The sequence below is a fragment of the Alosa pseudoharengus genome, unplaced genomic scaffold (genome assembly GCF_046254945.1).
Source record: "Alosa pseudoharengus isolate Yale_2024_CS ecotype anadromous, Long Island Sound unplaced genomic scaffold, YU_APseudo_1.1 YU_APseudo_1.1_scf_21, whole genome shotgun sequence".
Taxonomy (NCBI): Eukaryota; Metazoa; Chordata; class Actinopteri; order Clupeiformes; family Clupeidae; genus Alosa; species Alosa pseudoharengus.
In genome coordinates this window covers 21250721-21371129 of record NW_027468674.1, presented here as the reverse complement: position 1 = coordinate 21371129, position 120409 = coordinate 21250721, and the positions used below count along the sequence as shown (strand labels likewise).

Below are 120409 nucleotides of genomic sequence, written 5' to 3'. Positions count from 1 at the left end.
TGATCACAGAGTCAGAATCTGTTTTAATTTCATGTTCACTAGTTCACATTCCGGAATTTGCATAAAGACATAGTAGCATAATAGAAGATAGATAGATAGATAGATAGATACTTCCAGTATTTGGTGTCACTTTAGCAAAGACAATGTATAAACAAATGATTATAGACACTACAGGTGCATCTCAAAAAATAGAATAATGTGGAAAATCCTTTTCCCTGCCCAGACTGGGAGATTAAAGGCTCAGGAAACCATTGGTATTTTTATTTAATCAGCTGATTACAGCTATTCTCAAGTCAATATATCTGTATTATAAATTCTTCATAATATTTTGATATACTGGATTTTTTATTTATATGAGCTGTAAACTGTTATCATCAAGATAATAATAATTAAGATTAAAACAAAACAAAAAATGCTTGAAATATTTAACTTTGGGTGCAATCTATATTATGGGAAAGTAACACTTTTCAACATAAATTACAGGGGGAAAAAAACTTTTCCATGACATTCAATTCAAATCATATAGAATGGTCACACAATCAGGCAAAAATCTGCATGGATAGATGAAGATATTAATTCAATATTTTTTATATTTTATTATTTACTGAAACCAACACTAAGCTCAACATAAATCAGCCGGTTTTAGAAAAAAAAACGCACTTCTAGAGCCTGTTATTTGTTTTGCAAAAATCCACGGGTCCCAGTTCTTCTGGTCCAATCAGAGCAGGGCTGTGTGAGATCTGACGGTCAATCACATGGTGCAGTCTGGTGCGCATTGACGCACAAGTGCCAACTGCAGCTTTAATTTAGAGGAAATTACTGATTTCTAAAGAAATTTCAGAAGGGGGGGGGGTAAAAAGTGCAGGGGATTTCTAAATAAATTTCAGAAACACATAGGACTTTGGACAGAACTGTCACTTGTTCAGTAAATGATAGCTACAAAAATCCTCTCGAAGGAAATCAGTCCCTGCCATTCTATTATGTACAAATGCATGAACATGTGCATGAGCACCAATACATGAACACTTATGTTTTCTTTTTAAGATGTCTATCGTCATACTAATGCCATTGGGGGTTGTATAAATTACAACCATAACTGTAATTATATGAACATAAGTGTGTGCATAGAAAATAAGTCCAGATATTGTGGCCAAAGTATAATAAATATTCAAAAACTTGTGGGTTTGCAACATTTGCAGGTCTGGTCTGCTTTCTAAGTATGCCTTTGTGTGGCTATATTACCATAGCTCCATGTGATTATGTAAACAATATTCAAACCAAAACAGCTATACCCTAGACTAAGCTATGGCACTTTTTAACTAAGTCAGTTTTTATTCGTATCTTATAGGAAGTGGCCTAGCGCATTGTCTAAAAATCGCTAATGTACACCACCTAATACACATTAGCCACTGACCAAGAGAAACCTGTTCAGAAGTCTATGGTGAGTTGTTTATATGTTATTTTAAGAGCGCATTGTCAACAGTCATATTGGCGGGTGCACCATCCTTCTATCATCCATGAACGCACACCAGCGCACGTCCATGCAAAACATTATAAATTGCATTATTACAATGGGAAACATAATTAGAATAAAAATATTACGAAATACTGTACAACTCATGATGAGTAGTTATTCACCATTATTTGCAAGTTGGTAATGACTGCGTTAAAGGGAATGACAGATGTTATTCTCATTGGTTTAAATGATGTTACGCCCCAAACACACCCACGACAGAAACCTAGGAACACCTTGTTGCGTCATGCACTTGACGTTTGACATCCTACTAAATTTGAATAAGCTTTTGACTAGTGACGATGCGCTTTAGACTGTCATGATAGGGCCCTAATACTGAGATGATTACTTTGCAAGGCAAACCAGTGTTTTTTTTCTGTTTTCTCTGTAATCAGGTTTCTTCACCTCTGCACTCACTTTCAGTTATTTTAACCGTCTAACTGATTATGGCCTTGAATTAAATGCATCACAAAAGGTGATTTTTTTTTTTTGCATCCATACGAGCTTAGTAGGTGGCTTAGCTGGCTATGGGTAAACAGTAAAAAGCCCATGATAGTGATCCACATACCTGGTCCCAGCCTGTTTCTGAAAGCAAGTTTACAAAGTCATTAAGTGCTATAGATTCATTATATATGCAGATGTCTACACAGATATGTCATTGTGTTTATTGCATTTTATGTATTGGCTTCCAAATGAAAGCATTACTACTCCTTTTCCTGGTAGGTAAAGTATATGTGTGTTTGTGAGTGTATGTGGGTAATGTGAATATGTAACATATATTTGTTAGAATGTGAGTATAATTGTCAAAGTATTTGTGTGAGTGTAAATGTAAATGTTTAGATGAGTGACATATTTAATTCTACCTCTGAACATCTTTTGAAAACATGTTGAAATGAATGAAAAGACACAGTGCTCATACTTCTATAAAATGACAAAAACGAGATGAGGTCAGTAAAGGATATCCTCATGGCTATGATTCGGCCAGGACTGTTACACTGTTTAAGTAGAATTGTATTATTTTTCTCCATCTTATTTACTCATGCTTTATATGTCACTCTACAGTCTACACTTCTTCAGATATCACACCAGAAACCACGAGTCCTGGGAAAAGAAGTATCGTTCCTGAGGTGAAATCCACGACAACAGCCACTGCAGGAAAAAGAACTTCTGCAGACAGTAAGTTTCCCCAGCTCATTCAGAGCAGCAGTTTTACGGCAATGCTTTGGCGTTTACAATTTACTTGTTATAATCCTTAATGCTCAAATCAAATGAAGAATGCAGAGCTAAATAACTAAGTTATACTATCTGTAACCTTACCTAACCGAACGTCATGTTGCTTTATGATTTCATTGACTCATCACAATTTTTATAGGAAGTAAGTATGAAGGACTAACATACAGATTCCATCAAATGTTAGACATCACATTCATCAACAGGAGAGACTTTCATTATTGTTGGTCAGTGTGAATGCTTATATTGTTATAGTTCTTCTCAGTGTGAATGTTTATATCTTTATAGTTATTGTGGTGTGAACGGCCTTTATGTCATGACACTTTGTTCACCAGTGCAGTGCTTCGCCCCAATATAATCCAAAGTCAATACCTGCCTAGGAAATCGCCTTGTCTTAATCTGCATTGCCATTTGTACTCGTTGTGAATATGGAGGCCACAAGTAATTAGGATTTTTTTTTTTTTTTGTTGGCTCACTTTTACCCATCAATGAAAGATACAGGATCCAAAAGGATTTAGGGGTCCAAGCAGTGAAGCATTATTATTGTTTCCGCCTAAAAGTGGTTGTGCAGCAAAAACCATAAGGCCTAGGACTGAGAAACTTTATATTATTGTGTCAGACCTCCGTCTCTACACTGGCCCCAATCCATGAGGTACTGCACCTTTGGTTGGTGCTATAATAATCTATAAAAAAAAATGCTCATATCTCAAGTACAGTTAGGTCTAGCCTCAAAATCCATGCATCATTTTAATTTTCACAATCATCTGCCTCTTTTTGTTTTTTGTCTTTTGTGTAGTGTGTGGCACACACTGTAAGAAATTTTCCCGTAAAAAAACAGGAATCAACTGGCAGCAGAGTTTCCAGGAGATTCCTGTTATTTAACGGTGCCCTGGTTTAACATTAAGTTAATGTAAAATAACAACATTAATTTCCTGTAAATTAACAGGAAACAACTGGCAGGATTTCCAGGAGCTTCCCGTTGTTTAACGGCAGACTACCATAACATTAAATTCCTGTATAACAATTTTCATGTTGGGTAACAAGAAAAAAATGTGATCTTCACGTTAGTTACACAACAGGTCTTTATTTTTTTACAATTACAGGAAACAAGTGCCATATATTGAGTTCATCCACTCTCAAATCAACATTTTAAAGATAAAAATCCATGTTTTCACATCAGTTACTTATTTGTAATTTAACAGATATTTTATTTCACAGCACTTACTTGACAGTCTAACAGTAAAGTAATCTTTTTGAAAGATGAAGGGACATGAAGCAAGATAGTAATTTTGGAAAATGTAGACTGACTATAATCGTATTTCAGGATCAGGGAATAAGACACAGAAGAATGATCATGGAAAATAAAAACATCGCATTAGGCTCGTGTATCATGTATGAATGTAAAATGTAGATACATAGTAGTATTTTGAAAATCGGATTTCAAAGAACAGGCAATAAGACACAGAGGAATTACAATGGAAAACAAAAACATTTCATTAGGCCCGTTTAAAATGTAGACACGCTATCTAGTTGTATTTTGAAAATCGTATTTCAAAAAACAAGGAATAAGGTACAAAAGAATTATCATGAAAAACAAAAACATCGCATTAGGCTCGTGTATCACGTATGAATGTATATATTCACGTATGAATGTATATATTCTCTAGTTGAATTTCAAAAATCGGGAATAAGGTACAAAAGAATTATCATGGAAAATAAAAACATCGCATTAGGCTTGTGAATCACATATGTATGTAAAATGTAGACATGTTATCTACAGTAGTACTATTTCAAAATGAAATAAGATACAGAATAATTATCACAGATAATTATCAATATCATTGCATCGCATTGGGCTTGTGTACATGTGAGAATGAATAAACTGACAGATTATGTCCAGAAGAATTTAAAGTACAGAGATGAGTATAAATGATAATCAGGGAGGAAATCAAGTAACATTCATGAGAAATCAAGTATAACATTCACTTTACTTATTAGTGATTGTTCTTAAGCTTCTTCTGGGCCTTTTTTCTGTGAGAGAGAGAAAGAGAGAGAGAAAAAGAGAGAGTGTTACAAAAACTGATAGGGTACACTAGGATTCATGTAGAGGAAAATTGTGCCAAAGTGAATGAATCGGATGTGAATTTGTAACGTTAACACACTTTCTCACAATGAAATTAACTGACATTTATTACTTACTGTAACTGCATTTATATTTGATTGAATCAGTTGTATGAAGTAGAAGTATAGTGTTCTGTGGTTATTACAGCAGTACTATGCATGATTGCTCTCTACAGAGGGTGTAATCCTGCATAGTAGTGCTTATAACTACATAGTAGACTACTACACAACCCCCCCAATACATACCACACATAAAACAAATTCTGGTTCGAAAGTGTGACATGAACTTACCTCTGGATGAATTCAAGGGTGCACGCTGCCTCCTCCTGATACTGCAGATTCAGAATGTAGAAGGTGGAGAAACATGTCGCAAGGCCTGTTAGAAATGTGGCGAGGTTGGACCCTTCACAAACGATTAAGGATTCAATGCTGACCATCCACTTTTGATGATTACCTTGTAGTTCACCTGAAAAAAATAATTTATCATATTCAATTTAAGATATAGATCCACATGTCAACTATGATTAGATTCATTTTAGGATTTTGTCCAAACAAAATTCAATACAGAAAAAAAAACATTTAGTGTTCAAAAGTTGATTTAAATATGTAATATGTTGATCATTATTACTCTAGTGAATGAAAACAAACATACCTAGTAATATCAGGCGAGGCGTCACAGGTAGGCTTGGAAGACTCAACATCAGCTACGGTTGCACATCCCTTAGCAAAAGAAAAGAAAGGCACTCAACAACTCTTCGTGATGTGTGTGTGTGTGTGAGTGAGAAAGTGAATGTAATCTCTGAGTGTGTGTGTATGTATGTAAGGAGTGAGTGAATGAGTTGTCTGCAAGGTGAGTATGAAAGGTGTGTGTGTGTGTGTGTGTCTGCCGTTGAATTATTAAAAGTGATGAGGCGGGTGTGATAAGATGTTTGTGTGAGGAATGTGTGTGCAAAGTAAGGGGGCTTGCTTTTGAAATAGTGTCCGTCTTATCAAAACCACATTGTTTATGGTTTCTATACATGTGCGTCGAAAGACCTAGATAGATAAATAGATAGATAGATAGATAGATAGATACTTTATTGATCCCCAGGGGAAATCCAAGACCTGCATGTCTCTTAAATTTTATTTGGCAATCTGGAACACAGCATGGAAGGTCTATATTGGGTATATTGTCATGAATTTAGGTATGGCTCACATAAATAGACGCAGTGGACTGATGCCCACATATCTGACATGTAAACATCTTCCTGTTGCATGCCGCTAGCTCAAATGAACTCGGGAGGAATACCATACGCGTGTCAGGCAACCACCTCTGCTATGGAGAGCTAGCTAGGCTACTAACTATCATTAGCTTTCTAAACTGAAGGACTTAACACAACTTTAAGTAATTACCAGCACGGGCGAAATCCATGCATACAAGTAAACACTGAAAGCAGCAGTCAACACTGATCCGTTTGTGCCATATTGTTTATTTGGCCACTGGTTTATTAAACTGATGATGCTAAGCAGACTTAGCTAGCAAGCACGTGTTATAGCAGGTAAATCCCGCGAGCTAAACTTTCAAAAACTACGCATACCCTACACATACCAATACATTTAGATGGCTCCAGATTGCAATGAAGAAACGTAAAATTTGATCGACAAGTGTAGTGATAACGATAACGCATGGCTTAAGAAGGGCGAAAGCGCGGTCTTGGCTAGCTGAATAGCACTAGCACTAACTTCGTTTCAGCAGGTTAACATTCAGAGATGTTGTATTATACAACTTAATATAAACATGACCAGTGTGCTTTCAAACGTTGTATTTCTGGTCAAAGGTGACAGATAAACTCACCTTATTGTGTTGATAGCTTTCGATGGGTTTGGGTATGATTCCAACGTATCGTCTTCTCTCAGCAGACAGCTTCCCATCACCAGAACGAAGGTAACGTTAATAGATAACAGGAAGTACGTGTGTTCCAGAATAAACATTACGGGCGTGGTAAATAACAGTGTTGGAGCCTGATTTTACATATTTGTCTTACTAATGACCGGAAAGTCCTGTTTATTAAAGAAAACCGGTGAATAATGTTGGAATCTGGGTGTAAATTTACAGAAACTTTTTACAGTGCAGCTCCTCTCGGCAGCAGGATAGTTGGAGGACAGGATGCCACCGCAGGGAGTTGGCCCTGGCAGGTCAGCCTTCAGACACCAAACCGCCTGTGTGGAGGCTCCCTCATCAACAAGGAGTGGGTGCTGTCTGCTGCACACTGCTTCAGCAGGTGAGGGGCCACAGCATATTTCTTCTAGTTGACCTTTGCTGATGTTTATATTGATCGTGTTTATTCACCAATAGATAGTTATCTCTGGTAGATAGTTTCTGGACACTGGTCCATTAACTTGTCTAGCTTATGATTCCTGGTATCAAACATGTAGGCTTAGTTTGCATTTGGTTACAGAGAAGTGTGCCCACACAGTATGACTTGTACTTTAAGAAGTTTACTTTTGTGTTCTTCTGCTGTCATCTAGTTAATGGTTCTCCCTGTTCATATTCCCCCTTCAGTGCCAGCACAAGTGGGTGGACTATCCATCTGGGTCGACATTCCTTGTTCAATTCTAACCCAAAAGAAGTGTCTAGAACCGTGGCTGAGATCATTCGACATCCTAATTATAATGACTCCACACATGAGAATGACATGGCTCTGCTCCGGTTGAGCAGTGCTGTCTCCTTCAACGGCTACATCAGACCTGTTTGTCTGGCGGCCAGCGGCAGCATTTTCCACCAGGGAACAGACAGCTGGGTCACTGGCTGGGGAACCATCAAAGAAGGAGGTGACAGTTCTTATACTGTACATATCATCTAAATTCTTATACATATCATATTGTATACATATCAGTGATCAAGAATAACTAATGGGCTTACAATCTTCAACTGAAAAGAAATGTTCATAGAAAAATGAACATAGGTCTACATTCTCACCATGATTGTAAAAATGTAACTTCATCAGTACTGTGATGTCCTTTCACTTTCACTGATGTCCTCCTCCCTGCTCTCCACTCCACTCCACTTCTCTTTCAGGACCTTTTCCAAACCAAGGGGTTCTTCAGGAAGTGGAAGTTCCTGTAGTTGACAACAAAGTGTGTGATGAGCTCTTGACATTTATAAAAATCACAGAAAACATGATATGTGCTGGCCTTCGTGAAGGAGGGAAAGACTCCTGTCAGGTACATATGAATTGACTTTCAATATTGTAGATCCATTATTGACCTTCTAACGTCACGCCACCCAGATATTTTAATATTGTGAATCAATAATATTTGGTTAGGAAACTAGTCAAGAAGAGGTTGCTCACTTCAGGTCTGTTTATTTGGTGTTTTCCCCAGCACATTAGACATACAAAAAGCTATGTTTAAAATTGTTTTACTCCATTTCCTTTTGAACAGGGTGACTCAGGTGGTCCAATAGTGATGAACGACGACTCTGTGTGGGTCCAGTCTGGGGTGGTTAGCTTTGGGATGGGTTGTGCTCGACCTAACCTACCTGGGGTCTACGCCAGGGTCTCCCGTTATGAGGACTGGATCAAATCCCACATCAGCAGTGACCCACCAGGCTTCGTGCAGGTCATCACCCCTACCCCACTGCTTCCTGTTTCCACCACATCCAGTGGGACCAAAGTCACATGCTCATTCTGCCTCTACATCCTTCTGTCTTTTCTCCTTCTCCCTCTCCACTGATTGGAAATCCTTGTTTATCACAGGAACACAGGGCTTTATAATTCTGAATTATGAGTAATGTATTAGCTAAATGTGGCATTTGTATATTTATTTTATTTCTACAATGCATTTATAATATGCCATGTTTATTACTATATACTATATACAGTAACTGCACTGCAATAGACTCATTCTCCTGTAAAATTTCTCCTGAAGTAAATACGATTCTGCAGAACTTACTGACTGATTCATATTTATTAATATCCTATCAGTAACATACTTAAATTGATCAACATGGATCACATTATTAAAAAAAAATCACAGCAAAGACCACCAATACTTTTCCAAAGACAGCTTACAAATTAAAAACTTAAACAAAGCCTCTTTCTCAGCCATCATTAAAAGCACTGTCTTTTCTCCTCATCCATAACAGTTTGGTACGGTAGTGCAGACTGTCAAACACACAGAAAAATGGCATACATTAGTCAGTAAATGATTCAAGATTATTGGCTCCCTTTGCACAAGTTGAATCACTTCATCACAGAAAAGAAAATTATCTCTGGTTCCTTGCACCCTAATCACCATCTCTTCCAGTTGATACCTCCAGGGGGCACTACTGGTCCTTGCCGTGTAAACTTGTCTGAACTTGACAAGGACACCTACACTTAAAATAACAGCAAAGAACAAAATGGTTAGTTTCCCTTAGTTTTTCTGTTTCTGCGTATGTGATGAATGGATATTCTGGGATGAGATATTATTTCATGATTTACACTGTGTTCTCATCAGCTCAACAATTGATCCATTTGCCTCCTAGAATTAGTTACACATTTGAAAATTTTTTTTTTTTACAATTTTCAATATCAAATATCTTATTCTATTTATGGATCAAACAATGTGACCATCATCATCTAAGATTGAAAGGGGAAATATGGCAGACAGATATATGCAGAATATAGCCTACTGTTCATATTCATATCATATTCATGTCTATAGATCATACATATATAGACTACTACAAAAATGTATGATCTTTCATCAGTAGGCCTATATGTAATGAATATGTCATTATATGGTCAGTTGATTTAACACGCCTGTAAAGATACCAATTTGCCTTATTCACCCGGTGGCCAGAACAAGGCTCCAGGGTACACTTGCCATTACACCTCAGTGCAGCAGATGGTGGTAATGCACTCCGTTTGCAAACTGCCAAAAAAAAAAGCTCACCGAAAAAAGGGTTTGCTGGCCTGTTCATAGATATTAGAAAGCTAGATACTGCATTGACTGTCGAGTTCTATTAGGTGGCATCGCAAACGCGGCCGCCATATTGGTGTGGGCAACACCTTTATTGTCTATGGGCAACATTTGCAGGCAATCACAGACACCTGTCTGATTTCCAGTCAGAGTAACATGCTCCTCCATTGGCCTCCAGTGATTGCTGCCCCCACCAAGATGGCGTCGCTATTTACGTACGTTCTGGAGCCCAATGCGGTATAGCTTTCTAATATCTATGGGCCTGTTGTCCACCCGTTCTTCTTCTTCATTCTTCAGTGAGTTTTTTTGGCAGTTTGCAAACGGAGTGCATTGCCTCCACCATCTGCTGGACTTAGGTGTAATTGCAAGTGTACCCTGTAGCCTCGCTCTGGCTACCGGGTAAATAAGGTGGATTTTCCAGGCTAATTTTACAGCTAAATGACAATAAAACAGAAGTGATCATTTTTGGACCACTACTGTCAACATTGTAAGCAAGGCTCTTGGCCCTTTGTCTGTTAACCACCACAGTGTTGTTAATAACCTCTCTTTCAGAGCTCTTCCAAACCAGGGTTCTTCAGGAAGTGGAAGTTCCTGTGATTGACCACAAAGTTTGTGAACCAGAAACATTCCCCAAAACCACATTCCCCAAATGGTAGAATATCCATTTAAACTTATTTATATAACTGGCTGTGACATTTGTATTTAATGGTATTTATGATGCATTTACTTTAACAACATAACTGTAAAATCCCTATCAAAATAAATACACCATTTTTTCAATAAACACAAAATTAACAAAAGGGACAACAAAAGCCTGGAGTTCTGAAATACATATCAATCCTTAAAAAGACTTAAACTTTCTATTAATTTAAGTGGAGAATACTGAAACCTTCCATGGGAGTGGTGGCACTGAAAGATGCAACTAAATGAGGCGAAAAAACAAACCCATAACAAAGAAGCAACATGATATGGGCTTTCACTTTCTAGCATGTAAGACTTTTGGTATTATGTTATACTGCAACAAGGAGACAGGCCACATTGTATCACATTATTAAGGCCTTTCCAACTCTGTAAACACAACCTTAACCAATTTATGGACAAATGGATGTACTAACTAGATGCATAGGCCTAATAGAGGAGCCTTCACTAAGAGATTCCTTTAAGCCAACCAGTCTCAACATGGTTTCAAGGAAATGATGAGTAGGCCTATTTACAGTCTAAACAGGCCACTCAGGTATATATATGCAGGTTAGTCTGAAGAAGACGCTTTGTGAACCAAGGTATCAAGGGGAGCCTAGGTGCCTGCTATACAGGATCCAAAAGGATATATTTTCTACCACTTTTTTGTTTTGGAATGGCTGTGATGGCTGAATACATTTACATTGTGGCTGCAATTTTATATGTGCAAGGTAAGTAGGCCTAACTGTGGGGTTTTATAATGCTCAGATTGAAATATCTTCAGATAGACAGAGAATCAGTAGATATCTTCAGACTTCAAATCACCATAGATTTGAAATTAGGTAGGCTAGTGAAATTAGGTTTCTGTACATTACAGAAAATCTATGCAGCCTACGTAAAAAAAAACTTGTGTCTGATCATGTATGTTGAAATAGGTCCAGCCTCTACAATCACACAGGAGGTTAAAAGCACTGATGGTGAGTATCAGCCATTATATGGTATCAGCCATTTCAACAGGATTTTATTCAGTACTGAGAGAATGTTATGTTTGCTTCCTATTATGACGTATCAACAGACGAGTGAGAATTCTTATCAAAATTTAATGGCAAACTTGCCATTTGGATTTAATTATGGGGTGCATTTCAAGCAACATGGATGACTTCACTGTTGATCAGAAATGATTGGGGATTGAATCAAGAGTATCATCGTTGTATGTAGCATTCAGATCTTTCATGACATTCATGTCATACTGGTAGACCTTTCTGGTTCTAACATTAAAGGTGCTTTGCTGTGTTTTTTTTTACTTTAAATCATCCAAAAATTACCTAGAAATAACAACAGAATGTGAAGAAACAACAGTTTTGAAGCAAGGTCAAAAACGTCTAAGCAAGGTAAAAAAAAAAGTCTAAGCTCTGTGTTGTCAAGATATCTACCGAAACTGGCATGCAAACCAACTAGTGCTGGGCTGGCTCTCTTGCAACACCACATTGTACCACACGGCTGCTGTATTAAATACAATGCAATGCAGTACAATACAAAGTCAATGGAAGAGTCCTGTGTAGCCGCGTTCAAGACAATCAAAGTCTATTGAGTTCCACAGAGATCCTTTAAAGCAACAATATTATCCATCAAGTTTACCTTGAAATAACTTCTTAAAATGATTTTATAGTATACAGACTCACGTATCGCATGCATCTCACTACCTCCTTGAAAAGGGGTATCATTGTAAAGTGCCAACATGGGGTAAATACTGTTTTTTGCATAATTGGACTGTAAAGCTACAAGAATGTAATTCTGCCTGTTTGGTGTGCCCCATATATATTTTTTATCTGGTTAGATAGGATGGGAAATGAAGGTAGAATTGATAATGTTGTCTTCTCTCCTTTCTAGTTTGTGGCACAACTCCTCTTCTCAGCAGCAGGATAGTTGGAGGACAGGATGCCTCCGTGGGGAGCTGGCCCTGGCAGGTCAGCCTTCAGAGACCCTACGGTCACGTGTGTGGAGGCTCCCTCATCAACAAGGAGTGGGTGCTGTCTGCTGCGTACTGCTTCAGCAGGTGACCTTCAAAGGCATCATCTCTGACAAAACATAGCAGTAGTAATTCATCTTTAGAACTGTCCCACTTGTCCTATTGTTGTTAAATAATACCCTTTTTGGTCTCTTATCTTTAGCAATGATCCTTCGTACTGGACAGTGAAGTTGGGACAGCTCACCCAACAGGGCAATAGTGTGCATGCAGTGTCCCGAGACGTGGCTGTGATCATTCTGCACCCCAACTGGGACAGAAACACGTTTAACCACAACATGGCTCTGGTTAGACTTAGCAGTCCTGTCTCCTTCACCAGCTACATCCGACCCGTGTGTTTGGCAGACAATGACAGCATATTCCTCAATGGGACAGACAGCTGGGTGAGCGGATGGGGTTACATCAAAGAGGGAGGTGAGATGTTTGTCGGTGCAATTATTTGATGCACTTGTAATCATGGTTAAGGTTATCTTTATGATATTTGGTAGACACCTTTGTCCAAAGTCACTTATATGAATTTCACATTAGTTAAAAAATAATAGTTTCAAGTAAAGTTGAAAAAGCCTACATTAAGCATTTCGTCAAAAACCAATAACTCTGTAAAATAATTATTTAATTAATTAAGTGTAAGATGAACAGGAGTCTTCTTGAAAGTCCTAAAACGATCACAAGAACAAATTAATTACCTTAAATGGATGGTATTGCTCCAATGACGTTCTTATTAGGAGAAGTATGAGTATTATGTGTAAATATTTATAGGTCATCATCATCTGGAGGTCATTCACATTCCTATCCAGTTTATAGTAGCTATAACAGGTTTAACTTGTCAGGTGACTCCTCGGTTTTCTTGTGTTGGATGGATACTGAAGCCCATAATATACAGTATGCGTCATTGTGCCATTATGTATGAGCGGTATCAGTGTGAGATGCTGAAGAACGAGTGGTGGCTGATACATATATATTTAAATATGGCTACCTAAAAATCCAACAAACCCAAACAAACCCACTGTCTGAGGTTCTAAACCTTGTTTAACATCTCTTTCCTTCCAGAGCCTTTACCCTCACCCAAAACCCTACAGGAAGTGAAGCTTTCAGTGGTGGAAAATTATGTTTGCAGAAGTCTCCTGGGATCTCAAGCTAAAGTAACTGATGACATGATGTGTGCTGGCGCACTGGAGCAAGGAAAGGACACATGTCTGGTATTGACCGTTTCAAGAGAGTTCCATTATCAGCTTCATAGTTGTTCCCACAAGGCTTCCGTTCTATACATTATCCCTTACTTAATGAAGCGGAAGTAGATTGGGAACAAAATAGAACGTTAAAGCATTGTTTTTGTTTTTCTTGTTGAAAGGGTCTATAGTTCAGAACATAACTTGGGCAAGGGGCATGCTGTGGGTTCATCTTGACATAAACTATATAGTTACATAAGATGTATATGAGAATAGTTTTTTTGTCTTTATCGAAACAGGAAGACACTGGAGGTCCAATGGTGAACTACCAGGACTCTCTATGGATTCAATCTGGGGTGGTGAGTTTCGGGAAAGGCTGTGGCAGACCTGGGCTACCTGGAGTCTACGCCAGAGTATCTGGTTATGAAAAGTGGATCACAAACTACACCAGAGGTGACCCACCAGGCTTCATCCGGTTTAGGTCCACCAGCAACGTGACCACACCTGCACCGACAACTAGCTCACCAGCAACATCTACAGAAGCTTCTGCCAACAAACCCTCCGCCTGGTTCTCGCTCCATGTCCTTTTCTTCACATTTTTCACTATAGCGCTCATAAAAGACTGAAAGGGGACGTCAGTCTTCCTGGACAACAACACATAGGAATCTACTGTACTGTAAAATAATTGCCCAGAAGAATCAAAGACAAAGACTTGAATGGGTCCTGATTATAATGACTGTAAAGACAAACATATTATGGGCCAATTTAAAGTATGGGCAAAGTGCAAAGTCGTAAGTCTAACTCAAGTTAAGTCGGCTGAGAGCTTTGTTATAGTATAGAATTGTTATAGTTTATGCAAGAGAACTTTGCTTGTCGACACACTTTGCATTTTGTCTGCCATTTAAATTAGGGCCTAGTATCCAGCTGTGGTAAAGCTAAAGAGCTTTACATTAATGAAACTGTTTGTTCCTGTTAACTACTATTAGATCATACTACTCACTGATCCACTTTATTGAGAACTCAGTGCTAAATACATGATAAAATATATATAAAACTTTATTTGTTTTCTCCCATCTTACAAGACAACACATGCTAAATACTAAATAAACAAGACATTCCCCAAACATCACATGATGGGGGAGTTGATCGATCAACAAAAGGGTAACACAATCTGTTATAAATCATGATTCTCTGCCAAAAATAACACATGTTACGAAGTATACAAATGACAACACAAAGGAGAAAACAACCCTCTCAAGAAAACAAAACTCATCTAATTCAGGCCCTCATCCATAAACAAAAAAAATATAGTAGCTTGATATACATTACTGTTATAAAAAGCATTGTGTTAGTAAAATACTGTATGATTTAGATAAAATGATTCAATATAATAGCACTAAGCTAATTCATTTAATTCTAAAGTTAAAAAGTTGACTGGTATTTCTTTTAGGTAATTTATCTTACATCCATCAGTGATCAGCATTTTCCTGAGGCTGCAAATATGCAAATGGATGAGTTTGCAAACACAAGTTAACCGTAAGGGGGTGATCCACAGACAACTCATCAAGGAATGGTGCATTCATATGGTGCATTCATAAACAATTAACACTTGGACGTGGGAAATGGCTTCACAAAAAAATAACATGGAAAAGATTGAATGGGAACATCACAAACCCATTTGCTAAAAATAACTTGGTAGTTATCAGAATTTTTGGCTGTGGTACCGATTACTTAACTTATTTAATTAGTCTGATTACAGACCTCACATTGTAGGCATGTGCTGAGCTTAATAGTTTCCAAGTTGATGGAGCAGCTAATAAGTGATGCATCTACTGTAAATGCAGGGACGGACCTGCACTTCCTGACCTGGCCTTTGGGGGGAGATGTTGCACTACTCAAGACTTTCAAAACCGACCTCCCTCCACCAGAATGCAGATCTGACCAAGATACCCTTCTGCACTTTGTATGAAATTGCCAACACAGAAGGCCACCTCACAGCTGAATCCTTTGCTTCATCATATATCACAATGAGGATATACTCTGGCATGGTGTGTAAGTGCATAGATGCAGTAGCACTATAAGGCCTGCTGGTGGCGCCATATGGCTGTAGTTTCCATTCATGGACCTAGAGTTCAACGGTCCAATCCAAGACTGTTTCCAATGAAACGCTGAGACAAAGACTGTTGGGAACTAGCAGCAGAGCACCACCAATATTTTCAGTGGCACTAGCAATCAGCAAACTAGTAAACAAAGTTGCGCAATGTGGGGTAAAACCCAGAATGAACAGCAATCTGCCAAGTACATTTTTCATTCCAATTATTTAGGACTGTGCAAATTGGTCATTCCTCAATTTATAAGAACAGCAACATGAGGACATGAACATGGCCACCTGGTCACTCTATGAGATAGGTATCAAGTTTACAAAGGATGTTTTAGATCCTGTGAAACTGCAAATAATTTCAAAATAGTGTAGGATGATTTCCGCCAAAAAGCACAGAATATGCCAATATAAGAAGGCATGTAATGGGAATAATATCAGACAACTTGACTTTGGTTGTAGTTCTTGACAAACTTTGGCTCTCAAGGCACACAGGGGTGAGGAGAGAGAAAGTGCTCTGGACAATTGTGTGTGTGTGTGTGTGTGTGTGTGTGTGTGAGAATCTGAAGAGATACTGAGGATAAATGCAAACCAGACTTTGGGCAGGCACATTTCAGGTTAAAGGGACGTTTGGATTGCCATACAGTTTGGAAAGTGTAAGAACAAACAAACAAACAAACAAACAAACCCCCACTGTACTGTACTTTCAAATTAAGAATCAACTCAACCATTAAAATGATCTGATGAAGGGCCGGTTTAAATAAAATATGATTCTTCTCTACTCCGTTAGAAGCAAGTGCTTTGTTTTTAGTTACTCCTAAAGTGCCTTACACATAGGATACGACAACAGAAACGCTGCGCTCTGAAACCCATTATTTTCAAAGGCTTGCAGGGCGCAAGGTGTCATAAGGTGTGTTGTATTTGAAATAAACTGTTATGGGCAAAAATATGGAGATAACTTCACAGACAAGTACCAACACAGCTGTGAAGACAAATGGTGTTGCATGTCATACACCATTGTTGTTACGACAAGCTCTAAAAGCTGCAGAAGCAATATAATATTGTAACTAGGTATGCCATGTGCAAGTGAAACCGGATCCTTAACATCTCCTTTTGCTGATTTCCCTTTTCCTGGCCTCATCGCAATAAACCAGAGAGTCGGACTCCAACCCTCTACTTCACATTTAAAGAACAAAACACCAAAGAAAAAAAGGAAAAATACATTAATACATTAAAAAAAAACAATTCGAATTCCCGACAATTTTCACAATTGTCTTAGTTGTGTTGTTGAGTGGAGAGAAGTGAGAAAGGATGCACAATGGACACTCAAAGACTCAGGTAAAAGGCTAGAGACAGGAACATGCTAGTTAAGAGATCAAAAGGTGTGACGTACATACACTGGACAAGATTTTGGGTCAGAAAGAGGTCTTGGAGTCGCACAAGTTAACTGGGGTGGGACAGTGTGCTACTGATGCAAGGTTGTCATGACTGCTGCCCTCCCCAGCGAGTCTCCATGGGCTGCCTGAGGAACTCCTCCACCTGACGCGCCATGTCCATGGTCTCGTCCAGGTCAAAGTCGCCATCTGCATCCAGCATGGAGTCACTCCTGAGCAGCAGCACCACACACAAAGAGCGGATCAGGGGGAAAAAAAATGACTAAAGAAATAGAGGCTAGAGAGATTAGGCAAAAAAAAGGAGATTAGGAAAAATATTTGGTTACACTTTACTTGACAGTATCGACATAAGAGTGACATGACACTGTCATGAATGTGTCATAAACAAGTCATAAACGTTTATGACATAACGCTTCTGTTATTAAGTGACATTAGGTTTTTGTCATAACAAGTTAGGGTTAGGATTAGGGTTAGGATTAGAGTAAGAGGTAAGGATTAGGGTTCATGTGTCATGACAGTGTCATATGATCATTACAACGCTTCAGCGCCAGCAAACTCAATCATCTCCAACTCAACACTTCAAAGACTAAGGAGATGGTGGTGGATTTCCGCAGGTCTAAGCCCACTCTGCTACCAGTCTACATTGATGGGGTCAATGTCGAGGTGGTAAGCACCTACAAGTACCTGGGTCTCCACTTGGACAATAAACTGGACTGGTCAGCCAACACTGACGCACTCTACAAGAAAGGGCAGAGCAGGCTGTACTTCCTGAGGAGGCTGCGCTCCTTCAATGTGTGCAGCAAGCTCCTCAGGATGTTCTACCAGTCTGTTGTTGCCAGCGTCCTCTTCTATGCAGTGGTATGTTGGGGAGGAAGCACAAAGAAGAAGGATGCGGGGCGACTTGACAGGCTGGTAAGGAAAGCTGCCTCTGTAGTGGGAGCTGAACTGGAGTGCATCACTTCAATATCTGACAAAAGGACCCTGAACAAACTGATCAACATCTTGGACAATGAGTGTCATCCACTCCACAGCACTATTGTTAAGCAGAAGAGCCTGATCAGCTGGAGACTTCGCTCACTGCCTTGCACAACAGACAGACTGAGGAAGTCATTCACCCCCAGGGCCATTGAACTCTTCAATGAATCACTTAAGGGAAGAGGAGAAATAGACTTCTCCGCATAGTCTGTCTGCCTCTTCACCACCTCCATGTCTTGAACTGTCTGTCCACTAGCCACTTTACCATTGTCTTCTGCCTCACTGTTTGCGTGCTTTATTAGCACATATGCACAACCCCTCCCTCCATGCCACAGCCGAACTGTGACCACACTTATACCTTTCTTAAAGGAATTATCCGGAGTAAAATGCACTTTAGATCAATTTACGGGTGATTGGGAGTACATACGTAAATCCGTAAATTGATCTAAAGTGCATTTTACTCCGGATAATTCCTTTAATATAGACATAGACAATACAGCGGAGAAAATAAGTATTGAACACGTCAACATTTTTTCCAGTAAGTATACTTCCAGAGAGGCTATTCGCATGAAATTTTCTACAGACATTAGTATTAACTTAGGTAATCCACACATATTAAAAAATCCAAACATTAATGTCCCTAAGTAGAGTTATGAGTAAAAAAGTGGAATGGCACAGGGAAAAAGTATTGAACACACTAAGAAAAAACTGTACACAAAGGCAAGGAATGGCAAGGAACGAGCTGGAATCTATACATAGTTAGAGAGTAATTATCCCTCCTATCTTTGCAAATTAATGTAAGCTGGGTTAGTACATATTGATGAGCATTACCAAGTTGTCACACAAGAAACATGTCATGATGGGTAAAAGCAAAGAGCTCTTCCAAGACCTTTGCAACATTATTGTTGCAAAACATATCAATGGAACTGGTTACAGATGCATTTCAAAACTTCAGAATCATCCAGTAAGCAGTATTGGAGCCATTATCTGCAAGTGGAAGGAACATCACTGCATCATCAATCGGCCATGCACAGGATCTCCTCACAAGATTTCTGACCAGGAAGTCAGAAGGATAGTCAGAAGTGTAGCCTAAGAGCCAAGGACCACTCCAGAAAGACTTGGAGGCAGCAGGTTCAGTTGTTACAGAGAAAATCATAGGTAATGCACTCCACCGCCATGGCCTCTATGCACGCTCACCCCACATGACTCTATTACTGAAGAAAAAGATGTCGAAGCTCATTGAAAGTTTACTACACAACATTTGGACAAGCCTATGAAATACTAAGAGAATGTATTCTGGTCAGGTGAGAGCAAAATTTAACTCTTTGGATGTCATACTACACACCATATTTAGAGGAGAAATGGCACTGTGCATCACCCTAAAAATACCATACCAACAGTGAAGTTTGGAGGTGGAGGCATCACGGTGTGGGGCTGTTTTTCATCTCATGGTACTGGCAGACTTCATACAGTTGAAGAAATGATGAATGGAGCCATTTTTTCTGGGAGAATCTTGCCATCCACCAGAACAATGAGGATGAGACATGGCTAGACCTTCCAGCAGGACAATGATCCAAAGCATTCAGCAAAGGAAACTCTCAATTGGTTTCAGAGAAAGGAAATTCAGGCCCTGACTTAAATCCAATTGAACAGTTTTGGAAGTTACCTAAAGATCAGGATTTACAAGAGGGACCCCTGGAATCTTCAATATTAAAAGACTATCTGTTTAAAAGAATTTGCCAAAATCACACCTGAATACTGCGACTGATTAGTTTCGTCATAGAGGAAATGCCTTGAAGCTCTCATTACAAATAAAGGGTTTTCCACAAAGTATTTAAGAAATTTCAGTAGGCGTGTTCAATACTTTTTTCCTGTGGCATTCCACTTTTTTACTCATAACTCTACTTATGAACATTAATGTTTGGATTTTTTTATATGTATGGATTACCTAAGTTAATACTCATGTCTGGTGAAAATTTCATGCAAATAGTTGCTGTTAGTGAATGTGTGTGTGTATGTTGTCTGTACGCTACTGTGACCTTGAATTTCCCCTAAGGATCAATAAAGTATCTATCTATCTATCTATCTATCTATCTATGTCACTCTTATGTCGATACTGTCAAGTAGTGTTACCAAATATTCTACCTCAAGTGCTCCTTTAGAATACCTATAGGCCTTTATCTGGACTTCATCAGGTGGGTACTGGCCTTTCTCTGTACTTGCAAGGGCAGGTAGATCTCTGTACTTACACAGGCGGGTAGAGGCTGAAGGTCTGTGGTTGGCTGACGGTGGGAGACACTGCGTGGTCCATGAAGGACGGAGTCCCAGGAGACGGCTCAGGGTTCGGGGACGAGAACCTGGGGAGTTAAGAAGACGTTTACAACGCCGGGACACATAGCTGCCTGTGTGTGCTTACGTATGGAACAAGTTCTTGGGATTCACTACTACAGAGCATTCCATGCAGCTACTTACTCCACTTTAACAACTTGTTTGATCTCTGGTTTGACATAGCCATCTACTGCTTTTGCTAGAGAGAAAAAAAAAGAAAAAATGAATTAAGCAAAATGTCATAATACATATAGTATAAAAAAACATACATGACCTCCCCTCCCACCAATTCAGGTATTGAAATAAAACCTCAAATTACCATAATAACGTATTCTTCATTGTCAAATAAAAGGTGTAAACTACAGTTGTCAATGTATGAATGTCTGTATTTCTGCGTGAGTGTATGCATGCGTGTGTGTGTGTGTGTGTGTGTGTGTGTGTGTGTGTGTGTGTGTGTGTGTGTGTGTGTGTGTGTGTGTGCAGTGTTGCCAATTTAGCGACTTTGTCGCCATATTTAGCGAGATTTCAGACCCCCCAAGCGACTTTTTTTGTAAAAAGCGACTAGCGACAAATCTAGTTACTTTTTTTGGCGTTCTTGGAGACTTTTTGAGACTCTGATGTGATGGCATGTAACGTCCCATTTACTCTTCTGAGTGAGCAATGAGTTCGGCTGTGCTGTGCAAGAGCCTCATGCCTGTTTCGTTTGTGAATTAACCTACATCGAGTTCGCCCAAAGCGTTGCCCCATGATTATAAAAGTAATGACTGGCCTATGTAGGATCAGCCCATGTTATCCACGGAAGTATAGATCTAACAGCTCAGACAATGTTATTGGAAGGTGCAGCAACTTCGGGTGAGATTAGCCTACAACCAGAGTCAACGAGACGAGAGCAATGACATGATGACAGGGAAACAGGGACACGAAAGCATTCGTTTAGGCCAGGGGTGGGCAAACTGCGGCCCGCGGGCCGGATCCGGCCCGCCACGCACTTTCATCCGGCCCGCTGAGCATTTCATTTGGTTATCAGGCTGCTCGCTATTTTTTTCCTGCGATAGAGACGACGTTGGTTAGCTTTACTGCAAACTGCTTTTCACTCTCCTTAGAGAACGTTTACAATGTCAATGTCAAAACATCATGTTAAATAGAGATAACATCATGTTAAACTAAGTTAACTCTTGGGTATCTCCTTTGCAGCAGATCTAACGTGAACATGCGATCCATTTAATTGGGAAAGCGTCTGCACTCGAGATCAGATCAGAGCCGCAGGTTCCAGCTGACTTGTCATTGTTGATAATTGATATCTCCTTCTTATAAGAAACTTTTAAAAGGAAATCATGAAGGCACCAGTAGTTCCCACTATTGATCATTTAAAAAGTGTGAGAGGGCCATACCGTACAGGCAGAAGATCATTGACAAATAATTAAAGCGACTGTCTTAAAGCGACAGTGCACAATTTATACATTTGTTAAACAGCATAAAATTAGCAGTATTTTGAAGCCATTAATATTTCAAAAGAAATACTTTTCATACTAAATTATAGGCTATAAAAAATGTTTTTTTTTAATGTGTGTGTCGTGGGGGGTGGGGGGGGGGGGTGGGGGTGGTGGTTGTTGTGCGGCCCGCCGGCCAATTTTCAAAACCCAGTGTGGCCCTTGAGCCAAAAAGTTTGCCTACCCCTGGTTTAGGCTATGTAGCCTCAATGTTGTCAATGCAGGACAGACTGTCGGCTGAGGGGGGAAAAAATTCTGTCGGTCTGTCCGAGTGACATTAACTAAATAAATCCAAAATATACAGTAGCCATTGTCATAAGGTTAAATTGTGTGTAGCCTATGGTGAAGTTATAATCAGACTTCAAGCAGTGCAAAGCAAATGCAGCAGTTGGGAATAGGTTGGAAATTACTGATTTTCAGCCACTTAATGCTCATTCTGGTGTATACAATGACAAGATGTACAGAAGTGTAAAGTGTATCAATTACCCTAATATACAAGTATATTAAATTAAATATATTTAAATTAGGCTCTTAAAGTTGCCTATTTGAGTAGGCCTAGGAGAAAAGCAAAGTGTAATAGGGGAATTAAAGGGCCATCACCATTTTTTTTTTGGGGGGGGGGGGTCATGACCTGGTGACGTAATTGATATGTAAATTAGCGCGTGACGTCATCTAGCGACATTTAGCGACTTTTGGAGCTGGCTTTAGCTACTTTCCATTTGAAATAGTTGGCAACACTGTGTGTGCGTGTGTGCGTGTGTACAGTATTTGTGATATAAACGTGTGTGTGTAAGAAATGCTTACACAGAGGAGGTGTGCAGTATCGAGAGAAGACCTCATCTTTGGGTTGGTTGGGGTAAAGGAAAAGCAGGTGATTGAGGTCACTGATGCGGTCAGCCAGGGAGCGGATGGAGAAGTCTTTACTGGTGAAGGGCATAAGATTCCACACCATCCTTTCACCTGCCACACACACACACACACACACACACACACACACACATTACTCCAAAATGAATCACACTCCTCTAATTCCAAATGGATGTCAAAACATTCTAGGGCTGCAATAATAAATGGTTAGTCGATTAATCGGAACTATTAAATCAATCCTCAACTATTTTGGAAACCAGTTAACAGTAATCAGTTTGTGTCATTGGAATAACATATAAGACCCCAGCGATACGCTACACTATTCTCCTCTGCCACTCATTTATCTTGGAAATCAGAATTCTGCCTCGACAGGGAACCGGGATTACGCTTGGTCGCTTTAGCAGGGAAAAAGAGTCTGCTGAAAGAGTCTGATAAATGAATTCATGTAACATAAACAGGTATTAGAGGTTACGAGGTACACTGCGACAGCAGGAGAAGAAGAGTCTATCACCAGCTTTGTTGGGGTTCTCTGCCACCCATGCGATGGTGATGCCGCCGATCTCAGAGTCACTGAAGCGCAGGAGGAAGGTGCCATTAGGTTTGGACAGCAGCATGTCCTGCGCCTGCTGCTTGTTCACGAAGCCCAGGATTGCACTATACACAGAGAGACAGACAGAGAGACAGACAGACAGACAGACACACAGACAGACAGACAGACAGACAGACAGACAGACAGACAGACAGACAGACAGACAGACAGACAGACAGACAGACACACACACACACACACACACACTTTTAGTTACTGCAATCATTATTGATTGAGTTTCCAAATTCAGTGCTGCTGAGACAACATTTTTACCCATCATTCCAGTGGGCCTTCAAGTGTTTCTTCATCAGCTCCATGACACCATCAAACCACTGCCAGAAGGTGAAGTTCCTGCCTTGTAAACTCTCCTAAAGACAGGCACACACACAGACACACACACACACCCACACACACATACAGGTATTGCATTTAACATCAATGAGCTGAAACCTGTATAGACATAACCGCCATACATTTCTCAGTCATTGTGTTAATGGCTGCATCTCTGTGATGTTAAAAAGGATACAGAATGCAGCCGTTTTTATTAATGCATTACACCATCTTCAAATAAACTCCTGTTCATAATAACAGGTCAAATGGAGCACTGAAGCTTTCGTTACGTGTCCTACCCGGTTGAACTGGGACCAGGTCATGGTCATATTGCGGTAGTCTTCTGCGTTGACACCTGTGCTGTTGAAGCCCTTCTGAGCCAGGAAAACCAGGTTCTCCTCACACAGGCCCCGGTTGCTCTGCATTTCCGCTTTGTACTTCATGTTTAGGGCCTCACACAGCTGGGGCCAAAGCACCTTGTCAGGCACCACAAAGGGCACCCTTCCCTGTAAGAGGACCCCACATGATGGGACGGCAAATATACACTTCAGGATATGCATGTTAAAGAGCAGTATGCTCAGTTCTAATTGGTTAATTTCATCATTCCATGAAGAACAGATCACAGACGCATCCTGAGGCAAAGCCACTGCAGGTATTTACATACTGTAGGACTTTTGCTATGTTTCGAGAAAACAGGACACCCACAGAGAATATAATCAAAATACATGCAAAAGAGAGATGTGAAAAGCACACACACACACACACACACACTTACGGCCTCAGAGAAAGCATTGTCCCAAAGCACAGTGGCTGTTGCATTGTTGTCTTGACTTCCATGAACAATCACGACCACAGGTAAAGACAGAGTCTGAATAAATAATCAAACAAATATACACACTTTATGTCGAAATTAGGATTAAAAAAAAAAATCTGTCAGTCTTTGTCTGGCCTTATTTGGAAAGCTGAATTACAGTCAGCTACTGTAATAACTGTTTTGCAATATATGTGAGCTTCTTTTTTTTTTTTTTTTTTTTTTCAGTTTCCAAGTTGTGCATTTCAGAGTTAATGGCAACACATCTAATAAGAGGAGAAACACTGAGTGAATGCCTGTGGGAGTGTATGTGTGGGTGGGTGGGTAATGGGTGACTGTTTTTTTTGTTGTTGTTTGTTTTATTTTTACCTTGACATGAAAGACAAGTTCATTTCCCCCCACGCTGAACTGCGACTCAAACAGAATGGTAAACTTCTCCTCAGTCACAGACTCAGTCCCACGCCTGTCCGACCGCTTGATGCGCTTCAGAGACTGAAAGAGAAACCAACACCTTTACACAGAGACGCACAGGCTGCAACAGGTGGGGGGTCCACTCTATGATACACCCCATCCTGTGGAGACGAGGGAGGGATGGATGGATGGATGGATGGATGGATGGATGGATGGATGGATGGATGGATGGATGGATGGATGGATGGATGGATGGATGGATGGATGGATGGATGGATGGATGGATGGATGGATGGATGGATGGATGGATGGATGGATGGATGGATGGATGGATGGATGGATGGATGGATGGATGGATGGATGGATGGATGGATGGATGGATAGATAGATAGATAGATACTTTATTGATCCCTAGGGGAAATTCAAGGTCACAGTAGCATACAGACATACACACACACATTCACTAACAGCAGAAAAAGTAATTAAAAGTATATAATATAAAAAAACACAACTAAGCAATAAGGACTGTAGAAGATAAAGAATATACTAAATATATTCTAAATATAGCTGCAAGCAGCAATGCGGGGGCCTAGCAGAGCGCTATAGCAGGAATGACGCTGCCATGGCATGAGCAAGCACTCACAGCAAGTTTGATTGCAATTGGTAAAGAATGGCTAAGAAATAAGCTCATTTACCTTGTTACAGTGCCCCTAGAGGCCAAATTACACCAATGTCCTTGTGCGTTCTTATAATCAGCTACCATGTCCCTATACCAAGTTTGGACTTTAAGCTCACTTTCTTTATTACAGCACCCCTAGAGGCCAAATGAGACCACTTTCCGTGCATGTCCTCACAATCAGCTACTATGTCCCTGTATCAAGTTTGGACTTCATACATCGAAGCGTTGCTGAGATATGAGCCCACTTCCTGTATTACAGCGCCCCCTATAGAGACCAAATGAGGCCAATTTCCTACTGTGTCCTCACAATCAGATACGAAGTCCCTGTACCCAGTTTGGACTTTATACATTAAAGTGTCTCCGAGATGTTAGCCCACTTCCTGTTTTGCGGCTTCTTCGCCATATTTGATTGGCTGTCATGGGCCAATAAAGTGGAATTTGAAAAATCTGACAAGTATCTTTTGTGCGGCTCGGTATGAAGATCATCTCCGCCACGTTCCGTGAAAATCAAATGAAATTTGTGACCGCTGAAACTTTCCGTAGAGTTTGGACCAAATTCAATATGGCGGAGGTCCAATATGGCGGAAAGTGACGGGATAGGGGTCGATGAACTCGGGATGGTCCAAGGATTCAGACGCTACCTCAATTGTGAAAAACAGACAAAAGAGTCAAGGATCATGCGCATGAATGCATGTGCAGCATTGAACTGGTGGTAGCGCTAGTGTGTTCAATGTATATCCATGAAAATTGCTGTGAGTGATTGGGACAGTGTCCTGACTAATGGTATCAAGATTTGCTATGTTAACTCAAAGTGTCACCGAGATGTTAGCCCACTTCCTGTTTTGTGGCTTCATCACCATATTTGTTTGGCTGTCATGGGCCAATAAAGCGGAATTTGAAAAATCTGACAAGTATCGTTTGTGCGGCTCGGTCTAAAGATCATCTCCGCCAAGTTCTGTGAAAATCGGATAAAATTTGTGAACGCTGAAACTTTTCGTAGAGTTTGGACTAAATTCAATATGGCGGAGGTCCAATATAGGGGAAAATGACGTAGTAGGGGTCATTCATTTCAGGTCAGTCCAGGGATTCCAACGGTGCTTGATTTGTGAAAATTGAACGCACCATTCAATTGACACATGCGTAAATGTGAGTCCAGATTCGACCCATTGGTGGCGCTAGAGTGTTCGGCATAGAGTTCTGTAAATTGGTGAGAGTGATCATGGGACGGTTCTGAATCAGTGCGCTGAATTTCATAACTTTAGACCCAGCAGTTCTATTTTCGGCCAAATTTTGACCCGTTGGTGGCGCTAGACGGCTGGGTTTAGAGATCCGTAAATGAGCGTGAGTGGTCAGTGGAGTGTCCCCAAACTTTCTGCCATCATCACTTTTTAGCCATGCGTTCTATGGGCTGCCATAGACTCCAATGGCGGAAGTATAATAGGAAAAGCTAGTAACTCAATGGGTGCCTTCGCAGCTTCGCTGCTAGGCCCCCAAAAAACAGTATCCACATAGTGGGTGATTAATCAGGTGCGCTTGCAATGACTGAAGCAGGGACTGAGCCTGTGGTCCTCTGTGCATAAGGTAAGGTAAGGTGCTCTTTGTGAATGAGTGTCATGGTGATGGTGCAAATGAGTAAGTCAAACAGTGATACAGTGCAAGAATAAAGTCTATATATCTATGTATAAATAACTATATTAAGAAAGGTATAAGTGTGGTCACAGTTTGGCTGTGGCATGGAGGGAGGGGTTGTGCTAATAAAGCACGCAAACAGTGAGGTAGAAGACAATGGTAAAGTGGCTAGTGGACAGACAGTTCAAGACATGGAGGTGGTGAAGAGGCAGACAGACTATGCGGAGAAGTCTATTTCTCCTCTTCCCTTAAGTGATGCATTGAAGAGTTCAATGGACCTGGGGATGAATGACTTCCTCAGTCTGTCTGTTGTGCAAGGCAGTGAGCGAAGTCTCCAGCTGATCAGGCTCTTCTGCTTAACAATAGTGCTGTGGAGTGGATGACACTCATTGTCCAAGATGTTGATCGGTTTGTTCAAGGTCCTTTTGTCAGATATTGAAGTGATGCACTCCAGTTCAGCTCCCACTACAGAGGCAGCTTTCCTTACCAGCCTGTCAAGTCGCCCCACATCCTTCTTCTTTGTGCTTCCTCCCCAACATACCACTGCATAGACGAGGACCCGGCCACAACAGACTGGTAGAACATCCTGAGGAGCTTGCTGCACACATTGAAGGAGCGCAGCCTGCTCAGGAAGTACAGCCTGCTCTGCCCTTTCTTGTAGAGTGCGTCAGTGTTGGCTGACCAGTCCAGTTTATTGTCCAAGTGGAGACCCAGGTACTTGTAGGTGCTTACCACCTCAACATTGACCCCATCAATGGAGAGTGGGCTTAGACCTGCGGAAATCCACCACCATCTCCTTGGTCTTTGAAGTGTTGAGTTAGAGATGATTGAGTTTGCACCATTGCACAAAGTCCTCCACCAGGCTCCTATACTCCTTCTCCTGCCCGTTCCTGATACACCCCACAATTTCAGTATCATCAGAAAACTTCTGCATGTGGCATGACTCAGTGTTGTAGCAGAAGTCAGATGTGTACAAGGTGAACAGGACTGGAGAGAGCACAGTTCCCTGTGGCGCTCCGGTGCTGCTGATCACAGTGTCAGAGAGACAGTTCTTCAGTCTGACGAACTGTGGTCGCTCCGTCAGGTAATCTGTGATCCAGGTTACCAGGTGAGCTTCCACACCCATCTGCAAGAGCTTGTCTCCCAGTCTGAGGGGTTGGATGGTGTTAAAAGCACTTGAGAAATCAAAGAACATGATTATCACAGCACTTTTCCCTTTGTCCAGGTGAGAATGTGTCCTGTGAAGAAGTGATGGCATTGTCCACGCCCACTTTCTCCTGGTATGCAAACTGTAACGGGTCTATTGCATGGCGTACCTGGGGTCTGAGCATACCTAAGACGAGTCGCTCCATTGTCTTCATCACATGTGATGTTAGAGCGACAGGTCTGTAGTCATTAAGCTCACTAGGATGTGGCTTTTTATGGACAGGGGTGAGACATGATGTCTTCCACAGTGTTGGAACTTGTCCAAGGCGTAGACTTAGATTGAAGATGTGCTTCAGTGTCTCCCCCAGCTCAGCAGCACAGGCCTTGAGTAGCCTTGGACACAGTCTGTCAGGCCCCGCTGCCTTTTTTCGTGTTCAGTTTCTTTAGTTTAGCGCTCACTTGTTTTCCTGTGATGATGGGGGGTGTAAGGGGAGGGGTGCACTTGGGATCTGTGTGTCTGATGGCTGTTGACTGAGGTCGTTGTCGCGTCATTGTTCGTGATCGCCGTGTGGGGGAGGGGTGCGATATCCAGTGATGGTAGGGGTACGATAGCCTGTGATGGTGGAGGTGAGTGTTGCACTGGTATTGAGGGGGTGTGGGGGTGGGGGCTTGGGGATGACCACCTCCTTGGGTTTAGGTCGTTGGGCGTGAGGTGGTGATGGTTTAGGTCGTTGGGTGTCACCAGGATGCAGAGCTGGAGAGACTGGGAGGCTGGGAGGTGGGGATAGGGCAGGCACGCAAACAAGAGCAGTGTCTGAGTCTGCAGGGGGTGGTGGACAGACCACTCCCATTGGAGCTGGAGCAGGGCAGTCAAACATGTTGTAGAAGTGGTTCAACTGGTTCGCCCTGTCCCGGTCCCCCTCAACAGAGCTGCTGCTCTTCTTCAGGCCAGTTATAATTTTCATGCCGTCCCATGCCTCCTTCATGTTGTTTTCCTGCAACTTCTGTTCCACCTTCCTTCTGTAGTCCTCCTTAGCCTCCTTCAGCTTGACTTTGAGTTCCCCTTGCACGCGCCTCAGCTCTGCCATGTCCCCCTCTCTGTACGCCATCTTTTTCCTATTAAGAAGGGTCTTGACATTGCTGGTTATCCAAGGCTTGTTATTGGGAAAGCAGCGTACAGTTCTGGCGGGAACAACAATGTCCATACAGAAATTCAGGTAGTCAGTTGTGCACTGTGTGACCTCCTCTAAGTCCTCTCCATTCTGTAACACACTCCAGTCAGTGCACTCAAAGCAGTCTCTCAGAGCCTCATCCGCTTCAGGTGTCCACTTTCTGAAGGTGCGTGTGGCAGCTGGTAGCCTCTGTACTTTGGGCTTGTACATTGGCTGGAGATGAATGAGGTTGTGGTCTGACTTTCCCAGAGGGGGGAGGGGGTTTGCACTGTATGCATCCCTCACGTTTGCATACATGAGGTCTATTGTCTTGTTTTTCCTTGTAGGGCAGTCAACAAACTGGTAGAAATTTGTGAGTGTGGAATCCAGTGTTATGTGATTGAAGTCGCCAGAGATCACAAAAAAGGCATCACTGTGTTGGGTTTGAAGCCTTGCGATTGTGGAGTGGATGACGTCACATGCTGTATCCGGGAGAGCTCGAGGTGGAACGTAAACACAGACAGCAATTGCGTGCGAGAACTCCCTCGGCATGTAGTACGGACGGAGACTAACCGCTAATAACTCCACAACCTTGCAGCATACGGTTTCCTTCACTGTAACATGTCCGGGGTTGCACCATCTGTTGTGCAACCCCGGACATGTCCGGACTAATGTCAAAAGTAAACTAGGGCTGCACAATTAAATCGATTTTTAATTGAAATTGGAAGTTGAACTTACGCAAATAGGTAATCGCAAAGGCTGTGATTAATCGTGGAGCTCGCTACTCGGTCCCAATTGGTTAATCTTCTCACTGTGGTTGACAGCTTACCATGTTTCTGAAGTGTGCACTGAGGGTGCCTGTGGTCTGATGATACTCCATCACACAGTTGTTGTTCAGGATTTCCCCACTGCTGTCACTGTAACACACAAGAGCTTTGATTTATCAGCAGTAGCCAGCTTGGAATTCTTCCTTCAGGTTAATTAAAAAAAAAAACTAAAAAAAAAAACAATATGATTGATCCTTGTTTTTCCATACTTAAAACAGGAGAATAGACTATGTATGAATTCACAAGATACAGCACTTAACAGATGGAAGATCTAAACAAGGTTCCAAGGCTAAAAGCATGGGTAATTGTTTACCATCCTCACTGTCGTTGACAAAATCCAACTGCTTTAACGGCCTTGAAGACTAAACTGAAAATACTAAGCTAAACTGAAAATACTGTGCATAACCCAACTCCCTGCTTCAAGGCAGTTTTAATAACTGGCAACATGGCTCCTTTGGATCTGTAGACCCTAAAAGGCAATTTCCATTAACACTACGGAAATAAGGTGTCAAAATAATATGTAATAATTAGGGTTGTGAATCTCTCATGTAAAAGACGATACGATTCGCATCTAGATACATGGGCATGATTCGATACAAGAAAAGATACATGTTTATAAAAAACGATTCAGTACGATTCGATGCGATGCGATGCGATTCGATGCAGTTCAAGAATGGAAAGCATTCTGAAAGATTTTTTATAATTTGCTCAAAGTGCACATTCATTTTATATTAGCAATTATCATGGTTGTCAATTAGGCAACAAAATGTGTGAATATGATTATCTAAACTGAGGTTTGTTTCATATACTGTATTGAAATGAAAAAAGAATAGTCTACATTTCAGTCAAGCACAGCAGCCAAATACAACATAAAAATACATTTTTATAGACTTTACAGATTTTATAGAGTTATATCTGATTGTTTTCATGGAGCTGTAGCCTTGTTGAGGTAAGACAATACCGAAATAAAATAAAACAGTGCTTAAGACACTCTTGGCCTTTTCTCATATAGGCCTAGCCTACCCTACAAGAATAAAATAGGCCTACAAATCAATGAACTCTCTGGGCTTATTTTGTTCAGTAGACCTAATGCAGAAACCTAAAATGCCACAAGTAGACCTAATGCAGAAACCTAAAATGCCACAAGTCTGAGTGAATATGAACAAAATCATTGGCTAATAATTTATGCATCGTTTTAGCAGCAAGGGCCAAATTATTATTTAACATTAAGGAAATCCCTTCATCAAAGGTAAGGCTACTCTACAGACTATCGTTGCTGTTTAGGAATGCTATAAGTGCTTAATTTCGCGCTGGATTTCGAAAAACAAAAGCCGACCGACTGCAAGTTGTCACATGGTTAAGTTGCAATATATGTATGGGTAATGAGGTCATTTGACAACTTTGGGCAATGAATGTAACCAAAAACGAACTGCATTACCCACAATTCCGTGCCACGTATAGTTTCAAAACCGGAAGTGGGATGAACGCGCTGCTTGGAACGTAAATGAGTCTGAGCGAGCAGAAAAAGTTGTGCACCGATTCATAACAAGTAAATCGATATAACGACCGGTTCATTTCAGTTTTTTCCCGATACGGGGCTTCACGTATCGATGTAGCCGTATCTTACACGTTAAAAACGGATACCAATACGTATCGCTTAATCTTTACACCCCTAGTAATAATAATATAATTATATCTTGTATTATTATTATTATTATTAATAATAATAATAATAATAACAATAATAAATGATTATTAATAATTATAATATTATTATATTGTACTGTACTTGTACTTGTCTTGTTGTATGTTATACATTGTAATGCACCATCATTGTCATATTGCTGTCCTGTGGCTGTGTGGCAGCAAACTAGTTTCCCCTCTGGGGAATTAATAAAGTTATCCATCTATCTATGTAATGTATGTATATGTGTGCACAAGCTCACTTTCTGGTGCTCTCGTTCTTGAGCAGAGCCTTGGCTTGCTGCTCGTTAATGATGGTGGCCTTGACCTGCGGCGGGTTCATGTGCACGTTCAGTTTGCCCCCCACCAGCAGACGCACCGTCGCCGCAAACTTCGTCTGAGTCTTCAGGACCTGAGGAGGCTGCTTCTCTATTATGAAAGTGCTGTCCACACACACACACACACACACACACACACACACACACACACACACACATTGACAACTAATAATTCTATAGACAGCGATACAAATGAGTGCCCTGTAACAGCTTAAGTGAATTTAAACATTTTTACGATCACATGGAGATGTACAATTAAAGCATGAACTTAAGACACCCCAGACCTGAAAAAGATATGGCCATGCACACACATGAAAAAACAAATCTGTACTTAAAGTAAACAAAAACATTGTGAAAGTCATATGCAGTTAATCTGTTTTCAGATGTTTAACAGCCTGGTACATGTCTGAATTCAGGCACAGAGCCTGAAAACTTTAGGCCCTGCATGCACGCACACACACACACGCACAAACACACGCGCACGCACACACACGCACACACCTGGTGACTAAGGCAGAAATGATGTCGGTAATGGTGGCGTTGAGCTCCTTGAGCAGGTCCTCTGTGGCCCCTGGGATGGGTAGCTGCTGGGTTAGATGTTCCACTCGCCGGATTTGCTGTCGATTCTGCCAAATCGTGTCAGCAAGCTTCTCACACCTACACACACGCCCACCCGGCCAACCACAAACACAGTTTAGATGTCGAAATTACCGGCAGCACAGGAGGCAAGTGGGCGGGTGGCTTATACATCACTTCATATCAATTGGCATTCAGCACTACAGTAAAATGCATGATTTGTCAGTCTGCTGGTTGTGAAGCATTCTCTACATCTGCTGTGCTGTGAGAGAGAGACTGTGTACGTTGTGACCCGTTGTGTGTGTCAGACCAGTGTTTGCCTTAGAAATTTTTCCAGCAGTGGTGCTGTTACGTGCCGGAAGTTGCAATCAATTTAACCATACACACACAGGTGGAATAGTTCTGATGATACTGCAATAAGTTCACAACCACAAAGCATATTTGTTTCACAGTACCGAAATAGTCAAAAATAGTGTAGGCTACATTTCAGCACTCCATGAAATTATGCAGAAGTGGTCACCTGTGTTGTTCAGATTTAGCACCTACAGTATATAATCTAATTGTAATGTAATGACCATCTATAAATGTTATATCTTCCTTTTTTAGGACAGTCTGGGCTACCCATATCTGGGAAAGTATGATGTGATTCTTTTTGCATATGTCTTATGTCAGGCTTTATGTCAAGATTTTTTTTTTTTTTGCATTAATGTCAAACATCCCAGTAGAAATATATTTATATCTGTGTAAGTGTGATTGTCTGGAATCTGGCCATATAAGAATCATAATGGTGGGATATTTACAAAAATGTACTGATATAATAGTTTACTTTAGAATACGTTATAATTGCAGCCCTAAATTGGAGACTATGCAGAAATGTGTTGCCATTTCAAAACCGGATTACTCAGGAACCGCTTATTGTACGGAGACATGCTTTACATCCTGGATTCTGTAAGGTCTGTTGTTTATTGTGATATACAGTTTGCCATGTATTGAGTGAGGAATTCGGCAGATATTTCACCGAGAGCAATGGGTGCACAGAGATGTGTGCAGAATGCAAATATGATTAAATGTCAATTATTATATTAATTATTATTATAAATATTCTCACGAACCATGTATCACAGCAACTTGGCACTAATACCATTGGAAAGCTGCTTAGATTCCCTCATTCGCGTGATATACTGTGTGATATCTGTGACGAGTTGTTGAACCTGGACTTGAGATTTTACTGGGGCACAGTAAACTGAATTGTTTGGCGATCCGATGGAGGGGATGTTGCTGTAGCCGTAACGTTAGCCAAGCCTACTGCCTAGGCTACTTCAGAACGTATAGTAGGCTGTGGGCTGCTGCAGGGTTGTCTTCAGTTTTTAATCACCTGAAATGTAACCTATATAGCCTACAGTACATGTCCTGAATAATGAGAGGCTAAGCCAGGATTTGATGCACTGAACTTAATCATGACTTTCAGAAAACAATTTCAACGATGACGTTGGCTGTTGTGCTTTTACAATGTAGGCCTAAATGTCGTGACATTACTGATCATCTGAAAATTTTGCAGTGGCGCTAAAAATCCAGCGGTGGCGCTGCGCTTCTGCTAAATACATAGTAGGGGAAACATTGCAGACTGACCAGGACTGAAGCACGTCCAGGCCTCCCTCTGCAGGCCCACCGTTCCCAGCCAGCTGCTGACGTCTCTTCCACTGGATCAACTCGTCATCTAGAATCACCGTCTGCTGCTTCCGTAGCAGGGCCAGCGTCGTCTGCTGCTTCTCAGCCAGCTCCTGAGGCATGAGACAGGGGGGCGGCCGTCAGAACAGGGTCCTTGGTACTGTACATGATAATCACGGTGTGTGTGTGTGTGTGTGTGTGTGTGTGTGTGTGCGTGTGTATGCATCAACTCCGCATTTACCGATGCGCTGTTAAAGTCTCTTGCATGATATGATTGTCAGCAGATGTATGCAGATGTATATGCTGTTAGAGCTATGCAATTAATCGTAATTTAAAACAATGAAAACAATAATTTCGATACAATTATTTTGCCGTATTCTGTTTTACAATGATGCTCTCTTTTTGACTTAAGTTATAAATCCAGTGCACCCTTTTGCTTTACAATGGTAAAATTTGTTTTCTATTTACATTTTTTGACCGTTTAAAAAATGGATGGTATTTCCAAGGTCATTGTGTTATTGTGCTAAATAATCAGGCTAATCTCAATATCGACCAAAACTATTATAAGGTTTTCTGTGATGATGTTTTTTTGCCATAATTGAGCTCCCCTCTGTGCCATACCTGTCTGAACTTCTGCAGCGTGTTGGCCTCGCGGGTCAGCCAGCCGTCCAGTGTGGTGCGCTTGCTCTGCAGGGTGGTCTCTCTCTGCACACGCTCCGCTGGGGGCAGGCTGGCCAGATTAGTCAACTGAGCTAGAGAGAGATAGAGAGAGAGAGAGAGAGAGAGAGAGAGAGAGAGGGAGCGAGAGAGAGGGAGCGAGAGGAGTGGAGTGGAGCAGTGTTAATGATGTCAAAGAACAGACAGAAGAGTGAGTTATTACACAGATACTACAGACATAACACAAATGTTAAAATGGTGAATTGCTTTGTAACTCGTAAGTATGCTGATATTTGATTATCATTATGTGTGTGTGTGTGTGTGTGTGTGTGTGTGTGTGTGTGTGTTTGCAGAGTTCCAACTCAAATGTAAAATTCCATGACTTTTCCCTGACCTACTATATAATGACCTACTATATAATGAATAGTACAATATCCTGACTGATGATTTCAGAGCAGCCGTGTAGCGTTCAATAATCTTTTACTTTTGTAGAGCGGGAGATGAATAAATGGGCATTGAATAAAGAAAGTTGGGCTACTCAAGTAAGCAGTAAATCTAATAACCAGATATACACTAGTTATGCATGGAAATATTTGCATTAATGTATTTTGGCAAGTAAATTGTAAACTGCTAGAACAAAATCCCCTGACATTCCATGACTTTGCCCCAAACATTACACAATTCCCTGACTTTCCATGTCTGGAATAGACTTTCCAAAATTCCATGATATTCCAGAAATTCCATGACCTGTGGGAACCCTGTGTTTGTGTGTGTGTTACCTTGTATGCGCAGGCTTTCCTGGTACTGAATGATGAAGTACTCTTGGCTGTGCTGCAGCTTGCGTAGCTCGTTCTCTGTGTCCTGAGTCATCACCCGCAGTTCCTCAAATGTCTGGTTGATCTGCTGATACTTCTGAGAGGTGCCGTCCACCAGCCCACCCCTGCTAGAGTTCACCTAACCCCACAGACAGAGGGAACCACGGCAACACAGGCCCAGATAAGTGCCTACTTGTGGCAAGGTGTCATTGTAATTGTAAAGAATGAAGCAGTCATTGTAAAGGGCTATGATTTAGGTAGCAAACACACATTCATGCATTTGCACCATGTGCCACACAATTGTGTGTGTGTTTATGTATGTACTTTATATGCAACTTTGTAGAATGTGTGTGGTGAACATAACACTGTGTAAACACATTCATAAGTGTAAATATTTTTAAGGAACATGTGAATGCATTACTCATTTGCTCACAGCAGACGTACTACTCACTATGTAGAGTGTTTTGTAGTGTACTGTGTTGTGTGAATGTGCTGTGTAACCACAGCATAATGTGTTGTGTGTTGTATGTTTATATATGTGTTATGCATGTATGCGACACTCTAACTCAGTATGTAGTATGTTATGTAGTGTGTTGTGTGTATGTGCTGTGCTGTGTAGTATGTATGTTTATACATACGTATGTATACGCATGTTTATGCACATTTGCAACACTCTAACTCACATTATTAGCAGCCTGCACCAGTCTCTCCTCCGTGCAGAGGATGTGCTTGATGCACCGCACCAGCTCTAGGGGACAGCGGTCATAGGCCGTCTAGAAGGCAAATTAGACTGACCTTTCAAATAACTGTTCAAACCAATTACACACCAATAACAAATTCATGAGGACTAATTGCATGCAGCCAACTGTAAAACTAGAAACGTGAAAAAAAAAAAAATATCAGATTGGTGAAGTTAACATTGAATCTCAGGAATGCAGTCAATTTTTTTTCTAGAATTTGCTTTTACAGGTACGCAATGCTAGGTACTTAAGCGCTGTGCATGTGCTGTTTAGGCCACCTGCAGCTGGGTGGCGTAGTGGCCCAGTTTGATCTTGAGTAGGAAGCCATCCTCTCCCACGGTGTGCTCGGCCCGCTTCTGCAGCTCCTGGATCAGGCTCTCCAACAAGCGCTTGGCTTTGAACTCCTCCTGTGTGTTCTCATGGTCAACAGCGTCCCTAGGCAGGTAAAGAAAACAGCAACATTAACATGCATGCTTGTACGGAGCCCCCGAAGGGCCATGGTGTGAATTAGCTTTTAGAGGTGGACATTTATTTTTTAGAGCTCCTCAGAGTTTTGCAGTCCCTCGCAATATCTTTGACTTTGCGAGTGAATGCCAAAAGCTATTGCGAAGGAATGCAAAACTATTGCAAGGAAACTCAATAGGAGCTCAAAAACAAAAATCCCACGACAATAGTAAATTCCCACCATGCCCCTTTTGGAGGCTCAGTATGCTTGTGCACACATATCTGATAAAAATAAATAAATAAATAAAACTATTCACAACGATTTTCTACAGTACAGATAGAAAGACATATCTCTCCATCTCTCCATCTTTTGGTATATATTGGCGATTGTTATGAGGGCAGAGTGCAATCACGTTTAACTCCCCCCCCCCCCCCCCCATACATACACCCTTCAACCCCAGTCACTCAGCCCTTCTCTCTCACCATGGCTGGCCCTCGATCCACTGGGCCAGGTAGTGGCGCACCTCGATGGGGAAGTGCTGGCCGTAGAGGGACTGCATCTGGTGCAGAGCCTCCCCCTGCAGCTGCTGAGTCTGCGCCCACAACGCCATCTCCTAAACAGAGGAGGGGTGGAGAAGGCCAGGAGGAGAGACAGACGAGGGCGGGGACCAGGAGCGAGAGAGACGACAAAAGGGTTGAGAATGGAGTAACACAGAGGTACGAGAGAGGCAGGCGTGATGGAAAAGAACGAGTAAAAGGATGAGGTGGAAAGGGAAAGTGAACAAAAAACAGACGAGTCAAGCATATTTATAACAGACTGAACAAGAGCTACTGGCTCGGCTGGGAGAGAGTGTTTACTACACTCATCTGCAACCTCTTACGTAACCAAACACTTGCCAAAAACAGGCATGGAAAGCATGAGGGGAATGCATTTCATTGGGGAAACGGTAAAAAGGACTCTACTTTCATGCGGGGCATGATTTTGTCTGCTTGATGCAAGCACATTTTGGCCACTTACTAAGACCCTCATCATTCACTTTAATGAGTCGCAGCCCAGATCGGTTTGGCAACAGCAATGAATCAACAAGCGTTTGCATTTCCTTAAAACTCCTCCTGTTAACATGGCAAGGTCTGATTGACATGGATATGTAGGCGAAAATAGTTTTCTGAACTTTGTCTACAAGTGTCCTCTGGAGTTTACTTAAGATTCTGGACACCCTACATGCAGAGTCAGTGTACTGCACTGGAAGCCAAGTGTTAGCAATGGCTGGTATGTATAGTATATATACTCTTTTGATCCCGTGAGGGAAATTTGGTCTCTGCATTTATCCCAATCCGTGAATTAGTGAAACACACACTACACACAGTGAGGTGAAGCACACACTAATCCCGGCGCAGTGAGCTGCCTGCATCAACAGTGGCGCTCGGGGAGCATTGAGGGGTTAGGTGCCTTGCTCAAGGGCACTTCAGCCGTGCCTACTGGTCGGGGTTCGAACCGGCAACCCTCCGGTTATAGGTCCGAAGTGCTAACCAGTAGGCCACGGCTGCCCCAAAATGGTCATTATGCCATTATCAAACCAGCAATATGAAATACGGTCCATTAGCCAAGTCAAACAAAACCATGCTTCAAATGGCACTCACACTTAGGTGGACCAGTTGTACAACTGATACATTTTGGCCCATGCTCTGTGACATTTAGGGAAAGGTCATTCAACCACCTAAAATATATATTTTCTAGAAGCCTGAAACCTCTATACGATTTGATATGAATACAGACATGATTAAGACTGAATAAACTGTACAATACTGTGGTTAAGTGGTCAAGATTTTACTATTTAGGCCTAGTCCATATGTCATAAGTTATTCTACTGTCTAGGATGTATCCATACCAGACACATACATGAGATTATGATTTATGTGAACAATCCTATAAAAAATATATATGGTGCAATCCATCATCTAATACGGATAGACCCCTTTTCACCAGGCTGAAATATCCCCATGTATTTTAATGCTGACATTCAAATGAATATATCAATCATATCCAAACCTCTAAAAAAAAACAAAAAAACATCGTTTCGTTGGGAGGTGCATGGTAGCCCCCCTCATATCTACCCTGTGGCCCGTTACTGTCAAAGTGCTTCACACTAGAATCATCACATACTTCAAACTGCTTCCAAATACGAACTATTCTTTCATATTGAAATCCATCTCGTGTTTACAGTGCATGCGTGCTCTCTAGCGCGGCTGATTTTAGTCTTTGCTAAAGCATTTACAATTCAGCATTTGAGATTTTGAGAAGCAAAGGTGATACTGAGCTGCTTTCAACGTTTGCAAGAACCACAACTGGTGACCAACCATGTCTATCTGTTCAAACCTAAATAAATTAAGACATACAAAAAATGCAATTTAAACAAAACGATTAGCTGTGACCTTGCGTTCAAGGTGGGTATCTGTTACGCCGTTGGTGATTTTGACAACCAACTATTCCATGGCTAATGAACTGAGCTGAATACACCAGATGAATCGCGTTTGTCTCTGTTTATGAGTTGCTTATAATGTTTATGCTACGTTAATAATAAGGCGGAAATTCAGAAACCCCGACCTCCGATTCTGGAAAAATAATGAAAGAATTATGCTCGGAGTCGCGTGGGAATCTTGTGCCCCAAACTTATGCTAATTCCGTGCTGGACCTGAATGCTAGTTCCACATTCAGCCACTTGTTGTATTTTGCCTCGTCTGGTAGCTAATGCACCACACTGCACTGTCTACTTAGCTGAAAAGTTAGTTTGTCCAACAACTCCACGACAAAATGTAAGGTGTAAGCATCCTTGTATAGTGTTGCATAGAGTCACACAGACATTGGCTCTAATCGAGTCTAGACTAGAGTCAGCAGAAAAGTTTTAGCATAAGTTTTACATCCATCCAACGGCAGGATGCTAACATTGCTAGCTAGCAACTTGGGATTTGAATTGCACAACATTTCAAACATGACAGTTCATTTCTTCTCAGTGAAAAACATACATTACAGCATCACTGCTAATGTTTACACACATTGTAACTAGATCCATAGCTACTTTCACATAATTCAGAACGCATTCACTAAGTTAAGGATTGTCATATTGGTGTTTCAAAAATTAAGGAAATGACTTAGTTGGGCTGACAGCTAGCTTGCTAGCTGTGCATGGTGCAAGCAAGTAACATTTCCTTGCTATCCGAAGTGGCAACGCTTACAAGTTTAAGACAGGAAACGCCTGGAAATGCTGGAGTTGCTAATGTCAAACGTGTAACATTCGCTAAACATATTCATTTCAAATATCTCAACACAAGAGACTGTATTCGTGCCATTGCGTTGGACATAACGTTAGATTAGCTAGTGCTAGCTGTTTGGTACTTGGAAAACAACGCTTAACGTTAAGCTACCTCTGGTATGTTTTAAAATCGACAATCAACATAGAAAGAACATTTTTCCTCAATAATATAAGAGTATGCCACTTGCAGGAAGTTACCCGAAAGGTTGTGTCTTCTGTTAACGGCGTTGTACCATGAACGTGTTTAAAGCAGGATCAATCTGAGAAATCCTATTCATGCCAACATAGATGGCAAGCTAGCAGTAAATTGCGTTGCCACAGCATTTACGATTGGTTTCCTCCCATATGGGTTACTCCCACTCCTTCAGTCGAAATCTGCCTCTGTTAAAAAGCCCCACTGCAGTGTACGTGCAGATCAAGACTGTTCTTGCTTGAATGGCCGGAGTTCCCATTATAGCCTACCATTAAAGCTTTTCATTTGCATTTTAAAATATAAAAATATCCTCTTTCACCATAGCCAGACTGAGCTGCTTATTTTCATATTGAATGTGGGACTACAGGCCCATTTAGAGGATACAAAAGTGGTGAGAACAAACAAAACAAGTGTCATATGATGAATGGTAGCCTACTATATACAGTAGGCCTAGGCCTATGTTAACCCTGAGCTCATAAAGTTCAGGATGATATAGATAGTGTCCTTCAAAGAAGACACAGCATATCACATCAGCATTTAGTTTTGAGCATCTTTTGTGCTGTAGGCCTATTATGCTTGAATCTAGGCCTACAGTAGGCTAACCAAATTATTATTATATAATAATTATTTTATTATAGGCTACCTAGGCTATCATACCTCATTAGAAATGGTAGAACTGTTTCCAGCTTGCATCGGTGACTTTAAGAGAACCCTGTGTATCCTGTGCCAAGCTGTTCTACAACCTGCACTGAATGCTGGCCCTCCATGTTTTCTTCCTCCAGTAAACCTACATGTACTGCAGGCTATCATATGCTTATATGCTAATATGTTTATCCTGATTTACCCATTTTCCCAGCTGGCCTTAGACAAATAGGCCCCTTTCAATGGGTAGATTTAAATTATTATAATTATTATAATTACTATTACTATTACTATTAATAATAATAATAATAATAATAATAATAATACAAAGTTAAAGCTGGGCTCTGCAGAACTGAACTGAATTGATTAAAGATGATAAAGTCACCCGTGTCCCTGATCTCTTTTACATTAACTTATAAAATAAATGTAGCCTAATGTACTGTATAAATAAATACATTGGAAATAAGTACTTGCCGTGTTGATGTTTCAGTGACTTCCAGTGTTCCAATATGTCTAAAACTCTAATCAAGTCTGGAGACTTGTATGTGGTCTACCATCTATTCTTGCTGGGAAGGTTTGTGGCTCAGCATCCTAAAAACAATTGAGAATGATAGCTGATAACTTGGTCTCTCAAATGAACATTACAGCCAACAGAGAAGGAATTTAAAACCAACACGGTTTCTATGTGACCTCTGACATTTCTCAGAAGTAGTAAAGACTGTGATTTTATGTACAGGTTGTGTGTCACGAAAGCCACAGAAGCAAAACAAGTTGTTCCAGAGCTGCCACATGACGACTTCTGCTGAGTGGTTTATGCAGAGGTAAGCTTGTGTTAGATTAGTGAAATGGTCAGTTATAATGTGCACATCACTGACAAGTAGGATAAGTCCTCTGCCGACCAGAAGCCTATGCAGACCAGCTCAAGACCAGCCCTTGCCTCATGCTCTGCTTATTTCCTGAATGATGCCACACATTAAATATTGTATGATTGTTCTGTTAAATGGGGGAAAGGGACACTCACGATATCTGCTACCTTCTGCTTCACTGGTCCTTAGGGAGGGGACATATTTCAATAATAGATAGAGTGAATGTCATGGTCCATCTGTACCTGTAAATACTAAATCAGAAGTAGTTCTCTGAAAGAGACAGCAGTTGGATTTCAGCATACGTGTCAAACAGCACAAAAAAAAAATCCTTGTGGTCGTTTATGGAAATCCGTTGTTTCCTTTCTCGCCCCATTGGGTTTGAGTCATGCTTGAGTGCTCTTGTTTGTCTTCTATTCCTTCTTTCCTGCATTCTTCAATTTCTGATTTGTTCATTTGCATAGTTCCCAGGTGATGTCATGCTTTTATCTTGGAGATGTAACATGAGTTCAGTCAAGCTGTAAAAATGTGCCTGATTTCTGAGTTTAGAGAGAGAGAGAGAGAGAAAGAAGAGATAAATTTGTTTAGTACCTCCATGGAGTGGACGACCAGAGAGGTGTGCTACAGCCTCTGCAGTGGGAGCAAGTGAAAGCACATAGGTAATTTTAATTCACTGTAAATTTATGTGCATAATGTCTCGGTACCTATGCACATCACATTCTTGCACTGAGCATAAAAGATGTGTTTTTTTCACCATTGTCATGGTACGATCTTTGGAAAAGTAGGAGTCCTGTTTTAAGTAGGGCAGTTAGAGTGTGATCACACTAGCGGGCAGTACCATTCAGGATACAGCTCTAGTTTAGTTGTGAACGTGGGAGACAGAAAACCAGTGGCAGAAAGCGTCACTTCTTTAGAGGTGGAAAGAACTTCGAGGACTAGACCTAAACTCTGCCAGTGCTACTGTGGTCCTGTATGCCCAAGATGGGGACAATGGACATCTCTAGCATACTGCTGTGTTTGTCTCTTATGGGATGGATAAGAATGGTAAGTGTGCTTTTTCTCATTTTCAAAAGGTTAAAATCCAGGACCCATTCTTGTCCTACATGCAAAATTTCCAGAGCTCATGTGGTGAGCTGTAGTGTACTGATGTACTGTAACAACCATTTTTAAAAAAAAAAAAACTAAAACAGCGTTTTTTTTTTTTTTTTTACATTTTTCTGCTTAAGAATAGAATTGTGTACCTGAATTCAGGTATGCAGTATCTGTGTGTTTTAATGTGTCTGTAAATGTGTCATCTTTACAGGTGAGCAGCACACATGCGGAGTGTTCGATCATACATCACCTGCAGAAACAAGAGAATGAGTGCATGCTAGAGATGAATAAACACAGAGGACAGCATCCTTCCTCATCCAATCAGACTGCAGGTAACTTCAGTGACAGCGTCATATTTAGAAATGGCTATCGTGCCTTTCATATTATAATTTGTATTATTCAAATTAATTTCAATATGGCTTTGTGTGGCTTTATTGTAGTTAACACAAAGGGATTCACAAAGACCTGCATTTTCACAAAAAATACTCTGACCTGTTTCCCCATAGGACGTCTCTCAGTACAGAGCACAAATTTGACACATTTCATTCCATTACACACTTCTTGTTTCTCTAAATGGCAAAAGTGTGTTCAAAGCATCATGTAACTTTCACATGGTCTGAGAGTGGGGAAAGAAACAGCCTCAGATGGAAATTGCACATGACATTTAAAAGCAAACACAAAACGTTGCACTTTTCATTCTTTTGGTCATGTGAATACTGATGATCTGATCACATACACTCCATCACTCTCTATGTAAATATTTAATATGCATTCAATGGGTTTATGTATTCAAATCTATTATGCATGATTAGTGGCATTGATAAGAACTACTTTACCATTAAAAGTAATTGGTTTTATAAAATATAAAAAAAATATATAACTACATGTGTTGCAACTACAATGCAACTATTGTGAAAAACGAACCTACTTCTTTTTTTATATATGATATCAGCTATAAGAAATATGAAAAACATAAAGGGTCTTCATAAATGAAAAAAAAAAGATATTGTAATAGGTAAACCTGTGCCTCTTCTGTACGCATTATCAGTTGACCATCAGCTTCACTGGAGTGCAAATATTGTGTCTTTCTCTCTCTCTATCCCCCTCTTATACACATACACACACACACAATTGTAGGACTCTCTCTCTCTGGGCTTATGTGTGTGAGCGCGTTTGTGTGTGTGTGTGTGTGTGTGTGTGTGTGTGTGTGTGTGTGTGTGTGCGTTTGCGTGCGTTTGTGTGTGTGTGTCCTTATCCTCATGCATGTCCAGGCTGTGCAATAGAGTGGGACGGAGTTAGCTGCTGGCCGTGGGCTCTTGTCGGGGAGACCGTCTCCGTCTCCTGCCCCCTCCCTCTGCAGCACCACAATCTCCCACACGGTAAAAACCGACATGCCAATCAGATAACTCATCTCCACCTGCATTGTCCCTCTCAGCCAGAAGTCGGAGAGAAACCCTGCAGGCTTAATCAGTCACTTCCTAGTATATCAGAGCGACACAATTAGAATTAATTTCGCGCCGGACGTGCATATTCCGTGTCAGCAGGGTATTGTGGAAATAATACGTAATACGCGTTCCGTGTTAAATTGGATGACTTTTGCCAAGACATAAAAATAGGTCATTTTGTTCTGTATGAACTGGTTCTATATGAACTGGTTTTGCTTGTAAAAAAAATGGCTACCGTGTTTCTGCTCTAGTCCTCATCTGGAGGAACTGCACCAGTCAGGGCTGGAGCAGGCCCAGTGTGTCCTACTACAGAGCCTGCTTTCACGACGAGAGCAGCATCGAAGAGGACGACACAGCAGACCAGGTATCAGGGAGGAATTAGTGGCACCCATAATCTAAAAGCAACAACAACAACAACAGCAACATTTTTTTTTTACACTGAAAGGGGAACCTCCCTAACCACCAACAGCCACAACCACAAAGTACTTCACATATTATGTCTTCTGTTAAACTGAATTCTACAGATTCCACTACAACCATATTCAATTTAATATGGCATGTCATGGTGATATTGGGTCTTCTGCACAATGCAATTATACATACAAATGTACTACTTTCAGACACCCTCACACTGGTAAAAGTATCCCAATTAAAGGGATGATAACTTGTAACACCAAATCAGTTATTTATCTAATCACTTGCCCGTAATGGAAGGCATATATCGTAAAAACCATCAGGGAATTAAAAACACATTGCTGAACATCGTAGTATAATCCGGTGTAAGAATGTAAACTATCCAGTGGCAGCACATTTCTTAGAGGAATGACACCCAATAGCTTACCTTAGATATATAGGAATAGTGAAAGTTTCCCTGTCCAGACGGGGTGGTAATCTAGATAAACTACTATCCCAAAGAGAAAACTTTTATATTCACTATCTCAAGACCCTCCTCTGGGTCTAAATGTGAATTTTGAATTAAAATGTTTGGTTACACTTTACTTGACAGTATGGACATAAGAGTGACATGACACTGTCATGAATGTGTCATAAACAAGTCATAAACGTTTATGACATACCGCTGCTGTTATTAAGTGACATTCAGTTTTTGTCATAGGGCAATTCCATGGAAAATTACATTTTTTGTAACATCCATAACGCTAATAAAATGTGATGGTATGGTATGATGTGAATGATTACATGAAATTTGAGCATTTGCTATTTTTGGCTGAAGAATGTACATGAGAAAAAATGCACACAAAAATTATATTATCATTCACATCATACAAATGCCAAGGCATTTCACTGGCGTTATGGATGTGACAAAAAGTCCATTTTCCGTGGAATTGCCCCATAACAAGTTAGGGTTAGGTTTAAGCTTAGGGTTAGGGTTAGGGTAAGGATTAGGGTTAGAGGTTAGGTTAGGATTAGGATTAGGGTTCATGTGTCATGACAGTGTCATGTCACTCTTATGTCGATATACTGTCAAGTAAAGTATTACCAAATGTTTTCTTTGAAGTGCAATTAAAATTATGTTTTTTATTGTCACGTTTACAGGTCTTCATCTCCTATGTTAGATCGCCAACTACAGTATAGGTGGACCATATTGCACTTTCCATGACGACCCCTAGAGGTCCGATATTTCAAGTAGCATCTATATGGAACTCCTTTAGATCAATTGAATATAGGACACTGGTCACCTTTGCACTTCAATGTTGGTGTAATGATAGGGTTATTTGTTCATGTCAAGATCTCTGCTAGTTTGGCTTTTACATTTTTGGTATTGTTTAGCTTCCTGTGATGTCTCTAACACTAAATGAAGATGTTAATATTTTGTCAGAACATATATTATGTTTATATATAACTTATTCTACATTGATGAACTAATAATAATTGAAAAACTGTTTTAATGTCTAAGTCAATGTTGTAAGGTAATTGTGTGCATTGTATCTATGTATCCCAGAAAAGTGAGTCAAATCAAGATCATCTCTGATAATGTACTACAGGTGTATTAGACCAATCACATGCTTGGTGGTCACCATATTAGGTGTGTTCTTCCACTGGTTGTTTGTAAGACTTGAGAAAGGCCACAGGCCGAAACGTTGTTTGCATTAAACTACTGGCATGTGAGCTGCGAGAGTGTGCGTTCTCCCTCTGTTCATCATGTATGCCATATCATACCATAGGCCTACCATACCGTACCTCAAGCTACAGTGTATGTCATATAAAGAATGTTATTCCATATGATCTCTTTTATCCTGTCCTGCACACAGCAGGAGTACTTTGCCCTGGTGAAGCTGATGTACTCTGTTGGATATGGAGTGTCTTTGGGCTCGCTGTGTGTGGCTGTGCTCATCTTCCTCACCTTCAGGTGATAATCATGAATTTTAACTAAAGGCATTGCCACTGGACCCACACGGACTCAGTGTTTTTGAAGTTATGAACTATGGAATATACAAGCAAAGTTAAAATAAATTTGGGTTTTGACATGCTAGATGCCTCATCTACCGTACTTGAAGTGTTTTTGGGCTATAATAACCCAAGATGACACATAAAAAAAATATATGTTGTTGCTTTAACAGGAGACTCCTGTGCACTCGCACCTACATCCACCTGAACCTGTTCTCCACCTTCATCCTGCGTGGAGTGGCTGTGTTTGTGAAGGATGCAGTTCTGTTTGAGGACAAGACACTGGACCACTGTACTGTCTCCACGGTAACGGTTTTTGTTGTCACATCCATAAACATCACTCAAGGACCTTTAAGAAAATTTCCCAGAGATTGCTCGTAAACATTTGTATCCATAAAGCACCTTGTCAGTGCACTCATATATTTTCTGTCTGCTCCATGTTCAGGAGAAATTACATTATGTCCAAGCCCCACAACCGATTAATGAGCCATATATTAGGAATGGAATACTATAGGAAAGGCAGTGAATATGGAAAATGGTGCATTGGTGCATTAAGTCTTCCCCACCTATCAGGTGGGGTGCAAGGTGGCGGTGACATTCTTCCAGTACTGTGTCCTGGCCAACTTCTTCTGGCTGCTTGTGGAAGGCTTGTTTCTACAGACCCTCCTGATCTTCTCTTTTGCCAACAAGAGAACATTCTTCTGGTGGTATACCTTCATAGGATGGGGTAAGATCTGAAAACGTCTTCTGTTGATCTGCAGACTTTTATTTTGTCATGCAAGCTAGCTTACCAACTTGTTCCTGGCAGTAGCAGAATATGCAGTTCATCATGTAAGTTGTTTCGGACAAAATAATTTGCTAAGAAATATAAACATAAACATAATTACCTTGAGCAGTAATGTTACTTCATTCAAATCTGTGTTTGTGTTGCCAAACCTTTTGGTGCTACTCTTGTTGCAGGAACGCCCTCAGTAACAATTGTGATTTGGACCTTGCTTCAAAGTCAGTACAACAATTTGGGGTGAGACATATTCAGTCATACTGTATCACACTGCCATGTACAAGAAGTTACATCTCTTCACATACTAAATGACTGACAAAATGATCTTCCTTGTGATGTTTGTCTGAAACCACTCAGGTGCTGGGATGATTTGGACAGCGCCCTCTGGTGGATCATTAAAACACCCATCCTGATATCTGTGTTTGTAAGCGTGACCAAAATGCCATAAAAACATGGCAAAAATATCTCAGTGGCCATACAAAAATGAGTCTTTCTTCAATTTTTTTTCCCTTGTCACACCTCAGGTGAACTTCATAGTGTTTGTGAACATCAGTAGGATCATAGTGATGAAGACCAAGACACCTGACTCTTCTGGGGGAGACAAGCCGCTCTGCAGGTGAGACCTTCAGTCAGTCAGCATTCAACCCAAAAAAAAATCAAACTGGTTTAGAACAGGTGAAGACAAAATGGACTTGCTACTTTTATGATCACAGTGCAGTCCTTATTTCTATGATCAGGGGATCTCAGACAAACTGGATTGAGGATAAAACAAATTCAGTGCCTCTGTCTTAAGACCTCTGTGTCCCCTCATCTTCTGTGTCCTTTCTAACCGGTGGCGGTTATCTGCCCCCTGCAGGCGACTCGCAAAATCGACGCTGCTGCTGATCCCGTTGTTTGGTGTGCACTACATCGTGTTCGCCCTTTTTCCCGAGCATGTGGGGATAAAGGCTCGGCTTCTCTTTGAACTTGTTCTTGGCTCTTTCCAGGTAAGATATCATGGGTGTTATTTTTGCTGCTAAACCATAGTTAGTGGAGACATGCATGTGAGTTTTACTTTGTTATTGATTAAGTGGTCCTTGGCCTGAAAAAGTTTGAGAACCACTGCCCTAGACAAGACAGCTTGCCTTCACAGATAAAAGAAGTAACTACTTTGCACATATTTCTTAACAGGGCTTCATTGTGGCACTGTTATACTGCTTCCTGAATGCTGAGGTAACCAGTGTTATTTCCTTGTACATTCTATCAGATCAGTGCGACCATTGTGGTGGCTTTTGCTTTGTCTTCTTGTGATACGAGGATCACTGCTTCACTGTGCAGGTACAAAATGAAATAAGAAAGGCGGTCAGCAGGTGTCGGACACAGACTGAGGGCAACAACTTCAACATGGTGGTGACTCAAGACTTCACAGCCTGAGCCAGAGATGTCATGTGGTGATGCACATCTCAAGTACAACCATAAGTAGTTTAGCAAAAACACTTGTTGGACAGGGTCTGGTTCAGGGTCATCATGTTTGAAGCTGAAAATACTTAAAATAACTTAAAATGTATTTGACTGTTATTGATGTTCAAAGCGCAACTCTATTTATTGGTAAGTGTCTTTACACCAGTGTAGTTGTTATGACGGCCGCGCAAGCAAAGCACACACACACACACTACACACTCATACTCATGCACATGCACACACACAGGCACCCACACACTCACACGCACGCACGCACACACACAGGCATGCACATACTCACACGCATGCCCACACACACCCACACACATGGACACATGCACACATACAGTACACACACACATTAACACATGCACACACACATAATAACACATGCAGGCAAGCAGGCACGCACACACACACACACAGATAAACACACACACCCCATTACCCCCCGCCACACACACACACACACACACACACACACACACACACAGAAGCACACATATACACAAAAACACACACTATGCACACACTCATTTTACAAACACGAAAGTAGGGGATGGAGTAGGAAATGGAGACAAATTGACAAGCATGATTTATTTTTGCAGAGAGAAATGTGCAGGAATGGGTGGCGGTCATATTTTTTTACCACTCTGCGGTACATCTAGTTGATCCAGCAGTCACGCGTAAATAATGCCTCTTTTTTCAGTGGACGTGTGGCGATGTTAAAACAACAATGTATAAGCTGCCATTTGGATAGAAAAAGGAATAGATGTTAAAGATTTTTTTTAACTATTTCCAGTGTCATTTGTATGTCTCTTAGAACTGTACAATTGTACACAGTAGGCACTGTTTGTTTGTATTATATAGTAATATTGTAATTTCGAAATACTGATTTTTCTATGTTTCTAGTGTGAAAATCTACCGAATAAGTTGACAGTCATATTAAAATTTGCAGTGGTCTAATTTTGAATATGACCATCAACTCATTCAAATGTCGCTCAGCAACCGTAGGATGACATCAGAAAAATGTACAGTGATCTCTTAATCTTTTCGAGAGCTGTATGTGTGTGTGTGTGTATGTGTGTGTGTGTGTGTGTGTATATATATGTGTGTGTGTGTCTGTATAGAGCTGTATGTCAGGGAAATTATTTTACTGTATACTATGCTGTACGCAAGAGTAATCCGATGAGACAAATCTCGATCTTACAGCAGGTAGCAGGTTTTTCCAGGTTTCAAAGGATTCAGATAAATGTGCTAGATCCTCACCTCACGCCTTTGGACCTCACCTTACCTCCTTGTCTTCTTCCTTCCTGAAAGTACAACCCCGTTTCCAAAAACGCTTGAGACGCTATGTAAAATGTAAACAAGGCCAAAATATTATGGTTTGCAAGTACTGTAAACCTTATATTTATTTGAAAATAATGCACACATCATACAGTATCTGTTGCTGAAAAAAACATTTTTGTTTGGAGAATATTATGCTCTTGAATATCTTAATATCTTAATATCTTGAATTTGATGTCAGTCACACGTTTTAAAAAAGTTAGGACAGGGGCATGTTGACCACTGCGTCACCTCTTATTTTAACCTGAGGCTATACAATGATTTTCTCTGCAGAGGTCTATTTTTAATGCAGAGCCATCTGAGGACCCAAAGATCACAGAGAAGAGTATTTTAATGACATTATGCACTATAGATATGATGAAATCTCCAAACTCTTTTGCAATATCACATTGTGGATCATTATTCTTATATTATTGCATTATTTGTCCCCAAACAGCTTTACGCAGAGTGATGACTACCTCTGCATTTTTACTTTAGAGAATCATGGCATCAGTAAAGCTAATTAGTTCCTCCTCGTTTTCTTTAGCAATGCACAACTTTCCTAGCTTGTTATTGCCCTGTCCCAACTTTTTTGAGATGTGTTGCTGGCATCAATTTCAATATGAGCATGTCTTTTTTCATGAACTAGTCAAATTTGTCACTTTCAACATTTTCCAGAGCTTCTTTACTTTCACTTTTTGTGAAACAGGGTTGTATAAATAAATATTTGAACTTGAAAAAAATGTGTGTGTATGTGTGTGTGTGGTTATGATTCTCCCTCGTCAATGTGCAGGGTGTGGGTCTCTTTATTGCTTTCTTCATTGTGTATACTCTGGGGAGGCTAGTGCTGTCCATTGTTAATGTCCCTCCCCTCCAGTCACAGTGTCAACGCGAGCGGTTAAGTTATATAAGTCCACAGGCCCTCGCCAGGCGTGCTTATCCTGTGATTAGATAGGTGCATTGGTAATAGCATTATGGATTAGAATAGACTTATGTAATCATTTTTACCCAGAGTGTTCACACTTCTCTTGGTCCATGCACATACTATCGCTTGCTGTAAAGGTATTCTGTGTCCTCTATTGTAATCGATAAAGTACAATAACTAAAATCCTAGATTCAATAATCAATACTATAAATGGCTTAAATGGCTGTATTTGTAATGTGGAACACACTGAGTTCAGTTAGAGGACAAAGTCTCCTGGTAAACATTTGGCTGGTTCTTCTTACCTTCAGGTAAAAATTAGATGAATCCTCTTCACCAGGGGGTTCAATTTCTCCCTCTGTTCTCCCTCTTTGGATTTACCTAGCCAGAGTCAACTCAAAGAAAAAATCTTAGTCTGGTTGAATATGTAGAGGGCCAAACCTGGGCTTTAATACTGTGGTTTTCTTCATCTGAGCACACCTGACAAACACCTTTGTCAGCACAGGAGTAGTTCACAATGCATTTACCTGCTCTAATGTCACTATAGTGTCATTAAGTTGCTACTGTTGGCTGCATTTGGAAACTTGGTTATTTTTGAATGTATTATACTGTACAAAAGACAATTCCACAAAGGATCAAACAAAATGTTTTTCAGTCCATACGAGTCCAGTGCCTATCTTTGACCTCTCAAGTCAACCAATGATCCAATGTCACAGACAGAATCTTAGGCTTCAAAACTTATGGCCATTTTCCTCTTCCAATATCATACATAAATGCCTCAGCTGTTTTGAGGAACTGCTAATATTCTTCCCCAGAGATCAGGTAAATTACATTAAATAAATATAACATCATGAACAAATTATCTACCTTTGTGGGGGTTAATCCGATATGTGATTGAAACGTAATGCCAGCTCAGTTCACGCCAGTTCAGTTCAGTTGAGTTCAGCTTGCGTGAGCAACAAACAGAGGTTCAGATTTCAATAGTTTTACTCCGTTGTTACACTGGGGGTTTTCACAGAAACAAAACAAAGATCTTATTGCACAGCAGGTCCACCCACGACCACCACAAACTGACGAGGGGTAAGGGTGGATTTGGGTGGGGTGGGGTGGAGGTGGGAGAGGGGTGGTTGGGGGTGGTTGGGGCTACACGGAGCTCTCATCCGTCTGCACGTCCTCGAGCTGAGTGTGTTTCCGCTTCTCCAGGATGCGGTTGAGCTCCTCGGTGAAGGAGTGGTAGAGGGGTGAGGTGGTCTCGCCTTCCGCCTGGCCCAGCAGCACATAGCTGTTCCCGTTCATCTTCCGCAGCACGCTGGGCAGCGTGGCCGACAGCCCGTTGGCGAACTCCGACGCGGGCAGTGGTGGCGGCATGGGGAGAGGCGGGGCCGGGGGTGGCGTCCGGTCCCTGTTGTTGCCGCTGCTGCCGCCGGGCGAACCCAGCTGGCCGCCTTCGCCGGGCACGATCTGCAGCAGGCTGCCGTCCTCGCCAGCGGCAGTCCCACGCCGCGACACCCTCCCGTTGCAGTGGCTGGAGATGGTCTTCAGCTCCAGGTGGGAGCTCCGCTTGCGCTCCGTCGCCGCCGCCACCGCTGCCGCCATCACGCCCTGCTGCGAGTACTTCCTGTTGGGGCTGCCGGCCCTTCCTCTGGCGCAGAAACTGACGTAGAGCAGCACCACGGTCAGCACCAGACACAGGCCGCCCAGCACGGCCACCAGAGACACGTACAGGGCCTCCATGTGCCTGTAGGCTTGCGACTCCGGCCCAGAGGGGAGAGGATCCAGCGGGGAGGACACGGGCTGGTCCGAGGGGCCGCCGGACGGAGGTGGAAGGCTACTGAGGAACTCCTCGGGCAGTTCTGTTGAATCTCCCGGGCCCGGCGAGGGCAGAACCGGGGCCTGGATCCTGACGGTGTACCGCCGCGCTGGCTGCCTGAGGCCGTTCTCCCGGGAGAAGCAGCGATATGAGCCGCTCTGTTTGGGTTGGGCACCGATGATGAGCAGGCCGTCCGTGCCGACTCGGTAACTGGAGCCCAGCCCGGGGCCTGGCAGGTCCCGGCCGTTTAGCGTCCACAGTGGGGTTGCCAGGTTGGAGAGGAGTTCACACTGAAGGAGCACGTCGTCCCCCGCCATCACAGATCTGACACGGTGCACTGTTGAACCTGGAAAACCACACAGGGAATGACACAGAACTTTAAATATTTTAAAGAGTACTGACACAATTACATTTAAATTGAACTGATATTCAATGGCCTCAATACTATATTCATACAGTACAAGGAATGATACTGAGAATGTACAATGGTATTTAGTATGCTACAATGAAATGAATTTAGCAACGTCTATGAACATTTATTTCACTGAATAAGACTAATGGATCTGCTGAATGAAAAGATCTTTTCTGAGAAGAGTTTTTAGATAAACACATGAAACAGGAAGTAATTAAAATAAGACTAGAGAACAGTGGCAGCTTACTACTGTTAATCAGTGGAAATAATTGGTCCAAATCCCATAGATGTTCAAGTGTACTTGAGTGTACTTGAGAGGGCAGCCGTGGCCTACTGGTTAGCACTTCAGACCTGTAACCGGAGGCAGCTCACTGCGCCGGGATTAGTGTGTGCTTCACCTCACTGTGTGTACACTGTGTGCAGTGTGTGTTTCACTAATTCACGGATTGGGATAAATGCAGAGACCAAATTTCCCTCACGGGATCAAAAGAGTATATATACTTATACTTACTTATATAGTGTACTTATGTGTAGTACTTAAGTGTAGCTCAAGTGTACTTAAGAACATCCTCACAGAAGCACACACAGTAACATGTAAACAATAACAATGGGTCTAAGGGCTGAGCTACACCAGGCGCGTAACTGAAGCGTTCCGTTCGCGACGCGTAAAATCCATTTTAGATGAATGGTCTATTTTTTTCGAACGTACGCCCCACTGTCACGTCTGGTGTAGCTACTTCCATTGATTATAATGGAAGCGAATTGTTGCAGCAGACGCAACGCGAACGGAACGCTTCAGTTACGCGCCTGGTGTAGCTCATACCTAAGCCCATATGAAGAGTTTGGTTCCAAAATGCTATATCCACCATTTAATGAATTTTTCATAAATTTGTATCTTTACTGAATCAAAACAACACAACTGCAATTTGATTGATATTACCTGAAATGCACAATTAAATAGCCTGGGTTTTTAATGTTTTTAAAAACTCTTCATATGTACAGTATGTTAACTTCAAAATGCAAGGTGTGGTACATAACATCTAAGGGCACAATACAAAGTAGGGGCAGATAGTTTACATGAATATCTGCCCACTTCAGTATGCGTACTCACCATCACCTGTGATGCTGGGACAACCCCTATTTCCCATTTCAATATCTTGAATAAGACTGGACCTGCAGAGAGCAAAAAACATAACTTCAGCAGTGCAAAGTTGCAAAATATAAGGGCAGAAAATTGTAAATGTATGTAAAAGTTGTTGAGTAGAGTTGCTTGCGAGAAATTACAGTAAATGAGACTTCTGTACCTGTCTGTGTGCAGAGAAACATCAGCACATGTCGTGCCATCCCATCCACAGAATGGGTCCCGGGCAAACACACAGTCGTAACATGAGGTGTATTTCTGGCAGGTGGCCAAAGGCACCTGCACCAGGCCAGACTGAGAGCTCAGGTACATACTCCTCTGTCAGAGAGGGAGTGAGAGAGGGAGAGAGAGAGAGAAGGGGAGAGAGAGGGAGGGAGGGAAAGAGAGAGAGAGATGGAAACAGGTAGGTAGAGGCAGGGATAGAGGAGAGAGAGAAAGAGAGCGAGAGAAACAGACAATTTGAAGCTGTTTCATAGTTAATTCTAAGTTCTAAAACGGATAGTTACGGTCCTTGATTATGATTGGCTGAATCACGTTCGATGCCGTTGTAAAATCCAGCACAAACATACACCTTGACTGCATTTTGTCCTATATTATTACGCTACCATAACTTGATACAAAAGTTAAAGTAGCTGCGTCTCAATGTTGCTCCACAGTTGGCAACCATTCTGATAGAGGAAATATATTTCTTGGCGGAAGAATGATTATCTATGAAATACATTGTTACATTTCTCGTTGCTGTGCCTTTATGCCTTTATTATTATTATTATTATTATTATGAAATCTTGCCAGATATATGTAGTAACCGTTTTAGAAAAGCAATAAGCCACTCCAGTCTGTAGGTTACACTGATCTTAGAACAAAGGGGGTTTTAGGCACTCCATTAGCGCATTGTGCCTAACAACGCCCCTTAGCTGATCTAACATCAGCGTAACCTACGGCCTCTCGGGTCTTATTGCTTAATTCTACTTAAAACAAAACATATGTTATAGACACTTTTCCTTAACTCTGCCTATTTTGCTAGTGTTAGACATAGGCAGATGAACAGTAACTATAGTAATAGTGTGTTTGGAGTGACTTCTTGTTACCTGCGCTTGAGATATCACCATGCTGTAGATCTGCTGCGGCTCACTGAACAGCTGAAGCTCCTCGATAATGTGGACATGATCTCCAACCTCTACTGCCCTGTGGAGCCAGCCCTCATCTGAACACACACACACACACCACACACACACCACACACACACACACACACACACACACACACACACACACTACTTAAAACAAACTAGAATTTCAAGTGATCTCTTAGACCATGAAGTATCCGTTCTGAAACAGGATGCTAGTTACTTACATTTACCACAATTTCAGACAAAAGAATGATCAAAGCATTGCTCCAGTGTAATAAAAAAACCCATCAAGACCAATCAGACCAAGCTCACCTGTGCAAATGAAGAGCATATTATAGACAACCCCATCCACAGCAGCCACGGGAAGCACGGAGATCTTGCTGTAGTTGATGCTCTTTTTGAACACCAGAGGGCGCCCTCGGAGTGGCAGCACTGGGGAGGCCATGAGAGGGTGCCGGCGCACGAAGGTGAGAACGTTGTCGGGGAGGTCACGTGATGAATTAATGAGTAGAGCCCGGTGCTGGTTGGTTATACACTAGAGGAAAGAGAAGGACGGGGTCACTGGTACCAATTAATGAAGAGACGGCTGGATAATGGAGACAATATTCATACACCCTCTCTCACACACACTGTCTGTCACACACACACACACACACACACACATACATGTATGCATGCACACACACACACACACGCACACACACACACACGCGCACACACACACACACACACGCACACACACACACACACACACACACACACACACACATGCATGCATCCCAAGCTAGGCATATACACCAATCACTTATGCACACACATACTGAAATATAAACACACATTCTGTATTCTTAAATCTCACCGAACCAGGCCTTGGTTCTGGAACCTTCCCTATGAACTCTCTCCATTTTGAGTCCTGGTTCTCCATGAAGGGTCCATCAAAGGCCTTCTGGATGTCAGCGATGGAGTACAGGCACACAGCTGACACCTTCACATTTTTCCTTTAAAAAAAGAGACAACAGACAAGCTTATTTAAGGTAGGGCAGGAGTAATTCTGAATGAGCTCTAAGGAACAGTTATCAGTATAAGCACTGCGTGTTATTAACTAATTTCTATCACAGAGTAGGCTGTGATATATTGATATATGGAATAAAGTTTGAGGACAGTTAATGGAACAGCCAATCTAGTTATTCATTGGTGTATTTCTATGGTGACAGTTAGAGCTACGCCTCCTCGAGAACCAGCGAGAAGCAGCTTGTGTGGAATCCCCTCTTTTCTATCTGGTGTTTCTCTACAGCACATGACACACTTACAGCGGGGCTACACCGGGTGCTCAACTGAAGCGCTCCGTTCTCGGAGCGTACCCTGCAACAATAAGCCTCCACTATAATCAATGGAACTGGCTTCACCAGCTGCAAGAGTACTGCACACATTCGAAAAAAAAAAAAAAAATGACCGGTCTTCTAAAACTGTTTTTATGCACCACGAACGGAACACTTCAATTGGGCACCCGGTGTAGTGCCGCTGTTAGAACTCTAACTGCGGTCCTATGAGGACTGTCACATGACGTGACTGTGCCGATATCACATGGGACTTTCTGATAATGAGGACGCCATCGTCTTCCTGTGGCAAAAAATATGCTCGCAGCGGGTGGCTAATAGTCAAACAAAAAGCAGAGAATGGGAGCAAATTAACATTTAACGGTGTTATCTTTTCATGCAGCTTTTGCTTAATGATACAATGACCGATTCACCCCTTCTGGGGCTGTGCACACATAGGCGCCAGTCCTGTCCAGCAATAAAACTAAAAGAGAGAGAGAGAAAGAGAGAGAAAGAGACAGAGATACAGAGAGCGATAGAAAGGTGGGGAGGGAGAGACACAGATAGAGAGAAGCAGAGTGAGAGAGACAGAGAGAGGAGGTGTAAAGTGGTGGGGGGGATAGAGAAAGAGAAATGGAGAGAGAGAGGCGTAAGGTGGTGGGGGGGAGAGAGAAAGAGAGATGGAGAGAGAGAGAGAGGGAGGTGTAAGGTGGTGGGGAGAGAGAAAGAGAGATGGAGAGAGAGAGAGAGGGAGGTGTAAGGTGGTGGGGAGAGAGAAAGAGAGATGGAGAGAGAGAGGCGTAAGGTGGTGGGGGGGAGAGAGAAAGAGAGATGGAGAGAGAGAGAGAGGGAGGTGTAAGGTGGTGGGGAGAGAGAAAGAGAGATGGAGAGAGAGAGAGAGGGAGGTGTAAAGTGGTGGGGGGGAGTGAGAGAGAGAGAGAGAGGTGTAAAGTGGTGGTGGGGAGAGAGAAAGAGAGAGAAATAGAGAGGCGTAAGGTGGTGGGGGGGAGAGAGAAAGAGAGATGGAGAGAGAGAGGGAGGTGTAAAGTGGTGGGGGGGAGTGAGAGAGAGAGAGAGAGGTGTAAAGTGGTGGGGGGGAGAGAGAAAGAGAGATGGAGAGAGAGAGAGAGAGGTGTAAAGTGGTGGGGGGGAGTGAGAGAGAGAGGGAGAGAGAGAGATGTAAGGTGGTGGGGGAGAAGAGAAAGAAAGAGGGATGAGAGAGAGATAGCAAGAGAGAGGTGTAAGGTGGTGGGGGAGAGAAAGAGAGAGAGAAAGATGGATGGAGAGAGAGAGACAGAGACAGACAGAGGTCTAAGGTGGCCGGGGGAGAGAGAGAGAGGTGTAAGGTGCTGGGGGGAGAGAGAGAGAGGTATAAGGTGCTGGGGGGAGAGAGAGAGAAAAAGAGGGATGGAGAGAGAGAAACAGAGAGAGAGGTGTAAGGTGGTGGAGGGAGATAGAGAGAGAGGTGTAAGGTGGTGGGGGGGGGAGAGAGAGAGAGAGAAAGAGGGATGGAGAGAGAAATAGCAGGAGAGGGGGACAAAAGGTGAAAGAAACAAAAAGCCTGAGAGAGCCAGAGAGAGACCCAAACAGGGAGACAGGGAGGGGAACATTCAGAGACATTTTCTCTCGGCGTGATCTTTAGTCACTAAAACCAATGACTGATGCAGCATGACTCTGCATATTAGTATTCCCTCCTCTCTTTCTTTCCCTTTCTTTTTCACTCTTTCTCTCTCTCTCTCCTTCCTCCCTGCCTCTTTCCATCCTCCTCTCTTCCACAGGCCGTCTGGCATTATGCTACGTTTCAATTCAAATCCATTTCCTTCTTCGCTCTTGTGCTTTATCTCTCTTATCTTTCTCTATCTCACACTTTTATTTTCCGTGTATTTCATGCTCTGATATAAAAAGGACACACAAGCACACACACAGACACAGACACAGACAGACACAGACACAGACACACACAGACACAGACACACACACACACACACACACACACACACACACACACACACACGCACACACATCTTCAGAATAATTCACACAATCTGTGATACTCATTACCATGCTCTCTAAAAATAAACTGATCCCAAAGTCATCTGTTTGCTTCACCAAAAAAATCCATCTTCAATTGAACTCGCTTCTTGTCAGTAACCATCCCACTAATGAACCTCAAGCTGAGCTTCTCCTCATCACAGGACAGTCATATGTCTGTGGGTTACCTCCCTCTCCTGTCGCGTCATGTCACGGGAGCGCAGGGTAATCTCCCAACACCCCGGAGCCTTGAGTCTCATGAGAGCTCCCATTCAGCCTCAAACACTTTCCTCAGACAATACTTTCAGTTTTAAAAATCTACTTTAGATGGCTCTCTGATGAGTAATCCTACAGACACTAATAATAATTGGGGTCTTTGTATACTCAAAATATCAATGAGCTTTGAACTTTTATGAATGAACATAAAAGGTGCAGTCAGGGATTTTAATGCGATTTCAAGCCCATACATTGTTTTGTCACATTCAGCAATCATCTTCTCAGGATCGCTAGCTACCCATTCCGTGATTACACTGTAAACAAATCCGGTCTCTGTAAGCAGCCCAGGCTCCGAAAACTGGAAGCAAACAAAGTGGGGGCAGACTGCTCAAAAACAAAAATTAAACCCTGCGTGGAATTTCTCTGTGAATACTGAAGGTAGGGGTGAGCTACCTCTTTGGTGTGTTTGGTTTGGTCCTTGATTAAAATATAATGTATGTTTTTTTGCACAAAAGCTAATGAATGTAAACATAAACATAAAAAACACAAAAACACATGCTGCGAAATCCCTGACTGTTGCTTTAACATGTCCTTTAGTAATTGTATATCTCATTTCTGCATTTGAATTCACACTAGTGAGTCACTTTATAGTTCTTATAAGAACAAATAAAAAAATTATTCCTACATAAACAAACTGTACTTACAGTACAAATATCCAGTACTTAAATACAGCACAATAAATACAATCTGCAGTGACATCCACACTCTATTGTTCTTCAACGCTACGGTGTTCTCACCACTCCAGTCCAAACACGGCGTAGAAGACGCTGTCCTGCACGCGGGCGCCCTCCAGCAGGGCAGCGCTACGCAGCACGTTGAGCTGCAGCTCATAGTCCGGGATGGAGCACAGCAGCCGGGCCTTCAGGAAGGACGTCCAGCGCCGCTGCAGCGTCCGCTGGCCACCGATGTCCCCCTGTCAGAGGGAGAGAGAGTATAAGTATAAGTATAAGTATATATACTTTTTTGATCCCGTGAGGGAAATTTGGTCTCTGCATTTAACCCAATCGGTGAATTAGTAAAACACAAACAGCACCCAGTGAACACACAGTGAGGTGAAGCACACACTAATCCCGGCGCAGTGAGCTGCCTGCTACAACGGCGGCGCTCGGGGAGCAGTGAGGGGTTAGATGCCTTGCTCAAGGGCACTTCAGCCGCAGCCCACTGGTCGGGGCTCGAACCGGCAACCCTCCGGTTACAAGTCCAGAGTGCTAACCAGTGGGCCAGTGGGTCTGTGTGTGTGAATGTGTATGTGTGTCTTTGTACAGTATGTGTTTATATCTTCAATGCAGAGCATAATCCATCCATCCATGAAAAAGCAGAGATCTGCACTGCAGATGATCGAGCATCAAAACACACACTCACTAACTATAAACAAAGGACATTCAGTATTATGAGTTTTCTGTGTGTGCGTGTGTGTGAGGGAGAGACGAGTTGGGATAAATTGACTGCTTTTCTTATTCTGTCAGCACAGCGCTGGCTGTGATTGGTCTGGCCCTGGCTGGGACTATTTTGGCAGATTCCCCCTAATTACATTTTACCATGCCGACACCAGACACACACACACACTGCTGCGTGGGAATATAGCACTTTAATATCTCTTCTGGAACACAGCGCTACAAATCCTTTTGCTCATCTCTGCCTCAGTCTGCCTCACAGACCTCCACCAGCAAATTAATATAGTTTCTCTGTTTTATCAAACCTGTGTTTCCCTCTACTGTGATAAACTATGCAAACTACAAAATTGCACCAACTGTTACACTGAGGATTATGCATCTCATAGACCTTTCATCTTCATTCAAAATAGATTCAGCGTACACCATATTTTATGCAGGCCCCTAAGGAAGGCCGACTTGGAGGAAGACTGACGTTGCCTGAAACATGTCGATCTGACGGGCAGGTATTACCTGCCTATTTAGGCACCAATGACGAATGAATTTCCCAAAACTCCTAACTCGTCTTAAACCCCTCGGCCACGTCAGCAGCGGTGGAGATAAGCTAATACGGACCCCGAGCCAGCTAATCCAATTACAAGCCCCCCATTCTTTCGCACTCTGTAAATATCCCTCCCCATTAAACGGCGCTGGCTCCTGAAGGTTAATCCCCCCTACCGTGAATTAAGCATCCACAGCGAACGGGCGAGTGGGCAGGCGCCACCACATAGGGAGAGAGAGGAGGGGCATCATGGCCGACCTCCAGAGAGAGAGAGAAAGAGAGACAGAGAGAGGGAGAGAGAGAGAGGGAGAGAGACAGAGAGCTGGATGTCTCTCTGCGTGGATGGGAGACAAGACGCTGCGGGACAGAGATGGGAGAAGCGAGAGAGGGAGAGAGGGAGAGAGGGAGAGAGGGAGAGAGGGAGAGCGCAACAGACATCAAAGTTAGAAAGAAGCAGAAAGGTGAAAAGGCAGAGAAACAGAGCTGAGCGAGAAAGAGGGGGAGAACGGGGAAAGAAAGAAGGAAATAGCAACACTGAAATGGATAGACAGACAGACTCAAGGAGACGAGAAAAGAATAGCAGGGACAGAAAATAGACAGGGTGCCCCAGACATCTACACGGCCAGCTAACTAAACAGGGGCCTGAGGCAACCGCACAGCATGGATGGCTGTGGGTACCAGGGCTGTCAGCTCACATTCCCATGAAGCAGGCCAGGGACAGGGGGACAGGGAGCCTTCACACCCTGGGGGGGCTGAGAGGGACATGGGCAGGGGGGGAGGGGAGAGAGGGCTGGGGGAGAGGGAGAGGGAGAAGAGGAGCAGGGGGCAGAGAGAGAGCTGATGGCTGAGAAGCACTCTGCAGTTTAAACACACAGGGCTGAGTGGCTTTGAGTGTGAGTGAGTGTGTGTGTGTTTGTGTGTGTGTGTGTGTGTGTGTGTGTGGGGGGGGGGGGGGGGGGGTAGTGTGTGTACGGATGTTACAGACAAGAAAATCCAGATGGCTTTCTAGCTCAGTAAAGGAGTTTATTATACTCTAGGAGAGGGGTAGTGAGAAAGAGAGTCACAGAAATAGAGAGAGTGAGAGAGAGAGAGAGAGAGAGAGAGAGAGAGAGAGAGAGAGAGAGAGAGAGACTGTTTTTGTCTTTTATGTGTACGGGTGTCAGACAGAAGGAGACAGAGAGATAGTCTGTGTTTGTTTCTATCTGTGTGCATGAGAGTCAGAAAGAGAGACAGAGAGAGACAGACAGTGAGAGAGAGTGAATGCATATTTATGCATGTTTGCCTGTGGCGTGTGCAGAAGCCCCCAAGTTAACAAGGTGCCCTCTAACCGTCTCTGGCACATGCAAATCCCGTGTTCGTAGCCTCGTCTCTAGGGGGATGTGCGGCATGCTCTTATGACACGCGTCCGGTCAACCTCTCCACCTGCTTCTGTTTTTCGGGCTTCTGCTTTGCCCACCTCAACACCCTTCCACTAGAACAAGTTTCCAGTAACCCTGTTCCTTAGTCCGCTCCCCACATCTCCTCCCTGACTGCAGAATGTTCTAAAGCTCAATCACTACTGATCTGCCATGAGTCCAGCCCACATCCACTATCAGCAGCTACTACTCTCTGTGTTTATATTTTCACAAATGGAGCTGCTTTGTTATAGACCCAAGAAAAATATCTGACAAGTGTCTGACAACAAAGACACACACACATGCACAAACGCACAGACACAGACACAGACACACACACACACAGACACACACACACACACACACACACACATACAAACACACAGGCACACACACACACACACACACACACACACACATTTCCCCACTCAAAGGCTCCTCCCAGTTCCCATCTCCAGCCCCAGCTGAGCGACACTGTGCTCATAGACAGAGAGTGAGGGACTTGACCTGGATCCCGCCGAAGCTGAATTGTTAATGGTGTGGAAAACGGTGAGTGTGAAATAATGGAGATTAATAATGAACCAGGGGTGCCAAAATGACAGAGACGAGAGGCAATGAGGGGGGTAACATTAACACAAGTGTGTGTTGATAAAAAAAAAAAAACGTGGAGTGCAGAGATTTAGGGGAATTGGCAAGAGTGGTTTGGCAGGGGCAGGAGGGATGCTGAGAGAAATGAGATGAGATGAGATGAGATGAGATGGATGAGGAGAATATGGAGGAAAGTAAGATAGATGGAGAGAAAAAAGCTATGAGGGAGAAAGGAAGGTATTGAGACTGGGGAAACTAGTAATATAGGAGAGAGAGAAAAGTAAGAGAGAACAATGAAAAACTGAGAGAGGAGTGGAGAAGGATGGATAGAAGCCAAGTAGAAGACAGAGAGTGAGAGGGAAGGAGGGATGAACAGCAAGGAGGGGGACTGAGAGAGAGAGAGGGAGTGAAACTACTGTCTAGGCATGAGGGGTGGGCTCTATTCTGCCTGGCAACAGTGGCATCAGTACCCACCAACACCCCACGTCCAACCCCCAACCCCCCATCCACACAACACTGAGCCGCTGAACCCAGCACAATAAGGAGGTCAGTCTGAGGTTCAATAATTCAGACAGGGGGGAAGAGGAAGATGAGGAAGACTGTCTTCACACCTCCAGAGGAAGAGTGCGCGCCGGTGTCATCCCGTATTCCCACACGGGCCCGACATGGGCACATGTCTCCTGGGCACAAGGGTCGTCTACTGTACCTGCCTGCCATCCCACTGACTAGACTTTACTGTAGTGCTGACCGGTGCAGGTTCACTTTGCTGCTGTTTTTCGGCAGAGGCAAGGTAGCGGTGGTGCCAATGCCAAGGTCATTAGAAAAAAGCTTCATGAAAACATTAGGGAAATTACTGCCCAGGAGGGTTACAATTATTGAATATAGCTATAAATATAGCCATAAAATTGGGCTACAAATATAGCCATAAAATGATTGACTATCTGAACTTTATTCAAAACAGTATAGCTTAGTGTGCAGTTTACGCTTAATTATCATCATTATTGTTGTTGCCGTTATTATTATTAGCTATTATTTACGAACAAAAGGGACAAACTTGGCTTAGTGTGCAGGGAGAGACATGTGCTTCTTGTGCAGTATCGTCAAAAAGCTGTCTTCAGGGCTAAGAACTTGTCCGGCGTGACACTAAAATAAGTCAAATGGCACTAGATCTAGATGAATAGAAAATTGAATGAGTGCTTCTCCTTACCCTGCATACTCGTGCCACTCTGGCCACCCTTCTCTGGCTGGAATACGCCGTCTGCTCCTGGTTCTTCTCTGTGAAGAAGAAGTAGATCTTATCGTCGTCCCCGATGGAGCTGTTAACGCTCTCTCTCAGCAGGGCTGAGTCCACAAAGTCAGCCTCTGGAACAGAGAGAATGGAGAGATGTGTATGTGAGTTTCAATCCACTCACGTACATTAGCAATACTTTAGTAATGACTATACATCCACCCCTCACTACATCAGGTCTGACTAAACACAAATAAGCGTCAAGCGACTTACATTTCCATAAAATTTATCACTTTAACTAAAGCAACTCAGAAGTGAGACACAATGCAAATGCAAACAGCCTTAACAAGAGAGTGACAGGCACTGCCACTTCCTTGTTTTGCCTACCCATGAGCCATCTGGTTGGAGCCTCTTCTGCCCTCAGTACAGGAAATGGAAAGTTGCGTCGGACATCAGGTGTGCTCCGGAACTCGTACTGAGAGGCAGAGAACATATCGCCATCTGATCATGTGCAGAAAGAAAGCAGACGATTTTAGGCAAAAGGTGTTGGATTACATATCACAGGGTACTCAAGAAATAGCTTAGAATTATGAGTGAGTGAGTGAATGACCTTGAATAACCTTGCTCAGATCTATGAAATCGTGCCCTAGTTTTTGTATTGTAAGGATCTATTCTCCTATCGCAGTTTCAACAGTGTTGAGATTGATCACCACTGGAGTAAATTGTGACACTCCTTTAATGAACAATGAAACTCATGATAACACAGAGACTTTATAGATCCCGCCAGTAACCAATAACATAGATACAGCTTGGACTGGCACAGCTTACCCACAAGGAGGCCTGTGTAGCCTTTCGCTGGGTCATAGGGACACCTGTCTCGGCCATCCTCGATGCGCGACAGGCGGAACTGTTCCACATCCTATCAGAGGAGAGTGCACAGAGAGAGAGAGAGAGCCAGATGAAAAGGACAAGAATAAGTTAGATGATCCTGATGGCAGCCTTGACTCTTGATACAGGGCTGTTGAAGCATGTGTGCATTACACTTGACTTGACATTCTGGGCTATAAAAGTCTTCTCTGTACATTCAAAAGGAGAATGCGAAGATACAAATATATTATACATAGTATCCGTAATTAATGTATATAATAACAACATTCAATATAAATCTAAAGGTAAGGTAATACTTAATTAAAGGTCTTACAATGTAGGTGTGTGTGCAGGAGTGTACATAATAACAACATTCAATGTAAATCTAAAGCTAAGGTAATACTTAATTAAAGCTCTTACAAGGTATGCACAGAGTGGCCTGAAGGCATGCGTTCCACAGGTGTACAGGTGAGTCTCGTTTAGCCTCTGCAGGAAGCGGACGTGATTGTAGCACTCCGTCTGTAAGACAAAAGGAGATCGAGACAGATGTGAGTGACCTCAAAGGAACAGGCCCTAAAGAGTTACAGGTTTATTAAGCCAGGCTGCCAGTCAGACAGCTACACTCTTAAATGGGAAGAGGGACCATTTTTCATCCCAATGCCTTGAGGTTCTTACAGGACGTAAAAAAAAAGTGAGGCCTAAAACCAGGCTATAAATACCCAGAGAAAACCCTCACAGTCGTCCACTGACAATTTGTGAGGTGCTGTTATGCCTCCACGGATGGGAACACAAGGTGTATATAAACAGAAACTGCAGCCATAGCCATCAGGCACCTACGTTACAATAACATAGTCCAAAGCAAAAAACGATGGCAAGGAGAAGAGAGACACACAGAGGAAGACGAAACTCATGTAGGCGTCTTCAGTTTCCCCGGTTTGACGTGTTTGTACTCAAGTTTTCCCTTTGACAAGTTTGCTCATGACTTGTTTACAGTGGGGTTTGTTGACAGAGAATGTATTTCTGCCTCCCCCCTTCACTGCATGTCCGTGGCTAAACACTGGTTTCTGTCACTTGTCTGTTTGATGGGTGTGTTTTCCCACATTTTAAAGGCCTCTGACTAGATTCTCAGGCTCTGCAGGAGTCTTCCTGGTGCGATGGAGACAGACGGATGGACAGAAGTCCTCCCTCACCTGATTGTCTCGGCCTTTGTTCAGGCACTGCCTCTTCTGCTCAGCCGATGCTGGCCACTTGATCTATAAAACAAAAGGTCACATCAGCCAATGCTTAAACAAACACATAAATCATATACGGAGTGATTAGCAATCAAAATTCACAAACGTGCAGAAAATATGCATGTCAGAGTGTGTGGTACATGGGGATAACAATCAGGTTAGAGGACAACAGGGTTTTATAGACCCTTTTCAACAATAAAAACAAAACTTCCTCTGCATTAAGATAACATATGGAATGTTAAAACGGAAGCCTTGTGGGGCCAACTATGATGCTGATAATGGAACTCTCTTGAAAAGGTCACTAAATGGAGGAATACCTGTTTGTGTTATAAGTTACATGGATGTCAGACAGACAACATTTTCAGATTTTTCTAGTAAGGCGGCATTTTCCAAACTAATAATAACACATCCCAAAATAATCCGAGCCTGGCGTCTACCACGGCTGTGTACTCACTGAGTGGTTGGCCCTGGGGGAGGAGATGTTGGCGATGTCCAGGGCGTAGATGGCCTCTCTGGCTCCGGCGTACAGCACCCCAGCCTCCTCCTCCAGCAGCAGGGCACTGTAATCCAGCGCAGACCCACGGAAACGATTGCAGCCCAGCAGTCCTGCAAGACCAGAACAGACGCACCTAAAACATGCAGCACAGCCTACGAGATGCACACACAGTACATACGCTAGTACATGACAGCATGTGTTACAATAAGCCCTTGCCAGACATTTTGTCAATGTGAGCTCAAAACATGTTGGGTCTTTAGTGTAACTTGTCAGATGTTTATAGTATTTTATAAATATATGTATTCATATATTTGTTGTTTATATATTTGTTTATCCATACATTTATAAATATAGCGATACACAGCTATGTAGTACTGTGTGTATATTTGCAACATGCCAGCAATATTAACATATTCGCATCTCTCATATTCTCATCTCTCTCACATACTCTTCTCTGTGGTCTGATAGTCAGCCTGATCGCATCCGTCCGCTTGATCAGATAGAGGAGGGCGCTTTTGGATGCTGTGGCACCACTGCAACATCAAGGTCACTCACTACAACACACACGGGCACCGGGGGGAAACGTCTTTCCTCTCTGTACTCTACATCACATCACGGTGATGAAAGCCGGCCCGCCAAAACGCCAGCGCGGGTCAGTCAGGAAGCGTTACATCGGCTTCCCCGAACACGGCGGCGACACTTCACAACTTCACGACTTCACGCCACGCCGGCGCGGCTCAGTGAATGGAGAGGTGCTGTAGTAGGCAGGTAGACCCAGAGCCTGTCCGCCCGCCTTCGTTATACCACCACCAACGTGGGAAGGGAGGGGTCGCTTAAATCACTACGGGGAGCTGATGCATTTATTCTTTAGCATTCAGAGAGCTGGGACGCCATCCAGGAGCTGAGGCCGAGGGAGGGAGGGAAGGAGGGAGGGAGGGAGAGAGGAAGGAAGAGGAGGAGGAGAGGTAAGAGAGGAGAGGAGGCACACCAATTAGAGAGACCTGCACTGTGCTGATTCACCCCCCCCCCCGTGTGCATCGCTGTGGCCTGCTTCTTTCTCTCATCTATTTCTCTATCCCACTATACTAGCTCTCTCTCCCTCTCTATCTTTCTCTATTGCTTTCAAGCTCTCATTCTCTTTTCCCCACAGTGCAGCTCTCTCTCTCTCCCTGTCGCCCTCTCTCTCTCTCACCACCTGGGCAGTGTGCCACTATGAATATTGGAACCAACGCTGGTTTCATTCTCATTTCCCAACCCTCTTTCACAGAAGCAGAGCAAAAGCTTCTCTCTATATCTCTCTCTCTCTCTTTCTCTCTCTCTCTGTTGTTTCTCTTTCACTCTCTTCCACACTCTCTCACTCACTCTTGTCATTGCTATCTCTCTTCTGTTTTCCAGTAGGTCACATATTACTGAAATATTTATTTAGTCTCTGGCAGGTCTGTTGGCACAAATTTAGGACAAATACTGGAACCAACAGAGGGCTATCATCTGACAGACAGCCCACCCCTCACACACACACACACAAACACACACACACACACACACACACACACACAGACAGACACACACACACACACACACACACACACACTCACACACACTCACACACACACACACTCAGTGGGACAGGCACATACAACCACACAGATGTGTACACTCACACACACATACACACCAAGAGACACAGGCCTCACAATCCCCCCAACACACACTCACACTACATACACCCACTAAATATCTGAGGGGGTTCGAGTTTTGATTAGAGTTGGCATTACTAGGCCACACTTCATGAGGGCGGCCCATAAAATGCCCGATGTCTCGGCCATCACATTGCATCTCCATCAAGCTGCACCCCTGTGGTCCCCCTAACGTTGCTACCCCACATCCCAAACCCCACACCTCATGCATCCCCATCCTTTGAGCCTATGAACGGAGCTATAAATCGCTTCCTGAAATCCACACATCCTCAAAAATTTCATAGGGGAGACAAATATGCCAAGACGGCCAGAGCCAAGAAATAATGTGTTAAAAATGCTTTTAAGCGTATTTCATGTATCCATGCTTCAAAACAGCAATAGAGTACAGTAATGAGTGAAAGAGTGTTGTTGGTATTGTGTGCAGGAGGAGCTCTCCATTCAGTATCTTGATTTTTGGGGTCTAGTATCATTCTGCCACTTAGACCTTATTCTGAAGTCCCACAGAAATAATTTTCCCTTCAAAGTACTATTAAGAATGTTTAAGCATGTGCATAGAGAGCTTCGATATGAATGGATTTATGACTGAAGATGCTACTGTGTGTGGTTAAACAAAGGAATGGATTACAACAAAAGTAGTGTATACTCTGACATTGATCTATGCTTTGTATTATGGAGATCACAGGCACTCAAAGTACGCACATGGCCTTGTACACATAGCTCATCTGCTAACTGACTGTGTGTGAGTGTGCATGAATGCGTTTCCATGTTCGTGTGTGTTGTATGTGTGTGTGTGTGTGTGTGTGTGGTGTGTGTGTGTGTGTGTGTGTGTGTGTGTGTGAGAGAGAGCAGGCTCACTCCAAGTGTGATGGGGGGGGGGGGGATCACGGTCCCCAAGAGTTCCCAGCATGCTCCCTTCTCATCCCTTTGGCCAGCTGGGAGCCAATCAGGAACGCCCGTGTCAAAGCCATGAGTGTCTGGGGATGCTGAAAGGTCAGGACTCGCTGGGGGGCAATGGGAGCAGTCGAGGGGTGGACAGTGGGGTGCAAAGTCACGCAGACGTGCAGACCATCTCCCTGTATTCATACTGTATCTCGAAGTCCCTATATGTCTGTGTGTGCATTCATCGCTCCCTGCTTTCTGTCTCTTCCTTTTCTTTGGTCTTTCCTAGGTTATTTGCTTTCTTTCGTTTGTCTTTCTTTCCTTTATAAAATAACGGACAATGACTCTATAGTATTGTGTCCAGCAAGTAACGTCTTAAGTTCTCTCTACGTGGTCCTCTCCCCTTAGGGTGTCTTTCTCACAGTCCTGCTATCTTTTATTGTTCTCATTCTTTCAACTTTTCTTTTTCTTTTTTTTCTGTCCACGTGTACATCTCTCTCTACCCTCCAACACTTCACAAAACAACCTCACTGACAATGACTCAGTCCTCTACATGACGACATTCCTTAAGTCATTTCCATTAAATGAGGGGGGAAAAAAAACTTGGAGGAGTTACGCAAACATGAACATGAATCCTGCTTCCAGGCACAATGACGCTCACTAACACGGCTAACTCGTGACGTTTCGCCTGATCTGAATATGAAAAAAAAAAAAAACAGTGTGCGACCTTCTGACATAACATAAACAGTGGCTAGCAAGGGCCTGACGCATGGCGCTCCGAGCCCAAGGCAAATGACTAAATGTCTACGGCCTTGCACGTTGCCAAGGCTACGAGTGAGTAAAGCGTCATTACCGCATGGCGGCGGTTTTTGAGTCTTGATCGGGACAACACAGTTTGTGACCCTTCAAACTGTCAATTGAAAACACAAGACACATATACAGTTATAAGACCATGGGGGGGGGGGGCAAAGATGAGGTTCAAAGAGGCACCCAAATATAGCAGTCGTCATGTTTAAATTCTCCCCACTGCAAGTAAACTCTAGAATAATTGTGAAGAACTTAGCGGTAGGCTAGAGTGCAAGCCAAGCATTTTCATTCCCCGATTTTTTCCAAAGCTAAATATGTTAATATCTCCTAAACACCTGTGACTGAGCTCATCAGTACTCGGCTCGCGATGGCACTGCTGCCGCAGACGAGAGAGACCCTCGGCAATCTCGCCTCGGGAGAACAAAGGGGTATTTAAGAGATCATGAAAAAGAGTGATTACGAAAATTGTGCTGCCGTTCAGCGCCTCTCTCTCTCTATATATATATATATATAGGATATATATATATATATATATATATAATATATATATATATCCACACACATATTCACAAAATGTTTAAAGAGGAGCACTTTCTGGACTCAAAGCTGTATGTTTGAGGTGCTATTTGGATGGGAAACAAACTAATACAGAACAAGGGTCTGTTTTAACAGTGGGTAAAGAAACCCATCAGTGGGTAGAGTACACCGGGGAACCACACCTCCAAGGCCCTTGTCCACTAGAACAGTGTGTTGACAGAATAGATTGATCTAAAGAATGGCAAACATGGCCTTCAACCTCAACTCCACACATTGGGGCGGTGGTAGGTTGGGGTGGGGGGCAATGTTTGCATCCCACACACCTGTATGTTGTGTTGTGTTTGTACTGTATGTCTGTGTGTGTTTTTCATAATGCTTTATGGCATGTGTTTTATGTGTGTTCGTTTGAGTGCATTTGTGTGTGTGTTTCACTGTGTACATTTTGTTTTGTTTGTGCGTTTGTGTGTAGATGTTTGCTTGTGTGTGTATCTGTGTATCTGTGTGTGTGTGTGTGTGAGTGTGTGTGTGCATATATGTTTGTTTATGAATGTTTGCTTGGGCTTGGGTACGTGACCCTTTAAAACACCCATCCCCCCTCCCTCTTCTGCTCCTGGCAGCATGGTGTAGATTTACACATACTTCCAATATCTATTGAGTTTGTGCGTGACAGTGTGTGTGGGTTCTATTGATCCATGAATAAGCTGCTATAGGCTTATGTGCTTGTGTCTGTCTCCTTGTCTCTGTGACTGTATGTGTGTATATGCATTCGTCTGTGTGTGTGTGTGTGTGTGTGTGTGTGTGTGTGTGTGTGTGTGTGTGAGTGTATGTGTGTGTGTGTGTCTGTCTCTGTATGCTTGGATCTGTGTGTGGGGGGAATGAATGTGCATGTTTGTGAGTGTGTGTGAGTCTGTTTGTGTCTGTGTGTGTCTGTGTCTATCCATGTGATTATGTGCGTGTCAGTGTGTGTGCTTGTGCTGAGTCACTGCCCCCCAAACACACACACACACACACACAGACACACACACACACACACACAGTTCCCCACTGACTAATAGCAGGAAGCTGCCACACGCGACTAATGCAACGAACCAACACCACGGCGGGCCAAGCTTTCTTGGGGCTGGCTGTGACTTAACCACGAGTGACACGGGGTGAGAACCGTCATCTGCAGGGAACGTGACCCATGTTGTGCAACCACACGCAACACTCACTGCCCTCATGCTGGGCCTACCGCCTCCACACTACAGAGAGGGACAGAGAGAGGGAGAGAGAGAGAGAGAGAGAGAGAGAGAGAGAGAGAGAGAGAGAGAGAGAGAGAGAAACTGAGAACCTACAAGGACACACAACCGACCGTGCCAGAAGGCCAAAAGAACAAAAACTCACCATTTCAGCATTTCATTGGGGCCTGTGACTGATAATTGGAAGATCATTATCAAATATTATCAAACGGATGATAATTTTGACTCGCAGGCACCAACATATAGCTACTCTTTCAGGGGATAATGCACTGCAGCTGAAGAATGTATACTGCCGTAGGTCCCAAATATTTCTACTGTTGAAACTGTTGGTCTTTATTGATGCTCTCCTTCTTGCACACATTTTCATGCACATTCACAGATAATTAACACTACATTCAAAGTGATGAAGGAATGCTGTTGCTGCAACCTTGACGTTATGTTAACGTTATCCATAAGAATATAATTACTAGTAAATTGAAATCAACCCTGTCTCTATTTTAGGCATGCGTGGGTCAAAAGTTGAAGATATTCATGAGGATTCAGGACCCAGTCAATGTTTAAATTACGGTGCTGAGTGTGTTATTCCTGCCTTCTATTTTAGGCACTGTGCCAGATATTCAGTCATGATAGAGCTGAGGATGAAGAGGAACCCATGAATGGCTCCCTCAGACATGGGGCCCCTCTGAGTGGCGCATCCAACCCCTCCCAGCAGATTAACCACCCACCGCATCGCAAAAATGAATCTCACTTAAGAGAGAAACTCACAAAGGAACAAATACAATTTCCTACACCAACCTGGAGCTGTATGAAAACATCAAAATTCATCACAAAATATGACAACCTATTATAAAAACTGGTTAAAAAATTGTACATATAACTGATAAACTGGGTAAGTGATGCTAAAAGCTAACTAAACATTTTAGATGCCAATGTAACAGAGGCGAACTGAGCTAGCGTGCATGGGCGGATTATGAACCTTCGGGCCCCTGGGCCCAGATGTATTAAGGGCCCCCCACTAATTGTCGCATATGTGGGAGGAGGGGGTTGGGGGTCCTCCGCCAGAACATTTTTAATTTGTTTAATGTGATTTCCTGTCTTTTGGTGCATTTTGGGGATGGCCAATACTAAATTCAATCAGATTCATAGCCTACATCCTGATTTGTTGATATTGAGGCAATGATTCCATGCAATGGCTTGGGCTTCAGGGCCCCCTGACCCCTTGGGCCCCTGGGCCTGGGCCCGGTAGGCCCGTGCAGTAATCCATCCCTGCTAGCGTGCTAGTTGATCCTCACAGCCCTAACGTTAAGAACGCTTCTAACCGCTGAGTTGAGAGCCTGGGCTTTTAGCTCAGTGGTTAGAGCGTTCGACTCCCATGCCGGTGTGTGTCGAGGTGGCGGGTTCGAGGGCCGTGAGTGTTACACCAACAAAGGTTGCTTTGTTACATATCTCCTGTGTACATCAAATTACCATGTGTAAGAATGGGAAAGTAGCCAAAGATGACTCAAGATGGCTTCCACATGCCAAAATGACTTCATGAGACGTAAGAGTCACATATGACATGACAGTGGTCACACCATCGAGGTCATGTGGTCTCTCACGGGAGTCTGCAACATTACTGCTTAACTGTGTCTCTGAGGAAGCCAATGTCATGTCAGGTTAGCTGCGTAGGCTTGGAGTTGCAAATCATTTTTATGCCATCAAACAGGATATAATTTAAAAGCACTGACATTGTTCTTTGTGTACTAGGTACTACCGGTAAACTTTTCCACAGTGACGGACAAAAAAACTGCCATGTATTAGGTCCACTGTGGTATTCTTTCATTACATTACATTACATTACATTACATTTGGCTGACGCATTTTTAGCCAAAGCGACTAACAACATGGTAAACAGTTTAAGTTTAGAGCAATTCTCAACAATATTAGGACAATTTAAAAAACATTAGAGTACAGTAAGAATAAGTGCATCAGTGAGTGCAGTTTTTAACAGTTACGTGTCAGTTTAAGACGGCTGGTGAGTGCTAGGATCAGCAAGACTTGTTGTAAGTGTTGCTATGAGAGGAGATGTTCTCTAAAGAGCTGGGTCTTCAGGAGTTTTTTGAAAATGGAGAGGGATGTCCCTGCCCTTGTAGGAACTGGCAGTGTGTTCCACCAGCGAGGAACAACAGATGAGAAAAGTTTGGATTGGCCTGAGCGTACCGGAGGTGGAGCTAGACGTCGTTCGTCTGAGGAGCGCAGCGGTCTGGAGGTAGCGTATGTCTGTATGAAGGCATTCAAGTAGGTGGGAGCAGAACCGGAGACTACTTTGTAGGCAAGCGTTAGAGCCTTGAATTTGATGCGGGCCGCCATAGGTAGCCAATGTAGCTGGATGAGTAGCGGGGTAACATGTGCCCTCTTGGGTTGGTTGTAGACCAGGCGCGCCGCCGCGTTCTGGATCATCTGAAGTGGGCAGGCTGGGAGACCTGTCAGGAGGGCGTTGCAGTAGTCGAGTCGTGAGATGACTATTGCCTGAACCAGAAGTTGGGTGGCATCTTGATTTAAGTAAATCCTGATTTTCCGTATATTGTAGAGTGCGAAACGGCATGACCGGGCGACTGAGGCAACATGATCTGAGAAGTTTAGTTGGTTGTCGAGAACCACTCCTAGATTTCTTGCAGTCCTGGTAGGTGAAACAGACAGAGAGTCAAATTTGATGTTGATGTCGTGGTGTATGGTAGGTTTAGCTGGGAGGACCAGCAGTTCAGTCTTTGAGAGGTTCAGCTGGAGGTGGTGTGCCTTCATCCATGTAGCTATGTCTGAGAGGCAATCCGAGATCCGTGCTGAAACCAAGGGGTCATCAGGTGGAAAGGACAGATAGAGCTGTGTGTCGTCTGCATAGCAGTGGTATGAGAAGCCATGCGAACGGATAATCTGTCCCAAGGAGGTGGTGTAGATAGCAAAGAGAAGGGGGCCCAGTACTGAGCCCTGGGGGACCCCTGTGGTGAGATGGTGAGGTGCAGATAGCTGACCAAGCCAAGTTTCAGTGAAACACAACACTGTTTTGTCATTCAAACACTGATTTTCAAAACTGTATTCACTTAAACATGGAAAGGGATGCTCCACAGAGAGTCAGATTTCATTTTCTCTTTTGACGGGAGAATAAGTTCATCTGAGCCCGATGTTCAGGTTTCTGTCATAGAGCTTATGAAGAAAGGGCCTCACATGAACTTATCACCCCTTAAAGCAACAAGCAACAGCAGAAACAGCAGGATACACATACATCAATATTTCAGCAGCAAATTACTTCAGGTCTGGTTGCCACCGTGGTGAAGACGAGACTACACTACGAGCACAATGCACACACCAGAGTTCAGAGAGTTCATTTTTCTTCCTCAATTGCTCTTGGAACCCTGTCTTCCTGCTTGACTTATCAGCCGCCTCACCAACTCACCTCCCCCACACACACACACACACATCCTTCCTACACATAGCCTATAAAATATTGACATTGCTGGATTAACATATGATCAGAAATGGCAGTTCAGCAAGCTGCCCACTCCTCATCTGCTTTTATATCTTATTGTGCAGTTCTGGTCAATATGACACCTCTGTGCCCACCCACGTGTATTGCAACAGTACAATGCTGGGCAAATTGATCGCCCCCATATTTTCCCTTTGAGACTTACTTTAGATTGCCTGGCTGCCACCCTCCCACAAAATCACGCTAATGAAAGATGTTTTTGTTATGACACAATCAGAGTAATGAATGATATCATCTTATCCTTGATCTGCATGAACAGCTGAGTTGCCTTTGCCTTAGTTACTAAGGTTACTTCATTCTGAAAGATTCTGAATTACATGTCTGATCAAATCTGAGACTGCGCCACACATGAGAGCCCCCATACAAACAGACCTACACAGACAGAGAGAGAGAGAGAGTGAGAGAGAGAGACAGAGAGACAGAGAGAGAGAGACACACACACACACAGGCACAGACACACCCACCCACACACAAAACCCCATGAGAATAAGAATGTAGGGCAAGTACTTCAACCAGGTCTTAAGCTAAATGATACAGTGGGGGTTGTGGAAATCATCCCCAAAAACAAAGGCAATGTTCTACATTCTACTCTACCCATGCTGAATATCCATAACATTCAACACACATACAACTAAGAAGCTATACACAGCAGGTTAGAAATCCACCCATTCATGCTTAGGGCAACACTGAAATTCATCTTAGCCACCATGCTATGTTCTCACAAATCAGTTGATGAATGTCAGGATAAGTTAATAGTGCTCCTATAGTGGACATCATAAATATGATGAGGTCTATGGCTGCTTCCAGGGGGTGGTAGGAAGTTTCCCCTTATCACCAGGAAAAGCGTTTAGGTAGCAAGTGAGGTAATGAAACATCAGTGAAGGGGAGCTGCCCGCTGACAAGCCTGCAGCTGGCCCAGTAGCTTTGGAAAGGATGCGACAAGCTGCTGCTGCTATTCCCAGCAGGTCTTACACCTACTGCATTTGTGCATGTAATTAAGAGACTTGTGTTTAGATAGAATTTAATTAAAAGGCACAAATCTCATGATGACATGATGCCAGAATTTATTTTTGAGATAAATTGCGATTATGCTACAGTGCTTACATGCACTCGCAGTGAACAGTTAGCATTTTAAATCAAGTTCTTGTGTAATTCAGGAATAGTTTAGGTCACTGCAATCTAAATCTGGAGGGAATCTTAAAATACAAAAGCCTTGGACAATAGACAATCTGCGAAAGGCAGCAGCCTCTGCCGTGTTTAAACATCCCTCTCATAGCATAAAGGCTGGGCTCAGCACTCCTCTCCACAGAGACCCTGACCTGGTCTCAGATAAACATCGGCCGGCCGAAGGTGCCAGCTAGCTCCCCCCCCCTTCTCTCTCCCTCCCTCTCTCTCTCTGTCTCTCTCTCTCTCTCTCTCTCTTTCCCTCTCTCTTTCCACTGCTTTCCCAGAGCCCCAGCGTGTTGTTATGAACTGTGTGAACTAGGACAAGACTTGAGAGGGGACATTAATAACACCATAGAGAGACGCCAGCCTGCTGCCCATGTCCTCTGAGGCTCGGCGGCAGAACTGTGCCACGCATGTTTGAGAGCAAAACTGTGAGTTTACCCATATGTGTGTGTAACAGTGCGACCGCATACATGATGGCCTGCGTCTAAAACGCCTACGATTGTATGTGAGATTGTTGTCAGTCTTTTAGTACACTCATAAACTTAGAACAGAAAGAGTTGCTGTCTAACAGGGGGTAGCACAGATCTCTTGGTGTTTGGTGAGGGACATGTTTGTTCCAGGAATGTTATAAGGACGGTCTCAGATCTATAACAGAAGACCAGGGAAACACAGCCGCATAATCTATACAGCTCTGCAGTGTTCTCTCAAAACATCACATGGATCACAACAATGACTCTGTCTCTTTTCTTTCATTTGGTAGATGCCTGCAAGGAGAACCCGACCTAAAACACTGACGTAACCAGCAACTGAGCAGTTGAGCAATGAGGAGACAGTCATACAATTCAAAACACATTTGAGTGAATTTGAGTATTAAATAAATAACCCAACATCAACATCAACATCTTGAGTCTTGAGAGCTCCACTGGGCAGTCTAGGGCTATTACAAGGAGCATATTACAAACAAATATAGCTTAAAAACTCTGTCCGAAATAAACATCTTTTTTAGATCTAAAATAAACAAATATAAGGTCTTCAAATTCTCCACACAAGATCACCACACAGTACACAGCATGTTTTATCCAGACATACAGTGCACAGCGCCTATGCACATTACTTGTCTTCCACCAAGCTTAAAACTTTACCATCAAAGAGCACTGTGGTCCTGGGCGTAGCATCCAGCTGGAGATCTGGACCGAAAGGGAAACCCTGTAGTGGGCCGGGGAAACTGCCCAGCAGAACCAGCACCAGCAGCAGCACACAGGGGGCATAACAGATCCTGAGGTCCATACCCAAAGGAAGCGATGGCGCTGTCTAGCTCTAGAGTCCTTCTTGTTTAGCTTTGGTTTGGCTGGGGTTTCCACGGACACAGGAATGGGCTTTTAATCTGTCATCATACAGGTGCAGTCTGCAGGGGGGAGGTAGAAAAACAAGAAGATGCATTTGTTTTTCTCTTGTCTGCACTCTGCAAACTTTTATGGAAGGCTGAGCAGGTGGATGAAATTAGTGAATAGTGCCGACCAGAAAAAAGGATTGTGGTTCACAAACACAAAGTCTCCTAAGTTCACTAGACTAGAACTATAAGTGGTTTCATTCATCCGTGGAAACTACGGGTGAGAAAATGGATTTAACTTGGAATATCTCATCAGTTAATTCGTAACATGTGACAAAAGAATCCAACGGCAATTGTTTCAGCCTCAATGCACAAATGCATCAAACACCTGTCATGCAGCATATGGTTAGAATAAATGGCATTGAGTGATCACCAAAAAACCTTATTTCACATCAGGCACAGTCAACAATAACTATATTCTGCAGTAGGTTTTGCTAGATGTGTGCATAAAGATAGCGTTTAAAATCCAGCTTTGCTCCACAACTCTACAACATCTTTATGACTACCCATAATTATTAGCTATGTGCCTCTGAAATTGTGGCATCTGATAGCTAATCCGGTGATTAAGCATAATGCTTCCAGACTCTTCTTGGCCACTTGCTCGCGTACACACACAAACACACACACACACACACACACTCTAATTAGAGGGTAACTTTTCCACCCTACTGCATAAGATCGCTCTGATGAAAGAGAATGATAACTCACAGTGTAATCTTATGTACCATTTTTACAAAAGGGCAATCTGAACAAAACACCATTCATTGTCTCATAAAGCTGGACATTAGTGGAACTGGTACTTGTCCATTGTTATTCTATCAGGCTAACTAGTAATTATGTCATTGATCTGAATGCATACATCCCCTCCTATATTCTTCCTCAGATTTAAAACTCCTGTTATTTGAAACCTGGGATGAATAGAAGAAACAGGAGGTGTTTTAGAGAGGGATTACTGTACTCATCTTTACATAATAGTGTACAATGTCTTTGTAACATTGAGCTTGAGGCTTTTTTCAGCAACACCATTTGTCCTATGGTATAATGTAAACAGAAGCTTGTTTTCACACGTCTACGGGTATTGTGTGGCCTGCTATGGGTGGCTTGGTCAAACAAGGCGTCACCGTGATGACAGAGTGGAAACTCCCCTCGGAAAGGTAAATACATCTGCCCCGTGCGTGCAAAGGAGAAAAAAGCTGCTTGATATCGCTTGAATTTTGAAGACTGATGGAGTGGTACGTCAAGAGAAAATCTTCTACTCAAATCCTCCACCTTCCCGGCAGGCTGTGGATTACACTGAGGCTGACCCAGGAGACTTATTAAATAATACGACCACATTCAAATGACTAGGTGGTGTTAGGTAAGAAACTAGGCCCCAAACTCTGGCCCATTACGGGAGAGCATAAATCTGTGTGGACAGATTCAGAGTGATTTACACAGTATCTACAGATCCCAGGTCAGTGTGACACTCACACACAGCCACACACACACACACACACACACACACACACACATACGCACACACATTTTCACCTCCTCACCTCATTTGCCCCCTTAGAAAAAGTATTGACAATACGACGTAACAATACGAACGTCAACCCATCTGTCTAAACTGACTAAAGCCCCATCAGGATGCATGATATCCAGCCTGACATTTTCTGCAGATGGCTCTGCAGTCGGCCCAGATTGAGCAGCTGCGTGTGTGCGGAGTGTTGAGCCAGTTCGGCACTGTGCGTAAGTAGCTAATTTTACATGAGCCTCAAAAGTCCCCAAATATGACATAAACACCCAAACGGCGGCTAGAGCATTAGCGCTTGCTGCTTAGCCAGCAGGGCATTACATGGGAGTGTTTTGAGCAACCGTGATAAGCACAATTTGGTGGTGCTCACACATATTTCAGCTTATACACTTTAGATGTAAAAAAGGCTACCCACACTTTAGATTACCCTTTCTAGTTTTGTCTTAACACACTAACACAAGCATGCACATACACACACACACACACACACACAGGCAGACAGACAGACATACAGACACACACACACACAGGCAGACAGACAGACATACACACACACAGACAGACAGACAAACACACACCCACACACAGGCAGACAGACAGATAAACAGACACACACACACACATTCATCATCATGATGTAGTTCACAATTTCACTTTAGTGATGCTTGACATACTGAGCTGCCACACACAAGTACACACATTAGGCTACATACTTAGATTGGGTGTGCACTACATGGGCACATTTAATTGCACTGACAGCTTATACTGATAGCGTGAAACAGCTGCCCGGGGATATCTTAATCTAATATTTAAGGATATCTGACTGTCGCGGCTGTTAGTCTCGGCTATATTGAGGTGAAAAGCATGAAATTGGGGAGCAAGTCCAAGACATCCACTAACACCACACCAGTTTGAAAGCAAACAGAGGTCCTAAATCCAATTATTATGGTTTTCGTGTTTTTTTCCTGCCCAGTGTCATTCCTATGTATCCTAAAAATAAACTATTCACTTCTATGCTTGTACAGCATTTGACCAAGATGTCTCCATGATGCTACATGCCAGAAGTACTGAAGAGAGATATTCAACTGTGTGGCTATCCACTGTGTGTATTATGTCTAGCACTAGCATCACAATACACAGCATGCAACTACGTCCGCTGCAACTATCACTCTGCTGAATGCCATAACAACTGCAGGTCACTGACTAGAGAGACAGGCTGCATCACAACAGTAAAAAGACTAGGCAGGGAAGATAGGAACAGCAAGACGTAGTAGGTCTTTCACGGGTCTACAACAGATTGTCAAAACTAGCTCATTGATTGTTGTTATCTTAACCAGAAAACCACAAAATAAAATGTCCTGGTGTGTATTGCAATGCCATTCCAACCCAGAAGTTCTTTCCTAATTTTGTCTAGCAGTCATGTGGTGTCCAGAGGCAAAGTCCTGGAGCATTGATCTGTGATATTCAAACAAGGGGACCGTGACTGGGGCTCTCTTCTATCCGGCTACATCTGCAATCTGTCCACCACTCTCTCTTTCCCTCTCTCTCTCTCTCTCTCTCTCTCTCTCTGCCCTTTCTGCCAACAGCAACCTTGAAACATGTTTTCATATGCATCAGAGTCAGGGAGTTCAGCCCTCCCTCATAGCATCTCAGGGTTAAAGTACCTCAAGCTATTTATCATCACACCTTAATGAAGCAGTTCTGGGAACTTCTGGTTGCATCTGTCATTTGGCCAAATGAAAAAAAAAATGGTATAAAGTTCCCATTTGTATTTTAATCATTGTGCATGTTAGGGGACATTAAGGACAGTAGATCAATTTAGTTGGGGCTTCAGCTCCCCAAGTCTCTCAGGTCATGGACTTTGGTATAATATATGCTCCACCAGCCAGTAACTAAATGGCCACAGCGTGTTGAGACATTTCCTGATCCAAAGCTGTTTTTCTTCAAACCGTAAAGATGGATTCTCCTGCATCGCCAGGCCTGGCTATACAAAATCTCAAACTCTCAAAGAGTACAATCTCATCAGTTAATGTCAGAGGTGTAGTGGTTAAAAAGAGGTGGGTAAACGAATTCTGTGATCACGGTAAGGTGGACTGCGCCATGCGGTATCGGATATTTAAAAAGGCATTCAGGTCCAACCAAAGGTATTAAATTATTCTTAGAGTGTTGATGAGTGTACATATTGTGAATGTGGATAATACAGTGTGATTTTTTAATGTTAAAAGTTGCAATTGGTGAATAAACTCTTTTGAGAGGTGGATAAACTCTAATAAGAAGTGGCTAAACTCTACTTCTGAAACTTGCGCTTAGCCTCCACTACATCCCTGGTTAATGTCATGTATGCCTTATTCAATGGAGGGACAGCACACCTTGACCTTGATGAAAGTTTGCATTTACATTTAGTGACATACCACATAATGTTTTTAAACTTTAATGTAGAAACTTGCAAAAAGGTGTATGGAATAGGCTGACTTTATTACCAGAAGTATTGAGGAAGCTCTATAGAATCTATAAGAGTCTTTTCTGAGATAACCCTGCATATTGTCTATAGCCTGACAGTTCAATGGCACACTGCTATGAAGGACAGGCTGTCAGATGATGCAATATCATCAGAGAATACTAATGGCTGGTAATTTCCAGTCACTTTCTCCTATCCCTAGGCCTTTTCAATCCGGTTGACATGTCAACTTCTGTCAACGCATAACAATGTTCTCCGGAGATGCTGACACGTGTGCACCTGCAGCGGCGGAGTGCTCGGCTGTACACAGAAAAAGATACGGGATACAGTGAGTGTGAACCCATTTGAGAAGAGCAAACAAAAACACTCAGAGTAGCCTAGTCTACAGGCAGGGAAATCAGGCACAAAAACCGTGCGTTTCTGCACAAAGCGTCTTCACCGGCATGGGTAGCTTATCTACTTGAACAGCACTGCAGTAGCGAGTTGAATTTCAATAGTCAATGATATCTGAATATTTCGTAGGCTAATAAAGCATATTAGCTTGGCTCTGTGGTCTGGACGCATATTTAAACGCGGCAGATTAGGCTACTGACTTCTATATTATGCAGAATTGTACATCTTAAAGGATTTCAGACAATAATGGAATATCAAGAAGAGTCCTTGATCCTAGCAAGTGACTTACTTTTGAACAAAGCGTCCTTGTATGGTATTTGGGCAGGATACCATTCTGTGATAAGGTTGTTATATGAGTGAAACTTCAACAACAAATTTAAAGAGCCTTAACTGGCTTTTAGACTTATCGATAGAACACTGCGGCATTTTAAAGGACAGTCCAGTGGCAGATTTCAAGTCACCCTCAGCATGTTTTATCCAACGGGACCTGTCAAATGCAGTGTCGCTTTCTGCCTATGGTCAAGATACAGTAGCCTACGATACACTGCAGCCTGATAAACATTCAGAACTGTAATTATTTCACAACGCGATTAGGCTAATTAGAAGAACATAAAGTAAACAATGCGCAGTGCTTACCGCTGCTTCTGGTGATGTATGTGAAGAAAACCTCTCAGTATGCATTTACGCAGAATTATTCGCGGTTAAAACGACGTAGCCTACACGCCAGCTCCTGATGCGCTGCTGGGGTATCTGGGGTACCGCATGCACATGCTATTGTAGTCGAATGGTGGACCGTCCCAGGTGTTGCAGCCACGCCCCCAACTTATTAATATGAATCTCTTTCCCGCGCGCTGTTGTCTTTTGCAATAAAGTGAACTACAATAAACTATAAAACGTTTTATATATGTGTGTGTGTGTGTGTGTGTGTGTGTGTGTGTGTTTTGCCATTTTCTCAGACACTGGTTATGGTTATGGTTGGTATGGTATTTAGCAGACGCTTTTGTCCAAAGCGACATACAAATAACAACAATACTTAAATTTAACAGTAAACAATTTTTTAAAAGTTGGTAAGCCTAAGACTACAATAACAGTAACAGCAATTTAATTATATTGATTATTAAGAACAGCAATAATAAACAACAATGCCAATTCAATCAATAGCCTAATGAAAATAAATAAATAATAGGCCTACGGTCTCACAATTACCACTGGACAAACATCTAAAATACCTGAAACGGGGAATTTAATAGTCCTATGTCCGGCTTCTGATATTTTCTATCACATTATATCATTACATTTTAAACGACTGTTAGGTTTTTAATATTCTAAGGGGTCACTTGCAAAAGAGGTCGATGAGACATCTGGATAGCCAAGGGGAATCAATGTAAATATTAATAATAATATTTGTTCGGAGTGCCACCTGCTGGCCGAATACCAAACACCTCCTCATGAGTGGGTCATTCATCTGGTGATCTTTTGAGGTTAAATTTCCTCTTACAGGTCTGTTTACTCCAAGATCTTGGGTATTAGGGTATTGGGTTTTACTGTTATCTTCTTCTTCTTCTTCTTCTTCTTCTTCTTCTTCTTCTTTTTAGCATTATTATTATTATTACAGTGCATGCAATGCACTTGTTATTCATTGGTTTCTTCTTTTTTTTACTATTATTGTTCCAGGGTGTAATTTTACTTGACCCGCTTAACTAGAAACATGGTTCAAAATTTGATGTGTGTATAAAACTTATTATATGCCTAAGACTTTGTCTTGTGACAAGAAGAACGTGGAAGAGAGAGATGGGGGATAGACAGTAAAATAAATGGACAGAGCCAAATGCAGTAAACTATGGTGGCAGATTTGTTGGAGCGATGAATAGGCCTACACAATTACAATTTCTGTATTCAGCAGTAACCACAAAGATTTGGGTCTATCGTTTTTTTGTTTAAGCCCAATCTTAAACTGATAAATTTAGGTATATGTAAGGATTATATCTGACCTAGCAAATTGACAAGCCTCTTATATTCTTGCATTCACTGATCATATTGAATGAAAGAAAGAGTTCACGGTATCTTAATGTTATAAGTCATAGCTGTTTTTAGTCAGCAAAATGGAACAATTGAGATGCTATGAGACCTGAGTAACATGGACAACCACATCCCTTGGCTTGTTGTCTTGGTGTGACCAGATCTGTCTGCAAACAAGGAAAAAAAGAAGGAAGCTAGAGTAAGCCTACACTCAATAAAATAGGACAAAAGTGTGTTTGTGTATCAAGTAAACAATGGAACTCAAGGGTTCCATTCCAGGGTAGGCTAGTCATAGTCATTCTGTAATGACAGATGTATAAAGAATGTTTTTATTCAGTTATTTGCTAATGTTCCCCTGTCGGTCATCCATGAAACATCTGGGTTATAAGAAGAATTTTCCTCAATGGATATTTGCTTCATTGCCTACTGAAATGTCAGGAGCTTGTTGGGACAGGCCTGCTGGCACATGTTAATATGGGCCAAATGTAGGTTAAACTAAACCTAACTGTGGGCTTCTATTATCATTATTACATGTTTCTATTAGGCCAAAAGGAAACCCCCATTTGGCCTACTTGGCTATAACGTTAGTTCAATACAGGAACAACTCATAGCGTATGTTGCTGCTCCTTGGTCTATAAAAATACCTGTCACTACACGAAAGTAAGTAGCATTGATCTGGGAATGTTCTAGGTTATTATAACACCATAACAGTCAAACATTTTTTTCACCATGGCCAGCGTGCGTTTGTGGTACGATAGCGTTGAGTGTCTGATAATGACGTAGGCACTAGGCAAGCAAGCAAGCTTGTAAGCTAGATCTAGTTCCCCACGCCTTGCCTTGTCTCTGTCTAGTCTGGCATCGTAGTACGACAGACGCGCATAGCTTGGAAGAAGCAACAAGCCAACTGAGGGATTTTAGATCTGGGAATCGTCAGTGTCAACACCTACCGGTGATGGTAAGCGCATTGTTGAAATAATTAGTTAACAAAAAGAGTTAGAGTTACTACTTGAAGTCGATAAAGTTTACCGGTAACGTTAGCCAGCTAGCTAGTTGGTTTGCTGCTAGCTAGCTAACATTAACGTCAGCTGGTGGTCATACATTGTTTGAATGGCTTACGAAAACTTACACGTCTTCTTCTTAGCGATTATAGCTAGCCATCTTGGTCACAATTTCCCAACACACTTTGTGGGGTTGATCGTTATATGGTTGATGTATTTCTTTTAACTTTAGACGAGGGCGTTAGTATAAATTAAATGAAGGAAAGCAATTAACGTTAGAGACATAGCTGCTAATCGATCAACCATATTTGGTGAATCGCACACAATATCGCTAGCCGGACAGCTAGTTATCGAGGCATAACGTTTGACTTTAAGAAGACTAATTAACGTTAACGTTACACGGTATCAGGCTTCCTGAGGCTTAAGTGGAACAATCTGTTGCTTGGTTAACATCAGAGTAGGCTCTGTTAACATTGACGTTAAGCCTGGAAATAATTGTCACAGAAGGGCTGACATGACCTGTATGCTGACCTGTATGCTGAAAGGTCTCTGAAGTTAGTTCACATTAAGATTTTATTTGAAACTCATGTCTGATGCACCACAGCCAGACTTTTTTGATGGAGTAGCTTTGACATTATTTTAGACATACATTCATGGCTTTTAATGTCCATCTTATAATGCCACGTAGGTCCGCATGTTGTTTATTTATTGGAATATCCAGTGTAAGGCACTATGTTGCGTAATGAGTTTTGATCAAACTGATTATGGATTTTTTTGCCATACAAAAAAATTGCAGTACAATTATATTTTCTATCTATTATGATTTCTCCTGCAGTTGTATGTAGTGTTGTAGTGTTGTAGTGATGTTTGGTGAATTTTGCATTGTTTATTGTAAGTACACTGTAAAAGATCGTTGCTTACGCAGAGGCAAACCCGTGATCCAATATGTGCTCAGCACTTGATCGTGAAGGTACGTGCGGGGTGGCCTACGTTAGACCTTTGCCAGGACACAGAGTCTTTGTTTTGTTGTAATCTTACCTCGGATCGGAGAACACGGTGTCATCACCTCTGGGCATTCCCTTGATACTGGGGCATTTCTGTGGTCTGGCGTGGAGGGAACACAGCCACCTGTTCCCAACAGCCGAGGTGAGATGGGAATCAGTGTGCCCGCGCAACGCGATACAGGTGGAAAGGAGAAAAGAGCGGATTTGCTTCGCCACCCATCTGATGGGAACAGGCCAGGTAGTGTGGAGCGCGCCGGAGAGCTGGCACCGCTCCCGAAGTGTAGTAGTTGTACTTGATAATGGCTGTGTGACAGTTCCCATGAGATTGTGTAGACTAAATCGGGTGTGTTTTTCTTAATATGTATGGTATACTGTACAGTACTGCAAGTTAGTCAAAGTTGATCTGCTAGGCCTAGGGAGATAGGCCTACGTCATGGTAATATTGTCAAACCAAAGGCTTTGTGCTGCACTGTATTTAGTTGAAGTCTGAACATGTTCGGTCTTGTGCGAACCAAATTTGTATCATGACTACCCCCTTTTGGACCCTCACATCACATTAAATCGTGCAGGTGTGGCTAGAAGACAAGAGAATGAGAAACTAGACTCATAGTCCTAGAGGCACAGCAAAGATTTAGTGATGACATCAGTGTAGTGCTGCACTGCTTTGTCTGTTTTTTTTATCATCATTGTCAGTTGTTCTCATAGATTTTTACCAGTTGGTGTAAGGCAAACTGTATGTCTCTTGATAATATTTTGTACCGGCTTTGGCAAAGAAATAAGGTACTTTTATGATATTTCCTCTTCAGTGTGTGCGTGCTGAGACAGTAATTTCAGTGAAGAGCCGTATGTTATTACACCCATCATTCAGCCGGCTCTTGGCAGGAGAGGATGGTCGTGGTTGTTTTGTTGGAACTGAAGAGGGGCTAATCTGTCTCCATGGGAACCTTAAACTCTGATTTCCTCGGAGGAGTCCTCATCATTGTGTAGAGTGTTGCCGGAGCCTCAGATGGACACGGCCCTGCCAGAAGCACACTCCTGGAAAACACAGCAACACCCTGATGTCAGAAACAGACACCAGTGGCCATCTGACAGTCACACCCGTGTGTGAGAGAAAGTGAGGAAGAGCGAGAGAGTCTCTCTCTCTCTCTCTCTCTCTCTCTCTCTCACTCTGTGAGTGAGTGAGTGAGAGAGAGAAAGAGAGGGGAACTGTTTAATGTTTTCCATCCCCCTCAGTTCTCATCTTGAGACTTGTTGAGACAGAGACTGGCAGTTGTTAAGTTTTGGGCTGATGTTATTTGTGGGCCCCTGTATGTTCAGCAAATGAGTGACGCAGTGAAAAGCTTTTTCATTCGTGCTTTTTTGTGCTGGGAGTCATCTCGGAATCATAGCGCTGGAAGAAGTAGTTTTAAAATGTTTTTAAAAGGTTTATTGCCTTCTCTCTATCTGTCTGCCCCCCCCCCCTCTGTGTGTGTGTGTATGTGTGTCAGGACTGGGAGTGGGGCTGACCCCCACAGCCCGACTGCTCCGCCTGTGGGATGATCAAGTCTCGACGTTCGAGTAAGCGAGTGATAGAGAGCCCAGAGAAGAGGAGAAGGAGGAGAGCGAGGAGGAAAACAACAGACAGGGCGGCGAGAGAAGGAGGAGGAAGAGGATGGGAAGAAGACCTTGGGGCTGGTGCCTGGGGTTGTCAACGGCGCTGCTGTACGGCTCGCTGTCCCTCTTCGTCTCTATCCTACACAACGTTTTCCTCCTCTACTACGTGGAGACATTTGTGTCCGTCTACAAGATAGATAAGCTGTCCTTTTGGGTGGGAGAGGTGAGAGTATTCTTCTGTAGGTCGAATCAAACAGACAATACCCTGTATGACAGACAAACACTCATAAAACACAATAATAACACTTACACAGTACAAACTTGATGTCCATCTGGTTTTGTCTGCCACTGGCACTCATATGATGTATGACACACTTAGCCTTTTATTGTGTTCCTCTAACTGAACTGGTAGTGCAGGGTGGAAACACTACCACTAAGGTTTTGATTACAAAGGGACACTTTTGTACTTGATATAATACGTGCCCCACCTATTCTGTAAATATCTTAGCACAAAGGCTACCGATAAAGAAGTGATTGTAAATGTATTTCGTTCACACATGAAATGAAATTGTAGATATGTCTCTCTTCAGTTTTGTAGAGATTCTTTAGCTGTCGTATCTCTGAGTAATACTCTTAATTAATTATTTATTTATTGATTGCTGCAAGAGGAGGAGAAACACAAGATTTTTATTCTCCTTATACACGTATAACGAGGTGTAACAATAAATGTATCTTGAATCTTGAATTTAGAGTTTTCTTCCCTTCCCTCATCAGACAGTGTTTCTGATATGGAACAGCCTGAATGACCCTCTCTTCGGATGGCTGAGTGATCGCTCCTTCCTTGCATCCACACAGTAAGCTGCTTCCTCTTTCTTACTTTTCAGTTAGCTCTCAGTTACTTAAAAAGTTGGGTTTTCACTCTCAAGCAAGCCTATAGGGTTAAACCAACAAAGCCTGCGTACATCTTTGTGACTAGAAGAAGTTCGCTTGGGGTGAGCCAGGATGTTATCCCTTGCAACCTTATCCTTAATGTTTGGGGGTTAGTAGTCTTGTAGTAGTAGTCTTTAAAGTTCAGGTTTTTGACATTAGAAAATACTCTATAGACTAAATAGACTATTTCACTAGCTCTCAAGCTGATGATGCTTAAGGCAACTTCCCTTTGATACTGAGCAGGCAACCATTTCATTTCTGGAGAACTTAAATCATAAGTAGGCGAATTGTGATGATTGTCCAATTAGAACTCATTGGAACAAGTTATGTGGTTGCCCAGCAACATTACTCAAAAAGTTGCCCCATGTATCATCACCTTAAGAAACTACTCTCTTCTGCGTCTCTACTTCTCAAGGTTTGCATGCTGCCAAGACGAACCCCAACATTCTTGGCAATTGTTGGTTGCCGTATTTAGAATGCTCAGTAAACTAACTGCTAGGTTCATACTGCCCAGACAGTAATTGACTAGACTGACTTTTGGACATGTCAAACTCGAACAACTCCATCCAACAAACACCAACAAACCAGAGGTTCAGAGTGCAGAAGCTTTAAATAGCCTACTACTCAAAGTGTAGTCAAAGGAGAAAGTGGTTGAAGAAGGAGGAGGTTCATGATAAGTGTATGTTAGCTGTGTTGGATTGTTAGAAGTGTTAGGAGAGGAAGTACACTCGGATGAGTTGGGGCAAGCGACGACACATTCATTCTATCTCTCTCTCTCTCTCTCCTCTCCTCTCCTCTTCTCTCTCTCTCTCTCTCTCTCTCTCTCTTCCTCTCCCTCTCTCTCTCTCTCTCTCTCTCTCTCTTTGCTTTTCTTCTCCTCTCCTCTTCTCTTCTCTTCTCTTCTCTCTCTCTCTCTCTCTCTCTCTCTCTCTCTCTCTCTCTCTTTCTCTTCCCCCTCTCTCTCTTCCCCTTGCTCTGCTCAGGTCTGGTCCTCAGATCTCCGGCCCGGAGGTGGTGCTGCAGCGCTTGCGGGCGCTCTCGCGCAGCGGGCCACTCTTCGCCCTCTCCTTCCTGGCCTTCTGGGTGGCTTGGGCGCGCCCCTCGCTCCAGTTCCTGCTGTGCCTGTGCCTGTACGACGGCTTCCTGACGGTGGTGGACCTCAACCACAATGCGCTGCTGGCCGACCTGGCCGTGTCGGCGCAGGCGCGCGCTCTCCTCAACTTCCACAGCTCGCTGTTCAGCGCCCTGGGCTCGCTGTCCGTCTTCCTGTCCTACTGCTTCTGGGACAAGGAGGACTTTGGGGCCTTCCGGCTCTTCTGCATGAGCCTGGCCGCTGTCTCCGTGTTGGGCTTCGCCACTGTCTCGCGCCTGCTGAGGGTCCGATTCCAGGCGGAGGTTGGGCTGCGGAAGGGCCAAGATGAGGGACAGGTGCTCAAAGAGTGAGTTGTTTCACCCTATAACATAAAAAAAATGACACTTGTTTTTTCTCAGTGTGATCAAAATGTATCAGTTTTTGACTGCAAGAGTGATTTGATTTCAGTCTATAAGAAAAAGATGACACTTGTTTTTCCCAATGTGACCAAAATGTATCAGTGTTTGACTGCAGAACTGCTTGTCCCTGAACTGTAACATTGTGTTTTGTATATAGTTTACCACACAGCTCGCGTGTTGGTGGTGCTCAGTACTGTAGCTTATGGAGTATAGCTTTCCCCAGGCAAGGCTACGTTTATGGATTCAATTTTTGGCAGCAAAACAAAACCGATCCACATTATCCACCAAAAGTGCTTGTTCCGTCAGTCTTTGTTGACTTCCAGTGTTTCTTTTCCAGAGTGACTGTGGGTGTGTAATAGATGTGAAATCGGAGAATCAGAAACTCGTATTGTTTCCATTTGGGGATTTGTTTTGTTGTTGAAACGTAAGCCGACTAGACTGAGACACTCACTCACCCAGCCACTTTAGGTGTCTAGTGAACAGGGTGACCACTGAAATGAGAACATTCTCAGATTACACACTTTTCCCAGACTCTGCGTGCTCCTCTGTGCCCATTCCTCTGTGAAACTCGTCGGCTTTCCTTGTTTTTCCTCTCCCTCTCCTCACTTCTTTCCTCCTCTTTTCTCCATGTTGGTAGGCTGGTGATTGGCCAGGGTCCCATGGTTCCCCAGGAGAGACCTGTGACTCTAGGGGAGTACCTGAGGCAGCTCTCCAGGCACAGGAACTTCATGTGGTTCACCTCCATGAACCTTGTCCAGGTATCATAAATGGTTATGACATAATGACAAGCTGTGATTCCCCCACACACACATCTTTCTCTTTCTCACACACACACACACACCACACACACACACACAATCACACATGCTGTCACAGGCACGGTTTTATTGGTCCTGACCTTGACAACACAAATGCAATAGCCCTCTGTTAAAAACAGAATGGAATGTTTCTGTTGGATATTCAGTCCCTCCAGAAATTTGCGATGTTGCGATTGCAACAATTAATGCAAATTCAACCAATCCCCACAAAACTTTGGGCGACCTTGTAATTTTGAGAATATTGAGCCAGATGCCACACTTCTGCTGACACCAGAGATTTCCCTTGCAGTTTTGATGTCAATAAATAGAAGGATAACGTTAATGATCTGCTTACTTGCATCTCTCAACCTGGTGTTGCTAATTTACCTAGGCTATGAAAGTAAGTTTATGTAGGCTTTTTTTTTTTTTACTGACATTTGAGTACGCTATGCAACCCATTGGAAAAGCTTTTACATCTTTTACATTGGGCAGCCGTGGCCTACTGGTTAGCACTCTGGACTTGTAACCGGAGGGTTGCCGGTTCGAGCCCCGACCAGTGGGCCACGGCTGAAGTGCCCTTGAGCAAGGCACCTAACCCCTCACTGCTCCCCGAGCGCCGCTGTTGATTAGTGTGTCACTGCGCCGGGATTAGTGTGTGCTTCACCTCACTGTGTGTACACTGTGTGCTGTGTGTGTTTCACTAATTCATGGATTGGGTTAAATGCAGAGACCAAATTTCCCTCACGGGATCAAAAGAGTATATATACTATACTTATACTATACTATACTACTATACTATATATACTATACTATACTATACTATCTGGAGATGTCCTTGTTTGCTTAAAGTCCATGTAGTGCTTACCAAAATCATAGAAATGACTAACATTGTGAGACACTTATCTCTTCTAGGATCCAAAAAAGATTTTTTAACATTTATTTTAACCAATGACAGAAAACACCCCGATGTGTATCTACATATTCTAATGCACTATGCAAAAAGTTATTTCCACTCGTAGCTGAAAACAGTGAGATGCAAGCCTTCCGATCCACTCAATGTAATTAGGCTACTCTCACGTCTGAGGTAGGACAGGGTATTTTAAACCAGATACAATGTCATCAGCCAGCAGTCTGGTGGCTGCTGGGTAGAAGCTATTGTGAAAACGCGTTGTATTTGCCCTTATGCTCTCTGGTCTAGGATGTCTCAGCACACGATCCGAGTTTCTCCACCTAAACAGAGAGTGACTGGGGTGATATGGGTCATGGAGAATTTATTTAATTTTGTTCGTGCAGCGGTCTATGTACAGGGAGATTTGTTTATGTAAGACTAGAATTCTACTTGCTTGGGCCTCTTGTTAATGTGCGCTGCATGTGACCTGTGTGTGTGCACGCTCATCTGATTCTGTAGACAAGAATTCCATTTGTTGTTTGTTCCGTTTAATGGGCTAAAGAAAGACAGGCTATCCATGTGAACGTTTAATCACCAGCATGGGAATAACTGAGGCATCATCTGCGTCGGGGTCAGGTTCGGACATAAAAATGAAAATGTCTATCGGGTTCGGACGCAACTCCTACGGACGCGGGCAGGGTTTGGACAGAAATTTGCGGCCTGAACCGCACCCTAATACAGATGCCATTCCCCTTTCCTGATAGATACTTGTTAGTGTTCTGTTCCTAATAGATGCTTACATCATTATTTTTATTTGTTTGTGTGTTTTGGCAGGTATTTCACTGCCACTTTAACAGCAACTTCTTCCCCCTCTTTCTGGAGCACCTGTTGTCGGACCGGATCTCTGCCTCCACAGGCTCCTTTTTACTGGGTAAGAGTTCAGCTGATGGCCTCCCCTCCATCCAGAGAATCTCCGCCAACCCCACTGATCTGAAGCAAAAGATGTGTTCGCTACATTGTGTAGCAGATGAATGGAAATGATTTGGCTACATTGAATCAGCCAATGAATATTTTTGCTAATGTGAAATGTGCGAGACCTGTCAACACTTTCAGTGATCACTTCCACATTGTGTAACTTTGCATTGTCTCCTGGCTTAGTCCTGCTTTCTTTTAAACACAATGGGACCATTTATTCGTGCCCTGTGGCATTTACATCATGGAGAAACTTGTCCTTGTTTGTTGATGTCGATGTTTACTCCTGACTCTAAAATTGAGCAAACAATGAAATGCTCTGTCGATCCACGACCGTGAGCGTGAACCTGCCACTGTCCTCTCCTCAGGTGTGTCATACATCGCCCCCCACCTGAACAACCTCTACTTCCTGACCCTGTGCCAGCGTTTTGGTGTGTACCAGGTGATCCGCTGGCTCTTCCTGCTTAAGCTTGGCCTCAGTGTGGCCATGCTGCTGGCTGGGGCAGACCAAATCTACCTGCTGTGCATCTTCATCGCCAGGTAAGTGACCGATCATATTCACTTAAACAAACTAAGAAACTCACACATTGTCACATTCAATTAACCCCCCACACACACACAGTCACACTCAATTAAACACACACAAATACACACCTACCTTCATCTGAGCCTCATGTCATGTGTGGAATGTTGGTTTTGGCAGTAGAGTTCAGAATGACATTTTACAACAGGCACTTACTACTGCAGAGTAGTAACCTTATCAGTCATTTTCATTAATTTAGCTCACTTCCTCATCTGTAGATTCCATAAGAAATGGAACTTGAAAAGGGGGAAGTTATGACAATGGTTGCATATCAAGAGGTTGTTAATACTAAAACATTTAGACGACATCAACACCTCTTACTGTTGTGTGCTCTTATATTGTGTGTTATTACTCTGCATCCCAAGGCAGCCTACATTGTTGTGGGTGACTTTAACCACTGAAATTGAAAATACTGTACTGCCCAAATGTATCCAAATGTATCATACCTCACAAGAGGAGAAACGATTTTAGACCTTGTCTACACAAACATGGCTGATGCATACAAAGCCGCCCCCCTCACCCACCTAGGACATTCAGCACTCATCAAACGTGTGAAACCAACAGTTAGGACGGTCAAAGTGAGGCCAGTGGGAGCTTACTCTGGTACTTCAGCAGCGTTTTGAAAACACTGACTGGAGAGTCTTCGCAACTCCAAGGCCATCCATGACTCCCACACGGACATTGATTCATATGCCTCCTCCGTTCTGGACTGTATCAACTCCAACATTAACAATGTCACCACCCTCAAACTGATTACGACTTTCCCTAATCAGAAGCAGTATGCCTGCTTTAAAAATAGGACGATAGGGAAAAACATTATTCCAGCTAAGTATTCAATAATGAATACTGAATATTACATTATAATATATTAACCTATAATTATTAATGTGCAGTAGAATTTAGGCATGTAGAAGACAGGCATGTACGATATAGAAGACAAACCATGTTGTAGAAATATGACTCAATATGACTCAAAAACAGTCTTTGGGAGCATACGTGACGTTGCTCTCTCTGCCACTCGTTGTCTAGGTGTGTGGCACGTCTTCTGAAACGTTGTTAAATTCGGGACCATTAGCCTATTGCTTTTTGAATTTGAATAGCCACTACTTACCCGTGTTTGTTGGCGTGTTGTTGCAAAATCCGCGGAATCATTGTATGCAAGCAAACTGCATACAGGAAGTTATTATTGTTGAGGTCAGATGATAATCATCCAAACATCTTGCGTCTTAACCCATGATTCAGTGCTGCCAAAACTCCGCTTACACTCTCTGCCTCTGGTCCTGCGCTGTGCGTGAGAGGGGGTGGCTACGGTAGAGCGGAGAAAGCCAACGCTTCTTTTACCAAAACCTGATACGAAATCAATTGGACTAACGGTTCGACAGATATGCAAGCCTACAGTGTATGAAGGGGAGTGGAAACAGTAGAGTGGAGAAAACCAATGTGTGCTCCTTTTACCAATATTTTTACCAATATCTTTTGCTTTTCTACGGAGTCCCCCTGGGGACAGGGTGGGCAATATTTTTAGACCGCACTTTTTGTGTTCCCACGCAATACTTTTTGTGTTCCCTCGCAATACTTTTGCGTTCCCTCACAATAGTTTTTGCGTTCCCTCGCAATAGTTTTTGCGTTCCCTCGCAATAGTTTTGGTGTTAAGAAAACCTTTTTCTTCCTCTGGTATGTTGGGGGCTCTGTACGCAGATCCCATTCACGTAAGAGGCGCGCTGTCATAGGCTTGGCTAGGCTACTGGTCCAGGCTGGCCCCGGATAAAGCACACGGCATCTTCTAGGCTATTTGAGGTTCTTAAAGCTGAGCTGTGCTACATTTCAATTGTTCAATACATGATTTCATAGCAGGCCAAATATAAAATACATTTTATAGCCTAGATATCTGTTTTTATTAGATGATCAGATGATTTACAGTTATTTGTAATATGTCATGTTTCATGTTTTTGTAATGTTTCATACAGTGATGCAGGTCTACTGCAGTGAATAGGCTAAATACAACTTTGATCATTTTTATAGCCTACTACTGTATAGTTAACTTTGGCCTTGGTGCCCTGACATGTGGCCTTTGTGCCCCCCACTAAATATGCCCAACTGAAGGCCAAGTGGCCTTGTCCCCAGAATGGTGAAATTCCAAGCCTGTGAGGCATATAGCCCTAGGCTTCACGTGGATTGGGAGACAGACTGCCCAAAGCCACAGTGCGTGGTCTGCAGTGAGATGCTATCTAACCATTCTAATGTGGTTCTCCACACTGTTTTTTTTTTTTTAGCGTGAGAGCTCATAGACCAGTTGCACATTTTGATTTTGTTATCATGTAGGGCGGCTGATTAAACACGATGCCTGGAATGCGTCAATAGAATGTGTTACTTTTTTATGTGTTGGATGGTGGGGGTACGCGAGCCGAGTCAGGATGTAGAAGGTGGTCCGCGGGAAAAAAAGTTTGGGAACCGCTGTTCTAGTGCATCATATCTCCGCCGAAACAGACCGTTTTTCTTTAAAATACGCTTCAGAGTCTTCAAGCACATAACCACATTGTGTCTCACCGCCAAAGCCTCCAGCATATTTTTGTATGTGAGCCCCATGTTAAAGTAAAACTTAATCAAGTTGAGGTTATCCATGATGTGCGAACCAACGGACCTGTGAGACTGGGAATACAGAGCCCTGCAATAGCCCACTCCAAACTATTGCGAGGGAACGCAAAAACTGTTGTGAGGGAACGCAAAAGTATTGCGTGGGAACGCAAAAGTATTGCGAGGGAACGCAAAAACTATTGTAAGGGAACGCAAAAGTATTGCGAGGGAACGCAAAAAGTATTGCGTGGGAACGCAAAAGTGCAGTCTAAAAATATTGCCCACCCTGTCCCCAGGGGGGCTCCGTACTTATTTTTGTTTTTTTTATGCCTTTAATGAGACAGGACAGTGGAGAATGACTGGAAGCAAGTGGGAGAGAGAGTCGGGGGTGGGATCCGGAAAGAACCACGGGGCGGGAATCGAACCAGGGTCGCCGTCGTGCCACGACTGGGGCATCTTTTGCTTTTCTTATCCAAACAACGGCAAACTTGGAACTTACTCGTGCCCGTAGCAAGACACCGGCCACGTTTGAAATCATTTGAACCATTGGTTCGAGAGATATTTGAACAACACACACACACACACACACAGAGACAGACAGACGTTCCTGCAATTTATAGATAGATGAATGAACAGTGAGGTCAGACGATGAAGGCACGAGACATTGCATTCAGATCAGGTGATGCTCAAGCCAAAAGCTCATCCAGGGCTAACCTGAAAAGGGGCATCAAAAAGGCCAAGCACAACCACAAGCTAAGGATTGAGGATCATTTCAAGAACAACTCTGACCCTTGACGCATGTGGCAAGGCATCCATCACCAGCCCCCCGTCAGGACACCTCCTTGCCTGATGAGCTGAACCACTTCTATGGCTACTTTGATAGGGACACCAAGGAGGTGGCCTTCAAGGCTGTGATCTCCAGCCCCTCACTCTCCACCATCAATGTGTGTGTCGCACTGAGCAGGACTAATGCACGTAAGGCTGCTGGTCCTGTAGGTATACCTGGACGCGTCGGGTCCTGTGCAGTGCAGCTGACTGAGGCTTCGACTGACATATTTAATCTGTCACTAGCCCAGGCAGCTGTCCTCGCATGCTTTAAGGCCAGGACACACCAAGCCCGACAGCCGTCGGATGTCGTCGGGCGAGGTCGGGGACTCGAGTCTGTTTGGTGTGTCCCGTGCCGTCGTCAGTCGGAGGAGCCGTCGTCGGCAATGACCAATCTGATTGGTGGAGTGCTAGCCCTTGACTAAACATTACCTCGGATTAGTATGACCATTAGCCCTACATTCAGCGATGTAAGCTATGAACCCATTTTGATAAACTATCCTAACATATTTTTGCTAGTAGACTACCACAAAGTTGCTGAATGTATGTTATTTCAGGTAAGTATGCAACAATATACAAGTTTAACCAAAGTCCTTAGTTGCTACCTAGCTAGCGAACATAACTAGTAGATCTGTTTACGGGTGAAAATAAATAATTTATTCTGTGTCCGAAAGAGTGTTTCATTGGCATCACGCACAAGCAATGACTATAAAATAGTACACAATATATTTTTTTTATTTATATTTTCTTATTGCCTAATCAGAAAAGTCCAAAACTGGACTGGTTCCATTGACGAATCCTTTCATGATTAATATTTTCGGCTCTGAATCTTTTAGCGCCGCTTGCTGTTATGGAAACGTATAGCCTCGTGCGGACAAGCAGAACGCCGCCGGTGTCGCTTCTGTGTGTTCCGAGGCACTTTTTTGACCGACCCGGGGAGACAGGAGCCTACTGATCAGTCCGACTGCTTTTCTGCCGACGGTCAGCCGTTGGCTTGGTGTGTCATGGCCCTTAAAACCAACTACATTGTGCCGGTGCCAAAACACTCCACTGCAACAAGCCTTAATGGCTTCAAGATGCTGGTCCTGGCCCACCTCAAGACCTGCTTACCACCCTCACTGGACCCCTTCCCATTCACCTACCCTCAGAACAGGAGCACGGAAGATGCTATCTCTACGGCACTCAGTTCATGGACTTCAGTTCTGCATTCAACACCATCATCCCCTCCAAACTCACCAAACTCTGTGAACTGGGCATCGATACCTTCCTCTGTAACTGGATTTTGGACTTCGTAAGCAACAAACCTCAGTCTGCTAGGTTAGATAACCACACCTCCTCAACCGTCACCCTGAACACCAGCATACCACAGGGATGTGTGCTGAGCCCTCTCCTTTACTCCCTCTTCACCTATGACTGCAAACCTGTACATGGCTCTAACTCCATTGTCAAGTTTGCTGACGTCACTACAGTGATTGGTCTCATCAGCAACAACGATGAGACGGCCTACAGGAAGGAGGTCCAGCACCTAACATCGTAGCCTAACCTGACTCTCAACACCAAGAAGAACAAAGAGCTAATTTTGGACTTCAGGAAGTCTAAAGCTAGCTACCCATTCTGGCTGCCCAACGCATAACCGGTTCCTCACTCCCCTCCATTGAGGCCATCCAGGGCAAGCTATGCTTGCGTAAGGTGAGCCGCATCATCAAAGACCCCAACTTCAACCACAGACTGTTCACCCCGCTTCCCTCCGGGAGGCGTTACAGGTCTCTCCGCACCCAAACGAGCAGGTTTAGAGGAAGCTTCTTCCCTGCGGCTGTCACCCTACTGAACTCTAGTTCTGCATCCCGGTGACAACCAACAAACTAATCTTGATTGAAAATAGATGTGGCAGTAATCAGGCCTGGGTGTGGCTAGAGAAATTGAACTGAGGTGTGATAAACCACACCAGTTTCACACAGGGCCATGTTAGTTTCTATAATAAAAATCTTTATATTTAATCTTCATTTAATAACGGCATTTTGGGTTTACTTGTGTTATCTTTGCCTTATATTTAAATTTGTTTGATCTGAAAACATTTAGGTGTGACAAACATGTAAAAAAATAAGAATTCAGGAAGGGGGCAAACACTTTCACACCACTGTATCTGTCTATACGGTTCATACTAAATATCCGTTTTTCTTATAATATACACTGCATATATCTATATTATTATTACTACTCTTATAATGTTACTGGTACTACACTGCACATATCTGTACATGTTGTTCATACTACATAGCCATATTTATATTCTGCTTTTTAAGGTAATTTAAGGTTACTGCCAATACACTGCACATATTTATATTTAATTTATATTACTGTAAACTACTTTGTATATCACATTGCAGTTTTCTGCTTTTTTGCACTTCTGGTTAGACGCAAACTGTGCTTCGTTCATCTTTGTACTTGTATACTGCACAATGACAATAAAGTTGAATTTAATTCAATGTGGTGCCCACACTTTCTACTCAGGGTTTCCCGCAGAAAATTTGTTAGTCAAGGTGGTAGGGTGGGGTTTTTGTTTGTGCCATAGACTAAAGACTCTGTACCATGACCGTACCGTGCCCGAGTCCATCTCCTCAAGTGTACCATGCCCGGGTACGGTACGGAGGAATCACTCACTCTGGTCAAACGAACCAGGGCTCAAATGTACTCTGGTACGGTACGGATGGCATGTACACCCTTATTTGTACACTTATTTGTGAGTACACACTTATTTAGGTGCTGACTGCTTTCTGTCAAACCTCTCCCTTGCTTTCTCTCCCTGTCAGTAACCGAGTGTTCACTGAGGGAACCTGCAAACTGCTCAACCTGGTCATCAGTGACCTGGTGGATGAGGACTACGTGTTGAACCGGCGTCAGCAGGCGGCATCTGCCCTGCTCTTCGGCATGGTCGCCCTGGTGACCAAGCCTGGACAGACATTTGCACCTCTAATTGGCACGTGGCTACTGTGTGTCTACACAGGTGAGTGTACACAGCGGGGTACATTTTATGTGAGTGTGAATCAAAGATTCTAGAGCGTAGCACCCAATGAGTCCGGTCACCTGAGCTGTGTGTTTCCTAGGTTATAGCAGTTGCTATGCAGAGGGTAATACTCTGTTTTTGTTAAACACAGCTGAACACGGTGGATAATTTAACTATGATGTTCAGCCAACAGCTGTACATAACTGGAAATATAAATTCAGATACAGATGTACTTACAGATACGGATACCACACAACAATGTTGGTGGTAATTATTGTTACAGAAACAGGTAGCTCAGTCCAATAAAAAGGAAAAGAAACAGAAAACCGAAACAGAAAAACAACCATACATAAATAAATAAATAAATAGTTCAGATCAATGTTGGTGTTCAGGAGTCTGGTTGCTGAAGGAAAGAAGCTATTTTTGAAATGTGTGATTTCAGTTAGTATGGACCTGTAGCATCTTCTAGAGGGAAGCAGCTGAAACAAGTGGAGGTTTGAATGTGAGGGGTCTTTAATTATTTTGGTAGCACGGGTTATGGTGCGCTCAGAGTACAGTGTAGACTGGAGGGACGTCACAACCAATTATGTCAGAGGCTTTGGTGATGACCCTTTCTAATTTCCTTTTGGTAGCTCCCAGACAGTGGTGGATGAGGTGATTTATGATGGCTTTATAGAAATGCACAAATATGTCTGACTGCTCATTTCAAGTTAATAAAAATGGCACACGAACATATTTATTTAGCACATTTATTCATACAGCATTTGTAATTGTACTTTCACCTTTCTCTCTCTCTTCCTCTCTCTCTCTCCCTCTCTCCCTCCCTCCCTCTCTCACATTCCCTTCTTCCTCAGGCTATGACATATTTGAGCGGGACCCTCTGAGTGATGCGGTGGCAGTCACGGTTGTCTCGGGTCCGGCGACGGCCTCCATGCCCCTGCGGCAGGGTTGCTTCTACTTGCTGGTGTTCGTGCCCATCACATGTGCCCTGCTGCAGCTGCTAGCCTGGTCCCGCTTCACTCTACATGGGCGCCGCCTGCAGGGCATTAAGGCCCAGAGGCAGGACGTCCAGCAGGGCCCCCCCCTGGATGTCAAGGCCATCTGATGGAGTGGGAATGGGCTCTCATGGTCAACCAAGGGACAAGAAAATGGTCAACCAAGCTGACTGAAGAACATGTGAAAAGCGGATAGATTCATGTGCACTAACACCACATACACACACACACACTCATGCAAAGTGACACAGATATGTGCCAAGCACATTTTCATTCATGCAATCTCTTGCCGCCAAAAAGACATTTTCACCTTCTGCCTGACAAAGAGACTTTAGAGCTTTGAGAACACCCTGTGGGAAGGACGAAGTTCTTGCCAATCTGGGGCTCACTCCTTGGAGTGCCTTGCCTTTTATTTTTGTGCTACAAAGAAAAATTTGTGTTGTTATTGTTGTTATATTTATAAACTGAAATTGTGACCAAATACAATGAGGGAGGGAAAACAAATCATGTGAGGGGACCACTATAACCAATGGACAAAAAGCACCCTCAACTTTGTACGGTGACTTGGGCTCTGTCCACCTTTGCCCAAGGAAAATGGAATGCTTAAATCCCTCTGGTGGATTGTTGCTCGCTGCAGCCAAGCTTGTTTTATCTGCCAAAAATGCAAACAAGTGTCTATGTTTGTATTTTGTCCTCCAAAGGAAACACTTTCTGTATTCTTCTTTTTGATTTTCTACCCTCTCTGCATATTAACTTGTTCTGTGAAAAAAGAAAGCATTCCAGGTTTTACCCATATTCAATTGCATGACTCAATGTAGCAAATATCATAGTGGTATTTTTACATTGAATGAGCTTGTTAAACACCCCAGTCTGGATGTCCAGAGTTTGGATTTTATACAGTATGTGGCCAAGAGCTCTGCTAACTCGGATGTCTTGTTGTTTTTATATTGAGTTGAGCAGCACAATGTTAACTAAAACTAAAAATCAGACATTCCAGTAAAAGTACAATGTGTGTTTCCAACTTCTTTCCCATAAAGAAAGAAACAAAAACATTTTGTATATATTGTGTGTAGACTTGGTTACACATATATTTTTTATATCAGTTTGGTCCAGTGTTTTCAATTTGTACACATGAAGGGAGAATCTCCCAGTTGAGAAATTGGTTTTTGGAGCATGTGCAATTTATGGTTAAAGGAACCATATGTAAGATTGTGGCCAAAACCGGTATTGCAATCACTTTCAAATTAATGTAGAACGGTGTATCCCCTCCCCCTCCCCCCTGACTCAAGGTTGCCAACCCAGGATGCCGAAACACTACTGACTTTGTGATTAGCAGTTGGAGGGTGGCGCATCAGGCCAAAACACGACATGACATGACAAAACACAACATCAACATCAGTTGAGGGCTGCAACTTCACTTTTTAAATGACAATATCCTGACCGGACTACTGTTGTCAGTGATATAAGTATTTGAAATGAACATGATTTCTTAATGTCTAGTGACATATCAGGGCTATTTTATGATGAATTGAAATACATTTCTTACATACGGTTCCTTTAAAGGGGGCGTGTAAGGAGAAGCTGCTGTCAACTCGGCACCCAATTCAATTCAATGGTAATTAAGTTTGTTGTAGTGATTTACTTTATCTGGTATGAAATTGGTGAAGACAATTCTGCCTCCTAATTTATTCCATTCTAATTTATATTAGTTGATAAAGGTAAGCTATAGGGAGGGAAAGTAATCATCGCCACCTACTGGCTCAAATTTGGAAGTGACTCAGGAAATTCAGATTACTCAACACAGTCGGGTCTCAGTGTCAGGAGACTGCCTTGTGAAGTAGCCTGTGATCAATCACTGTTGTGGCGTTGATAAGTGGATTTGTTGCCCCCCCCCCATAACTATTCCTGGTGGCATCTGGCATTGTGAAACATTTTTTCACTAAATAAAGAAAATTACATAACTCTTTCCTACCTAGTTATCAACCGTCTCTTTCTATGTCACCAGCAGCCGTCCTCAACTGGACAAACATTATTTTGCATGCTACTAGTAGCCTAGCTCCCCACATCACTTCGCTGTCCTGTTGACGATTAGCTCCTCATTGAACATGACCATAGATATGTAAGGGATAATGTATAGAACGCCGGTCATTACTGTGAAAATAAGTCCCGACAGGGCGAACCGGACCCCGACGCGCAGCGGAGGGGTCTTGTTCTGCCCTGAAGGGACTTATTTCTTATTTCTATACATTATCCCGCTTATTATACGGCTACTTGCCAAAACGAAATAATAAACTCCCCACGATATCACTTTAGCCTACATAACCTAGCCCATTTGTTACCGTTCATCGTGGCATTTGCTGAGAAACAAATAGTTCACAACAACACACACTGCTGAACTTGAATCAAACATTCTTTAGAACACAGCTGATCAACAGTCTGCTTTCACGTTTGAATGAAGTTCCAGTCCTTGCGTAGTGATATGAAAGACGTATCAGAAGTACAAAACCCGTTGCCATTAACAGCAGTAATTATATGAATTTATTCCACTGCTTGGTTGAATTTCCCATTGTCCTACGTAATTTAGAACGACCATTAACCGTATGTTATCTGCACACCTATGAAGTAGATCCATTTTTTTGGCCGTATCACACTTGTATATTAATTCGCCGAACTCGTTAAGTTTAAATGAACTGTCACGTTGCATCTGAGCTGTAAACAGGGTTGCCAGATTGGGCGGTTTGGGCGGTTTTGCAATCTATTTTGCGGGCAAAAATGGGTTTGGGCGGGTGTACAAAAATTGGGCTGGTTTCGGATCAGTTCGGCGGGTTTTTGTAGCCGAAACACAGGCACTTCAGACCTTTCTTCCAGCGACCCTGGTCAGCAGGCAGCAGTCTCTCACTCACTCACACACCCTCTGGCTGACGTGCCCCCTAAACTCACAACAGACACTCTCAGCTCACGTCACCTTATGTATCGAAACATGCATTCTAGCTATAAATGGCATAGGCCTAGTGCATGGTACTATTTCCATAACCGCGAGATATGCGCTTCACAATGACGGCAATTAGTTGTTAGATATTCATAGCAGACAGTAAAGCCCAGCAGTAATTTATATAAAATAACACATATTAAGTACCATTCATGATGTTGTCAAATATTGAAGTTGTGGGAAGTTTAAGCTGTATGTTTCTTTCGCCCCCCATGTCGTTTCATTTATCCCGACCAGGAGGGACGAATGAAACAAAACGCACGTTCGATTTCTCCTTATAACTCCTGAATGGTTTTGTTCAGAGCTGAAAATGCAACTGTATTTGACAGAGGACAGATGTAGGTTGCCTGTGACAAAATATTAGCTTTCAGTGTTTTACGATGTCTTTGTAAATTACGTTTAATTAAAAAGTGTTTCAGTCCGGTTATCCTCTACTGCGGCGCAGACCGCCCTTCAAACACAGCTCGCGGGGTTTTCAAATTTATCTAGCTGACTGACAATATCAGTATGCCAAAGTGGGCAAAGATCATTTTCTCATTACAGTCAATCTCTTCATGAGGGTGCACACGAGACAGGATGGACTTACCCCTTCTTTCAGGGTTGATGGATGTGCGCACAGGTCTTGCGCGAATGGCTTGACAAAGGACTACGGCCCATGTTCCGTCCAGCCCGACAGTTGTTGAGGAAGTTTGACAAAGCCTAGAACTTTTTAATTATTTTTAGGCCTAATAACAATTGCTCTAAACAAATTTCACGAAGGGCCTAGGCCATAGGCCTATGTTTGTTGTGTAGAGATGGCCCGCATGAACGTTCTGCTTCTGCATGAGCGCACTGACACCCCTGTTCGTTCAACGCGACCTTCATGAAAACTCTAGGTTTAACTGCCTGTCAGGTAGGCCTACTAATTGTTTTAAATTACAGGTATCAAACTCAAGTTTGCCTTTAGCCTATATCTGGCGTATGAAATTATTTTTTGCGTGTATAGAGTTGCCATGCATGAACGCACTGCTTCTGCAAAGAGCGCACTGACACTGTCCTTAAATAGCCTATGTTCAGCGCGATTTTCATGAAAACTCTAGGCCTAACTGCCTGTCTCAGGGAATAGATAGCGCCTATGTAGGCTATTCATTAATTGTTCTAAATCACAGGTGTCAGACTCAAGTTTAACTCAAGCCTTTAGCCTATTTGGGGTAGGGCTATGAAAATATTTTTTGTGTAGCCTAGAGTTGGCCCACCAGTTATGAACGCACTGCCTCTGCAAAGAGTTGACACCCCTGTTCTGTAACCAATGCGATTTTTTTTATCTAATGTTATACATGAATATGCATGTCATGTTGCTATTATAAATAATTGAAATGTTGTGCGTTAGGCTATTTTGTATGTTCATATATCCACTCAATGTTTTTATGTTAGGCTAGCCTACTGAATGCTTTTGTTCCAGTATTGACACAAACAGACTCATTGATAGTCTACGTTTATTGCTTTATTTTCCGTAACATAAGCTTATAGAAGAATAGTCTGACTGAGGTCCGTGTAGCCTACTTTTGCGTTCATTTGTTTGAATATTGTTTCTGAAATTGGATAGGCTAAGTCGAAAAATGGGTAATTTTAAAGCTTGTTAATGATTTCAATGTGTTTAAATGAGAAACAAGCAAACGCAAATTTGGGCGGTTTTTTGTGCATTCTCGCGGTTTTTGACGAGGCTTTGGGCTGGAAAACCTTGCTGGCATCTGGCAACACTGGCTGTAAAATGCAGACGTTCAGAACATTGCAACATTGTAGCATATGACGGAGGTGGCTTTTAGCTAGATTGATGACAGAAGGCTAAGTAAAAGCGATGTTTCAAACCTAAAGTTCATCAGAATCTTGGGATACGCCCGCTTGACAACGGGAGAGATAGAACTAACGACTGGCCTTTGGCCGTAGCAACCATCCATTTAGAACTAGTAACGGCAGTTTGTCCTGTGAGTTGAGAAATTAGTTGATATGTGTCGGAAGAAATTAGTTCTACAAACAAGACAGTTTTAGCGATTAAAACGTTTAAATTGTAACAGTAAATGAACACAACGAAAGTGGCAACAGTGGAATAAGCGGGATAATGGACTCCATGGTGGTCTGTTCACAGAAGTTAATGCACTACGAGGTTTAAACGGCCCTCCGCTTCGCGTCGGGGCCGTTTTACAACCTCGACCGTGCATTAACTTATGTGAACAGACCACCATGTCGTCCATTATCCCTTACCCCTAGAACTTTGGGAAATCCCATTCAAGTCAATGGAGCGTTCTACTAGCATTGTGAAGAGCCATATCTATGGAACACGACTATGTTCCCAGCTAACGTTAATGTTATTATGGCTAATTAGAGTTGTGTGTTAAACACAATTGTACTATTTAATTAATTAAAAACAACGAATGTCTTCTGTGGCTGCTGTAAAAATGTATCGTAACATTACTTCACTTGCTTTGATGGTAACATTGTTCTTGATCCTCCTGAATGTCAAAACCATAAGTGGGCTGTGGAGGTAAGTTTCCAAGCAGTTGCTAACTTAAGCGGAACTTTAGTTACCAGGCTAGCACTATGCTATCTGAAGGTCATTTAAACCATAAGGTTAGATATGAGTACTAACGTTATATCTATGATTGAAACCATTGTTGATAATTGTTTTGTTTTCTGCTCTAGATACAGCAATATTTTGGATCACGAAAAATTATTCACAGTTGGAAAACCGGTATGTCTAATGTTAACATTAAATCCAATCCTTAAAAAATGTATCTTGAGGTGAACCTCACTCTCACTTGTAATGTTTACCGATGTATTTGCCATCTCAAAAGTATAAAGTTAACTTTAGGCCATGAGAATGAAAGTTAACATTAACATTATAGATTTGGACCAGACATTTCAATGCGGTAACGTTAACGGTCGGTTTTCACATGGCCAACACCTAAAAACCGCCAGCAGCTAACCGTTTGTGTCCATAGACATATACACTAGATGTCGCCTTGACTACTGCTGTTCATTGGAACGAATGCGTCAATCGAGACGCCATCTTGCTTCAGTGATCCACTCCTCTATAATGCATTAGCGTCAATCTGGGCAAAGATCTAGCGAAAATAAAATCACCATAAATCGTCAAAATCTCAAGCAATTATCTAGTTTTTTGGGTTGTTCCAACTGACAGGCATGTATTTATGGTTGAGTCTAGAGAAAACTAAGCTTAAGACGATAATAAAGATACATTTTACCCGTCTAGCCCACTGATCTATAAAGAACACTGGATAGCGCAACTACGTCACAAACCTGAAGCCTCCGTGAAATCGGCGCGGCGGCCATATTGGGACCACTTGCGAGTCCGAACTACGCTGCTCCGTTCTGAAACCTCACCAAAATGATCTAGCTATAGGCTACTGTGTGCTGCACCCACGGAGAAAATCACTGTAGGCTTTTAATGTTGTCAATGTAGCCTGTCTGGAAGAAGTTTAGTGGGCGTGATAATAATATGAATAATGCTATAATCATGTATATAAAACAGACAGAGGTCTCCACAATAGCACTTACAAATACAAATAGTTTTGTCATATCATAGGCTAGCCTACATTGGGGTTTTGAACAATTATCAACTTCTTCCGGACGTATTCCCGTCGCTTTTCTGCCTGCATTCTTTCCCCGGGTGATATAGCCTTATTTTGCAGTATGATTTCGTAATCAATTTTTATTAAATTGAAAACATGATTGTCATTGATTGCAGTGTCCATCATAGCCTATGATTAGGCCTATTCAGATCAGAGAAGATGCGTGCAAGGTCAGCTCTCGCAAGCAGCACGTTGCTTGTTACAGATGGCTGATAACGATTTATTTTAAAAAATGTATCAAAAGTTTCCCATCCCCAGTGGGGAATAGGCTAGTAGCCTAGGCTACGTTAGCCCACCTGCAAGTATCAAGTGAGATCAAGAGATGTTCTCGGTAGGCTAAACTAGGGGGAAATGTCTGTTAACAAATCTGGTAGCTAGAAAAAAAGAACATTAACGGAGGATAGAAAATACAAAAAAGGAGGCAGAGAACGGTTCTTGGCTTAATGTTTGGGCAGCAGACGAGTTCGAGGATAGCATAAAGTTTTAAGGTAGGAGAATGAGGACGTTAATAACCTGTGCCCGCTGTGGCATATGGTCGCTTGCAATTGTACTGTAGGACTGATCTATAGGCCTAATATTATTTGATAATTAATTAATTAATATTAATTGATATGAATTTTTGTTTCTCCTGGTAGGCTGTGCTGCGTGCGTAGAGTGATAGAGAACGGCCTTGTCATCACATCACATAGGCCTAGCCTATAAAGAACTGACTCCACATTTCACTTTTGATTTGAGGTTTGTTTATAAAGAGTCAAGACATAATTTAACAACTCACTGTTGAGAAAGAACGTTTCAATGGCAGCTGCATTCTCAGTATAGACCCACGGTTGTCAAACTGGGGTACGCGTAGCCTACCCCACATTAAAAACGTATTTTCTCCGCATTAACAAAATATTCGAGAGTGGAGACATGGAGGGTAAAACGGCGTTTCTCAAACTGTGGGTCGCGGAGACATGCCAGGTGGGGCGCGAACTGACGTGAGTTTTTTTTAATTTATTTTTTATCTGTAGCCTAGGCCCAGGTAGCACCTGATGCGCAATGGACGCACTGTGTTATTCATAGGGAAGCGCTCGTGTCAAGGCAGCTTAGTTAGTCCCGACCACCTGAATGAGATTTTGAACGAGGTTGTGAGAGTGGTGAATTTCATCAAGACCCGACCCTTAAAAGCGTGTCTATTCTCCGCACTTTGAGAGGAGATGGGAGCTGACCAAAAGGCTGTAGGCTACTGTTTCACAGCGAGGCAAGGTGGCTTTCCCGAGGTAAAGTGCTGTCGCGTGTTTGAGCTCCGAGTCGCCTCTTCTTGGAGGAATTAGCGCATGTTTGAATCTGCAAGCACGTTCACTAATGAACATTTCTTGACGAAGCTGGCCTATCTTAGCGATATATTTGGAAAGCTCAATGAGTTAAATCTCCAGTTACAAGGCAAAGACAAGCACCTAGCCGATAAGATCACTGCATTCAACAAGACGAGTGTGTGTGAGATAGCCTAGGTGCAGATCTATTTAAAATCATTATATTCAGCACATTTGTAGACTATTGATGAGATTTGTATCATATGTTTATGATCCTATTCACTATTCTCGACAAAATTGATCAAAATAAATATTAATAAAACAATTTAAAAAAAAACTTCATAATGTCTCAGGGGGTACATGCCTATTACAAGTTTGGGAACCACTGGTATAGACACCTGCAGTTTTGATTAGTAGAGAACATATAGGCCTACTCTATTAGCCTACAAACGAATCGAGACAGCAGGAGAATATAAACTCTGCTACGTGCTCGACAATATATGTCTGTGCAAATGTTTGGGATGACTTGGTTAAGTTGGAAAGAAATGGGCAGATTCGAGCTATGGGATTATGACTTCACGTCAAGTTAAAACTAAAGATAGGCCTACCGACTGTAGCCTAAGCGCCAATATCGAAAGTGGGTGATTATAACGGTGTTTTCACTATTTAAAAATGTAGCCTACCAATGGATAAGGTAATGTCGGGTAATATGCCACTCTGTCACACTGTAAGGGGAAAACACGAAGCCGTAACAGCATAGCCTATTAAGCACCAAATGTGAGGCTGTAATGTTCATTTGTAACGTTCTGCAACCTACATTTAGATCGAGGCATAGGCTACTGACGTCGAGCAATATGCTGTTTCACCTTTCGACCTTAAAACAGCCCTCCGGAGTGAAATTTCCTTTGAATAGGCTACGTTAATTGTATTGAGATATTTTACACATTTTAGTATAGATGAATAATTTAAGTAAATGCCCATGATTTTTTAAAGACTATATATTTAAAAATAATAGGTTTATATTTCCCCCCTAATATTTTCGAGTAATTAAGTTGCCTCACTTTTTTCATGCATTTCTACTGTAAGCCTATCATTTTCTACAGTGCAGTGGTCCCAATATGGCGGCGGTGTTCCGATTCCATTGGCTTCATTGTTGATGGGGCGGCAACAATGGGATAGTCTATCCAGTGTTCTTTATAGATCAGTGGTCTAGCCCCATAGACTCCCATTTCATTCTGCACTAGCTAGCGGCGGCCCCTAGAGGAACAATGAGTAAACTGCAACCAGGTTCGATACAATGAAAGTAAACAGGCTCTTCTAGACTGGCTCTGGTTGAGGCCACATACCCCTCGTCTCGTTTACTCATGTAAATTGTAATCTCACCAGAAGCTGCTGTAGATCTGTAGAACATTTACCTCTGCTACTACATAGGCTATGCCAGTCGTTACTTTTATAATCATGGGTCAGTGCCATGGGCAAACGAGATGTAGCTGAATTCATAAATGACAAAGCCATGAGAAAGGTGATTTTCTTACGTTTCAACAACAAAGAAGCCGATCTGCCATCATTGTGAGAAGTTCCCAAATTTGTCGCTAATCGCTAAAAAGGTTTTCTATCGCTGGGGATGGCCAAACGTCGCTAAATAGGTAACGCTGACAATACAGGAGAACTAGTTTAGCGCTTCAGATCCCTGTACAAAGATGGCGGCGGTGTTGACGCATGCTGAGAAGCAGAAGGCGACATCTAGTGTATATATCTATGGTTTGTGTTTAGCCAGTGGTGGCAAGCGAGCTAATAAGGCTTTTAGCTAGTTTTAGCTAACGAAGATATCCAGGGGTCTCTATGCCTCGACTAAGTTGATGTTGCCTATAAACAACAATTCATGTTCATAGAAACAACAAGGTCACTAAGACATATTATGTCATATTGATACCTCTGTTGCAGCCTTAACAATCTTTGATGTAGCCTGGCAAGGGTTAGCTGCTACAATGAAATCCAATGTCCGAAAATTAGCAGCTGGCCTGTCGGCTAGCTGAAAAGTGTTTAAACGAACATATACAGTGGTCTATTTAGTGGTGTATGTGCCCTGACTAAGTTCGTGTGTCATATACACCACAATTCCTGTTGATACAAGTACCAATGTTTGTGTAGAAACAATTTAACCACACACAAATTTTCGTGTTATTCACCCTTTGCATGTGACGTCACGTTTTGTTCGCGCCACAGCAAAATAGCCTAGTCAGTGGATGTCAAGAAGACAAATCAAAGGGTTAATGGGACATATCACACGGCTAGGAGATTACAGTGAGATTTAATCGTAGTAATACCCTTCCACGACTGTTGGCTTATTGTTTAGAATACATTTTCCCATTTTCTTGCATAGATATATTTTGGTTTGTTTTCTTTGTGTTTCTGGAGTATTTCAACCAGAGTGCGAATTACCCCACCATAATTGGGGGGTACTGCTCCTTCACTTCTTCTAGCTGTTTTCCGGTTGTGAAGGTTTTGGCCCAGGAGTTCGTTCAGCATGATGCGAGCTTCTGGGTACTCAGATCAACCAGTTACTGGAGAAAGTAATGTATTACTACGTAAGGGATACTGTATAGAACACCGGTCATTATTGGGAAAATAAGTCCCGACAGGGCGAACCGGATCCCGACGCCAGAGCCCGTCTACGGAGAGCCTGGCCACTGTGTATTAAGTCCAATTGTACCGAATTTTGGTTGCAGTTCCACCAGAGTTTAACTGGGTGCGATTGCCATGAGTGCAGAATGATAGATAGATAGATAGATAGATAGATACTTTATTGATCCCCAGGGGAAATTCAAGATGAATGGGAGTCAATGGAGCTAGACGGCTAAATTTGTCTCTTTCACCTGATTGTCGTTGACAAATCTCAGATTTGATTGTAGTTTGTATAACTTCAACATGGGTTATGGGTCAAAAGTTAAATGAACGAGTACTTATGTCCTTTTGATTTCTTACAGGTTGGGTCGTTGTTGCCCATAACACGCTAGCATTGTGCTAATGAATGACGTCATTGACACGTTTGAAAGGCTTTTTAGAACAATCAAGTGACTTTAAAAATATAATACTCAACCAAGTGTATTTTCTTTGCCTCCCCTTTCGAATACAATATTCAAATTACTTGAACAAAAATGTATAACCCGAAAAAAGTGGATTTTGAGGGGTACAGCTCCATAGACCTCCATGCATTCTGCACTCGTGGACAAGCGCCCTCGTGGAACCACAGGAGGAACTGCAACCAGTTCAGAAACCGGAAGTTTTCCGAGAGTGGCAGTTCTCCCCTTATTAGACATTCTCTGCCGACGCGCAGGGGAGGGGTCTTGTTTCACCCTGAAGGGACTTATTTTTCCATAATGACCGGCGTTCTATACATTATCCCGCTTATTATACGGCTACTTGCCAAAACGAAATTATAAACTCCCCACGATATGACTTTAGCCTACATAGCCTAGCCTATTTTCTTACCGTTCATCGTGGCATTTGCTGAAAAACAAATAGTTCGCAACAACACACGCTGCTGAACTTGAATCAAACATTCTTTAGAACACAGCTGATCAACCGTCTGCTTTCACGTTTGAATGAAGTTCCAGTCCTTGCGTAGTGATATGAAAGACGTATCAGAAGCACAAAACCAGTTGCCATTGACAGCGGTAATTATATGTTTGCAGCGGTAATTGACCGTTCGCAAAAGCCACGCCCCCTAGTTATTGTTACTACGCCCATCAAACTCGGAACAGAGTTGTCTAGAAATTCAATGGTACAGTAGCTGTTAAGACTAAAAAAGGTACAGCACAAGAGGCTCTTTTAGAGAGCCACGGACCTAAATTCATTAACAATCATTTACAATCCGTTGAAAGATTGCAGTATGACATGGAGACACATGTATATTAATAAAAAACAAGCTTATTTTTCCCCATAGACTTTGCATTAGCACTATGACATCACAATGGACTAATTAACTTGATTTGCACCTGTATCAACTTCCAGCTGCTCACTACTAGGACCCATCAAAGGGCCAGTTAAACTGATTGCACCTGTATCAACTGCTTTCTGCTTAACTAGGCCAACTCTCTGTCTCTCCATTCTACAAGGATATAAGGCACATTCCATCCAACTTTCTATCTATTCAAACCATTCACTCATCCACCCATTAAACTATCCATCAACATCCATTAAACAATCTGCCTATCAACATCCATTCAACTTTCTGTCTATCAACATCCATTACACTATCTACATTCAACTTTTAAACTATATACTCTGTCTCAGGCTTTAAGCATACAATCTGGCTCTCTTAAGACTACTATTTCCTCTGCCCACAACTGTTTCAAAATAAATGTCCTCACTACAATAATTCACTATTAAATAATTTAACTATTTAAACTACTTAACTATTTAACTGTTCAGCCATTTCAACTGTCAGTTGTTATCAACTATGACTCCTGCCAACTGTTTCCAAATAAAAGTTTGTTTGGCATTTTATGTTAATATACAGTATGTTTATATTTGCATGCACTGGTAATTTCCTCGAAATTACATTTTCTAGTTTTATATGCAATGCTGGCAATGCTGAAAATGATTGACATCCTTATTTATCTTACTTACATTGAGTTGACTGTGTGGCTTAATCCACAGATGTGGTGGAGCACTGTTTCTTTATGGTTTGCTAAGGACTAACCCTTTGCTTTAAAATAGTGGAGATCTGGGACGAGAGAATTTAATCTAATTTAACATAATTACAGAAAACGTAATCAAGATTGAAAGGGATTTTTCTGTGTATCGGTGTTGTGTTAATCCCACATATGTCATTTGACTGTCCTTATAAACTCACTCAACTCAATATCACTATAAAATCCCATAAAACCAGACAAATATCAAGGCTCCCAATACATTTCTATGGAGCCGTAAGGTGAAGTTGACGGGCCATGTCTGCCTGCACGGAGCTACTGGACTGCCATTGGCTTATCTGTGTTCGATGGGCGGGGTTTTGCGAACGGTCAATTACATGAATTTATTTTACCGCTAGAACTTTGGGAAATCCTATTCAAGCCAATGGAGCATTCTACTAGCATTGTGAAGAGCCGTGCAATAAAGTTATTTATTCCACTGCTTGGTTGAATTTCCCATTGTCCTACGTAATTTAGAACGACCATTAACCGTATGTTATTTGCACACCTATGAAGAAGATCCATTTTGTGGGCTGTATCACACTTGTATATTAATTGTATATTAATTCGCCAAACCCGTTGTGAAGTTTAAATGAACTGTCACGTTGCATCTGAGCTGTAAAATGCAGACGTTCAGAACATGGCAACATTGTAGCATATGACGGAGGTGGCTTTTAGCTAGATGGATGACAGCAGGCTAATGGTGGGTTTCCACACAGCGAAACACCTCGCGATTTTCGGCCAGCGAAATTTCACCTCGGGGGCGTGACGGCGAAACCGCTAACCTTTTGACTGCAGTGTCTAGCCAGTGGTGGCAAGCAAGCTAATTAGGCTAATCAGGTAGTTCAAACGTTTAAGTACTTAATGAAGATATCCATGGGTCTTTATGCCTCAACTAAGTTGATGTTGCCTATAAACAACAATTTATGTTCATAGAAACAACAAGGTCAATAAGACATAATATATTTCATACCTGTGTTGCAGCATGTAGCCTAGCTGTCTAGCTAGGTTTACAATGCAATCCAATGTCCTAAAATACTAGCATTTCGCCTGTCAGCTAGCTAAAAAGATCGAGTGCTTAAACTTATATAGTGGTCTATTTAGTGGTGTATGTGCTCTGACTAAGTTCGTGTGGCATATAAACCACAATTCGTGTTGATACAAGTGCCAATGTTCGTGTAGAAACATTTTAATCACATACAAATTTTCGTGTTACAGCTCAGGTAGTCTCCGCCATCTTGGTCAGACTTTTTTGTAACTCCCGCCTCCAAACAAAAAGACACAGACCTGATTGGTTCTCGAATGGTCCTCATTTAAATAAAGTTAAACTTTGGGCAACTTTGTTTCGCCTGCCTCGGCGATTCGCTTTCATTTCGCCCAACCAGGGCGAATTTCGTCTCCATTCAACCTCAATGAGAGCGACGCGAAATTTCAGTGTGTGGAAACACACCGTAAGTAAAATAGCAATGTTTCCAAGCTAAAGTTCATCAGAATCTTGGGATACGCCTTGACAACGGGAGAGATAGAACTAACGACTGGCCTTTGGCCATAGCAACCATCCATTTAGTAACGACAGTTTGTCCTGCAAGTTAAGAAATTAGTTATGTGTTGGAAGAAAGTAGTTCTACAAACAAGACAAGTTTTAGCGATTAAAACGTTTAAATTGTAACAGGAAATGAACACAACGCAAGTGGCAACAGTGGAATAAGCGGGATAATGGACTCCACGGTGGTCTGTTCACAGAAGTTAATGCACTTACGAGGTTTAAACGGCCCTCCGCTTCGCGTCGGGGCTGTTTTACAACCTCGACCGTGCATTAACTTCTGTGAACAGACCACCGTGTCGTCCATTATACCTGCGTGAAGCTGGACCCCATGTTATTCAAAAGTGATTAAAAACACTGTTATTTGTTTGTGCTACATTTGTGCCGGTTTGGGCTGTAAAAATTATCGTTTGTGCTGTTAAGGGTTTTAAGTAATTAAACTTTAAATTTTCTGGCCAGTGACGTCACTCAGCCCCCCATACTTGTCCAAATTTCCCCAAAATAGTCTCAATCGTTTGTGCTCATTTGTGCCGTTAAAAGTAACATTTGTGCTACTATGTTTTTAAAGATATTCCACGTTATTTGTAAAGCGTGTGATGTCATCCAGCCCCCCATCAATGTCCAAATCTTCCCAAAATGGTCTCAATCGTTTGTGCTAGGTTTGTGCTGATTTGTGCCGTCAAAAGAAACATTTGTGCTACTATGTTTTTTAAGTTATTATGGTTTATTTATTACTCGCGTGACGTCACCAGCCCCCCATCAATGTCCAAAATTCCCCAAAATGGTCTCAATCGTTTGTGCTGATTTGTGCCGTTAAAAATAACATTTGTGCAGCTATGTTATTTTAAGTTATCCCGCTTTGTTACAGGTGTGACGTCATTCAGCTCCTCATCAGTGTCCAAATCTCCTCAAAATAGTTGCGATCGTTTGGGCTACGTGCGTGCTGAATTGTGCCAAACGTTTGTGTAGGCTACTATGTAGAAATGGCCCAACAGTTGTAGCTTATGCTAGACATCACCCAGCCCCCCCAATCAAAGTCCTAATCGTTTGTGCTGATTAAAGAAACATTTGTGTTATTATATAGTTTAAGTTATAAAGCTATTATCGTGCTGATCTAAACCGAGAAAAAAAAAGATGTGCTATTTACGTGGCTATTTGACTGTCCGACCATGACTGCTGTTTGGGAAACTTCTTTAAAATTACACAGAATCTATTCAAATGTGCTTTCTGCTCTATCTAGCATTTTTTCAAAAGTGTTTTGTAGCTCTGTAGAAAATGACACAGCATTTTTTTTTTTATGTCTATCCTATTATACAAACAAACTTTGTCCGAAGATGTCAACTTAATCAAATATCATCTGGTGCAACCATCAAGAAACTGCCATTTTGAGACTTTTATTTTAAAATTAATTCAAAGATCTTAAGTTGCATTCATAAACTAGTTTGCCAGGCACCCATTGGGGCAGCAAACAAGTTTGTAATTATCTCTTATATTTGGAAAAACATAGCTTAAATAACAGCTGGCAAGAAGTTGCCAAATTTGGACATCATGTGGTATGACCTCAACAATACAATGAATATTAATTTATTTGTTCAAATTTATTTTTTGATTAGAAATGAAATAGTGACCTTTTAGAGGAATCAAGTTTGTTATGTTAGGTTGTCAATTTTGTGCCTGTAAATTTGATCTCAAGTTGAAAATGTCATGTGGTGCGACCAAACATCATGTGGTGCGACTATTACAAAATGCTTTTTTGTGTGGTTTTACATTTAATTTAGGATTTATATGCCTAAGCAATTTATTTGAGTGTTATATGGAATCAATTTTATACATTCAGAGTACATTTTCAAAGATTTCAGAAAAATCATCTTTTTTTGTTTAAGTTTGTTTGCTCTGAAAACTTCCCCATTTCATTTCTGTATCACTTTCTCTCTCTCTCTCTCTCTCTCTCTCTCTCTCTCTCTCTCTCACACACACACACATACACACAATCTCTCTCTCTCTCTCTCACACACACACAGACACACACTCACTCTCTCTCTCTATCTCTATCTCTATCACTAGGCCTATTACTCTCTTCATCGCTGTATCTATCACAATATATCTATCACGCTAACTATCCCACTAACACACTATCAATCACAGATCACTATCTATCACACAATCATGCTATCTATCACACTATCAATCTATCACACTACCTATCTATCATACTATCTATCTATCTTTATCCATCATCTGTCTGTCTTCTAGCCTCCCCATCTAGTTAGCCTAACTTCTATGTCTCACTCTTTTACTCAAAAAAGCTTTCATTCTGCCATTGTCTGTCTGTCTATCTTTTAATTTCTTTATCTTTTATTATCTCTTCCTTTCCATCCAACCATGCACTTTTGTCTATTTTAATATCTTCTCCTGCCCCATCTCTTAAAATCATCTGCTAAATCCCATTCACTTTACGTCCTGAATTTCTTCTGTTTATCCCCTTGATCACTCACACGCTTTTACCTCCTTTTCTCCCTTAAGCTGTCTACACTTATTTGTTTCTTTCTATGTGTGTTTGTTTTCATCACCTTCTATATTTCAAATGCCCTCACAAAGCTTATCTTTTTATACATTTACCAATATATGGACATGTTCAACATCATTAGCAACTTAAAAATCTTTTACTTTGTGTAAAACTTTTATTTTTTATTTATTTTTATTTTTTTGCTTTGCAAGCACAATATTACCCTCATGAAATGAAAATATAACAGTTTATTGATCTCTCTACTTATATTTTTAACAATATGAGATCCTTGAGTCATTTGGTGCAACCACTCATCATGTGGTGCAACCAATAATAGCAATAACTGTGTTAAATTCAAAATGAAAAATAATATTTCTGTGGTTAAATTATTAATCAGTCATATAGTATGTATAGTATAGTAAGTCAATGCTATTTTTCAGACTTTTCCATCAGTTTTATAAAACTTACAGGAAAAATAAGGGTTCTAAATATATTTTATAAGGTGACAATGACCGTATAGAACAAAAATATCAGTCCAATATTCACAAAAAGTAAAGAAAAGTAAATACTTTGTTTCTAAACAGTTCATATTATTAAGAACTTGTAAACAAACATTTAAGCATGTTAAGGAAATACATTTAATTTTAAGATAATCTATGGTCGCACCACATGACATTTTTTAAGGCCACAACCAATTCATTCTCATGAAAAAACACTAAAACCGTTTTTTTTTTTTTTTTCATATGGATTTTCATATACCCAACATTCTTAATGTTTAAACAATTGAAACAGAAATTCTTATTAGGGATCGACCGATATATCGGCCAGCCGATAAGCCAACGCAGCCGATATATCGGCATCGGCCGATAAGCGGCTGCGTTCACCGATAGTTTTTTCCCCCGCATTATTTACATACAGGCGGTGCCGTCAGAATTTTCCCGGTGGATTTTAGTGCCCCACTCTGCCCCTGATTGGTATGTCTAAAACTAATGGTACATTTGTAGCCTTTTTAGCACTTTATAAGGTGACTAAATTAGAGGCTACTCTTTAGCTGACAATTGACCCGAGTTCCAGTTGTAGCCTAAAACACTACACTACTCAATTCAGCTTTTTAAATATTCAGCAAAGCCAATCACTTTTGCTAAAATCCAATATGGCAGTAAATTCATCATGGTGGAAATTGATGTCATAGGGTGCACTGAATTTGGCTTGGTCCAAGGATTCCAACGATACCTAATTTTTAAAAATTAGGCCAATAGGTCAAAGGTTACATGTGTGAACGCACGTCCAACTTTGGCCTGTTGGTGGCGTTCAAGGTGCTGACATGAAACTTGGTGAAATTAATCATGGGACTGTCCCCAATCAGTGTGCCACATTTTTACCAGACGGTTCTTGAATTTCCCCTGGGGATCAATAAAGTATCTATCTATCTATCTCTCTATCTATCTATGGGCTGCCATAGACTCCCATGATGGAAGCGTAGTAATAGGAATACGTAGAAACACAATGGGTGCCTACTAGGGGTGTCACGATTCTCCAAATCCTCGATTCGATGTAATTTTCGATTTTAAAGTCACGATTCGATTCGATTTTCGATCTTTTTCAAATATTACTATTAATGCATTCCTTATATGTTATTTACTCTTTTTGGTCTTTTCCTTTTCTTTTTCGGGGGGCTTTTATTTTGAAACCGCTTTAAAACCGTTCCAACCGAGGTTGTAATGTAAACAGAACTAACATTAGGCTAAAACAGAGACGTGAACATATTGAAATGAAACAACACAGAATGTTAATTTGATTGTTTCAGCACACTCCGAAGAGACCCAAGGTTAGTGTTCATGGAATATGTAAATGTGCATTTTAAGCCTTAAAGTAAC

At 42.4% G+C, this 120409-nt stretch overlaps 6 protein-coding genes and 1 long non-coding RNA gene across 9 annotated transcripts; 4 read left to right on the top strand and 3 right to left on the bottom strand.

The window, feature by feature from the left end:
• Positions 1-3807: 3807 nt before the first annotated feature.
• LOC143137819 (uncharacterized) lies at positions 3808-6971 on the bottom strand. Its single transcript, XR_012990099.1, has 3 exons — positions 5517-6971; positions 5156-5330; positions 3808-4774 (listed from the first exon to the last, which is right to left on the bottom strand). It is a non-coding gene; the product is annotated as an uncharacterized LOC143137819 (long non-coding RNA).
• A 2-nt stretch (positions 6972-6973) lies between these two features.
• LOC143138256 (testisin-like) lies at positions 6974-8578 on the top strand (the record flags this gene model as incomplete). Its single annotated transcript, XM_076298754.1, has 4 exons — positions 6974-7125; positions 7407-7675; positions 7923-8068; positions 8288-8578. Coding segments are annotated over 4 exons (858 nt in total), but the record flags the coding sequence as incomplete, so codon positions are not given.
• A 2492-nt stretch (positions 8579-11070) lies between these two features.
• LOC143137817 (serine protease 27-like) lies at positions 11071-14338 on the top strand. 2 transcript variants are annotated; one of them, XM_076298147.1, is made up of 6 exons: positions 11071-11217; positions 11422-11463; positions 12377-12542; positions 12658-12926; positions 13563-13711; positions 13981-14338. In XM_076298147.1, the coding sequence occupies exons 1-6, from the start codon at positions 11163-11165 to the stop codon at positions 14305-14307; spliced, it is 1008 nt and encodes a 335-aa protein (XP_076154262.1). In that variant the 5' UTR covers positions 11071-11162; the 3' UTR covers positions 14308-14338. The 2 variants fall into 2 exon arrangements, with proteins under 2 accessions (XP_076154262.1, XP_076154263.1); XM_076298148.1 differs by lacking the exon at positions 11422-11463.
• Positions 14339-14719: 381 nt separating this feature from the next.
• LOC143137816 (signal transducer and activator of transcription 5B-like) lies at positions 14720-40953 on the bottom strand. Its single transcript, XM_076298146.1, has 19 exons — positions 40837-40953; positions 37811-37941; positions 37162-37318; positions 36827-36916; positions 36108-36282; positions 35293-35423; positions 34633-34784; positions 32929-33084; positions 32353-32532; positions 30409-30496; positions 24933-25055; positions 24528-24620; positions 24052-24258; positions 23696-23790; positions 23345-23487; positions 22771-22926; positions 20621-20675; positions 20398-20505; positions 14720-17385 (listed from the first exon to the last, which is right to left on the bottom strand). Exons 2-19 carry the CDS (start codon positions 37936-37938, stop codon positions 17262-17264), a joined length of 2361 nt encoding a protein of 786 aa, XP_076154261.1. The 5' UTR covers positions 37939-37941; positions 40837-40953; the 3' UTR covers positions 14720-17261.
• Positions 40954-43317: 2364 nt separating this feature from the next.
• On the top strand, positions 43318-51587 carry ghrhr2 (growth hormone releasing hormone receptor 2). The gene is made up of 13 exons (XM_076298753.1): positions 43318-43380; positions 43640-43760; positions 44700-44807; positions 45125-45237; positions 47147-47241; positions 47453-47585; positions 47853-48006; positions 48240-48300; positions 48418-48484; positions 48585-48676; positions 48917-49046; positions 49231-49272; positions 49378-51587. Exons 1-13 carry the CDS (start codon positions 43318-43320, stop codon positions 49471-49473), a joined length of 1275 nt encoding a protein of 424 aa, XP_076154868.1. The 3' UTR covers positions 49474-51587.
• A 601-nt stretch (positions 51588-52188) lies between these two features.
• Positions 52189-83930, bottom strand: sema4gb (sema domain, immunoglobulin domain (Ig), transmembrane domain (TM) and short cytoplasmic domain, (semaphorin) 4Gb). The gene is made up of 15 exons (XM_076298938.1): positions 83842-83930; positions 78591-78853; positions 67559-67710; positions 67063-67125; positions 66293-66391; positions 65834-65924; positions 65393-65506; positions 64985-65139; positions 60601-60776; positions 57100-57238; positions 56553-56775; positions 56200-56315; positions 55275-55429; positions 55082-55143; positions 52189-53904 (listed from the first exon to the last, which is right to left on the bottom strand). Exons 2-15 carry the CDS (start codon positions 78733-78735, stop codon positions 52892-52894), a joined length of 2703 nt encoding a protein of 900 aa, XP_076155053.1. The 5' UTR covers positions 78736-78853; positions 83842-83930; the 3' UTR covers positions 52189-52891.
• A 2117-nt stretch (positions 83931-86047) lies between these two features.
• On the top strand, positions 86048-103850 carry slc68a1a (solute carrier family 68 member 1a). 2 transcript variants are annotated; one of them, XM_076298144.1, is made up of 9 exons: positions 86048-86179; positions 88714-89042; positions 89594-89673; positions 90733-91188; positions 91878-91998; positions 93761-93857; positions 94267-94438; positions 100691-100884; positions 101739-103850. In XM_076298144.1, exons 2-9 carry the CDS (start codon positions 88878-88880, stop codon positions 101987-101989), a joined length of 1536 nt encoding a protein of 511 aa, XP_076154259.1. In that variant the 5' UTR covers positions 86048-86179; positions 88714-88877; the 3' UTR covers positions 101990-103850. The 2 variants fall into 2 exon arrangements, with proteins under 2 accessions (XP_076154259.1, XP_076154260.1); XM_076298145.1 differs by lacking the exon at positions 86048-86179 and adding an exon at positions 87037-87368.
• The last annotated feature ends 16559 nt before the right edge of the window (positions 103851-120409 follow it).

Excerpts from the sequence above, each read along its gene's own strand:
- LOC143137817 (XM_076298147.1), top strand. The coding sequence starts at position 11,163 with ATGGCTGTGATGGCTGAATACATTTACATTGTGGCTGCAATTTTATAT. Across the intron at positions 11,464-12,376 it reads GGAGGTTAAAAGCACTGATG|TTTGTGGCACAACTCCTCTT; the intron begins GTGAGTATCAGC and ends TCTCCTTTCTAG. Across the intron at positions 13,712-13,980 it reads AAGGAAAGGACACATGTCTG|GAAGACACTGGAGGTCCAAT; the intron begins GTATTGACCGTT and ends TTATCGAAACAG.
- LOC143137816 (XM_076298146.1), bottom strand. The coding sequence starts at position 37,938 with ATGGCGTTGTGGGCGCAGACTCAGCAGCTGCAGGGGGAGGCTCTGCAC. Across the intron at positions 36,283-36,826 it reads TGGTGCAGGCTGCTAATAAT|GTGAACTCTAGCAGGGGTGG; the intron begins GTGAGTTAGAGT and ends CTGTGGGGTTAG. Across the intron at positions 17,386-20,397 it reads TTCAGCCTCTACCCGCCTGT|GAGTGACTCCATGCTGGATG; the intron begins GTAAGTACAGAG and ends GCTGCTGCTCAG.
- ghrhr2 (XM_076298753.1), top strand. The coding sequence starts at position 43,318 with ATGGGGACAATGGACATCTCTAGCATACTGCTGTGTTTGTCTCTTATG. Across the intron at positions 47,242-47,452 it reads CTCATCTTCCTCACCTTCAG|GAGACTCCTGTGCACTCGCA; the intron begins GTGATAATCATG and ends TTGCTTTAACAG. Across the intron at positions 48,301-48,417 it reads AGTCAGTACAACAATTTGGG|GTGCTGGGATGATTTGGACA; the intron begins GTGAGACATATT and ends GAAACCACTCAG.
- sema4gb (XM_076298938.1), bottom strand. The coding sequence starts at position 78,735 with ATGGACCTCAGGATCTGTTATGCCCCCTGTGTGCTGCTGCTGGTGCTG. Across the intron at positions 65,507-65,833 it reads CTACACAGGCCTCCTTGTGG|ATGGCGATATGTTCTCTGCC; the intron begins GTAAGCTGTGCC and ends GCACATGATCAG. Across the intron at positions 60,777-64,984 it reads GAGTGGCACGAGTATGCAGG|GGGGACATCGGTGGCCAGCG; the intron begins GTAAGGAGAAGC and ends TCCCTCTGACAG.
- slc68a1a (XM_076298144.1), top strand. The coding sequence starts at position 88,878 with ATGGGAAGAAGACCTTGGGGCTGGTGCCTGGGGTTGTCAACGGCGCTG. Across the intron at positions 93,858-94,266 it reads CACAGGCTCCTTTTTACTGG|GTGTGTCATACATCGCCCCC; the intron begins GTAAGAGTTCAG and ends TCCTCTCCTCAG. Across the intron at positions 100,885-101,738 it reads GCTACTGTGTGTCTACACAG|GCTATGACATATTTGAGCGG; the intron begins GTGAGTGTACAC and ends CTTCTTCCTCAG.